At 36.3% G+C, this 117,474-nt stretch overlaps 1 protein-coding gene and 1 pseudogene across 12 annotated transcripts; both read right to left on the bottom strand.

The window, feature by feature from the left end:
- Positions 1-865: 865 nt before the first annotated feature.
- LOC128022149 (inositol 1,4,5-trisphosphate receptor type 1) lies at positions 866-116,826 on the bottom strand. 12 transcript variants are annotated; one of them, XM_052609428.1, is made up of 63 exons: positions 116,637-116,826; positions 114,441-114,554; positions 108,546-108,616; positions 93,849-93,964; positions 93,359-93,445; positions 92,920-93,078; positions 90,425-90,523; positions 89,957-90,040; positions 89,739-89,885; positions 87,725-87,895; positions 87,356-87,400; positions 87,230-87,259; positions 85,438-85,592; positions 79,771-79,870; positions 79,504-79,664; positions 79,168-79,309; positions 78,252-78,410; positions 76,718-76,890; positions 76,457-76,576; positions 75,470-75,655; positions 75,120-75,371; positions 74,543-74,684; positions 74,299-74,452; positions 73,945-74,135; positions 73,624-73,756; positions 73,496-73,547; positions 73,240-73,405; positions 72,929-73,102; positions 72,446-72,511; positions 72,017-72,154; positions 70,630-70,755; positions 69,495-69,695; positions 69,163-69,414; positions 68,258-68,383; positions 67,786-67,914; positions 67,548-67,565; positions 64,635-64,755; positions 64,269-64,453; positions 61,794-61,942; positions 59,746-59,857; positions 58,968-59,003; positions 54,257-54,292; positions 51,643-51,690; positions 49,874-50,003; positions 48,396-48,583; positions 33,570-33,753; positions 33,201-33,451; positions 32,372-32,572; positions 31,121-31,231; positions 30,939-31,034; positions 30,685-30,819; positions 29,197-29,304; positions 28,217-28,409; positions 25,771-25,893; positions 21,285-21,460; positions 19,532-19,696; positions 19,177-19,366; positions 18,377-18,463; positions 16,160-16,305; positions 15,330-15,495; positions 13,966-14,126; positions 6,050-6,211; positions 866-2,255 (listed from the first exon to the last, which is right to left on the bottom strand). In XM_052609428.1, the coding sequence occupies exons 2-63, from the start codon at positions 114,530-114,532 to the stop codon at positions 2,169-2,171; spliced, it is 8,364 nt and encodes a 2,787-aa protein (XP_052465388.1). In that variant the 5' UTR covers positions 114,533-114,554; positions 116,637-116,826; the 3' UTR covers positions 866-2,168. The 12 variants fall into 12 exon arrangements, with proteins under 12 accessions (XP_052465388.1, XP_052465387.1, XP_052465390.1 ...); XM_052609427.1 differs by lacking the exon at positions 58,968-59,003 and having other exon boundaries at positions 28,178-28,409; XM_052609430.1 differs by lacking the exon at positions 67,548-67,565 and having other exon boundaries at positions 28,178-28,409; positions 87,791-87,895.
- Positions 110,493-110,609, bottom strand: LOC128022859 (uncharacterized; annotated as a pseudogene).
- Positions 116,827-117,474: the final 648 nt, after the last annotated feature.

Genomic DNA, 117,474 nt, shown 5'->3' with positions numbered 1-117,474 from the left:
AGACCCACCCTGGATATATTAAAGCTTCAAAAATGTCCTATTTCTTACTAAATAGATGGTTCCCACTCATATTTTCCTCCTTCTGACTTGCATCGGTGCATTTTATTTCACAAATGTCATTTAAGACGTGGAAGGTTTCAGTCTGATGTTGCACTTCAGAGAGGGGGATTTTAGAGCAATACTTCTGACGACATTGTCAAGTGTCAATAATTAAACATTTAAGGTGCCTGTCTGACACTTAAGTCACACTTCTGCACTTTACAGACAACAGCAAAGCTTTACCTCAGTGTTTTACCTCGAAATCGATTTGGGACTCTCCAGTCTGAACTCTGTTGCATCACACAAAGCCGCTCTGTCTACGACTCACAAACACATAAATACGAGTGTCAGCAGTGCGTGGAAAAAGTTTTTTTTTTTTTTTTTTTTTTTTTTTACCTTTTTCACAGGTTGACATGAAAGGTCAAAGAAAGTGCACTACCTTGGAGAAGCATGGGCTGCCGGCTCCTGTAAAGCTTGAAGTCTTAATAAGCTCATCCTCCTTCGCATTAACCAGGGTGAATACATTGTCATGTCATAAGAAATCTGGAAAATGATGCAGTCATCAATCTACACATATAAACTCACATATGGGCAATAATAATAATAATTATTATTATTATTGTACCACTGAAGTTAACAAATTGTGTGTGGGTACTTGCTATTCTGGGTGCCAGCTAGTATTAATAATGAACAAAATGTAAATAACAAATAATGTAAAACAAAGGAGCAGAATTATTGATGTTTAACATTAATGTCCCCCTTTACACTGTCAAAAGACATTAAACCACACAAAAATAAAAATAAAAAGAATAATACAAAAACTATATTTCAGTTCTGGTCTTTTGAACAAGAAATACATATTTTTATTAAATATCACTAAATTAATTTACAGTCTCACAGAATTTATATATATATATATATATATATATATATATATGTATGTATGTATACATATATATATTAACCTATTAAATCAGTAGTAGGCTTATTTTTCAGTAACAGTGCTATTAATTACTCAGATGCTATGAAACCATATCTCTCTATATAAAAGCAAAGACCTACAGACATATATACAAGTATTACAAGAAAAATAAAATAAAGGGGAAAAAATGATAGTATTCAGAAATTGACCTGCTCAGCTGAAGATGAAATTGTCTAGTAAAAGTGACTGATTACAAAAGAAAACTTGTCATAGATTGCTTTTGTCAGCAAATATTCATCCTGCGCTTCACCTTCCGAGCAGCAGTAATGTACAACAGACACAATTAACATGCCTCTATAATGACAGGAATGATGCAAGTTCAATTAATTTAAGAAAACAAAATTCTTAACTGCCTGAACAGTTCATCTATTATTACTTTGTATATGACTTCTAAGGGCATAAATCTGACTGCACACACAAAAAGCCATAAAGCTTTATAAAGAGCTCCTAAATACCAAGCAGAACCTGATTCTATTCTTTAGAATTAAAGGAATCTAAATTGGCAGCATACGCATAAGCATCTCCTTTAAGCGTTTTATTTATGTTGATATAAATAAACTTAAATACGAAAAAGGCTGTTTTCCCCATATACATATATCATATCTGACGTCAAACTTGACTTTGCAAACAGTATTCCTACAAGTATCTGGCCTCTAATGCATTTCATTACAATCATAAAGCAAAATAAATTACTGCACCGTCCCTTAAAGACATAATATACAGATGTAGTTGCATATTAAAATATTAATATTGCACAAAATACAAAAATAAGACATCAAATACTGACTGCTATGGGTCAATACAAAAGGATGTGTGTCCAAGCAGCATCTACAGGCTGCAGCACGTGTTTGTGAGTCGTGCAGTATCTAGTGTAGCTCATTCTCACCCTGTGGAAGGTGAGGGATTCAAATTCACTTCCTCTTTAACACGCAGAAATATTTGGCACACAAATGGATGTGAAGAAGGTGGCGAAAGTCTTTTCTACTTCCCTGGTGGCCTACAGCCATTTATTTTGGGTGTATACACCAGCAGGTTGTGGTGATGATGTGTCTGCGATGTCTTGACACACACACACGTTCATACACACGCACACAGAAAGGCTGATGCGACTGATGTCTGCAGGACACTCAGCCAATGGTACGGGGGTTCAGGCGGGCTGCTGGGGGTTCACGTTCATGTGTTGGGGGTGTCCCAATAGCCCGATCCTCTGTTTCTGTTTCCTCTGCTCTGTCATCTGTCAAAACAAACACAACAAGAAGTTTTAATCATTATTATTTCAAAGAAAATCATCATCTGCTATCTGTCTCTCCCACACACCAGACATGCAATAATGCATTTTTGTGTATCTGTTCATTAGGGCTGTGTTCGATACTTTGATTTGATGATGTTTAGTCACATACTACTTTCTGCTTAACCGTGCTTAAAGTGAATACAAGAACAGAGTTTAAAACGAAGAGGAAAAGTGCAAGATTTCTAAAAAAATAATGAATAGAGTATAATATATAGGCTAAAATGAGCTTTAATCTGGCCACAGAGGAACACAACCAGGATTGCCTGATATAAAGAGACATAATCCCCAAAATAGAGCTTTAATCTTGGGCAATACGGAAATATCTGCTAAGTGCATTACTTATTTTTGCTAACCTGGCAACCATGTGTATGCGCTCTTTCTCTCTCCCTAGTGGAAAAAAAGAAAATAACGGAAAGCTTGCAGTTTAGCGATCACCACTTCGATATTCTATTCTCTGAAAAGTGTAATTCACCAAGTTTTAATTTACGAGAGAGAGAGAGAGAGAGAGAGAGACTGTGTATGTATGTATTACCTCTGTTTTTGCAGCATTTCTCGATTTCTTCAGTGGTTAAGTTTTTTACTGATAAAACTGCGGGCAGCGCTGTGTTGCCTCATGTCTGTGTGCGGCGCAGCGTGACTGAATGTGTGCGTGTGAGCTAAAGGGAACAGCGCATTAGTTCAGAACACTTCTAATTTCTGTTTTTAAATCTAGGGAGCGTGTTCCTTTGTGCAATGATAACCTACCAGTAAACTAAAGATGAATAAGTACAATATAAATGTATTAATATGTTTACACTATTATTTATGGGTTTAAAAACAAGATGCAAACAATCAGAATATTGTATCTGGTGGTGAGTGCCCAATGTTCACATGAAATCTACATAATTTCCTCTAGTGTTGTACTGTTGTATAGTTATGAAGGCCCTTCATAAAGCAGAAGTCAACTGCTGTTTTATTAAATTCTGCAAAGCTGAAATGTAATGCAGTCTGTATTGTGATGCATATCATATCGTGGCCTCTTTATCGGGATCTATCTATCTACACCTATATCTATACAATCTATACCTATTGTATCGTGACTTTGCTGGCAATACACAGACCCATTCGGTTTATATAAGAATATATATTCATAAAAATTTTATATGTGAAGAATTTAAATACTTGTGATATTTGATCTATCTATACGAAACTGTTGTATACAGTATATTCAGATTGAGCTGTATTTTCAGTTACTTTTACATTTTTACACGTGTGTGTGTGTGTGTGTGTGTGTGCATTATATGAAATTATATTTATCACATGAAAATACAGCTAAATCTATTATAACTATACTTCTATAAATCTAGACAAATTTATATATTTGGATTTATATACAATACACACACGCACACACACACACACACACACATACATATATGCATACATACATATATATATATATATATATATATATATATCCCATATAACGATACTTCTACATTTTTACATATATAACCATACACACACACATTTACATATTTTCCATATATATCAATAAATGTGTAAATGTAAAATGTATAAAGGTAACTAAAAATACAGTTATCTAAAAAAACTAATATGAATATACACTATAGTTTCATATAGACACACATACATTTGTATAGTATATATGTAAACATCTAAATGAGTAAAAGTTAATTATGTAAAAGTAACTCTGAAAATACAGTTAAATCTGAATATACAGTTTCTGCTTCCTTTGTGCCATCATTGTTTTATTTGTTTTTTTGTTTTTTATTAATCTGCAATTATTGTTCATTTGAAATCTTCCTCATCTCCTGTTTGTCTCTCCCACAGATCAGGCATGCCACGCAGTGATGCATTCTGGGTGTCGTTCATGTTGACTTGGTTATGACCTCATAACACAACAGTGTCTGTGTTTTTAGGTGTGTGTCTGTGTGTGTGCTGTCTTATAAAAAGCTCCTGGGAAAATAAAATGGAGCAATTGGAGCAATGTCATGCATTGTTGTGTAACTGAGCTAAAACACATACTAACACACACACTCATGCTCACGTACGCAGTTCCACTGAAATTCACATTGTCTATACCGAAATCCCCTACTCTGACTCAACAGCTGCAAAAGTGAGCAAAAAAATGCTCATGCATGTGTATATTAAAGATGATGTCCACAGGAAGTACCTCATACTACTAAACAATCACAGAGCCATTTAAAGGTAAGTGCACGGCACTGCTCGCTCCTCATGCTAATGTGACTTCATACAGGGAGCCGTTGTAATCCAACTACATTAACAATAAACATCTGAGATCAAATGCTTTAGAGCTGAAATACCACATTAGATCCTGCCTAGATTTAATCCCAACCCCCAAAACACCCGTTTGTAAAAGAAATCTGAACTTATTGAATCACTCCAATCAAAAGGACCCCAGGCGGGTCACATGAGGGAACACTGGGAACGACATCACATGGTTACACTTGTGCTTTGAATCAAATAGATCACAGTATAAAAATTATCTTGAGACGTGACAATCAGAACTAAACAGTTTGTGTGTGTGTCATTTCACACACAGGCGTAATATGTTATTTGATTAATGTTTAAATTATGTCAAGCATTTAAGCATAAGACTGCAGATCAAAAGGGGGTGGAACACATCAATTGATTCAATTCAAATTAAATTTAGAAAGAAATTATATTATAATTTTTTTGTTACATTAGTATACTTATTTTCCAAGATGATTATAGTGGAGATTTTGCAATTTTGCTATTTTTTCACCCAGTGTATTTTTGTGTTTTTAAATTTTAATGTAGTTATAAAAAATACATACATTTTTTTTTTATTTCTGATTGTGTCTTATTTACACTTTTCCCCATCAGAATAGTGTATGGTAACAGAAATAGTGGAGAAAACAAACCTGTTAGAAACCAACCTTTTAACTAGATCATAGACTGAAAATACAGCCCAAGATGATCGACAAATGGAAAAACTAATTGCAATCATTCTCTCGAAGTTTAAAGTAAGAAAGGTAAAAGTAAAACTGGTACCGACATGTGTTACCACCGCATTGACGCAGATTAAATAGTGAAAGTTTGTCGGGTTTTTACTTGCTTTGTCTTCTTTTAGCCAAACAATGACCTTTTCCCCCTGTCTGGAGTACAGAAGAGAGAAAAAAAAAAAGAAACTTCCCTTTAGACACTTCCCATTTCATGTGGCTGCACACCTCAAGATGGTGTTAATTCGACATATTTACAAGAAATCAACGACATGACAGCAAATCCCATTACGCATATTTCCACCAAATCAAAATATGAGCATCTAACTCGATGACCCACTTTATCGCATTCATCTATGTGAGTTAGACTGTTTATCTGTGGAAACAAACAAGCTCGAGTTCGCAGAACTTCATCTGGACGACAATGCGGCTGAATAAAAGTGAAACAACACTTGGCCTCGTGACGCAGTTGAAACATGGTTTTAAATACCACGAGCTGAAGGCAGAAAGAGAAAGACAGACAGAAATGACTCAGTGCCCTTTGGTCTAATTGAACCTTGGAAAGGCTGTGGACTCATACTGATTGACCGTGAAGGTCTAGTTTCACTCACACCCAACTTCAATTCTAGTCTGTGAAGTCCACTTCAACAGCTAGATGGGTCAAGACTGAACTTCAACCTCATCGGGGCGTGAAGAACTAGCAAAATGAATATAATGTTCTGCCATCAGTCTGAAAGCATCCCCACTCACCTGTTCTTTCAGTTCAGTGAGCTGGCATGACAGATTGCAGACCAGCTTCATGGTGGAGTCGAGTTTCTCCTGAAGATTCCTGATCTCGTTCTGTTCGCCCTCGGCGTCACTGCTAACCAGCGACATGGCCCGCATCCGTGGAAACCAGTCCAAGTTGTGTTCCTGTTGGCATTTTAAACGTTAATGTTTTTGGTAGCATACAATTATTAGGCCAATATATATAAAGCTGCATATCATTAAATGGTGTACCTTCAGTAGTTACAAATTCATATAGTGTTCAAAAACTTGCATGCATTAGATCAAAAGGGACAGTAAAGAAATTTATAATATTATCAAAGATTTATATTTAAAATAAATGTTGCTGTTGAGTTTTTTTTTTTTTACTTTTCATTAAAGGATCCTGAAAAAATGTATCACATTTTCCACAAAATATTAAGCAGCACAACTGTTTTCAGCATTGCATGTTAGAATGATTTCATAAGGATCATGTGACTCCGAAGTTTGGTTATTAATATATATTTTTAATTATATAAATAATACATAAATATGAATACATACAATATTCACAATATTCGTTTATTTTTTTAAGGCAGCCTTGATGAGGACTTTCATAAAACAAACAAATCTTCCCAACCTCAATTTTTTGAATGGTAGTTTATTTTTAAAATGTACAAATGTAAAGTACTTGGACACTTCGTTTGTTAGGTTTTAAATGATAAAACTTATAATACTTCTTACAGTATATTCATATGTTCATAGTTAATATGATGAATTTGAGGAACACTGTATACATCCAGTAAAAATCACCAAATGGTGCAAAAATGGCAAAGGAAAGTGAAGTTAGTTCTAAGTTCTAGCAGCATATGTTTGATATTTTGTCACTGAATTGAATTCATACATTATGTCGGACTTATTTGGGTCACTTTAAATGAACTATTGGCCTGCCATTTGAAGCATTATTCAGTGTCTGCTCTATGATTTAATTACTCCGTTTCTTTATTTTTTCCTTCCAAAACATTTTCCAAACATCCTCCACTCCATTTCCACAATCCACATTGCACACAGCATTCTTCAAATCAGACATGAACTAATGGTGCACTTGAAGTCATTTCCTCCTCCACCTCTCATTCCCTCATTGTCTCTCCATTTATAAGAATATGTGAACTTACATCAGACAAAATTTCCTATGTGTAATATGATTACAGCAAAGGAAAAGCAGTATTAAAGTCACATGAGCATGTGGACAGCCTCGCCCTCAGATAACACAGAGTACTAGATTCCTCTCCAATTGGCATACAATGATTTAACAAGGGGAAATCGACCATCGCTGAGATATTTGACATTACACACACTAATGTAATCAAGTGAAACACTTAAAACAGTATCTGACCGCAAGATAAAAGCAGGTTTGGATCTTACTTGGACTTTCAGTCATTTTTGATTTACTTTTGAGCATCATAATCACCTCAAATGGAGAAAACATCCAAAACAACCTCAGAGATGCATGGGAAAAAATACTAGGGAGAAATGTGGATTCTGCTACCACAGGCCATAATAAAAATACATGAAAATGTAACTGAACTAATATGATCTTTAGATTATTTTATTTTATAATTGAATCAGTGGTGACTTTAAGCTAAACAACCAGGGGATTCTAACAGAAGCAGGGAAAAGGTTTTAGTAATGTTAAAGAACGCTGGCCAAAGATCATGCTATTCTTTGCTCATACACTTCCTACTTCCTACTAAGGTGGTCCACTCACACACACACACACACACACACACACACACACACACACACACACACACACACACACACACACACACACGCACACACACACACACACCAGTGTTTTTAAATGAACTTCGCCTGCAGACAGACAAGTCCAGACTACAGAGTTTTGTGAACATATTTGCATATTTTTCTCATATCCTGTAAGGAGTTCCTCTGGCAGTTATCATGACAGCTAAACAACATCTAAAACTATTTTAAACAGCATTCTTTCTATTTATAACTACTATGCATGAAAGTTTTGACTTCTCATATTCCTTGATAGACTGCATGGGATACCTGAAAAGTTTTTTCACACCAGAGGAATTTTTGTTTTGTTTTGCGCAAATGTAAAAAGTATGTATAGTAATGACAATGACAATGCTTTCAAGCAGGTTTTTCCAAAAACTCTTCTTTTCTGTCATTGGAGAAATAAACAGATAGTCCTGCCTAAAAGTACTGTAAGATCATTGGTTAAGCCATAAAATAAAGTCAGGCAACATGAAATGTTTTTTAAAGCAACCAAAAACCAGTTTTGGAAGTAAAGCACCAATTGGCTAAATATTTTATTTAGAATTTTCATTTTTTTTTTTTTTTTTTTTTTTTTAGAAAAATACTTCATAAGAAAATAGAACCTAGAAATATATCCCCCCCCCCACCCAAAAATAAATAAATAAATAAAAAAAAATTAAAAAAAAGACATAGCAAAGTTAAAGCAAACTTTTAGGGAATATTTACACTTTTTATGAAAATCTGCAAATAACTGTGAAGAAAAAAAAGAAAAAAAGAAAGGAAACACTGAATATTAATTTAAAAAAAGAAAAAAAATGAAGGTTGAAGGAAAAGTTCTCACATGAAAACTTTTGAATCCAGCAAAGGTAACTGCAAAAATAATGAATGTTTTCAAGCAGGTTTCCTGAACACTTCCCTTGTTTGCCATTGGTCAATTAAACAAATAGACCCTCCTCAAAGTAACATTGGTGACTTAAATAAACCAACAAACAGCTCACTTATAGTGGTCTATCCCCAAAAGAAAGCAGTATAATACAGAAAAGATTGTTTTATAAGCAGTGTGGAATAAAGATGCTTGTAGTATATATATATTTTTAAATATAATTGCTGCAATAATTGCATTTTATATTTACTGAGAGCGAACACAGCTTCCATAGGACATAGTGAGCAATCATAGCATTTAAAAATAAGCACTTTCCCTTTAATATTTATATGAACTTTAACCTAAAATAACGGGGGAAAACAGTTCATGCATATGTAATTTTGTCAGCTACCCCCTTATGCATGTATGTGTGACAAAAACATACACACTGTTCACACTGCAGGTGCAGAGAAGTCCCCTTGTCTCAGAAATCTCAGACGGGCCGTGCGCACAGACTTCAGACAGACGGTTCCACCCAGGCACTGGGGAAAATCACAGGTAATGCTCGCACTCATTCTGAGAACAAGAGAGGAGTACGTGTGCACTCACTTCCTGCTGCCACAGATGTTGAGGTTTGTGTTTACCTCCGCCCACAAACATTGTCGTCTGTGCATGGAGCCCAGCTGTCAGCTGGTTTCGTCATCGTCATCACAGAGGCACATGCTGTTATCACTAATCAGACCTGTTTCACCCTGACTGAGTCTGCTTTTGAAATCTGTCAAATGATGAAGCAAATGTCACCCACTTTTCAGACTACCACAGTTCCTGCAACCTCAGGTTGGGTAAATTACGTAGACGGATGCCCTACAAACTCAAATTTTGCTATTACACTCCTAAATATAACTTTATTTAACCAGAGAAACCTATAGCTCCTAGTGAAAAACACTAAATAAATCATATTATGAATAACACATTTATGAAATATATATAAAAAGCTAAACTAACCAACTAGCTAAAATAACTGTTTAAATAGACAGCAATACTACATCATGTAATTTTACACACAAACAACCAACAAATCCTAAATATGCTTTCTTAACCTATTTTTGGTTAAAATAATTATATTTTAAATAAATGAAAGTAAAATGTTACATGAAACAAACACATCATATAAACAAATAAAAAAGTAAAATACAGCATGGATAAGTTGAAAACTAACAAAATAAATACATAAATAATTCACAACCTGAGGCTGGGTCAGTTTTTTTCTCAGAATTGCGATTAAATGTGTTTATAAAGACGTAGAAGCAAACTTTTAGCAAATATGTAATTATTTAATGTTATTATTAAATATTTGATTTTTTTTTTCTTGAATGTTTGAAAAATAAAAATTGTCAAAAAAAAGAAAGAAATCCTTAATAGTGATATGAATTAAGAAAAAAAAAATTGGGGAATTTCTGTAGCCAATTTTATTGTTGAAGTAAATCCAACGTTTATAATATCTGACATTTTGTTTAGCGGATGTTTAGCAAATCTTTTAGCTATTTTTCATGATCCCCTTTTTCCAAATAACCAATACATTTAAAAACGAAATAAAAACCACCATTTCTAATGCTGGATATAAATCAAGAGGATATAGTGACATGTCTGTATCATGACCTACACTGAAATACTCACTTCCTCTGGTCTTACTTCTTCAGAAATGAGAACTACAACTACTTTTACGTAAAAAAAAAAAAAAAAAAAAAAAAAAACCTTAAAAGGGACAGTTCATCCAAAAAGGAAATTTTTTTCATAATATATGATCACATAAAAATTATATTATGAAGATTGTTAGTAACATAATATTGTTACCACTGACTTCAAATGTGTGGAAAATAATATAAAATATATTTATGTTCCACAGAATAAAGAAATGATACAGGTTTTGAAAGACATGAGGGGAAGTCCCATAAATACTAAATCATTAAAAACATTTTGGATGTACTGTCTCTCTAATGAATAATCTATAACAGCACTTATTTGCATGACGGAAAAAGGGGCAAATGTAACGTGTCTTATTTGTATTTTTTTTAAAGTGCTGCTTTGGTTTCACACTTATCTGGGTGTGCTTCTGCACGTTGGTGCGTCCGTAACAGCCCCCTCTTAAACCTCTATTTCCTAAGCTTTGTTTACACTTGACAGCACTGCCAGTAAATGTGTGAGTGCTCTAGCCACATCAATTTCAACTGTATCTGCTGCTTCAATGGAAATGAGGGAAGTGTGAATTTCATTACTAATACCACAAGAGCCTACACACTAAGACAGGATGCTCTGTGGTAGCAGCAACAACAGCATCGGGGCTTAAACGGGACCTGAGCGTTCACGCACATCTTCAAAGTGCAGAAGTTATGACAGACGTCATCACGAAGCTGTGAATAATATTCACGAGGGAAAAAAAAGCTGAAGAGAAAAGGGCAGGTTCATGTAGGGGTTCTACCTACAGACATAACGCTTGATCTAACCTCAATTACCTGAATGAAAGTAGACGATCAAACAGAAAAGGTCTTTCCTCTTTGGTTTTGATACATTATATTAAACAAAATTTCGGTGCATATGCTGTAATTGTTTTAAGCACAGTAACAGCAGAAATTAAAATCAATAAAGAGCTGCAGAGATGTGATCATTTTGGAGCATCTCTCTAGTTCCTCAACAAATAACCAGTGGCATCTTTCCATTTTCTGATGAATTGTTGCAGAAAATAAGCTCTATGACCCACAAATGTTTATGATTATAAAACATATAACATACATAAAATCTCTGTACTCCCATTTAGCCATTCATTCAGGGCACCTAAAAAGCTAAATAGGGTTTTACTGATGCATTTGATGTCATATACTAAAATGTGAACTTATCTCAAGCTTGTGTGTGCCTCAGACCTTATTTCAGGCATTTAGCCAAAAAAACACAAAGAGAGACATTGCATCGCTGTTGATGCATCACGAATAGACTTGTAAAGAGAAACTAATCCCAAGTCAGGTGATTCTTCCCAAAAGCACATGGGGAACCCTCGAATGGCGCCAAGGAGGTCGGGACCTGGACCAAAAGACACCACACAGATCAGAAACCGTGTCAGAACCCACCGAAGCTGCACCATCTGCGTCAAAAGAACAACCGTTTGTGCAGAAGGGGCTTTCCTGAGCACTTCTCTTTACCCAAAATTACTCAAAAGTCAATTTAACCTTAAAAGTTCCACACCATTGCATTAAGCAAAGCATATGATGACCTATAAAAAAGGGAATATAGATAAAACAGGATGTTTAAATGAACAACATAAGTGCCCTTTTATTTTGAAAGTCTTTTTTTTTTATAACCCAATTGAGCTACAGACTGCTATTCATCCAGCGATTTGTTCTAGTTGTTAAAAGTGTTTTTCTGAGGAAAAAGTCCACAGTGCTTTAGCATAGAAATTAATTTTCAGAGAAACACATGCATACAAAGCAAAAGTGTACGCACATATTGCAATCATGAGGGAAACTCCTGCTCCTCTGGTCAACCAACTGAAGCGAGCTGTGTGTGTGTGTGTGCTGTCACAGCTTTTCTTCAGGATTAACACATCCAGAACCATTTTCAGAACATCTTAAGACTCCATTCTGAAGGCAAACAGGAGCACTGGCATCCCTGAGAGAGCTAAAGTCACCTCGTTGTGATTACATAGGTCAAAGGAGAAGGTTTGGGGTCATTTAAAGGGATTTAGTGAGAGGAATCTGGTGGAAAATACCTTAAGTACTCCACTTTCCCGAAGGTAAAGCTTAAAGTAGGCCACATTCCCCACAGCAAACCAAACAGTTCATGTCTGTCCCAGGGTTGGACTCAACTAAAATAAAAAGATCTAAAAATGTTTTTGAGGAGTAGTCATGCCCCATCATGGCATGGTTGGAAATCTGATACAAAACGGTTTCTCTGAGCTCTGCTTCTCTAAGGGGGAAAGAAACCCACACACAAACACCCTATCAATCTGCTATTTGATCGTAACTCTTTGGTTCCCTCACTGGGTGTACAAAGAGATGCTCAGTGTCAAGTTATCACAGCGTTATCAACTTTCAGAGTTCACAAAAAATCCTCAGCAGTAAACAAACACATCCACTGATCCAAAACCGTTCCACGCTGATTTCCTATCATCAGGTGACTATGGCCCTAGGTTAAATTACCTTGTAGTGACCTCAGTTTCCTGAAAGGCGACTGCTGTCTAGATCATTTATGATGAGGCACTTTTAATGGTAGTGAATGGCGTCATTTTTGGAGGATTTAAAAGCAAAAATTAGAATGTTTTAAAAGCACTTAGTCTACCGTTGGATTTTTTAAAATGTTTTTGTAGGAAGTCTCTTCTTCTCACCAAGACTGCATTTATTTGATAAAAAAAATAGAGAAAGAACTAACATTGTGAAATAATATTACAATTTAAAACATCTATTTAAATATATTTTAAAGTGTAGTTTATTCCTGTGATTCAAAGCTGAATTTTCAGCATCGTTGCACCAGTCTTCAGTGTCACATGATCCTTCAGAAATCATTCTAATAAGCTGATTTGGTCCTCAAAACACATTTCTTATTAATATCAATGCTGAAAACAGTTGTGCTGCTTGAAATTTTTGAAACCACAATTTTTTGGATTCCCTAATGAATGCAAAGTTCAAAATGATGAAGTCTTTATTATCACTTGATCAACTGAATGCTTCTTTGCTGAATAAAAGTATTAATTTTGTTCTAAAGAAAACAAAATAATCGAACTGATTTACGAACACATCAAGTCTGTTAAAAAAAAATCATTTAAATTATTCATTAGACTTACATTTGTCACTTTTTATTGGTCATTTTAGGGATAACATTGTCATTGCAACAAACCTGTAAAGTTGAAAATATCTTCTTTAAAATATATTGGTCATTTTTTGTGGTTATTTGTTTGAAACAGTGAATATTTTCACTATTTGGATTACAGATTCACTTTCATTGTAACTGTATTTTTTTGGCCTTTTTTAAACAAAAGAAGTGACAAGACGTAATAAAATTTTGCAGTAATCAAAACTATGCTGCAAATGCTGTCAAATGAGGTTGACTAGTAATGAACCCAGAATATTCCTTTAAACCGAACGAATGGTTTTGTGAAAAAAGAAAAAACAAACTTTGCTGTTGTGGCAGGAAATATTGTCTTTTTATCTTACCATAAGCATCTACTATGTTAAATGTATTTCAAACTGAAATGAAGTCCGCTGTTGTACTTCAGACCCCTTACCCGGATCATTTCGGCCACATAGCTCTCAGGCCCTGTGAACTCCGTGGAGTCTTTCACTTTCACCAGCACGATGAAGAAGAGATAATGCCACATGTTGTGCTCCACCTTAATGTGCTCCTCAAATGTCACGGTTTTGTTGTCAAACTTGTCCCTCTCCAATCCTGTACAGCAGAAACACAGTTAGAACAAAATGAGTTTGCAGCAGTTGTTGTCAATGGGCCTGGCCAAATGCACCTGGTTTCTAAGGTTTAAAGTCAGTTAAGAAGATCAAGATTAAGAGTTATCTTGAAGTGACAAGCTCCCCAATGATCAGTTGTTTGTTAAGCTCAGGAACTTATTCAGCTCTATGCAGTTCATGACATTGACATGATGCATAACAAAGTTTCTTTCTCTTAAAATTGGTTTGGTTTCAAAGAAAACTGTACTATCTGGAAGAGGAAGTAGAACCACAGGGAAACTGTTTGTATACAAGCGTGAATGGTGCGTGTTATGAGCAAACAGAGGATATGAATCATGTGATGGTCACAAACAAACAGTCTAATTTGGATGCATGATTGGTGAGTACATATTGGGAAATTGTCACTTGACTGCAACATGTCATCTACTCTCCAATTGCACGTTTGTTCTGTTCATCTGCCCATGAGTGTTAGTCATGGATCTTGAGGTGAACTGAATCCCAACAAACTGCAGTTTCAATAATTCATATCAACAGACATGAGTCAAAAATAGCATCCTTATACCATATAATAGGTGTGTGCACTTGGAGATTTATGAGCATCTACAGCTGATCTCACACTAACATGGTCAAACACGCCAAGTGGCACCAGGAAGACACTTCACCACCTCCGCAGTGAGATATGAGTAAGACTTCTGGTGAAGAACAAGGGTCCTAATGTTTATGCTGGAGCTAAACAGTTTTATGCGCTTATGAAATTTAAAGGACACCGGTACATGAACACATCTGTGATTCACTGAAGATAACTTAATGAAACACTGCAAACCTTTGAGAAAACTGAGTTACATCTCCAAATGACAAAGGCTCATAAATATTGATAAGGATATGTGAATGCTTTACTTTTTTATATTTTATAAAAGATTTATGTGATGCATTGATTGCAGCAGAGTGCATTTCCAGAAATATGAACAACAAAATACCAACTAGAAATGTCGAAAATCATTTAAACAACAACCAAGCTGTTATTTTTCAATATATAATGTCCCCAAATATCCTCTTTCTTACATCCCATGCCCCTTTCAGTCCCAGGATTGTGTAAGTCAGTGGATAAAAGTAGATTCCAGTATAAGGCCATCCACAGAGGAGCAATAATATGGGTATTTGGCATTGAGGATGCATAGACACTCACCACAAATAAAGCAAGTCGTTTTCAGAACCTCCTCTTTCTTCTGCTTTTCACTTCTGAGGTCAGCAAAGGTGTCAATGATGACCCCAAAAATGAGGTTGAGGACGATGATGATGACCATGAAGAAGAAGAGGAGGTCGTAAATCACACGAGCTGCAAAAAGAGGCTCCTACGGAGAAAAGAGATGGAGGAGGTTTTAATATCAGTGTTGTTTCCAATTCAACCTCCCAATCAACATCCAATAATAGACCAGTGTTCCTCTAACTCTGTCTAACTACCCTTCTCTTTGAGTTTGAGAACTACAATATCCAAAGGCCTGATTAAACCAAAAATTATTTACTATAAGAGTGAAAAAAGGGACTGATTGGCTATTCGAAATGCTGTAATTAGTCATCATTTGTAACGACAATAAAGTGTGTAATTATTCAATAGTTATGTTAGAATAAGTGAGATATCATTATAGCTTTTATGACAATTTTTAATTTGTTTTTATTATTATATTTTTCATTTTCATTTTAAAGTTGAATTATTTTGTTGCTATTAAATATATATAGTTTTTATAAAGTATTTCAGATATCAAGTTAAAAGAAAATGAGAAATTAAGAAATAAATTAAGTGTACATTTTTAATATTATGTTTTTATTTTTATTGTAACGATTATCTTATTTTAAGCAAAACTTTTTTTTTTATAATAATAATATAATATTTTATATTATTTTAATACATTTTCTGTAAAGTGGAACTGGAAAAGCAGTGCTTGTTTTCAAACAGGTTTCCTGAACACCCAAAAAGGCAGTCCTGCCCCAAATTAACATTGAGCCTTTGTGTGGTACCTCTTTAGAAGGTTTGCGCAAAACATCTCCGACCCCACCGCCGCTCCGCAGGCCGTGGCTCAACACGGTGACGATACACATGAGCAACGAGTCACACGTCCTCTCCTTATCCTCAATCACGACCGCAGTCGATTGCATTACCACAGCTGCAGGAAACAGAACATCAGTAAGCGCTAAACAAACAAAAGTCTAACTAATCTAACAAAGGCCTCTGTATTACTGTGGGATGTTCTGAACAGACTGAACAGTCCTATACATGCAAACCTTAAAGCAAAAATAGCATTTGTGGTTAAAAGCTTTCCTAAAATAGGACTCAAAGATATCAGATCATAACACACATTACGCATTCACAAAGAGCAAAGATAATTTGCAAACAAATATAGAACTATATATATACAACCAGATTTGTATATTTTCTAAAGAAAATGTGAGTGGTGTTTCTAAAGATTAAAGGGGGGGTGAAATGCTATTTCATGCATACTGAGTTTTTTACACTGTTAAAGAGTTGGATTCCCATGCTAAACATGGACAAAGTTTCAAAAATTATGTTGTACGTTTGAAGGAGTATTTTTGTTCCAAAAAAACCTCTTCCGGTTTGTCACAAGTTTCGGAAAGTTTTTTTCGAGTATGGCTCTGTGTGACGTTAGATGGAGCGGAATTTCCTCATATGGGTCCTAAGTGCGCGCTCTTCTGCCGGAAGAGCGCGCGTTCCAGTATAGCACAGCACTGAGAGCCTGAGAGGCTGAGCACAGCCTGATCAGAGCGAGAGCGTCGCGAAAAGTCACAAAAGAAGTGTGTTTTTGGTTGCCAGGGCAAGACAACCCTGCACAGATAACCAAAAGAGAAACAGCATTAAGGGACCAGTGGATGGAGTTTATTTTTACAGAGCATCAACGGAGTTGTGCAAGTGTTTTTGTTTGTTCCCTGCATTTCGGATTGCACATCGTTTATTTCTTAAGGATAATGCAGTCCCAACGGAAAAGGGTCACGATCGTGTGTTGGAACCACATGCGGTGAGTAAAACTGCTTCAAATATCTCTGTGTTGTTAACTTAGCTATCAGCCCATAAGCACATCAAGTAAACAGCATGCGATGTTGTCATCAAACTGCACTTTCCACATGTACAGCTTAAAAAAAAAAAAAGATGACATAAAGTGGAACTTAGTCATTTTCCAAAACCGCTAAGCAAATATATACAGTTTCAGTACATACCACATAGCATACCGCCTTTGCTGATGCTGCTCTTGTTAAATTTCAGCCTCTGGATCTGTGTCACAGCTTCCACATGCTCTCAACTCAAAAGCCTACTGGCGCTCGTGATTCTTTAGCTCCGCCCACACGTCACGCCTCTAGGCGCTCGTGTTTTTCCGGGAAAAATCGGTACAGACTATCTTTCTCTTATAAATATAATAAAAATAAAGACTTTTTGGAGTTATGAAGGATGCAGTACTACTCTATAGGTACTCAAGATTAACAGGATATTGAGTGAAAACGAGCATTTCACCCCCCCTTTAATATTTTTAACACTGTTTTTTTTCTTTTACTTTCTATTTATCAAAGAATACTGAGGAATTTAAAATAATAGAATGATTTCTGAAAGATCATGTGACATTAAAGACCATCACAGGAATAAATAACATAGAAAACAGTTATTTTAAATTTAAATCACAGTTTACAATATTACTGTTTTTACTGTATTTTGCAGCCTTGGTGAGCATAAGAGAACATAAATCTTACCAACCCTTAACTTTTTAGCAGTAGTGTGTGTACTAAGTTTAATATGTTGATCATTTGTTAAGCCCAAGTAACACTATTAATGAGAAAAGCAATGCTAGCCTAAGTTTCAAACTGGTCTAAGCGAGGTCTTTCAATGTTAACTGATGAGCTAAACAAGATAAGATGCACCACAGGTTCAGTGGGTTCATACTGGCCCATCAGCTCCAGTGACCAAATTAGGCTGGCCTTGCATCTTATATTAGTACACACTCAAAAACCCACTTACAGATCTGAATTATACTGGTCTGACCTCAAACCCCAAACCAGCATGAACCTGCTGAACATTTAGGGCCTGAGTGTCATTAACCTCTGACCCTGAACACACCCAGATACCTCACCAGGGATTCTTGAGGACACCGAGTCCCTCCTTTCCTTGTCTCATAACCAGGCCATAAAACTCAGATTTAACTATGAATCTGTTGTGGGTGATGGGGTTCATACCATCCATCATGGTCTCTGTGGAACAGTTCTCCTCTTTCCGGCACACCGAGCCTGCCAGGAACTCTCCCATCTTACCTGCGGATTGATCTGAACATAGGGGGAAAACAGATTAGATTAGGAACTATAAATTGTTACTTTTAACGAAGCATTGCATTTTATCATGAAATCAATATTTATTTAAATATGATTAATATACTATTATAACAAATACTTTAATAGCATTGTAGTTTTGGGATATGTAAGATTTTATGTTCACCAAGTCTGCACTTATTTGATCAAAAATACAGTAAAAACTGTATATTACAAGATTATTATATTATTATAATAAAAAATAACTGTTTTCTTTTTGAATATGTTTTGAAATGTCATTTATTCCTGTGATGCAGTGCTGATTTTTTTTTTAGCATGACTCTAGTCTCCAGTGTCACATGATCCTTCAGAAATCATTCATGATTTGCTGTTCCAGAAACATTTCTTCTTATTATTAATGTTGAAAATAGTTGTGCCGCTTAATATTTTTGTGGACACATTTTGTTTTTCAGGATTCTAGGAATACACCGAACAAAAGAACAACATTTATTTAAAACAGAAATCTTTTTCTAACATTATGAATGGTTTTACTGTCACTTTTGGTCAGTTTAATGCATCCTTGTTGAATAAAACTATGAATAAAAAATAGGCCCCAAACTTAAAATGGTAGTATACATAACTTTTTAACATTAAAATGAGAATTTCCCATGTAGGAAACATGTGGACTGCCACACGTTTTTTAAAGTTAAACTTCCATCTGTTTTTCTCACCAAGTGTTTTATTGGATATCCTGTCCACGGACAGGATGAAATCATCCTTGAAGATGATGTATCCTACGATGGAGAAGAGGTAGACCAGGATGAGAGCCAGCACTGCGGTCAAAACGATCGAGCGGCCGTTCCTGGTTACACTCTTGATGACGTTTAACAGCGTCTCCTCTCGGTAGATCAGGTCAAAGAGCTGGAGAGAGAGTAAGATGAGAGTGTGTGTGTGCGTGAACACAATATTCATGTTGGTGAAAGTGAGAGAGGTCAGAGGTCAGAGTTAGAAGAGACGTCCGTGTGTGAAAGAGAGGTTACGGTATGTCTGATGGAGTGACTGAAAGTGTATTCGTGTATTACTCACAAGCAAGCTGTAGAAGAAGACATGAACAAAGGCTCCAAGGCTGCATATGATGAGGTAAAGCAGATGATACAGGAACTCCACATCCATGATCATGGCCTTGTATCCTCTTGTGAACGTACCACGGTTTCCCACGAAACTCATTAGAAAAATCACTTTATTGCACACCTGAAATCACAACCATTGCGTTAAGAGATTTAATTGGAGTTACACACTGAATTTTGGCTCATACCATATTTTTCGGACTATAAGTCGCACCTGAGTATAAGTTGCATCAGTCCAAAAATACTTCATGACGAGGAAAAAAACATATATAAGTCACATTTATTTAGAACCAAGAGAAAACATTACCGTCTACAGCCGCGAGAGGGAGGGCTCTATGTCTTCAGTGGTATGCTACAGGAGCACTGAGCAGCATAGAGCGCCCTCTCACAGCTGTAGATGGTAATGTTTTCTCTTGGTTAATTTCTCTCGGTTCATGTCAAATTAATTTTGATAAATAAGTCGCACATGACTATAAGTTGCAGGACCAGCCAAACTATGAAAAAAAGTGCGACTTATAGTCCGTAAAATACGGTATATAAAAAGCTGAGGTAAAATGTAGCTGAGGTAAAATGTGGCAATAAGAACATTTATCTGTAGCGTATCATTAAGGATTTACAAACAATTGAATCGCAACCACAAATTACGGGCTAAAGTAATTGCATCAGTTTTCAATGTCCGCAGTGAATGAAATGTTTCCATAAAGTTATTTTGAAATCTTATTTATACATAAAACCACCAAAAAAAAAAGCATTCAGCTAATGACCTTCAATAATGTAGGCAAGCTTCAACTGTTAACTCTCGCTAAACGATGCAAGTCTGTTTGCAACAACAACAAAAAATTTACTAGCTCATGCTGCATTTGTAAGATTTTAATTACCGTTTACCATATTTTTTGGACTATTAGCCGAACCTGAGTATAAGTCGCATCAGTCCAAAACTACGTCATGACGAGGAAAAAAACGTATATAAGTCGCATTTATTTAGAACCAAGCACCAAGTGAAAACATTACCGTCTAGAGCCGCGAGAGGGCGCTCTATGCTGCTCAGTGTAGACTACACGAGCAGTCAGCAGCATAGAGCGACCTCTCGCGGCTATAGACGGTAATGTTTTCTCTTGGTTCAATTCTCTTGTTTCATTAATTTTGATAAGTCACACCTGACTATAAGTCGCAGAACCAGCCAAACAGCCAAACTATGAAAAAAAGTGTGACTTATAGTCCTGAAAATACGGTAAATGTTCAGAGTCAGATTTATGAAACTATTATTCAGCAAGGACTTTTACGTTTTTACAATGTATTTTCAAATAAATTCTGTTCTTTCGAATTTCCTGTTCATCAAAACTAATTTATCTTGGTTTAATGGCTGAAATAGAAAACTGTTATTTTAAATTGTAATAATAATTCACAGTATTAATGTTTTTATTGTATTTCTGGTCAAATAAATCCAGTCTTGGTAGGTATTTCCAAGTAAAATATTTATGTTATTATTCTATTTTTCTTTAGAAAGATTCAAATCTTACAACCCCTTACAACTTCTGGAATTGATAGCTGGTTAGGATGCATACTAAAGGTGTGCACACAGTTAGAGGAAGTGTTATTGTGTGAGGACTGTGAAAGCCGTGTGGAATCCACCAGTGACGTACGACACACCTTAGTGCAAAACACACCCAGCTGCCCTCTAACAACTTTGTCAAAAACTGTCGTTCACTCACATTGAAGGCTCCCAGAAGGAAAAGTGTGGGCTCCAGGCCGACTGAAAATATGAGGCGTAATATAGTGGAAGCGATCAGAGCCCGAATCCCATGAGGTTGGGGCAGAACTATAACTATGGCCAGTGAAACCAACATTGCCGCCCAAAGCAGTGCAGAAAGGTGTGGCTCCAGGGTGCCTGAGGAAAAAGAGGTAAACACGTTTTAGTGCCATCAATCATGCTCCGGGATAAAAAAAACAATGTTATCATGCCATCTGTCATGGTTACAGCATCACCGATGCTTCAGGCCTTGTGTTCAACTATCTCAGGTCCTCGACTGATTTGAATCAACAATCCACAGTGTGTTTCTGGGAATTGTGTCATTTTTAGGTTGTTTCAACATGTGCAGGCCATCTCAATCTGATTATGGAAATATGAAAATGAGAATTCTGTCATCACTTACTTGCCCTCATGATTTCTTTCTTCCGTGGAATACAAAAGAAGATGTAAATGAAGACTTGTTCTGAACTGTACTGAGCTCCAAAAAATACCATCTAATTAACATTTCATACAATTTCAGACCATCAAGTCATACGGATTTCTAATGTACTTTTAAGTGCTATTTTGCAACTCATTTACTTTTACTGCATATGGAAAATGGGAGACGAGAAATTCAGCTAAACTTCAAGGTCGTAAGGGCTTGTAACAAACAGAATTTCATTTTGTATCTCTATCTATTTTTGAGAAATAACAGAAGGGCAGATGAAAAGCTAAGATAATGTTCATTGTCACTACCCATGACTGCACTGCATATCTGAAACTGCGATTCTGTACAGCAGATCTAAATAGGATTCCCTGAATTGCTTGCAGTTTCACCTGTTGAACATGTTCGGGCACATTCTGGCCCTCAAGGGAAAGATGCTTTGAAAAAAAAAACAGAAAAAAAGTTACATAACCCTGAAAGTGTGACACATTTGAATATGTTAAGGTTCGATGGAGCTTTGTCATCAGCCGCTCTGGCATCATTTTTAATCCTTGTTTAAGTCCTGTTCTATGCGAACGGCAATGAAATGTACAGTACAGCAAGGTCTTATGTGGGAATATATTAGTAGGATTGCTAAGTGGGTGTGTGTTTGCACAGAAGAAAAATGAGGTCAGTCGGATTTGCAGGATCTTCACAGAGGGAATGGTTCCAGCTCACTCGCTCGCTCGCTCTCCCGCCTGTGAGTAGACCACATGACAGGTGCTTGTTACATAACCCGGCGTGCTAAAAATATCACAGCTGAAAGATGCATGAGCGTCGGGTACCGAGCAAGGACGGACTCGGTTTGGACAGGCAGGGCTGGTGGGCAGCCAGGAAATATTCAGAATCGAGGACGTCAAAGCCTCGGCTCCATTCATTTCCACAAACGTACACACACACATACACAAACAGACTACAGTGAAAATCTAGGATTCAAGATCTAATTTAAACCTGGAAATCAAGTTTTAGGCTTTTGAGTATGTTAAACAAAGAAACAAGATTAAACGAAGGAGAAATATTTCAGGTTTCTAGGTCACTAATCAAGTAAAACACCTATTACGTGACATTTCCAATGAAGCACTAGATCATCTTAGAATCGCTTATCAATATATTCTGGAGAAACTATTATCAGGCTTTGATCGTGTCAGCTTGAATGCCACTGTCATTAAAGCAAAAGTGGAACATAGTTCACAATAGTTTGTTTTTTTTCACTCAAAATATAATTTGTGAAGAACTGGTTTTACAGAAGATACTGTATTAAATAACGTATTAAAATGTATACCAGTGATATTAAATACTATTAATATATAGTGTTAATATTAAATAATCAAAATCATAATAATAATAGTAATATGTACTTCTGAAGCTCTCATCATGTTTGAATGGCTTCATTCTGTCAGGAGGCGTGGGAGGGTAAGGAACACACCCCTGTGCCACTCTTACACACATTCTGGAATTCTGCAGGGCATCTCATTTGACCTTTACGAATACTGTACAGGGAACTACTGAACTCTGCAAAAGGCCTTTTATAATCAGCTTGAGAGGCTTTAAACAAACTTCTAAAAATGATCGAAAATCGATTTCGAAGTGCCAACAATGAAATTGATAAGGTGTGAAACAGACAATAAGAACTGACAAAATATAATATACAATGAGGCAGGATTATGGGCTGCTGAGAATTTACTCTAAATTCAAGAATTTTAAAATTAGACTGTATAAATTGGAATTATGCTCATAACAACGTAATGGTTGCTTTTTGTGCATCATTTTGTGCTTTTCGTTGCTGAGGTGTTTTTCCTGTTCACACACTGTACTCCCAAAAGGAGCATAGTTTGGGTGTTGTTGTTTTTTTTCCTCGCTTCCCTAATGTTATGCTGTATTTCTTCCTCAAGTCTTCCTGTCCTGTCTACCCCCTTGTCATATTGCATGTTTGGACAGGTTGATGGCTAATTTCGCCGGTACTTGTGACTAGTGACAATGAAGGGCTACTACTACTACTACTAAGTAATTATAATAATAGTAATAATAACAAATAATATTATAAATAAATTATAAATAAACGTGAAATGATAATAAACCAACTTAAATATTATATATATATATATATATATAAAGGTTGAGTTGATCATATGAAAATGAAAAAAAAAAGTTTCTGTTATAAACTTGTGGCCTTGACTTAAGTACATGCAACAGTAAAATCTTTGAAAGAAGACCAGACAGTCAAAGAGCATGTGCTGTGCAGAAGAAGATGAACTTATGAACTACTTCTATAACTCTTTGTTAAATATCAAACAGCCTATTATAAACATTTGGTCAGTTTACTGATCGTTTTACAGTCATGTTTATTGCATAGACAATATTTCAAATTCACCTTTGACATGTCCTTTATCAGCTTTTATTGGTTTGCATTTAGAATCGTGACCTATATTGAATCTGTACCAGAGCTGTAGTCCAGTGGGTTTTTGGCTCCCAGAGGAGCCCTTTGTTTTAGAGACTAAAAGAGATTTCAATTAAAAGCTCAAACGCTTATGTGCACTTGAGAAAGGGAAAGGCCCAAAACAAAGGATCCCTCGGAGCCTGACCCCAGACAGAACAATGCAGAGTTTATGCCCGTCACGATGTGGCACTTATGTCAGTCACAATGACTGGACAATCAATACTCAACACAACATAAAAGAAAGAGCGAAAGAAACACAGAGAGGCCTAAGAAACATTACACATACCTAGTTACGCCATCGGTTACATTTGAAAGTAGGATGATATTGATCACAAACACAGGCAGCTTGTGCTTAAGCTGTGATGTAAGAATGAAGTAACTGCCAGGGTTTTGTCTTTATCTGGGTCTCTGTTTCAGGGTCAAATCTCAGCTGACATAAACAGGTGTTGTATTGCTTCGACATGTATACAAACACACACTTTTGATCAGAAAGAGCAGGGAGGAGATATAGACACAGACTATGAGATTAGGGCAATAGTGTGCGTGTGAGCGCTGGAGTCAGGTGACCTGTTATGCAAGTAATCAATAAACAGGTTATGCAGCAAAGCAATGTCAATAATTATGACACCCCATAAAGAACACACATGCTTTTGGATCAGAAATGCTTTCAGATGTGTCTGAAGGTAGATGTGTGTCTGTATTTTTGTTTTCTCACAATTTTCCTTTTTTATATTCTTGATTAAATGCTTGATTGAATTTGTGAAAATAAATAGCAGGGCTAAAAATGTTAACTATATAAACTACAAGAGAACTGAATGCTAATGAGGTAAGTGAAGGACATCATATCACTCAGAATGAATCAATGATATAAGATGTGTCATGACAGAAGTTAGGCCAGCAGCATTTTTGTTGGAGCTCTGTTATGTAGGCCAAATTATGTCTTTCGGGGGCTATGTGTGCTGAAAGTAGGTCAGTGAAGTGTCAAGTTCCAGCATCTGTTGCTGACTGCACTCTCCATGAAAACAGCAGTCTGTATTCTAACAAAGTTGTGACTGGTATTCTAACAATTACAGAGCACTTAAGCACCTTTTCAATTATGAATATTTGGCATTGGATGGCTAGAGCATGTTTAGATCAGAGATTTGAAAAATATAAACATCAGTGGCGGTTGGTGGAAAACTTTCTACTGTAAGTAGGGCATCACATCCAACAATTTTACCATATATCCCAATATGATTTATCCCAGTATAACAAAAAGGAAAGTATTAAGACATGATATATATGATAGATAGATAGATAGATAGATAGATAGATAGATCGATAGATATATTATGATATAACTTTATTATAGTACAATATATTATAAAAAAAAAAAACTTATATTACAAGACTTCCGAAATTATATTTATACTTAAAATTATATTTATTTTTTTCTTTTATAATATTATGTTTTTATGTGTTTATTTTTATAAACATTATATGAAAAGAAATACAAATTACATTTGTACAGAATTTCATGGCAAACAGTAAAAAAAACTTGTGTCTCACCTCCACGCACTCCTTCCAGTGGATAGAAGAATGCTACCAACAGGTTCATGAGGACGGCGAGATTAAAGGAGATGTTGCTCCAAAAGGACATGTTACGGGAACACCAGTACAGGATGGGCTGAGCTGGAGGAGGCAGCAAGTAAAACACAAAAATTCAATTCCAAAAGTTAAAGGAACATGTACACTAACACAGCATAATTTGCACCTTTGCAGAGTGTTTATTTGGATGCCATCACAAAACAAAAAGGGTCCAATACTAAAGCCCTGATGCACACCATGTCAGAGCTCCACATACATGGTTCTGTCACAAATATAAACAGACAGATTTTATTTGGAATGCTACCAACAGGTTCATGAGGACGGCGAGATTAAAGGAGATGTTGCTAATATTCAAACAAGCACCAAAGCCTTTGGCCAAGTGTGTGACTTCTGTTCCACTCAGGGAAACAATCTTGTGAATTTGGACCAGGATCACCTGGTTGCCTGAACAATGGATGATGGCAGTGTTTGAAATTAGTAAAAAAAAGTAATTATTTTTGCAATTTTGTTTGGTTTCGGGATTAAGTCAGAAATTACACATTGCGCCTTTGAAACTGCCTGTTTTCCTATACGGAAAAATTTATTCAATGTGGTTTGAAGAAAGAAAATAATCTTACATAATACGACATAGCCTGCTGGGGAAAAATAATGGATGATGTCACTAACATGTTCCAAGCAGCACTGCTCAGCTTTTATTACTTCCAAGTTGATTTTTTTTTTTTTAGGTGATTGATTGCATTATGTCATTCTACAGCCTTCTACTAAACAAACCAAAGGACATTTGTATGTTAGTTTCTATGGCAATCTCAAGGACTAATTCTAATTGATCTCAAGCTCAAATGTGCATGCACATTTCCAGTTACATCCAATCAGGGCAACATCCAATGCTCTACTTTGTAACTTCTAGAATTCCTTTCAAAATATAATTTTGTTTTGGTTAAACAATGTTATTCCAAATAAAACACATACTGGATTAACACAGAAGCTGTTTGATCAGTTGTGCAGTTTTACAGAGCAATTTCACCAACCGCAGCTAAAACTGAAATAATAAAACATAGAAATAATACCAAAGAGTTCAAAGGGTTTCTTAGCAGGGCCAAACCATATACGAAAGCTTGCTGACCTCAACCGCCACCTTTGTTTTGACCCATGATTCTTTGAGAAGTCTGGCTGGAGGATATAGTTTATGTGCTATGGCTATTTTGATAGGGGTTTTTTGTCTGAAAAGAGGAACTGGAGGAGGGGACTTTCACACACAGGCCGCCACTCTCATGACTTGGGGTTGCGGCAATGGAACATTGCTTTTACTTTGATTCAGTCTGATAAAAGCCTTCACATGTCAGTCACATAGGTGCATTACTAACTAACACAGAGTTCACACCTTCCTTTTTATTAGCAGCTCATGACCAAAAGACTCAAAGATACAAACAAGAACCGTGGCCAAATGTCCCATGCAAAAAAACAAAAATGAAAATAAAAAAAGGACTGTCTCAAAGCCCTTCATCTGTCAATCTGCTTTTTGACATGGTTCAGATCCTTATCTTGCAGGTTTTATCTTGTTATTGCGGTTCACCTCATGCTCTTCCTGTCTGAGAACTCTTATCCTTTTCCAAATAACCCATTTTCTACCATCATTGCCTCACCTTTTTAAATGTTTTCCACAGAAGCCGAATTTCGAAATGCAACAGTTTAATATAACAATAAAAACCGCACAGGTATTGGGTAATTGAATCAGTTACTTGTACCTCTGATAATTATTTTTATTTTATTTTATATATATTCTAGTATTTTGACATCCCAATTCAGCGTGGCCATTATCCCAATCTCGATCTTTGATCAGTTTCTGGTTCAAGCAGGTTTTAAAATCAGCAGGTTTTAAGGGCTGGTGCGGAGCCAGTTGGAAATGGTTCCAAATTGGTCACCAACACCCGGTTGGTGGAAAATGGGTTTTAGAGTTTCTTGCTTCCCATAATCTGTTTATTTGATCCCTTGTTCATCTTATTTCTGTAATCAGCTTTTGTGATGTAAGCCACCATGTGTTTTTGTTTGGGATCCATTTACACTTCTCCCTGACCCTGATCTTCATTCTTTCTTTCCCAATCCTTCAAGCACACATAAAACTAAAATCTTAAGCAAGCCTAAACAATTTTAAGTTACAGGTTTTATCTTGTCTATCTTATGTAAGTTAACATTTACACCCCCTCCCCACTGCCCTGGCTTGAGGGATCAGGGTGAGGCATGCATCCCCGCACCCAAAAGTGGTGCACACTGCATGAAAAGAGCCCTGATGGGTCCCTGGAGGCTGAGGGAGTGGAGAGGGCGTGTAAAGCAGCTTACTAGGTTGTAGAGGAAGGGAGTGCGCACGCACAAGGCACGGAGTTTGCGTTACCAGTGGCCTCTTGAGTACCTCGCAGCTTCTTCTGCCAGTTCATCTCATTGAAGAGGTCTTCGGAGCGTAAGAAGAAGTCATTGATCTTGCTGCCCTGTTCGTCACGCTCCGTGGTGTAATAGACACGGAGTTTGGACTCCTGGGTCAGAAATTCGCAAATGTTGGGGACGGGAAAAACTATTTGCTCCATTGTGCGATCCAGGCGGATGATCTGTAAGAGAAAAACAGATGTTGCAAGCAGTCTAGATTGGCTATAGCGGTGGTTAAACTTACAAACAGAGTTGCTGTTTTGGCCTTTTCTTGTCACCTCTTATAGTACAATCACATTACAGCAAATTTTCGAAGGTTAAGAAAGGTCCACTATCCAATGTCAAAAAGTCATTATCAAACCAAGCAGCTTTCTGTTGATCTACGTGGTGAATTTATGTAACAAAAGTAAACGAGAGAAATGTGTAAAAATTATGTTTATTTTTTTTTGCCATTACGCGAAACTCCCGATTGCGTAGATGCTTTGAAATGGGATTTTGCCTGCAATATTTTTTGCAAAGCAATGGTAAATGTAACCATACTTTAAGGGACAGAGCTATTTATTTAAGATAAAAACAACATATAGCAATTAAAATTGTATACGTATGAACAAATCTTGCCGTACTATGACTTCTTTTTTTTCTGTTGCAATGCTAATGCTAACATGTAATTGCTAAGGTTTTCTGAGGATTTTTAGTATGTTCTGGGTAAAAAAATATCTATGACATTCTGGTTGCTCCAACACAATTTTATGGTATTTAATAAAAAAAAAAATTGTTCACCAGGTGAAAATTGTAAATCTAATCACTTTGAAAAAAAAAATGCTTTATGTCCATAGCATAAATGTCAGTTTTTTTTTCTTTTTTTTTCTTTTACAAATTAGCAATATTAATAGTGATGATTGTGTACTCAAGTCAGAGAAACTATGGATGCTGTATGAATAATGGCCAACATAGATGGACACCACTGACCTCGATTTGTGCTGTGTGTTTGGCGTAGAACTCTAAAGCTTCATCACCCTCCCCATACGTCCCTCCTGGCTTCAGCATGGCCTGGAGTTCCTTGTTGTGTCTGGCTAACTGCGGGTGCATGTGGAAAAAGGGATGAGGCTGAGCTTCTGTGCTTTCATTGAGACAGTGTATAGATGTTGTAATGACCTGTCTGGCCTTGCTGTTTTGCTCATAACACACTTTACCATCAGTGAAAAAGCCAACACCTGTCTGAGAAATGCTTGCTTAAAAAAAAAAAAAGAGCGCAAACCTGAACTCATACCTGCGAAATACATAGGTTACTGTAAAATAATAACATACCTAATCTATGAATGTTTCGGAATATGATGTCAAATGTGCGGTACTGTTCACATAAAAGGTTTCCTTCCTTAATCCTATAATAAACCTTTGTAATCATTACACCCATACCTTGAGCAAACATCATGAAACATTTTACCAATCTAAAACTTTAGATGATGATAAATAACAGTGTCACAACTGCAACACAAAAGTCTGATGCTTTGAAACTTTAGAAGCATGCAATGGTGCATTTTTATTTTTACATTCTTACTTTACTTTGACGGTAACAAAGCTCAGTATATGATGTCATTCGGGTAGCTATAAACATGCAGATTATTTAACTTTTAACTTGCTCTGGGATATTTTCTTCAAACTGTTGGCCCTTCCTTTAGAGTCGTTTATCTGGATGAGAAAAATTACTGTAGAAGAAGACAGTTCTTCTACAAAAAGAATTATGCTGCTGGCCTAAATGCAAAAGGAATCTGACCAATGCTTAAACATATGGAAATTAAACAAAAAATAAATAGACTTTGACAGCCACTTTACATCTATTGAATTGTATTTTTCTGTATTTTTTCATATTCAATAAGGTCAAGTGCAACAATAACTGCGTTGATGCCTTTTCAGTGCTAAGTCTTTAGTAAATCCTGACAGTATTTGTTTAACACGCTGGCGCTGGCGCTAGCGCAAGCTGTTAGTAAACCTGGCCCTTGATCTCCTTTTCCAATAAACAGCCATTCAGAATTTTCATAATGGCCCAATTACGATAACAACAGGGGTCAAAGCCCAGTAGTGAACCAATAAACTCAGTTAAAAAACACAGTCAGTACAGCCACCACAGATGGACTGAGCTTTTCAGCCTCAACCTGCAAAAGCATATTTATCTATTATTTGCGTAAAACTAAATCAAAGGGGCCTGTCTAATATACTTTTTGTTCCCTGGTCTTTTCATTTACCAACTCCTGATGCCAAACAGTGTCATTTGGAAGGCCGGTGGAAAAGCTGCACCACTCCCAACATGGTTATTATATAATTGACCCTCAAACGATGACCCAGATAATTACGTGAATAGGCAGAATATCTATACTAAAGCACACAGGCGAGGGGAAGACGTGATATAATCTAGACATATGACACACTGAACTCGCAGTGAAAGTGAAAGTGCATCACCTGATGGGCCAGGATGTAGATGTTGTGACCCACATTTCGTGGAGAAGCAGCGTGCTCTTCCTCACCATGCTCATCATCATCGTTGTGCTCTACCTCAATTTCTCCTTGCATGTAGGCTTTTTTGATCACTTCCACCTGTACGCCAACCAAACATTTAAATAATGACAGTAGATGGTTTGTCACCAAATGCAAAACAGAAAATCTGCCCACTGCCAACAGAGAAAGATGTGTTTTCAATGCAAAGTGCCATTCACCAGTTCTTTAGGCCTCATGTTATACAGGATTCGCTCCGCGTTCTCACTGTCGTGGCGGCTTTCCATGATGGCAAGTAGCAGTTTTGAGGCATTATTCTACAACAAAGAGACGATTCACGTCAATTATTTTGGAATAAAGTGAAAAGTACATATCCCATAATGCTGTGGAAGTGTTCTCACACCTTAAGCTCCAGGACCAAGTCCATCCTCTTCTTTCCGAGAGGGTTGATGTCATTGAGAATGAGAGCGATGATGATGTCAATGCCATTACATTCATGTGTGGCAATACAATTCTGAAGGGAAAAGATGTTAAATATAAACTACCAATCTAAAGTTTGAATTTGGTAAGACTTTTTTTTTTTTTGACTATTTTAATCCCCCCAAAAAGGTGTAAAATATTATAACAATTAAAAATATCTTTTTTTAAAATAAATTAATTTATTAATGTAAATTATTCCGGTGATACAAAGCCGAATTTTATCATTTTCCACAGAATTTCTCTGAAATAGAAAAGTAGAAGATCTAGTTTTAAAATAATGCAAAAGACTTTACTGTCACTTTAAGTCAATTTAATGCATCTTTCTTTCTTTCTTTCTTATATATATATATATATATATATATATATATATATATATATATATATATATATATATATATATATATACACACACATACACACATACCCAAAACTTTTCAATTGTGTTCTATATTAAGAATATAATTTTTTGAAGTGAAAATAAGCTACAGATTTGAGCATTAGAAGGCTAAACAATTTAAACAAATGTCGTCCAATTTTTTTTTTAAATAAATCATAAATGTTTAATATGTAAATAAACCTGCAATTAAGCAATTATGGCCCTGGAACAGATTGCTTCAGTGAGAGACTAATCATCTTATCATTACAGGACAAAAGCACATTGTCATCTTACAAGTACAATACATTTCCTCGTAGAAAAGTTGGACAATGATGATATTCATGATATTCAGCCCCATTATGAATGTCCTAGGAAAAGTTGCATAATGCCCAGCCCGAAACACAAAGAAACAATTTGCCATAATTTTGAGAAGACAATAGAGGATATATAGTGTATGTGCATCTAAGGCTGCATAATCTCAAAGTAAAAGTTCAATCAACAATTAAAATTCTGCCATCATTTACCCTCCTTGGTGTTTTGAGTGAATGAGACCAGAAGTGATTTACAAATGACATCTAATTCACAAAAGAATGATTGAATGATTACAGACTGTTCAGAGAGGCCTTTCCCAAAATCATCACAAGCCTAAGTAGACTTTGAATCCAGTGCTCACTTATTCCTAAAATAATATTATGATTCTTTTATGGTGAGAGTAAATGACAACTGAATTTTCATTCTTGGATGAACCATTTCTTTAGAGTTTGGAATAGAAAGAGGGTGTGGATGTGTCAGGTCCACCTGGTTTTCATGGCAAGGGCCCTGGCAGTACTCGGTCAGGCTCTCCACAGTCTGGTTTATGAGAGCGACGTTTTTCTCATTAATATAAAGCCCCAGCAGCCCCAGACCTCCTGTAGTGCTGCCACATATACAATCAAGGAACTGCAGTGTCTCACACACAACGTTGTAGTTGTTTTTGTTGTTCTGACAGCGAAGGAAGTTCTAGAACACAAGGAAGAAAAAACAGGAAATGAGGGACATGCTTTTGTATTTATAAGTCATATTAGAGCGAAAAAGAAGCAGAGTCGATATAGAACTCTTAGTATGATTTGGAATAGGATTTAGATTCAATCAAGAATCATAATTCTTTGGAACAAAAAGGGGTTTCAGATTTCTTTCCTATGTATTTTTTTCATCAAGGACTTTGAGAATGTCAGATCCAAGAGATTAAATTGTAAAAACATGTTTATGATGTAACCATCCGCCTTTTCAGCTAACAAGGTTTATGAACCTTTGACTGCTCAATCCTTTCTGCGATCCACTTTTCCCAATTTAACCAGTCACTGATGGATGAAATTAAGCACCTTGCTACAGTTTATTTTCCTCAAATAACCCTTTTCACTGAGAAAAACACCACCTTAGGGAAATAAAACGGCTTGCAAATAACATTTAATGTTGAGTTGAATGAATATGATCTACTGAATGAATATGAACATAGTTCCTTAGGGAAATTACCATGTAACTACAATAATTGGATAGCCTACTTTTTTTTAGTTAGCAACATTTGGGAAACTTAGTTAGCGCTATCAATGCTAAGTTTCTCACTCTATTCTCTAGTACAGCAGCTGACCTGCAGTTCACGGTTGTGGTTCTCACAAAGGAGCTGCAGAAGGCGCAGGATTGGCTGCATTATGGTTATGATCACGCTCATCTCATTGTCATCCTGGTTCTTCTCTCCTGTGCTGCTCGGCCCCTCCGCCACATTCAGATGCTCATCTACATCAGCCTCCCTTCGGTAAGTGGTGAAGGCTTTCTTAGTGGCAGTAGAAGCTTCAATAAGTTGCTCTCGCACTTCCTCGGTTACTACTGCAACCTCCTTGACTGAAAATAGGGAGGGTTATATATGTTTAGTACGAGGTTACATCCTGGTATAACTATACACATTATAATCACATGTAGTGGTATGTGTAGTTTTTGGTCAGGTGTGCTGAGCCCTGACCTTTCTTGCGTGTTTGGGTGTTCTTCTCGTTGGTGTCCTCATCTTTGCGCTTGCTGCCCAGATCGCTGGTGTTCACCGTCACAGTTGCCTTTATCTCTTGCTGGGCCAGCTTCATCCGCTCATAAAACACTTTAAAGAACTTCTCTGACTTACTGTCGCCTGTCAGACGGCAGAAAAATGACCGCTGGAGGAATAGGTAGAGGGAAAAAGAAAAAGAAAAAAAAAGAGTTAGCATACTGTAAATTAATAGAAAAGAGAGGATGGGAGAGACTGTAACTTTTTTTCTCTATCTCTGACCTTCAGAATGAAATGGAACTCAGAACATAAATGAATCCAATAGTTTGGATAGTTTGGTGTGAGCATGTCATCTAAACACAAATCACACAAATCCAAGTAAAACCAATACCATTCTTTTCCAGAACTAAATAAAATATGTATTTAAAATGAATAAAGAATTGTATTTTTATATCTAAAAATATTATGTGTATAATTAGTCATTATGTAAATGTATGAATAATTTATGCAATGTATCTAGTTGTTAAATTTATATCAGTAAAATATATATCTATATCAAGTATGTGTACAATTTATTTTATTATTTATATTAGTTTTCATCAAATATATATATTATATATAGTTTTTTTCCGAGTATGGGTCTGTGTGACGTTAGATGGAGCGGAATTTCCTTATATGGGTCCTGACGCACTTCTGCCGGAAGAGCGCGCGCTCCCCTATAGCGAGGCAGAGCACAGACATTTCATTGATCAGAGCGATTCACTGATCAGAGCGAGAGCATCGCGAAAAGTCACAAAAGAAGTGTGTTTTTGGTTGCCAGGGCAAGACAACCCTGCACAGATTACCAAAAAAAAAAACAGCATTAAGGGACCAGTGGATGGAGTTTATTTCTACAGAGCATCAACGGAGTTGTGCAAGTGTTTGTGTTTGTTCCCTGCATTTCGAAGATGCTTGTTTTACAAACAAGGCCCAGTTTGACGACGGATTTGCGTATCGTTTATTTCTTAAGGATGATGCAATCCCAACGAAAAAGGGTCACGATCGTGTGTTGGAACCGCAGGCGGTGAGTAAAACTGCTTCAAATATCTCTGCCTCCTTGTTAGTGCGTCCCCTCCCATGCCGGAGACCCGGGTTCGAGCCCCGCTCAGAGCGAGTAGTGGCTGCTGCTGCTGCTTTCGTTCAGTTTCGGCCTCAGGATCTGATTCTGGATCATAAATAAACGGCTGAATTTGACTATAAGCCATGGTTTGTTTTGGATGATGGTTTTTCCCTCACGGTAATGTCACAGTTTCCACATGCTCTCAACGCAAAAGCCTATTCGCGCTCGTGATTCTTTAGCTCCGCCCACACGTCACGCCTCCAGCCGGTCGTGTTTTTCCGGGAAAAATCGGTACAGACTATCTTTCTCTTATGAATATAATAAAACTAAAGACTTTTTGGAGTTATGAAGGATGCAGTACTACTCTATAGGTACTCAAGATTAACAGGATATTGAGTGAAAACGATCATTTCACCCCCCCCCCCCTTTAATATAGCGAACAAATTAATCGCATGCATTAACACATACATTTTGACAGCACTAATATAATTATTAATATTACTCTATTTTATTTCTTTATTATATATATTTAATTTCTGTTATATATATATATATATATATATATATTTTAATTTCTGAAAAATATTAAGTGTGTGTGTTCATACATAATTTTTTTTTATTAATAATGATAATAATTATATTTATAATTTTTATTAATTGATAAAACATTTATAAATTATATACAAACATACATATTGTCTACAGACAATATATAACTTTAAACAAATATATAACTTTAAATAAATAATATACAATAAATATTTGTATATTACATTTTTTATTATATATATATATTAAATATTATTTTTACATATTTAAATTATTTAGTATTTTACATTTCAGTTGTATACTTATATACTTATATACTATATATAATCTTATATTTCAAATAGTCAGGGGAAAATTGATTCCCATTATACATTTTCATCTGCATGTACCACTCCTATGCCAGCGCATAAGGAGTTAAGTCAGCAGCCATGCTCCTCAGCAGAGTTCTCATGTCCCTCCCTCCCCTCCACCCTGTTTACTGCCAGCCAGACTCACACCACTGCGGTTACATAAGCCTCTCTGAGCGGCCGACACACACACACTCACAGCAATTACCACGGAAATAACCTGGAGTGCCTCCCTCAGCTCACCTGATTTTACACCATCTGTCTCCACACCGTCCCAAGCACTGCAAGGTCTGGCACAGTCGACACATTTGCACAAACAAGCACATAATTCACATGGTTTGTGTTCATTCAAAAGGTTTGATTTTCTGCTGAACACAAAAATGAGGTGCTGAACTGCAATTTAATAATACATCATCCCAATTTAAATATTCAAGGAAAACTTTCAGCTTCCTTCTATGAATAAAAGTATCCCACTGGTTATGTAGTGTTTTTCTCTGGTATATCCTGTCCTACTTTTTTTTCTTTTTCTTACGTAAGTCAGTAATCAGCTGAGTGGTGGAGGGGATAGCAGCTCATGCACGCTCGCACAGGACGACAGGGGAAAAAGGAGGGGAGAGGAAAATCCTGCCCTACTTTTCTCAAGCCAAACAGGCACGGAGTGGGTGTGTGATGCGCGGCACAAGGAGGGAGGGTGAGGAGTGCAAGTTATCTGCCGAAATTCTGGGGCAGTTTTGAAATCCTGTTACATAACCAGCCTTCTTTCCAGGTTAACAGTGAACACAGCCATTCAGGCCTCTATCAAACAACAGTGAGCGAATGAGAAACGCAACACACCCAACACACATTTACACAAAGGAGACATACTTCAAAAATGATTCATTTGCCCCAGCACATCCAGAAAACATCAGGACGTCGTCGAACAAGGTGCATTTGAAAAAACAAACACAAAAAACACAAACTATTTCTTTCTGTGAATGACCTCTTTGTTAAAAGCTGCTCACTGAAGTTAATTGAAGGCAGTCCTGACACAGAGCCAGATTAAAATGCTAAGCAAATCAACAGGTTATGTAAGACCTGGAGCAGAGGAGAAGTGGAGTTTGGAGCATTACTGCATTCAAATGTGCAAGTCTCATGACTGCTCTTATAAACAAGCCACATCAGATGCGTCGCTGCACTTAACATGTCAACACATGATTGCCATATGACGTACAGGCAGGAAAACAGCGGAAAGATTGGGAAAATAAGCATGGAAAGTGTTTTCCAGGTGTTAGAAAAGAGTCTTCGAGGTTTTTCAGACTAATGACCCCCTAGTGGATAAAAAGATTGAACAGGGACCCCTGTAACATATTGTATAAAACTGAATGTTTCATTTTAAGCCTGGTTTATACAATAATTAATAATTCATGTTTGTTTGAGTTCTTTGTGATGCTTACATTGCAAAGCCATTATTATTAACCATTATTATTAACATTTAGCTGAACTTGAACTTCTTAGCCTCAGCTGAAGTCACCTTAAAATATATTATAGCTATACTTTTTAGTTTAAAAGTAAAAATAAATATCTAAAATAATATATATATATATATATATATATATATATATATATATATATATATATAAAATTAACAATGTAATTGATCATTTATAAATGTTTAAGTAAAATATAAAAGCAAATAAATGTATTAAAAAGTAAAAAAATTTAAAATATATATAAAAAAGGTAATAAAAATAAATGCAGAAACATTAATGAATAAATAAACAAATAAATAATTAAATACAAATTTTAAAAATAAATACATTTATAAATAATAATAATTTAAACATACATAATATATTTGAAAAATAAAAAATAAAAATAAATGCAAAAAATAAAAACATTTGTAGAAACAAATGAATAAATAAACAAATAAAAATTAAATAGTACATAATATAAATAGTATTACAAATAGTAAATAATATAATTTAGAATTTATGCATGATTGAAAATATAAAATAGATCTTAAAATATAAAATATAAAAAAAAAACAATACATATATAATTAATAATAATTTAAATAATATATATATAATATAACTGAAATTAAATTAATCAACTATTGCAGTCTCTTCTGAATATTAAAAAATATTGGTACTCATTCCCATCCCTATAATATGGAGTGTTGTGAATCTTATGTTATTTGCACAGCTGGAAGCGATGTAAGAGTTTCTAATGTTGTACAAGCCACATGCGATCAGCACAGACAGGCTTGACTTCTGCCTGACCTTTATGTGCCGTATGACGAAAGTGCACATGAGGCTTCATAATGCATGTGAGAAATGAAGAAGAGGCTGTATCATGAACTGGTGACTTACAGGACAAACTCCTACATGAAAATGTTCATTTATAATGTCGCAAAAGATTTCTAATGCAAATAAATAGTTTTTCAACATCTGATGTTTCTTGAGCAGCAAATCATCAAAGGGTCACGTGACATTGAAGACTGAAGTAATGATGCCGAAATTTCAGTTTTACATCACAGGAATAAATTACATTATCATACGCCTCAAACTCATCATATCTTCTACAAGCCTGTCAGATTGTTATATATGAAGTCTATCCAGACAAGGTGACCAGCCACGGCCTGACAGGAAGTAGATGCTGCATGGGCAGGTTAATGTGGGCAGCCGCAGTTCCCTAATAGCAGCATCAAAAGGTCAAGCAGCTACTGCTTCCCCCCTTCTGTCCTCTTCTCGTCTATCCGAGCTTTTGGCATCAACAAGAGGATGTTATGCAAGATCTATTTATAAGCGCAAGCTCAATCGGTGCTGTCGTCGTGCCCACCCGCCCTGGTAACCACGGGAACGGCTCGCTCGGCAGCGGCTGGGGATGCGGAGAGATGTTGATGTACCGCTACACAGCACGTCCTTCACACTTCAACGGCAGTTTCACAACAGCAGCTGAAGGAAAGTTTGCAATACGACACGCATATAGACACATCCACTCAAGGATTTTAAGTGCACTTACTAAATCCATTAGAGAGCACTAAAATGCCACATGAGGAAGACCATGATAATAAGAGATGGAGAGGGGGTTAACCTTATAAAGCCTACTGTATTATATTTGCTATGCAAATTTCTAAGGCCTCTAAAGTATCAATATGATCAGAAGTGAATCTACATGCCTTCTGTCGTCTGATTGATACCTTATACTTGCCTTTCGGTATGATTCTAAAAACATCCACCTTCAAGTGGTTTATGTTGCAAAGTTTTTATGATTTTTGCAAAATAAAGATAATAATAACTTTTATAACGTTTTTAATATTTCAAGATGAACACTTACTGGACTGAGGGGGATTAGGTTTACTTAAAATTATCCATGCATAATTTATTTAAAAAAATCGGGTTAAAATGTAAGTATCAAATATACACATGATTTACATACACAATCAAACAATCCCAAATCAAAACTACAGAGACTTGTTGATAAAGCTAAGCATCTAAATATTATATTACCAAGACATTATTGGAAGATTTAGAGTGACAACTGATATTTTTTTGATCATTTATTTTGTATTTTTTCTACATACTATTTTAATACATTATCTTGTAGTTAATTTTTCTGATTTATTTTAATTTATATAATTTCTATTCCGACAGATTTAATTTTATATATAAAAAAAAAATTATTATATATATTTAGCCTTTTAATAAATTAATCCTTAAAAAAAAAATCAGGCTTTACGGGGTTAAATAAGCTGGATGTAAATACAGCCGAGGTCGGCTTTAAACACACTCTCACATGCCTTGAGTGCTGGAGTAATAGCACCCACACCTGCTGTTCTTCATTACGCTCGTGTGCATCTGCTCGTGTCTTGAGGGGCTGTTTGGAGCTTACGGTAACCAAGAGGGCCGTGGGCAAAAACAGAGATGTTTACACATCTAACTTCAAGTGCACAGAACATCTACAAGGACAACACCAACTGTGACAAAGGTCGAAAAAGTATGTAAATATTTATAGGTCATAATAGACAAACACACTTCCCCCTCACACACACACACACATTGGGTTTGTTATATAGGTCAAAAGCTAATGTTTAACCGAGGTGCGTGCACTTATGTGGCAGGCGACAGGTGCGAGGTGTGACTTGAAACCTCGGGAGGAGTCCTCCAGTTTGTGTCCCACTACACCTGACGCCATTTTTCCAACATTACATAACAGGCCTGACTACAGCAAGAGCCAAGGTTTGAGTTCAAAAAAGCAATATTGTCATTAATCTGCCTCTCCTCTCTTTTAAACATCAATGATGATGTTCAAAATGCAGCCATGAGTCAGAACCTGAGCAGATGATGAACTGCAATAAAAAAAAATAAAAAATCTTTGGTTCTTGTGACCTTTGGATCTCAATCTGAGGGCCAATTTCTAAGGCTCAAGGATGGAGACCCATCTTTCCTCTCCCGAGAGCTGGTAACACATTTCTATTTATACTTTTCTCAGGAAATCGCCGAGCCATACGTGCGCACGTCTGCACATGGCACATCTCCTGCATTCAAATGAATGAGTCATGTTCTCGTTTTTAAAACAGTCGAAGAGGCAGCATACTGTATGTCAAAGCCAAATAAGAATGCTTCAAGAGATAGTTCACATATATATATATATATATATATATATATATATATATATATATATAAAATTGTTATTTTTTTATTAGTTAGAATTTTTATTTTCGTTTTTATAAAAGTTTTTACTAGCCACATTTTTGTTGTTGTGAATATACTCCCATATCATATACCAGCCATTCTCGACCTGACTTCCACTTTTCGTTGGAAAGTCTTTTGTTTTTCTTTGTCTCTTCTTCCTTTTTGGTTTCATCGTCAGGTTTTCTCTTGTGTGTTGTCTGCTCACCGGGTTTTGTTAAACATTTTATATGTCGCCACATAGCTCCACCGGCGTCCACTGACGTAGTTCATATATAGTCGGACGCAACTGTCAAATAGTGCGTCCTGTGACTACGCATCTGCGCACGGAAGTTATCAGTCTAAATGTTCTGCAAAATCAGTCGACGGTGAAAATCAAGAGTAGATTTAATTTAAAGTCAAACAGTTTAACACTGATATTGGACATAAACGAACTAGTTAAATATAAAGTATTCAAAACAGGTAAGTTCATATATTTGGAGTAAGTTGAATTGAACTGATGCATCAGTAATACAGCGCTCGGGACCACGCGCCTCATGACGAAACTGACGCACCACCACAGAAACAAGAAAGAGATGCATTCTAAAATAACTGTGGCATAACACTCAGTTAGTGAGGGCTTGATTAAAATATGGCACAAATATAGACCGTTCAGATTACTTGTTAAAACGCAATATAATACCTTATATATCTGCAGACACTGTACGTCTGTTTATGGATGGAGACTTCACCAGCTACATGCGCTAATCCTCATTTGCTCCCGCGGTGTGTGTGTGTGTGTGAAATGCGGTGCTGAAGTGAAATAGCTGGGCAGTTTGATAGCTGAATTATAATAGGCTGCCTCATAACCTGCGGGTCGGGTAATAAAATTGTATTTTATTTGCGGGACAGGCTGGGGAGGGCCAAATAATTTAATAAAAGCGGGACCCGCGGGTTGGAAAACCCTACCCGCACATCACTAGTGTGCATAAATACTCATGGGAGTATTGCCTTTTAAAAACACTACAATTATTCAAACCACGCCCGCACCCAAAGGTCTGTCAATGCGTTAATGCTTGATTAATTAAAAAAATCCTTAACACTTTAAAATAATGTTTCACAATTAACGCAAAATTACTGAAGCATAATTTATATTCTAAACCTTTTACTTGATTTCACTTCTCTATTTGCATATTGCACTTCTATCATTTTTAGCCACTAAACCCCCAGAAAAATTTTCAATCCAATGATCCAGTAAGCAAAAGCATTCAAACGGTCCCTCCAAAACAGCGCTAATATAAAACCCACACTTTTGGCGCTGTGTAATACAGACTGAAATTAAATGTCACTGCTGTATGATACGCAAACCGTGTCTTCCCGGCTGAGTACAGCAAACCAGCTTCTCTCTAGTAAAGTGTTGATGGCTGGGGATTGCAACTCCACTTGTCTACTGTACTACACACTATGAATTCTGAAAATGTGTTACCTAACTGGATATAGTAAATTAACTTGTATGAGAAAAATGGTGTGTGCTTAATTTCATGTCGATTAATCACACAAAAAAAGAGACAGATCTCTGTCCTCTGCAACCAGATTATCATATCACTCTGTGGTTTTTCTGCTAGCATAATAATAAAATAATAACAATAATTTCAACTAATGAACGTCATTGTTTTTGCACAAAGAAAAAAATAAATTTCACCCATGCAATTCACTGAAAACATATCCCATAATAATCTATGACTTAACAAATAAAACCCTAATGGCAAATTCATGGTGGCCTTGTGTTTGTTTTCCACTCCCTTGCGCAATCTTTGACATGCTGAAATAAAACAGGTTGATTATTAATGAGCGTCTATTTATAAATGGACTTTGGCTCTGTGAGTATATATATGATCTTCTAGAATGTTTGATGTGAGTGTTTTACATCGTTCTGTCACAGAGGAATGCATACACTGATGTCATAGCGGGAGATTGTGTGTGCTTGCTGCCCACTTGCTGTAGAGCGTGTGGGCGATGGCTTCCGTCACAGGTCATCCAGAACTCGGCTGTTCTCACACACTCTGCTTTTGCACTGTACTCTCGCTGTCTCTCGCTCCTTCCCACTCCTGCTTGAGCATTACTCAACACAGATGAAGTCCCGTCTGCCCTTCCGACTTCTGTCTGGCCTGGAGGTTTTACAGTATAGAGTATAGAACACAGGCCTGTATCGAACTGAGTGCCAATGGATTCATAATTCAGGATGATTATTTCCATGCTCCCTAATTATGTCTATTCAGTTCATTGTGGGCCGCTTCAAGTATGTGAAATTGGATCTCATGTATCCTGTGACCTCATCGTTTTTCAATGGCAGCCTTTGGAATAGCAATGATCAACGCAGACTCTAGGCCTAGTCATGCCAAATGCAATTTCTGCAAATCAAAGAATTCTTAAAGGAATATAATTCAAATGTTTAATTTCATTTAAAAATTTCATTTAAATTTGATTGTTTGCTGGTGCAAAGTTAGGCACGACAATACAGGTGTTAAAGGTGATCGCCATTAGAATTGTTGACATCAATGATGCATATATAAAAATCATACAGCAATGAATTTCTATAAATATATATTTCTTGTTTTGTGAATTATATAAAAAATCATTTATAAAGCAGTGTTGTACATTAAGAAAAATATAAAATATCATATAAAAGAAAATAAGATGAAATATTTACATATTAAATGTAAATAAACACTAGAGGCACTTAATTTACTTATATGATGGTAAAGCTAAATTTTCAGCATTTTTATCATACTGCTTAATATTTTCGTGGAAAATGAATTTGCTCTAACAATGTCAATGTCTTTTCTTTCTCTATTGATTGATTTAATTAATACTTTCTGATATATAAGTATACATTTCTTATAAGTTCTTATTTGAACAGCAGTTTATATGATAACACTTAAATTATCTAACACTAGTTAATATATTAACTAACATCAATGAAGAATGAACAATGCATTTATTACAGTATTTATTCATCTTTGTTAATGTTAATGAAAATACAGTCATTCATTGTTAATGTTAATTCACAGTGCACAACTTTAATTCTAATAATGAATTAGTAAATGTTGAGATTAACATGAACTAAGATTAATAAATGCTGTCAAAGTATAGTTCATGTTTAGTTCATGTTAACTAAAATAGTTAACTAATGAACCTTATTGTCAAGCGTTACCGTTCATATTGATAAATGTATAAATTATACTGAACGAAAACAAACTGTAATATCTTTTTGACAGCCTCTCAGTTCTTTCCATCACAACATTTAACATATCACCATAACAAATAAGTGAAAAAAACACAATCACAGGCTTTTTTCTTTTCTTTTTTTTTTAACTACTGAAACAAACAGAAAGGGCTAAATGGAGCAAGATGAACCTCATTGCCCAGGTCAGTTTGTCCAGAGCGACTAAATTTAGTGCCACTGATTGGCATTGCCCATGCAAAAGCAGCCTCGCACATTATTCTTGTTTGGGAAAGTCCCTTTTTCTTACTGTGTTGTAGTAGCCAGTCCATATTAGGCATGCGGTACAGCCATGAGCAAGTGTACACACTTATACAAATACACATTTCCTCACAGATCTGGACGTTGGGGATGCTAGACAGCATGTGGTCTGCCCTGTCCCACTTCTCTTTGTGTTCACCAACAAACTTCCCCGTACTCTCTGCCTGCTTCGCTCGCTCTGCCCTCAACTTTTGCATAATCTATCTGCTTCCCTATTATTCAGTCCATTACCCCTCTCTCTCTCTCCTCAGCTTCCATCCCTCTTTATCCCTTTCCCTGGTAACAGCATGTGTTATCCTGATGAACACCCCAGAATACCTTTGTAAACAAACAAATTGCGGAGGGCAGTTGTTGTGCAGCTTTCAAACAAATGCCTCTCTGTGCATGAACTAGGCCATATTACGCAAGTCAAAGTAATGCGATTAATCTTCTGATATGTTTCAGATTCACTCAGCGCCACAAAAAACCACTTGTATGGCTCTAATGAGGAGTTTTAAAGCTGATATCTTCTTTTCATGAGAATAGTCTTGCAGAATTAAGCCACATATCAACCAGCCTAATCATCCATCAATCAGGATTGAAAAATCCTGTGCCAAAATATGTCACGTAACAGTAACCAAAGAACTTACATTAGCAAGAGCATCCTTGCTTAAAATTACTTCTTGATCGGCAAGCACATTCTTTGCATAATACGTCAAACCAAATCCACAAACCCAGGGTTCGCTGTTGGACCCGTTTCACTTCTGCATCCATAGCAGGCCACTCAGTACAGTCATCCAATCACACGGCTCTATTTATCAATGTCATGCTGATGATGCTGCGCTTACTGACTTAATTAACCTTTAAAGACCCTTGAGATCAGATCTAGCAAACCTCCAAGGATTTGCCAAGTCCATGTTCTAACCAAAATGCTTTAGGGAAAATAAGCATCTCCAAAGCACAATCTGAACTCACAATTTTTTTTATATTAGAAATCTCCTGAAAACATGTCTGGGTTACATCTGACCTCAAAAGAGAAATTAGAAGTTACAATAATATTCCCCATATTTGAGCAACAATTTTTTTTATTGTGAAATTATTTTAATTTCATTAGAATTTTACTTTAATTGTGTTAATTTATTTTTAATTTGAATTATTTTAATTTGAATTATTTAAATGATGCCAAAATATAAAATATATAAAAAACTTTATATAGGATAAAATAAAATGTACAACATAATGTAATATAATGTAATAAATAAATAAATAAATAACCTAAAACAGGCTTTTTTTTATTTAATTTGATTCTGGGTATAATTTTGGCCTAGAGATGTTGTATAATGAAGTGAATCTGGAGTGAGCATTTCCTGAGAAAAGTGTAGCAGAGGACAGAACAATAAATCCTCTTAAAAGAAGCTGATTTACAATGAGTAAACTCAGTAATTCCCCTGTTAACACAACAGAATGTTAGCCTGCTCACACATAAACATTTAAAGTGCAGACTACCCCCAGTTCTCTCTTTCTTTCATGTGGTTTCTTCACATCCTTCAAAAGACACCCAAATGACTTTGCAAACTGGCTGCAAATGTGTCATGCAGGTTATCCACAAAACCCTTTTAGTGCTGCAAGTATGCTTACCCAATCTAACCCAATGCACTGAGGTTAATGCTGACAAGCGCAACAGGCTTGCAACATGTTATCACGAATTAAAGAATCAGCGGGTAAATCTCATATACTGTTTCAAGAATGTGTCATGTGACCTTATTTCAATGACTTCAAATTTGTAGTTTTTCTAATTGTACTCTAATTGTAATTACAAAATGTTAATTACAAAAACAAAAAGTTTGGTTTTTCCAGTACTCTGGAAAAATCAACAGTGATTGATCAGTCTTTATTTATGTATTGTAGATGTTATTACTAGGCGAAGCAAAATTTGCTGAGATACAGGCTACAGTAAGAGCGCACAGTTGTCCATCAGATGCACATTTCCTAGTCTGTTCTGGGTTTGTTTGCGATAGAGGCTAAAATTTAATAAAATCGTATTATATTATATAATTCAAATTATCTTCTTTTGTGTTCTGCAGAAAAAATAAACTCATACAGGTTTGAAACAATTGGAAGGTGAGGAAATGATGACAGAATTTGAATTTTTTAGGTGACTGGTCCCTTTAAATATTTTGTTTTAAACAACAAAATGATGCACTTAATGCATTTTTGTAAGCAATTTTAAAATAGTCCTCAAAACAGGTATAATTTTCTTGCAAAATAATTATTTGACTTATTTTGATTTCGAGGTGAAATATGACCCAAGCATCTTCTTGACAGTTTTATGCTCACCCCATCAACCTTTATAAGGTAAACAAAGGTGGCACGTTGTAGTGAGAACAGAGCTCTGCTTCCTCGATTATGGGACATTTCATTTCATTATGGACACTTATCTCTGTGTTTCCTGTATGTGTCCTTCTCAATCACTTTCCTCTCTTTTTTTCTCTCTCTCAATCAGAAAAGAACACAGTGACCCATTTAGCACAGACACCGAACTGTCAAGAGTGTTTTCTGCATTATTCACCACGGGCTTATGTAATCTAGTCATGTGAGCGCCTCTACGTGTTCCTGCTGGGAAGCCGGAGTATCATCTATGCTAATAACAGAGCTGATTATGCAACGCCCCTATTAACAAAAGCACCCACGCAAAACGCATGCGTGAGCACAGGAACCAGCTCTGCCAGTCCGGAATATCAAACTGCTCTACAATCAGAACAGCCATCCCTTCGTTGACATTGACTATCTCCATTGCCAGACATCACCCTTCTCGCCCATGCGCAACCATGCATTGAGCCTAGCAATTTGCCAGGTTGCCATAGCAACCACATTGCTCCCACAAAACCCCTGGCTGGGTGTCAGACAGTGACGTGTGGCCCTGCTCTGAACTGGACTGACTCCAGTTGATGATCCAAGTGCTCTCTTTGCCTTACTGTCACTGAACAGCACACTATCACTACTAATACTGCAGTATACAGCATTACAATGCACTTTTTTTCCTGTATGCATAAAATATACAGATTAATAATTTTACCAAAATATTTTTAAGATTTTTAACTAAAAATAAAATAAAATTAAATAAAATTAAACTTTTATTTCATTTTAGGTAGTTCACAATCTCTAATTTTAATTTAACGTAACTTGATGTACTAAAAAAACTTAAAACTGAAATTAACTATACAGACTTTTTTATTACAAAAAATTACAAAATATGTTTTTTTTTTTTATACTGAATTACTGAAACAAAAATTACTAAACCTGCTAACTTATAAATATTAAATAACTAACTTGAATTAAAATGAAAATGGAAAATAATTTCTTTTAAATTAATTACATTTCTAAATATAAAAACTAACATAGTATCTCAATAATAATTATCTTTACCAGAATGCAATGTGTTAAATGTGAACTTCTATTTTCAGTGATGAAAATATTGCAAATAAACATGCACTGCAACGTGAAACGTGCATTTGCTGCTTTGAAATGTATGTATTGTCAAATAAACTTGAACTGAATTGAAAGATTATACAAGACAAATATTTTTTGGTTCCAAAACTTTTTCCTGTCTAATTATTTGATCAAAACAAAACAAAACAAAACAAAAATTAAAACTACCCATTTTTGTTTCCAATGATATATATACAGTAGCCACCAATGAATTACACATGCAGCTTCATGAGGTCATGTGACAAGAATATTAAGGGCATGTAATACTATAGTACACTAGTGTACTTACTAATAATGCCTACTTTAGCAAATTTAACCTACTATAAATATATATTAATTAAAACGAAAGTTATTATTCTTGAAAATAGCCTCTTTGCGTTCCTTCAGTTCCTCTCTCATTGTGTCATTGTGTGGTGTTTTTGTTTTCTTCAGTTTATCCACTGACTCCACAGTGACCCGAGCTATCTGTCCCGACTGCAAAGGCCTTATTGGTGTTTTCTTAACTAAGTTCAATGCATGCTCTCCTTCCCTCTTCCTGTTTTGCACCAAGGGAGGATACCCTGCATTTCAAAGGAAAGGACAAGCTTTCCTATGCAGATATGAGATATGCAAAAACCCCACCTAGCATCAAAACACCAATTCAGATAAAGGTTCTGGATATGATTTAGTTTACATGATCACTCTGTTCTGGCTCAGCTGACACAAGTGCCACATTACAAGACACCATCATTGTTTACTAGAGTATCTGAATTCACTGTGGCTTTGCACATGACGTGAGAGTATTAAAAGCAGAAGAGAGGCTCAACTCAAGGCATAAAAACAACCTCTCAAAAACATAAAATAAACTAATATATATATATATATATATATATATATATATATATATATATATATATATATATATACATACACACACACACACACACACACACACACACACACACACACACACACACACATATATATACACACACACATATACTAATAAAAATTATTTTAGATATTATAATTGTAGATCAAAAGTAGAATATAAAATAAAAAAAATATTATAGTATTAATAACATAATATTAGAATAATAAGCTAAACAACTTCTTGTAATGTGTAAAACAGGAGTAACTCAAATGAAAGTAAGAAGTGAGAGCTCATTTCACCTGTATGACGGGGTTTCCTCCCTCCAGCAGAGCGATGGCCAGCAGGATGCTTTCCTGGAAGATTCGGTCACTTGTGGCGTTCATGATGAGGTCAATGACCAGGTCAGACGCACCCTCTCTATCCAGATGACACTGCACTTCTGCCAGGCTCATCTCCCCTCGACTGCCCGCTGAACCCCCTCCACCTCCTGGAAATAAAGAAATATTCAATATTTATATGTGTATGTATATATATATATATATATATATATATATGACATTAAATGCATTTAATGTAATGCTGTTCTTTTTAACTTTCTAATCATCAAAGAATCCTGCAAAAACAGTGTGTTACAGTTTCACAAAAATACTGTTTTCAACATCAATTATAATAAGGTTAACATTTAATATGAAATAATATAATATGTTTCTCAAGTACAAAATCAGCATATGAAAATTTAGCTTCGCCATCACAGGACTAAACTGCATTTTAAAATGGTAAATAATTTAAAACATTTATTTAAAATATTAACTTACATTTTTCATATTTATAAAAAAAATATTCTAAATATTTATTTTAATAATACTGCAAATATAATTTTATAATATTCGTTTTTACTGTATTTTCAGTCAAATAAATTCTGTATTCTGTACTGTATTCTTTTATGAACATTAACAAATGTTAATGTCAAAAAAAAAAGGAATACTGCCTTAATCAGGTCAATGCATTTATATGAAATATATTAAAAAGTTTTGATATAGGTCCGAATTTTAATGAGTATGTAAACACAATTACTGAAAACATATTTCATTAAATATGGAACAAAATAATCAATTACTATTATTATAATTATCTCCAAATATAGGCCCATTTCTTATATAATATAGTGTTCCTGTAGCTCAAGTGGTAGATCATTGCGTTACCAAGCACAATGCACTGTAAGTTGCTTTGGATAAAAGCGTCTGCTAAATGCATACATTTAATTTAAATTTAAATATAATTGATGACCAATTTTCAGATTGAATCATTCAGTAAAGAACTATAACTAAATCAAACTGTAATCGGTGTTAAGAACCTGAACAGGCCTTTTTGATGAGATATGTCACCAGTTTTATATGAAATACATAATGAGTATGAGTGGCAGTAAATAAAATCTAAATTATGTATATGTGCAGCAGAAAATGACCTTTTTGTGAAAAACCTCATTTTCCTATCATCTGTAGTCAGTTGTCCTCAAGACATTTCTGCTTTAACACTCATGCTAGACTTTTTTTAAGCAGGTGTGTCTTGAGGCTATTCACACAGGAAGTGTGGGTGCCATGTTCTTGTCGCCTGGCAACAGCGATGGCTATGAATATATAGGACATGTAGCATGGAGGCAAAAAAAATGTGTTCGGGGAGGGAGTCATCTTTAGAAACACAAAATGAAGTTGGTTTTTATTTATATAAATGTCAGTAAGTACCATTTATTGTAAGAACCTTCAGGTGCTGCACAAACCTGTAGGAGTCTTGGTCTGACCGCCGGGGGGGAGCGGACCGTTGCTGAAATTGGTCAAACTGTCTCGCCTGCCACCCGGCTTGAAGTTGCCATAGTAACGGTTCACCAGAACTTGCCTCAAAGCTTCACCCTGACAACAGTGAAGGGGGCAGAGTCAATGTGAAGGGCATTGTGACATACCTCATCATCATCAAACATCAATGTGTCACCAAGACCGACATCAAATCATGAATTTGAAAAAGAAATAATCAAAAACAAACACTGATTTTGAAACAAATGTGGCTGTTGATTTTTGAGTTTAGGTATATTGTTATTGTTCTTTTTAATGGAGAAACCCACATAACCCTCCACAGGTTAATGAGAAATAAAGAATGTACGAGAACATTTTAGTTGAGGAAATCATAGGGGGAAAAAACAGTAAATATCACATTCTGACACTGTGGTCTTCATCAGACAAAAGGAAAGCCTGATGCAGATTTGATGCAGATGCAGGTAAAATCAGTTTTCCAAAATTTCACTTGAAGCCTGTATGTTGTTCAGGTTTTGGGGTCAATAATATTTTGTTTAATAGTTCCTGTAGCTCAATTGGTAGAGCATTGCGTTATTAAGCGTAAGGTTGGGGTTCAATTCCCCGGGAACACATCTTAGGTAAAAACTGAAAGCCTGAATACACTGTAAGTCGCTTTGGATAAAAGCGTCTGCTAAATGCATAATAAATAAATAAATATTGATTTAGGAAGTGTGCACTAAATTGCACAGTAAAGACATAATTCTACAACATATTTCTATTTTGATAAATGCTTTTCTTTTTAATTTTCTATTCATCAACAAATACAAAAATATATTATCCCACAAAAAATAAATAATTAATTAAATCAGCACAACTTATTTCAACATTGATAATAATCAGCAGATCAGAATGATTTCTGAAGAATCATGTTTGTGACACTGAACACTAGAGTGATGATGCTGAAAATTCAGCTATGCATCACAGGAATAAATTACAGTTTAAAATATATGAAAATAGAAAACTGTTATTTTAGTTTGTAATAATATTTCACAACATTACAGCATTTACTGTATTTTTTAAGCATAAACTTGACTTTTTTATTATTCTTTACTTTGCAAAGGTGTAACTATGAATAGGTTATGCAGTATGTTTTATAACGGTCTAAAGGTATAATTATATTGAAAATTATATATTATATATAAATAATTATATTGACATTATTACTCAATGTGTAACATGAACAGGCTTCAAGTAAAGTGTTACCCAATTCATTTTCTTTGTGGGATGCTACTCTTCTAATCGTCAGGACCAATCCCTACCTCGTCCCGTTACAGTGTGTTTGATTAGTACAGTCAGAAAGAGGTCAGAAAGGAAGACAGAATCTGATAACGCTAGATCCCTTTCCTTGGTTGCATCTGACCTCAATAATACCAGAGGCCTCAGATACAAGACACCGCACCAATTACAACTAATCCTAATTCAGTGATTACAAAGATAACCAGAACTCGACTGCTCACTCGAAACCCCCGAACCAGAGTCCATGGAAACACACACACAATCACAAACACAATATCAAGATGTTTATCACCTATAAACAGATCAATCACCACTTTCAAACCTAAAGAAAACATTCATCCCATTTTTTAGGGGAAACCTCCACCCATTTGGAGCAGACAGGAGGGTTTGAAGGGTGAGTTTGTGAATGAGTGGCTCGAGCAGTGGCTAGGGTGTGCGTCACGCGCCCCATTTCTCTACCTACCCTTCTCTGATCCTCCAGTTGCTTCTGGGGCTGGTTTGGATCAAACTCCTGAGTGATGTGAGTTAGCAGAAAGCAAAAAGGAGGGAAGAAAAATGACAGGCATAAAAAAAAGAAAGGGGTCAAGACTGAAAACATTAGTCACTCTTTTGACATGCATGAAAAGTGGGGCATATTACATCATGCAGTTAGGGGAGAGGCATGGTGTGTGTATGTGAATGTGTGTCTGTGTGTGTGTGGGAGCAGACAGGCGCTGAGGAACATCATGCAGAGCAGAGTAACATGAGCTTTAGTTTATTCATAAAACCCTAAAACGTTCCCTTAAAGGAGGTAGGCAAGGGGGTAAAACAGGAGAACTAATAAATAATGCTTTTCATAATATTTGTTTTTGAATCCCCTGCCCTTTAAATGAATAACTACTCAACAGGAAAGTTGTTTGGCAGCGTCAAACTTCCCTAACCCATTCTACAGGCCATCTGTTTTGGGTCAGCAATAGTAGGAATGAAACCATGTTAATTACATAAGCACCGCACAGGGCGCCAAAGCTAGAAATGGAAGCCATGAGTGAGAGGAAAGAGACGGAGAGAGAGAAAACTTTTATCCAGATTATGTAATGGATCCTGTGCCCTCAGCTGCCTTTGTAAAGCAGTAAATTTGCTTTTCGCACATTCTTCTCCCTGTCTGTCATATACTCTGACATATTTGGGCACATGCAAAATGTACAAGTGACATGCCATTTTTCAGCAGCCTTGGTTTCATAAGGTTTTTCCCTCGTTCAGTTTCTCCACAGGCAAAAAATAATAATAAATCAATAAATAAATAAATCTGAGAAAAAGTCAAATAACAAGACTGTGTTAATCTTTTAGAAAGCAATAAACTACACATCCCATGAAGCACTGCAAATGATAAACAGATATGACAGTAGAATGTAACATTTAAAAAAAAAAGGTGCATTATTATGTTATTTGAAGTTATGTTATATTATTATTGAATTCAACATACTAATTCTGACAAAAAAAAATATATTTTTAAAAAAGTGTATAATTGACCCTTTGCAAAGACCCACCCTCCTTAGTTACTGCTGTTATGGCCGACAACATCATGTTCTCATGCAGTGAAAAATACATCGGAGAGCAAACAGGACACAGAAAACGGATTGACAGACAAGACAGAGCAGGTTACTTTTGGTCTCAGCTTTCAAATGTAGTCTTTTTTTATGAAATTCAAACAATAATTATCATTTTTATGGCTCTTTAATGTGTCGCGACCAGTGTTGGGGAAAGTTACTTTTAAAAGCAGTGCATTACAATATTGCGTTACTCCCTCAAAAAGTTACTTATTATGTTACTTCGTTACTCATTTGGGCTTTTTAAATATACACATTTCTAATTTCTTATTTCTAAAAGCCCTTTCACACCAAAAGTTAAATGAATATGCCTCAGATTGCACAAAGTGTTAATTCACATCTGTACAGTAGAGGGTGCAGCTCAAACAAGCCTTTCAATAGTGCTGCCATTCTGGATTGGAGGAATATTATTGCAAGAGAATAAAGTTCAACACTCTTTAGCAAAAAACTAAAACAGAAGAGCTTTCATCCAATAAATGGGAAAACAAATTAACTGGTGTTACTTATTTGGAAAAGTAATTTTCTTGTACATTATAAAAAGTTATGCATTGCTTTACTAGTTTCTTGAAAAAAATTTGATTAAGTAACTCAAGTTAATTGCAATGCGCTACCCCAACACTGTAGTGCCCCAACACTGTTAAAGCAGCACATGAACCAATCATCTCTTCCTCTTTACTGGTTATAGCACAAAATAAACATGAATGGACATCAGAAGGTATTCAATCATGGAAAGACATGAGTATACATCGTTTATCAAGTTCAAGTCCACCAACGTTAATCTACTCTCCTGTCTCCTGTTTGTCAGACAAAACGGCAGATTCTGGGTTATGATTGGTCAGATGGCCTGTCAATCAAACTCCTGGAGAATGGTTGATTTCCTAATTTGCAGTGCTTCATGGGAGAGGCAGGTCACTGTGGAATTCTTTTAATTCTTTTCGCCGTAATAACAGCATATTCTCTGATTGGAGGTTCCACAGAGGATCTTTCTTCAAATTTTCATCCAGAATTTGGTTAGTAAACAAGATTTAAAAACAAAACTCTGAAGGAAAAAAAAAGGGTGAAAAAAAGCTGAAATCACACTAACTGTGACTTCTACAGAAGCATACATCTCTGCGCTCAAGGTGTGTTTGTTTTGAAAGGTCATGTGTTATCAGGTAATTTCTCAGTGGAGATAATAAATGAGTTTTGACATCCAGATCCAAACTGTTGCGCTTTAATCAGCCAGATTAAAAAGAGGTCAGTTTATTGGCATATTTCCATACTGAGGGGGAAAACTAATCAAGAGTTAAGATCTAAGTGTGGTGTTTGCCAGCGTGGGGCTTTGCTTTCCCATTTGCATGGGCAGAGATTACTCAAAGCAGAGATAAAAAGGCTATTGCAATGCAATGAGGCAAGGATATGGTATGAGACGATCAACTACTGAATGCAACAACCCATATTCCCACATCCCAGCCAAGACTGGCGGGGAGGGCGAATATGTGTTGGACACACCTCTGCTGGGACCTCTTGTTCTGGTGGGGGTGCAAGCTAATGGAGATAAAAAGTCATGAGTTAGTTAATGCAGATTAGTCTCTGGAATTGATAGAACGTGTTAATGCCCTCGACAAACTAGAAACTCATTAAAGTAGCGTCCAGCTTAACAAGCTCGAGAGAATAGACTTTTCTACACTTCAGCCGCTGCAGATTGGGAAGGCTGCATATTCATCTATGGGCTGATCGACCTCAGCAGGTCATCCTACGTGTTGGGTTCTTATCAAAAAGGGTCATCACAGCGGGAAGACTGGCTAAAATGTCCACACAATTATATTATAACCAATAAAAGGCTTTAAAAATCCATACTCAATCTCAACTGTTATGTAATGCACTCTCAAGCTGTGACTTGAAAGAAAAAAACATTACTCTATTAAGTGTTACCGAGTTGGGTGTGGAAAAAAAAGTTTGTTTTCTTTTGTTTGTTTGTTTTGTGTGTGTGTGTGTGTGTGTGGGTGTGTGTGTGTGTGTGGGGCAGATTTTCAAAAAGGTATGTGCAACTTGTTTGGTCCTGTCACAACATTCAATCCTCCTGGATTTGTGCGGGTAAGTTTTTCCACAATCAATGGTGCTTATTTTGCATTAGAAAGACAAGAAAAGACACATCAAATCAAAAATTAAGTTGTGCAAGAGCATAAAGGAATGAGCAAAGCAGGCGACATGCACGGACGCAAACAGTTCCTTGTTCGACACATCAGAGACAATAAAGAGGATGACTGTGAGAACCGTACTAACAACACACACACACACACACACACACAGACAACTAATTGTTCAGATAGCATAAACACTCAATGGCATTTGATTACATAAAAATTGGTTTGCTCTAAAAGGATGCAAAGAGGAAATTTTGAGCATGATGTCTGGAACCATTCTAATACAAAGGAAAAGAGGGGGGTTCTAAATTAGCAACAACCGTGACGCACGCACATGTTTGTGTGAGTAATACTGCAACCAGTAAGGAATCTCCCTTTCTGCGACATAATTTTTCAGCTGGAAAATAATGCTGCTGCAAAACACAAGGTGTGAATGTGAAATGTCCCTCTCTAGCCACTATAAATGCGCGCTTTCATCACATGCTTTAAAAACACTTTCTTGTGAATTTCCCCACAAGAAATCGATAAAGCAAATCCATTCATCTGTACATCCATCCATCCAACCATCCGGTACTAAACTCAAATTAAATTTAACACTGACTTTTGAAAGAGCTCTTGGCTACTTTTTCTTCCAGTCACAAGTTTGTGTGCCACAAGTGTCACAGCTCGCACATTCACTGATGTCACAGTATTATTCTTTGCGGTGCATGTCAATGGTGAGAAGCTTCGAGGATTAATTTCATTCACTGTTATTGTCGAAAAAAGCATGGTTGGGTTTGCCAACACACTTCTTTAACCTGACTGTCATGACAAGCTTTACAGAATAAATATGTGTCTTAAAGCTTTTGGCCTAAAGGTATCAGGCTCGGTGACCTCAATTTTGCATTTCAATCTAATAAGATGGAAACCTTCTCAAAGGGTTTAGGACGTCATATGCCCACCCCTCATGCCCAATGGAGGGTCTTTGCCACTGCCAGCGTCACTTGGTAAAGAGCATGGATTCCAGGAAAAAAAAGGAGAGAAAAAAAAAAGAAGGCCAGGTCTTATGTAACCTCTGGTTGCGAGCTGGCGGGAGTCCAGGAATTGTGCTGCACAAAAGCAAGGAAATTGGGACAGCGGCGCGCAAGGGGACGGATGTGCCCACAGCTCCCCCTGATGGGCGTCAGGAGACGTGCAGAGGAGGAGCCAAAGGCAACAAAGGACACATGAGGACAACAGACCCCAAATGACACACACTGACTACTGGAACTGACTGAATCTACTTACAGAGCGAGAAACAGAGAGAGAGAAGGAAAGAGTGAAAGAGAGACAGAGCAAAAGATGGGTAAAGAGAAAGACAGAGAGAGAGACATGATGCAGTTGTGATTGAAGACACACATACACACACACACACTGCTATCTCCATCCACTTTACATAAGATTCCCTGCTCAGGAGCACAGCTGCATCATCAACCTAAAGCCATATTATCTTCCCCATCCCTCTTACATCACACACACAGACTTCTCTTATGCAATATAAAGATGAACAGATAGACACAGAGGGAGAGGTCGTATGTTATGAGCAGAGCTGCTCACTCGACAAATGTGCTATGAACACGTGTAAGTGTGTTTGAGGACTCAGAATCTCATCACTCATCAAAAAACAGTCAACATGCAAAATATCCATCAGATTCACAACATGTGATACATATATAAATTGTATATAAATAAATATATTTATATCCCCGTCACTAAAGGGGAGAAATGTGTATATATATATATATATATATATATATATATATATATATATATATATATATATATATATATATATATATATATATAAAATTCTATAATTTATATAAAAAAAACTGGTATTTAAAAAATTATATTGTAAAATGACAGGGGATTCCTACATTCAGAAACAAACAAACAACAACAAAACTAAACCAAACTGAAACTTATTTCTGGACGAATATACACAAATTACCATTCAAAGTTTGGGGTCTGTAAGATTATTTAATGTTAATGAAATGGGTCTGTTAAACTGTTTTCAGGATTCTTTGATGAATAGAAAGTTCATAAGAACAACATTAATAAAAAATATATCAAAATTTATTTTAGAATACTATTTATGTATTTACTGTCACTTTTGATTACAGTGTCCTTGCTGAATAAAAGTACACATTTAGAAAAACTGACCCCAAAATTTAAAAACGGAATATATACAAATACACACACACAAATATGATAACAATTGTGTGTGTGTGTGTGTGTGTGTTAAAAATGCGGAGTGAGTAAAAATTATTTTCTGTGAAAATCAGCAGCGCCCGCCAAATGTCAATAACCTGCATCAAACCCAGAACTTCCCCTGAGGCTCATGTCATCTTATTTACCAAAATGCCCCCGTCAGCACTCCAGCGTTATCTTTTACTAATAAGAATGTATTGGGAAAAATGCATTTTTAAGTGTCTCAAGCTCACCCTTTCACCCTTCCTCAGAAGGAGGTGTTACTTAATATTGTGAGATACGTCTCTGCTGACCTTATTTTGACACTAAAACACCCATAAAGACACCCTTTACTGCCCTTTTGCACTTCTCATCCTATACAAAAATTTAAAGAGGCTATTGGTTTAATCAGACACAAATAGACACACATATACACAAATAATAATGCCATCAGCTGTATTATTTTTCTTGATCGCCATGTCACACAACCACATGCATGTTCTAAAACATTCTCACACGTCTTCCTATTACGGGGAGACAGGGTCGCATTTCATCCCTAGAACTGATTGAAGAGCAGTGACTATAAATACAGTACGAAACTCCCACCTACCTTCCCGACTTCAGCTAAAACAAGTAGAAACATTCATTTTAAATGTACAGATACAGTCCATCTCTCACATAAAGTCAATGGTAAGCCACCACAAGACCAGTATTACTCATCATTAAAGTGTGTGCATGGCAACACTGCACTAAATATTTGATATTAACATACTTAAGAAATCTGAACTTAAAGTTTGAAAATCTCCCATTGACTAAGACACTGTTCTAATATTTTACCGCTCAAAATCCAAATTCAGTGACATCCTCAGGATATCTGCATACATTTGCATATCAGATTATGATTTATTTGACAAATTGGATTTAGAACAAGTGGGTCAGATACTTTTCCTGACCCCGTTGCCATATAGTTTTCTTGTTTTGGAGAAAAACAAGACTTAATATCATCATTTTACATCTTAGGTACGTCTTGATCTTGATTTAGGAGTGTTAAAAATATCTGTTCTCTGAAAACTGGCAGCAAAGTGTTTTATTTACTCAGAATCTAAGCAGAAAACCTAACCTTAACAAAAACTTTTTATATGCAAGAACTTCCAGAAAGATGACTCTAATAATCGAATAATATGTGTATTTACTTTCAAAACCTCACATTAAATGTTCAAATAAAAAATGATTTATAGTGATATTAAACCATTGAAGTTGCGATTTTATGGCTCAACAGATGAAGAAATCACAAAATAAGACTGAAAACTGTTTTTTCAGTTCAATGAGCCACAGTTTTTGGCTATATTTCATTTTCACTAGATCATCAGCATAGTGTGTTGTTGGCTAGATTAATACCAGCGACCGTGTTATTAAAACTCTGCGATTACTTGTTCTTCACAGTGCCAATGATATATTGTGAAGTCCCTGTTAACCGGCCACTGTTGTTGGGTGTGATTCAGCAGTGAATGTAACAGGAACGTAAACTGAATTAACGCTGCACAGAGGAAGTGTGAACAAAGTGTGGTGGGCTGATACACTAACACACATTTTCACCAGCACACGCTCTCTAAAATAAGGCCATTGGTAAAAAAAACACATGCACACGAACACACAATGAAACTATCAGGCGAGGTTAACTGCACGCAACCTCAACACACACGGACAGACAATAAAACGGCCGGTTTGTGGTGAAGTCACGTTGACAAACACCAGCAAAAAAGCTCAAAGGAAAAGAGAACAAGCACTAAGTAGAACAACTACATTGGCGCGTGAGCGGGAAGCCCAACTAAACACAGAAAATAATAACACCAAACATAAAAAACAACCTCAGCCACATCCAGCTCATCATCAAAGGCAATTAGCTGGAAGAGAAGAGCATATAGCAAAGTTAGTATTGTGAAGGAAGGAATTAGAGAATGCTCAAAAAATGCCAAACAAAGTTCGTTAGTGACATAACACAAGATTGTTGTTATTGTTATTTATTAGCATTAGCTTTCAAAGCATTAGTTGCCAACTGCAAAGATGTGTAACCAAATCTTGTCATTTGTGGATAAAGACACCATGAATTCATGAGTACAAATAAAAAAATTAAATTAAATATAATATAAACGTAAAAAATAAAATAAATATATGAAATAGAAAACAAAAATGTAAAAATTAATCAAAATAAAATGGAAATAAAATCAAGAATAAAATTAAATAAATAATACAAAATTAAAACAATTAAAATCTAATTAAATAAACAATAAAAACAATAAAAATCTAATCAAATACAACAAATTGAAAATCAAATAAAACAAATTAGAAACTGGACATAGCCAGAACTTTATGATAAAATCTCGACCATTCAAATATGGTAGAGACATTAGGAAAATCTGTATGTTTTATTTAAGTGTTAGGAGGACATGAGTCATGAACAGATACTGTTTTGTGGAAAGACAGAGTGAAATGTGTCCTGTGAGACTGGTTTTGCGTAATATGGATAAATATATAGTGACACACACCCAGGGATTTTTGTAATTCCATCAAGATGTATAATAGTGCTGTAGAAGACAGAAATTATATTTTTAATTTGTTTTTTTGCAACTACAGTGTGTATGTTACCTTTTCCCCATAGCCACGGTCTTTAGTCATCATTTCTCGAAGCGTCTGCAGAACTTTAATACACAAACGCTCCTCGTTCTCTTCTAAAAGCTGTTTAGTGTGTTTTATTAATCTGAAAGAGAAAAACAGTTCATTTGTTTTAATGATAAGAATTGACAATGATACAGTATCTATATGTTTTCATTGTTGGGACAAATGATATATCACCTTTAAAAAAAAATACACAAAATAAATAAATAAAAAATAATCATTAAAGGGTAAGTTCACCTCTGTAAGACCTCTGTTTATCTTCAGGACACAGTTTAAGATATTTTAGATTAGATAGAGCTAGAGCTCTCAGGCCCTCCATTGAAACTGAAGATGAACACCGAGCCGAGCCAGATAATGACTTGTTCACGAGTGAAGAACCGGTTGCATCGGTTTTCGGATCACCAGTAGTTCTTTCGGACCATTCGATTCAATAAACCGGGTTGAAGAAAACGGTTCACTGGTTCTTTTGCGCTCAACGTAATGGCCTCATTTGCGATGATTGCCCTTGATTCAAGCCTTCGGTTCTCAAATTTGCACACGCCTGACAGAAACGGTTCTTGACTCGTGAACGAGTCAATGTTTTGTTCGTTATCTGGCTCGGCTTGGTGTTCATCTTCATTTCTCTCTTCACTGCAGTTCAGTCAGTGTACTGTTTGAGTAAATGAATTACTCCGGGATATTGGTTTGTTTGAACTCAGAGGGAGCGTCAGCCACATTAAAAAGTTAACAGCTTAAGTCATTTGTGGATTAATGCGTATTAGAGATGCAAACCGTTTAAAACGATTCAGTTCGATTTGGTGAACTGGTTCAAAAAGATCCGTTTACATCGAATGATTCGTTCTCGAACCGGATATGACAAAATGCTTTGTTTTGAACTCTCTCAAAACAGACACAGAAGAGAGGACAATGCTGAATAAAGTCGTCAAAATATTCTAACTGACCCTCTGATGTCACATGGACTACTTTGATGATGTTTTTCTTACCTTTCTGGACATGGACAGTATACCGTACACACAGCTTCAATGGAGGGACTGAGAGCTCTTGGACTAAATCTAAAATATCTTAAACTGTGTTCAGAAGATAAACAAACATGAGGGTGAGTTATTAATGACAATTTTGATTACTGGGTGAACTAACCCTTTAAGTGCTGGTAAAATATTAGAAATAGAGTGAGGTGATGATAAATTTCACCTTTAGCAGATCTCAAAATATTTATATTTGTCTCTAAGAATTTCAATTAATGTTGCAATGGTTATTATAAATGTTATTATTAAAAAAAATTTATAATGACCCCACATAACTGCAGAAAGATTGTCCTTTTAAAAGATATTCTGTAAACTGCTTTTGATAAAAGTGCTTGGTAAATGACTTCACAATGTCAGCCTATTTAAACTAAATAAACCCAGACTTGAACTGAGAAAAAAAAAAAAAAAAATGACCTGAACTGAGCTGTTAACAGACAGCACAATGGACGCTAACATTGTAATGTAACTCCCTTCCTAAATCAGCTAATCCTGCATCTCAGGATTATTCCCATAGACGCCGTCACACGCAAACAAACACAGATGGCCGCACAAACACACAGGTAATCCCTTCTGTAGCTCTGGCAGACGGAGAACAGTCTCTCACAGCATGAGGACAGGTGAAGGACAGTAAGCACTACTGCACCACTGCACAATGAGTGGATAAACAGTCATTTATTTTTCATATGTGTTTGAAAGAAGTCTCTTTTGGCCACTTGATTTATTTGATCAAAAATACAATAAAACAATAATATTGTGATATATTATTAGAATTAAAAAAAGAGTTTTCTATTTTAATATATTTGAAAATGTAATTTATTTCTATGAAAGGAATGCTGAATTTTCAGCATCATAACTCCTAATTTAGTGTCTCCTACGATCTTGTATGTGTTGTAAAGCCACCCGATAAGGCATATTCATGGATGTCACTAGCTCATAACATAAAAAAGAGGAAGACTGTTAGGACAGTTTTGTTTATAAAAAAATGAAACTCACTTAGAGATGAAGCCTCCACTCTCGCATTTCCGTCGGGCGTCTGTGTTTTCAGGGAAGAGCAGCTCTGGGCGATGCAGTACGTCCACCAACACCGAGAGCTCAGCTTGAACCAGAGGCCGCAGACGATCCTCCAGAGCAGACACGATGTCCTGACAAACACAAATTCAGATGTTTTGATCACCTGCAGCTGAAGCCCTTCACAGTGACAGTATCAGACAATTTACAACTAAACAAACTATGCTTACAATATGTTAGACCACAGGACATAAAGTATAAGAGACACTCGCCAAGCAATATAATGTATAAAAATATAATGTTTTAAATATAACATTACGTATTTAAAAATATTTGATATTTTACTGATGGTAAAGCGGAATTTTCTGCATCATTACTCCAGTCTTTAGTGTCACATGATCCTTCAGAAATCATTTTAAGATGCTGATTTGCTGCTCAAAAAATATGGTTTTCATTATCAATGTATTTAAAATGATCATATAATGCATCCTGGCTTAATATATATTTATATATATATGTATATCTTTCTGACTCTTTTGAAACGTTTGTATGACAGAAACAGTGTCAAATATTTTCATTGGCACTAGCAGGTGTGGTAAAAGCCATTTTTGGACCCAGGCCACACATATTCTGAGCACCAAGGGCATGATTTGTTTCCAAAGCAAGTGCTGAAACCAACAGCCCTGAGGCTCACAGCAGAGACGTGAGCTGTGCAAACGTGTCTGAATACTCGCCAACTCACGCCACAGCTGCACGGGGGTGGAGACAGACGTGATGAAGCCATGGTTTACCGCAACTCACTAACTCACCCTTCCCCTCCCCTGGGCTAGATGACACCCCTCCACTGACCTCTATCCTCAGCCTTCTGAGTGGAGTATGAAAGCAGTATTTTAAGACAGAAGGAAATGCATGTTTCTACCCACAACATCACCTTCTGATGTCAAAGTGTCTTTTTTCAGAATTTCAACATTGCACCTTTTTCAGTAGAAAACAACTGCTGTTTTTCTGTTAAATATAACAGCAAGGACTTCTGCATACCACTGGAAACAAATCAGCAAGTTGCTGTCTCTGTTTTTATGCTGTTATATGGGCCATTTTACCAAACAGGTGCCATGCATTTAAAACGCGCGCACACACACACGTGACCCTGGACCACAAAACCAGTCTTAAGAGATGTATACATCATCTGAAAGCTGAATAAATAAGCTTTCAATTTAAATATGTTTTTTTTTTTAGGACTATTCAACTATCAACTATTTGAAAATCTGGAATCTGAGAGTGCCAAAAATGTTAATGACTTTTGCCATAAATGAAAAATCTATAATTTTGACCCAAACAATGTATTTGTGGCTATTGCTACAAATATACCCCAGCAACTTAAGACTGGTTTTGTGGTCCAGGGTCACTAGGTTTTTATTATTATTATTATTATTATTATTATTATTATTATTATTATTCATGATGACCATTTTTAAATAATATTTTTTTTCAATTGCTTTTTAATATAATATATTTCCAAAAGTAATTGTAAATAAAAGCTAGCATTAGCTTTATCCAGCATAACTATAACATTTTTCATATATTAAACTATGGGAAAAACAACAACAACAATAAAATACAATAAAAATTTAATTATTTTATAAATTGCTTTTTTGTTATGTTTGTCATTGTTGCATGGTTTTATAATGAATGAAATGCTAATTAAAAAGTAAAAAACTATTATATTATCATACTACTTTTAACACTATACTAATATATGAAATACATTCTCTATAAAATATCTTTATTTAAAGATTACATTACGGAAATGATTTTTCTAAAAACCTATGAACCCTTGAACTTAAGCACAAAGCTGTTAAAAACATTTCCCCAATTAGTGTTTTAACAAATTAAACTAATATTCCTGTTATTATCAATACTGTTGCCTTTCTGAAGACATTATTTTATACCAGTATATGCTAAAATGTATTGATATAGCTCAAGAATGCAAAGTGCAATGAATTATCACTTAAATGCACTATTTATTTGATAGAACATTTACGATCTAGCAGCAATCTTCTTTAAAAACCATCTTCTCAAACTGGATGAGGCACGTGCTTGTGTGTGTGTGTGTGTGTGTGTGTGTGTGGATCTTAGTCTAGTGCCAAAAGACAAACATCATCAGAACATTCCACCAAACTAAATTTCCCAGGACCTCTATCTCATACTGACTCAACTTCCCAATAACAATGCATGTGAATTCCTGGAATGAGTTTCCCGTATCCCCACCTCTTCAAATTCCATTTTGTAATGCGTCTGGAACAATATAGGTGAGGCAGTTATATTCACGATTGACCAACTGACTGAGCAAACAATGATTTCAACAAAACTTCTATTTTTAAGTTTGTCTAGATTAAAGCAAATCATACAAAAACATTGCGTCAATCCTCATTGGCTGTTCTCCAGAGACCCCGCCCTCACCTGCAGCCTCTCAATGATGTTCCTGTAATCTTTGGAAGTGGTGAGCGTTGAGTCTCTTCTGGACGCGTTGCGAGCTGACATCCTCCAGTTGAGGATGGTTTTCTGAACCACATTGTTGGACTTCACAAACAGGTTGTTCACCTGGCTGTCCAGATCCACCGGGATGGCGATCGCTCTGCTCTTGGCTAAACCAGACAATTGGAAATACAAAGATTAGAAGCACAATTCATAAATGGTGAAATTATTTCCTTACTCCTCTGGGTTTTATCTGAAACATACAACAGAGCCCGGATGTAAAGATAAATGGAAATGGAGTTGTATGAGGTTCAATCCTCTAAGTCTGAATGGACATGGTCAAATACTTACCCACATCAGACAGAACCTTAATACAGCTCTCCACTGAGGCCTTCTGGGCAGGAACGAGCCAGTTACAGTGGTAAACTCTGAAAACCCCCTGCAGGAGCTGCACAAACACAGGCTGCCGGGTCTGGAGAACAAGAAAGCAAAAACAACAAAAGAGGAAAGAGAAAAGAGCGATTATATTAGACCGAGAAAGACAAAAGGAGGAAAAGCAACAAAAAACTAATTATCAGTAATAATGGAGAAGCTAAGAGGAAACGTCTCTGATGGACACCATCAAAAGGATGAGGTTTTCAATTGAGTGGAACATCTCTACAATCATTTCTGGTTGTTAATGTTGAAATATTATTTAATTAATTTGTAATTATAGTGATCCTTTAGCTCAATTGGTAGAGCACTGCCCATATCAAGCGCAAGGTTGTGGGTTCGATTCCCCGGGATCACATGATAGGTAAAAATTGAAAGTCTGAATGCACTGTTAGTCGCTTTGGATAAAAGCGTCTGCTAAATGCATAAATTTCATTTAATTTTAATTTTAAATAAAGCATCAGACTGAAAAGTCTATATGTTGGTTAAAGTACTAAATGTATACTAATAAGTACACACAGTTAAAGTGGTTTAAATTGTCTTTAAACTATAATTTAACTAGTTTTGACTGAATGAATGTTTGGTTATATGTTGCCAACATAATTCCTGTCATTTTTTAAAGGGAAAAAAATTAATAATAAGCAAGAATGTATTATATTATTTATATGCATTATATTACATGTCTTTAAAGTGACTGTAAATTTATAACACCATTTATAACATCAGTTATAACAGATTTCTATTTCAAATAAATGTTGACATGAATCCAAAATCATGGTTTCACAAAAATATTCAGCAGAACAACTGTTTTTAACATTGATAATAATAAGATTTGTTTTTTCTTGAGGGGCAGATCAGCATTTAAGAATGATTTCTGAAGGTTCATGTGACACTGAAGACTGGAGTAATGATGCTGATAATTCAGCTTCATCATTAGAGCAATAAATTACATTTTAAAATATCTAAGAAAATTTATTCACATAGAAAAAAAAGAATTCTAATTAAAAATGTAAACATATTTCACAATATGAATCTATTTAATAAATAAAGGTTAACAAATTGTGATGTATTATCACCTCAAGTGGCAGAAACAACACGTCTTACCACCAACACAGCGGGTGAGAACCCAACAACAGTTACAAGAAAACTGCACAAAGCTAAGTGGAAGAATGACACGTTTACCACGCTTCCATGGTTCAAATGCTTTCTGGACAGCTAGACTAGTACACACAAGGGGCTTAAATGAAAAAATAAAAAATAAATCAACTCAGTGTGATCTAGTTTCCCACTCAAACAGGATGCCTAGACAAGAGTCTAACCCAAACTACGTCACCACATTCCAAGTGTAACCACTGTGAAGTCATTACAAAGCTGTACCTCGGTAATTTTGCTTAAAATGGAGGCCTGTCACAACAAAGAGAGATGTGAGAGATCAGAGAAGGAAGCTGTGATGAAGCAACACTTCCAGGAAAGAATGAATGGGGTTTAGGGTCAAGAAACGACAAAGTATTAGGAGGTACTTCCTACTTTAACTGCAGACTAAAGTAATTATACATACACATCACATTTTTCTGTATCTGCACTGGTCAAAGTAAACCAGACATTTATAAAGATTTTAAATAAAATGTCAAAGATTTGAATTAAATAAATGCAGTTTTTTTGTATTTTGTTTTTACTTTCCTTTTACCTGAATATTTTTACAAAAATCATGGTTAGGCAGAAAAACTATTAAGCAGCAAATGTTCTCAATACTTATTAGAATGATTTCTGAAAAATCATGTGACACTGAGGACTGAAGCAGAAATTTCCGCTTTGCCATCACAGAAATAGATTACATTTTCATGTTAAAACAGAAATCAATGCAGCCTTGTTTGAGCAATAGAAACGTCTTTCAAGAACATAAAGATGGTGGTGTAAATATATATGTATATATACAGTAATATTAAAACATATAATAATATAGAGATTATACTACATGAAGTACATAGAATTGGTAACTGTATAATTGTAACAAATTCTTAAATGATCATGTTTTTGCTTAATGCATTTTCTAAGAAATGACATTTAATGGCCATTTAATCCCTAATAAAATAAAGAAAACAGTCCATTTTTGGAGACTCGTTCATTTATGAGAATTAATAAATTTCTATTTCGCATTACTCTTATATGCATTGTTGCATTACTATTATATCAAAATAATCGATACTACACTGTATCATTTAAATTGGACTTATTCATCATATGAGTATTTTTTTTTCACCGAAAAATTTACAATAATGTATTAATGTCACAAAAAGTTTGTCTTTATGCAAGATTTAACCTATTTTGACCTGTAAACTCTACTTTATAGTTAAAACCTAACAGACGAAATGGGCATCATGTCTTCTAAAGCTCAGTATGTACAGATATAGTAGCATTCATGGGATTTCTTTCATCTGCAGACAACTAAATCAGACAGGCTACATGGAAAGACAGTTCATAGTAAAAAAAGACCAGGTTTTCCAAGAAAACGGTCAGCCTCCACAGCCACCAGTGCTCTACAAACGTGCATTTCACACACTATGAGGAGTATCTGCAGGCGAGATCAGCCCTAGTTTCGCAGATTGCGAAATAGAGATGTGGGAAGTCTGTATGTGATGATGTGCAAGAGCTCGAGAGAAGAGAGTTCTTGGAAAGCTCCGAAGAGTGCGTCAGTCGCCAGAGGTCAGGCCAATTCTTTAGAAACCTGCAAGTGTGATGAAACCGCCTGAATTTCTATAGATGCTACGGGTCTCACAAAAGGCACTGGCTGGTGAGAGCTAGAGAAGGGGAGGGGCTTTTACAGATACTTACGTACATATGACGCGCCACCTGAGCGAGGAAGAGGTGAAAAGGGTTAAGATATTATCTTGGAGGGTTTATTTCCTATGTATAAAGATAACGGTGTATTTACTTCAAAGAAATCAATCCGCTGTAGAAACTGAAGAAGGCGGTAAACCAAAATTGAAATGGAACTGAGAGCAACATATACTTAACTTGTGCAATTATACCATGAATATTTCGATATAAAATGCTGTATTGCGGTCATTACCTGTAAACTAGTGCTCTGGTCAGAGAAAGGGGAGCTGAAAAAAGTGGTCACAATACTCATCACGGTTTCTGTCACGTAGCTTTCTAACGTCGTGTCAGCATGTTTGCGGTCGCTTGTATTGTTGCAGACCTGGATGTAAAACAAGCATACAGAATAGACCGAATTATTGTGGCCTTGAGTCATTTGCTTCAGTAAGCACAGTCAGAACATACACTGATTCAGCCCTTTCCTGCACCAAAAAAAAAAGAAGTCAGATCTACTGCAGACGTCCAGGCATCAAAGAAATAAAACCCCATATTATACCACAAATAATGAATCACTCCTACATGACATAAAAAAAACCCACAGGCAATTAACAACAATTAGACAATGTTAGTTGCACACTGGAAAACGACAAACTGGTACTTTTTGGTACTTTACATGTAAACGATTCATTGGGGTTGAGAAAAATCCCTGAATCGGCTTCCATTACCCTGCATATGTCAACCAGAAAGTTCTCAAAGAGCTTCCACATGTGGTTGCTGGTGTAGATCTCCTTCATTTCCACCTCTGTGTCCACGTAGCAATGGTTCAGGAAGTTGATATATGCAATTTTGACCTAAAAAAAAGAACAAAGTATACATAAAATAAATAATAAACATTGTATTCATTTAAATGTATTTAATTGTTTCAAATAATAGAACTGAATTAAATTTGTAAAATATATAATTTAATTGTTTTTTTAATAAAGATTTTTTATTAAAAGGTTTTATGTAAAAAAAAAAATATTTAACAATTTAATAATTAATATTTAAATAACATTTATTTATATTTTATGAGTTCAAATAATGTAACTGCTTTAAAAAAAGTTTTATGTATTAAAATAGAATAAATTAAAATATAAATTAAAAATTAAAAATAAAAATATAAATAAATTATTAGAATATCTAATGACATTAAAATTCGAAGAAAAAATTTAAGTTGTATATATTAGAATATAACTAATAAAAAATGAATTACATTTATTTATTTAAGTTTTATGTATTAAAACTGAATTAACTTTTGAATTAACGAGCTTGATTAATTAAATATATCTCCCACATTGTGGTACTAAGTGGGGGGGGGGTTAGGTGCGTTGAGTTAAAAAAGTTGAAAACTAATAATTTAGACTTAAAACTTAAATAATTCCGTCATTGCCAATCTAGTCTCACGTAGCCAGACTTTGGACTTGTCTGGTACTCACTGCAGCTTATTCTGGCCAAGAATCGCCCACTTACACAGGAACTGACCATCTGACCAATGTAAAGCAATCAAGTGGAGTTTGTTTTGCTTTTATGATACCACAACAACACAATGTTGCAGAAAGAATGATGTGGCATGAAGCTGTAGACCACTGACCTCAGGGATGCAGTCTTTGTGCGTAACCACACGGACGATATCGTCCAATGGCAGCAGGGAGTTACACTTGATTTCGGTGTAGACGTTTTTCCCCTCTGTGCAGACGGCCAACAGCTCCACCAGGTGGATGTGGTACATGAGGGGGCTGTTTTCATCCATCCGGTCACGCTCCGAACGCATCATCTGGACCAGAGTCTGGAAGGAGGCCCGGTCATTATAAAAGACCAGCACGTCCTCTCCAGAGTTCACCAGCTGCAGAAAAAATTAATTCATGTTAAATCCCAGACACAATCACCCAAAGCAAACGTAACTTCAGCACATCAACTACCCACCTCTGCCATTACAATATCCTGGCATTTTTTGATAAATTTGTTCTCGGCCTTGACGATGGTCTGCAGGAACTTCAGGTACTGCACGTGTCTGCCGTGGGTCTCTATGCAGTGGACGAAATGCTGTACAACACGCTCGTCTATCTCACTGCACAGCTGATAGTTGTTCATGAATATGTGCTGCATGGTGATGGCCTCCAGGATCTACAAATGGCAAAAAAGATCAGATATGTATATGCAATTACAGTTCACAAACAAACACTCCGAGGTGACTTCCTGGTTGTTCTAGCACCCCAGAAAAGAGGTGAAATAAATTAGAGCTTCATTCAAATCGAGCAAGAAGTGGGGCATGTGTGATGCTGAAACACTACATTTTACAAAGATTGTTGTTTTCATTCACAAAGCAAAACCATTACGACAAACACAAATTCAAAATGCTTTAACAATGAACTAAAAAAATCTGTCCTGCCAAAGTTATTATTATTGTTACACCCTGAAGCTCGTTTTGATATCTTCTATCTTTGCTCATCATGAAGATATCATTAAATATTAAACATTAAATATGCACATTTTAAATATAAGTTTTTTTGAAAAATACAATGTTGTATCCAAAAAGAAAAAGTAAATATATTTAGTTAATTAAAAGATTTGAAGTAGTGTCTCCAGGTCTTTCACCATCCTTATAAAAATCTGATTTATGCTTAAAAATAAACAAACAAATAAATAAATAAATGTGTATTCAACAACATATTACAGTATGACAAATACATTCTCACACACACTGAAAGTCTGAGATCTAACATCCAAAAATATAGATAAATATGCTGTGGTGAATACCTGATAATAATATATTAAGACATTTTTTATTAAATTTAATTGCATTTCATGACTAACCTAATGATATCCAAACAGTGTAATTACCACATGCTTACGTTACAATTCCACTAAAATAAAACCACAATTAATCTCGTCATGATGTCATGATGATGAACTCTGAATCATCATCATGATATTTTAAAGTTGCTAAGATGTAGCAATATGGAAACCGAGAACACCCGTCAGTGCCGCCCCCCACCCGACACTCATCCAGCGTGACGAGCACAGCTGCCCTGATGTGTGTGTGAGGAGGAGAGCTCACCCCAGGGTTGAGGAACAGGTTGGTGTGTTTGTGGAGCAGAGTCTGGTTCTGCTGGTTCCCTGCGCAGAAGTTCTGAAGAAACTCGTGAGCCAGTTTCATGATCTCTTGCATTCGGACATCCTCACCCTGCGAAAATTAAAATATTAACAAAATATTAATACCTGTTCATATCTCAAAGTAAATAAGTGATACCAAATGAAATACAACATGGATTGAATAAAACACCTTCACAATAAATAACTTGTGTATCCATACGAGAGTCATTTAATTCAGATAGATAACTGCTCTGAATGATTCACTAGTGTTTTAATTCGCTAAAAAGAACCAACTCATAGAAGGCATTCATTCAAGAAATGGACTACACTGGATGTGTTGCATTTCTGATTCACTAAAAAGAATTGGACAATAAGTGTCATTCATTCAAGAATCATACCAAACTCTCAGAATTATTTGTTTTTAATTGATCGCAACAGTCATTCATTAAAAAAAGAACTACATTGGTCATATTGCATGTTTTTTGATTCACTGATTAACATCTGGAAGCATCACATGTATTGATTTAGTAAAGAGAAACAGAAAATAAAGAGTTATATATTCAAGAGGCACACTATTCTGGTCACAGTAGTTTTTGATTCACCAAAAAGAACTGAATCATAGGAGTGATTCAGTCAGGAATCACATTACACTAGGCGCATAACATGTTTTTGATTCACTTGAAAGATCTGAATTTTAAAAGTCATTCATTCTAGGATTGTATGAACTGGGCATGTTGCATGTTTTTGATTCACTTAAAAAAGTAATTCATTCAAGAATTGTATGAACTGGGCATGTTGCATGTTTTTGATTCACTTTAAAAAGAACTGAATCATAGGAGTGATTCAGTCAGGAATCACATTACACTAGGCGCATAACATGTTTTTGATTCACTTTAAAGATCTGAATTTTAAAAGTCATTCATTCTAGGATTGTATGAACTGGGCATGTTGCATGTTTTTGATTAACTTAAAAAAGAACTGAATCATAGGAGTGATTCAGTCAGGAATCCCACTACACTAGACACATTGCATGTTTTTGATCCACTTAAAATATGTGAATTTTAAGAGCCATTAATTCAAGAATCAAATCAACTGGTCGTGTTGTATGCGGTTTTTGATTCACTAAAAAGAACCTGATCATAGGAATCATTTATTCAGGAATCTGACTACACTGAACGCTGTAGATTCAGTAGCAGTGCTGTGGAATCGCTGAATAGCAGGTATTTTAGTATAGTTTTCCGTCCGCATAAGCTGAAGAATGAATATCCGAGAACCATTAACACACCCGTATGTCATAAAAATAATTTGGCGAGTACCACACTCATTGGACTGGATCCACTCATATACTGCACCTTCTCATAAGGGATCTGCAGCAGTTCAAGCACCACTGAATGAGCTCCCATGTTCCTCAACAGCCTCTGCTGCTGTTTCTTACTCTTCTTCCCTGATGGTCCTTCCTGTACGCACAGTCTGCTTAGACGCAAGAGGATCTAGAGATAGAAAGACAGAAAGATTATGAGCTGAGGAGGAGAAAACGAAGTGAATGAACACGGTTTATCAAAGCTGGTCAAACTGCAATAGCTGTTACCGCTGTTTTTGTGTTTTACTCATGCTACAGTCGTAGCACTGGTTAATTAGATCTTTTGTTAACGAGGCTACATAATTAGCTTTCCTATTCTTTATAGTGCTTGGATGCATTATCTACCACTACCTTATAATGCTGAATGATCATGTGTGTGTGCGTGCGTGCGTGTGTGTGAAGTATGTGAACGTCACTTTACCTCCTTCACATCTCTATAATTGTCACTTCCATTTCCGTCTGTCTTCTTTTTGCCTGAACCAGAGTCCTTCAACATAAAGAGCAGACACAGACTAAATAAAGCATGAATGTTGTATTCCATTCAAATAATAATGGCTATTATGTATGGAAGAGCGCCTCAGGAAAAAAAAAGGTAATTGAGAAATAAGTTTAAAAAAACAGAAAGCGAGAAACAGAAGCAAGCTATAAGGTTTCAATTATGAGAAAAAAGGTAAAAATGATCCCCTTTTTTCACATATCTGATATATATGAGGCCTACAAAGCTTTTTGTTAGCAAACAAGCTAAAGTTCAGCTATATTGTACATTGCTCAAAAAACATAATGATGTTATGTAAGCATCATACAAACTGACAATACATTAATATAGGCCAGCCGACATAAATATGTAAACATGTAACTGGGGGTCTCTGTGAACACCTCTGTCTTAAATATTAAATGTTGTCACCTTCTTTTTGTGGTCGGACTCTGCTGGGAGTCCATCTCCTGCATCCATGCCTTCATCACCCTGTCGCTTGTACACCCAGAGCTCAGATTTTTCCACATTAGATCGCAGCTGGTCAAGGTCTGATTTGATCTGCTTGTAGTTGTCAACATCCTGACTGGTCACTAGAAGTTGAACCTATAGTGAAAAAGAAGGAGGACTGCATGAAGAATTAAAATACAAACAAATCAACAGCCATAAACGGCCTTAAAAGTGTTTCATGTCAATCCCATTCACTAAAGTACCTTACAAACCTATATCATGGTGTTAAATACCTGTTTGAAAGCCATGAGCACTTCTTGTCTCTGACTGAAGTGTCTGAAGAGCAAATGAAGTGCTCCAGACACAAGCGGTGGGTAGTCGTGCATGGTGAGATGCAGAAGAACCCGCAAAAACGTTCTGCCGCCATGGTCATCAAGATCCAGAGGAGAGTTCTCCTCACTGAGTTCAGGAAAAAAAAAATTACAGTTACACACTTACGTTCTCTTACAGAGATTCTTAAACTTTCTTATTCAATAAATGAATCCGTACCTTCCCCCAAATATTCCTTCTGCTTGTTCTTCAATGTTCTCAAAGTCCAAAGCTGTGGAACACACAGAAACACTCACATGGACTGTAGAATAACTCACAGGTGATAGCGAGCGGGAGACAATGCATACCTGGGATACTGTTGGGCCCGTCTGCATTTGCTGCTGGCACTGCATCCGTTTGGGTGTTGCTCTCGTCGAACTCACGTTTGAAGATGCAGAGGAGGCAGGAGATCCTGTAGTCCAGTCGCACGTTCAGAATAAACTGAACAACAAAAAAACACCAGATATGAACCCTGTTTTTACTTGCATTAAACATTTTGAAGCTAAACGGCTGTTCGGTTGAAATTATGGTTCCTCCGATAAAATACAATAAAATCAAATCAAATATTTTAAGCTAATTAAATGTTTTTCATTTCCTGTTTTCTTCTTAAATGATGGGTTTTTAATCACCTGTAGGATCTCTATGATCTTCAGTTTGGTGTCCATCACCAGGATGTCTTCCTTCTCTGGTTCTGTCTGGGTCTTCACCACGTCACCATCTGGGGGTGTTGTGGGGTTTATGGGTAAGAATCCACCTCCTCTTAGGACCACCTGCGTCATCAGCTCCCCAACGCCATGGATGGATTTCATTACATTGCTACCTGTGAGAAACAAAACCAACACATTTTTTTAAATTCTCTAATGAATCACATCTACTTGTACAAGTGTTAACGACTGTTTAAACATCATTCACAGGACCATGTTGAGCTTCTAGAAACTCAAACTCTTATAACATGAGAAAAAGATCAAGAAGCAGTTCTTTACTTTTGGACTCGTCTCCTTTTTCCATTTTGTTGACAGGATAGATGGTGCTGACATGAACACAGTCCAGAATTGCCAACAAGATCTTCGTCAAACGCAGCAAGTCACTGAAGTTGTAAAAGCCAAAGTAAATAAGGTTTCTTGCTAAATTCACAACCTTAGAAACACAAAAAGAAACAGCAGAGTTAGTCCCGGCCAAAACAGCCCGCATTTGTCACTCTCGCAACATGTTGGACGGGAGACTTACCTCAAAAGTAAGTTTGTTTTTCTCTTTATCAGAAAAAGGAATATTTTGACAGACCACATCTCTGAGGTAGTTCTCCACAAAATCCATAGTGAGTGCAAAGCGCTCTTTTATCTCGTCTCTACTGGTTCCATCATTATCATAACTAAAAACAAACGACAACATAGACAAACCAATACTTACACCTACAAATGGAAGAATACAAAAAAAAAATGTTTAAAGACGTCATTGGATGCGACATGCACTTTTACAAGTTGTCTGAACTGAAATGTGTGTACACAACTAGCCTATAATGATAAAAATCCACCCAGTGTTTTTTTTTTATCTTGTTAAATCTTTTCCCTTTCTCAAATCGAGCAGACAGGCCCCTCCCACGATAGCTTGATTGACAGTGGTGTTTCAGCACAGACTGGACTGGACTGGACAGCTTGCTCTGAAAAGAGCTGTTTTTGGCAAGGTAAACATGGTGTTGTTTTACACGACCATTGAGAAATTGTGTTACAGACTTTGCATTAAGACCGTAAAAGAATCATTTGAAAATTGGCATCCGATGACCCCTTTAAAAAACACTTCAACATACTCATCAATGGCGATTTTGGATGGGATCTCGGACCACAGCCTGGCGTATTTCACAGGCATGACCTGCTCCTGCGGGTCACGGTCTACATGCATGTGAAGCATCAGCCGGCAGAAGGAGGCACGGAGGTCATAGGGCAGGTCTTCATCGGACATGCAGCGCAGGATCAGGTCCACATCCAGCTGGCCTGATATCTTCTCAATGGCCAAGTACTGGCGGTCCAAACACATCCGTGCAAACAGGTTCAGCTGGTACCTGAGAAAGAAAAAGAACCAGGAGACCATGTTACTGAGAGCCATGTCGGCTTTTGCCCTAATTAACTTTGACCCTTGGCTTATTTCCTGTTGGCTGACCTGTAGTAGCTAATGACGTCCAGGTCATCTTTCTGGCCTTCTTTAGCATCTTGTGCCAGCTCTCTGATGCTCTTACTCTTGATCACCTTAGCACGGTCCTTCCAAAACAACCACACCTCCTCCTCATCCTCCTCCGACTCCACAGGACCCTCTCCAGACTCAACCTCAAACCGAGACAACACCAGTCTGGGACCGGACAGAGAAATACAGACTTCAAATGGAACCGGCAACAAACAACTCATTATATCCTAGCATGACAAACAGGCAAAAATAATTAGGAACATTTTGTACATCTACAATGTGTCAGTGCTGATTTTCAAGATGTTTTTCTTCTTTGAAAACACATTTTTATCATGTGAACACTATTACATGCTCTTAGCCATACAGTCAGAGACAGATAATGCCCATCACTGCCTTTAATTTACTTAGAGCAGGTCACTCGCATTTCAGAGCAATCCTTTTACTTTTCAAATGTGCCACTTAACAAAAAAATAAATAAATAAAAATAAATAAATTTATTAATATTAATTACTAGTGTTTTAAAAGTTTGGGTTCAGTAAAGAGAGAAAGAAATAAATTAATACTTTAATTGAAATTAATATTCAGATGCATTAAATTGATCAAAAGTGACAGTGAAGACATTAATAATGTTAAAATAAATTATTTTTCAAATAAATACTATTTTCTCTTTCAACTTTCAACAAAAATATTAAACAATATTTTTAAATATTACTGTTTTTACTGTATTTTGTATCAAATTAAACGGCGCCTGATAAGCTCCATTTAACCTGATAATGTCACCGGCCACAAATTTTGGAAAGGTTGTTCATATGACCATATATTAAACAAAAATAATAATAAAATAATCTGAGCATCTCATACTTCACTACATAAAGCAATATTGCCACTGAAGCCATATTTCATTTACAGTAGTTTGAGTCATATTCTGCTTTTTTGTTTTGTTCATGGTTTTCAAAAATGTCTCACTTGGTCTCTATCAGGATATCAGCATTGGCAGGATTCAGCACCGCATTACAGATCAGCTCCTGAGTCACCGGGATGGACTTGTTCATGGACACACACAGATCAGACAGGTAGTCCAAAAACCTAAACATAAACAGCACATGGAAACATGTCAGACTTCTCTCTCTCTTTCTTGGCACTTATATACTGTGAGCAACAACGTTTTGGTATTGCTCTCAAACTTTAGGAAAAGCTCTTTTGTCTTTGCAGTACACTCTCTCCCACCTTGGTTCACGGTTTTTCCTCACAAGGCTGACAAACGTGTCAATTTCTGCCGCCGTGATGTGCTTCTCTAAGAGCTTGCGGTTGTTGTGGAGGAGGGCCGTTATTGTATCTTCAGCCAACACGTCGTAGCCGATCTGTTTCTGCATGAAGCGGAACTGCTTGGCAATGTATTCCTGGACAAGGGGCACAAAGAGACAAAGTTTCTGTTCTTTCATTCATCAGACCCGCCACCCATTCTCTTATAGAGAAAAAACACGTTTATATGAGGATAAAGCATGAATCCAATTGTAGGGATGGTATAGTGTGTTGGCAAGTTAATAGGTTTAGACCCCACAAGGCTCGCCATTAAGCCCCTGATCAAGGCACATGTACTGTTGGCTTTGGATAGAAGTGCCAGCTAAATGACAATTTACAAATTCTTAAAATATTCTGTCGAATAAGTTTATTATAGTTAACTAATACTAAAATCAAAAACAATCAAAAACATACTTATATAAATAAAAATTATATAAATGAACTACATAAGTTTCTCGTTGTGTAGTTTAAATTGAATAACTAAAACCTAATAAATACTACATAGACAACCTTAAAAATATCCAAATTAAATCACTAAAAATAATATTCAAAATATTAACAAAAAGTATAATAGTATATCAATAACACAAACTGTTATCAAGCCATTAAAATATTTAAATCACAATTTATTTACATCTAATCTCTTTTTAAAGACAGAAAATAAATAAATGAATTCATCCATATCAAGCAGTTTGTGGCTATATTTTCAGCCAGTGGCCTCTTAAAATGTTTGCATCAATATCTCTATAAATGACCGGGTTTGTGGTTGGTATGACACTTTGATTCTAATTCAGTTTCACCATATGAAGAATGCAGATTACTTTAGTTAAACATCCCATATGATTTAAGTCAATTTGTTATTCATAAAGACTGTCTTTCTGCATTCAATGAGATGTTTTGCTCTGGTAGCGACTTTGTGAGTGCATATGTGTGTGCGTATGTGTGTGTATGTGAGAGAGAGAGAGAGAGAGAGAGAACGGGAACTTCCGCTGCCAACAAATTAATAAATTAATAAACCATGCTAAAAAATTATTAAATGTTTAATAAATCATATTGATCAATACATTATCACAGATGGATATATGATCCAGACGTTTAGATGGTATTACATATAGTTTTTAGAATGATTTCAAGGGTTAAAAAAATATTCATTAGACATCTGTAATGTTGGAAACCACAGGAAGTCACACTCATGCCTGCAGACACAGATATCATCTTGAAGTTTATGAATATAGCTGAGAGAATCAAAACGAAGGCAAGCTGAATTGAGTCGTATCAGCATGGCTTTCGAGAACATAAACAAACTTTGGGTTCTTTTTTCGCAATATGATTTTTTTTTTCAAGAGAAAAAGCAATTATGAAACTCTCATTAAATATTGTATAATATGAATCATTTTATGAGGTCTGTGAGGTTTAAGGTTGAAGCAGAGATGCTCTGATTGTGTTCCTGCAGACCCACCTGGTTCTTCCTGTAGTCCTGCTGTGAATGCCGCAGCACACGGTAGCACAGCCTGCAGATGTGCCTGAAGGGTGCGTGTCTCTGGTCACTCAGCTCCTCCAGACGCAACATGGGCCCATCACCACTGTCTGTGAATGGGGCCTGAAGCAGCTTGAAGATCTGTTGATGGAGAAAGTGAGGAGACTGGAATGAACACTACATCTGGTGTATCTACACTCTTGGCATCTATGGTTCCATGAAGAACGGTCACCATGCTTATAAGCTTTTACATTGCACAGAAGGTTCTGTAGTAGAAAAAGGTTCTTTAGATTATTTAAATATTCTTAACACCAAGAAAAAAATAATATTTTAAGAACCGTTCGCTGAAAAGTTCGTTGTAGAACCAAAAATGGTTCTTTTGTGGAAAAAAACCCTTTTGGAATCTTCATTATGGTCTATGGAAACAAAATTAATTCTGATCAAAACGTTTAAGTTTAAGTTGTTCTAAACTAATGAAAGGGAATTGACTTTCTTCAGGTTTGGATGAAATTTTGTTGTTATCTCAGTACAAATAGTGTTTAATAGCAAAAGGTAACCTTGCTAACAATTATATTTCTGCTTTCCCAAATGCGCCACCTGCTGTCCAAGAGTGATTTAGCATTTTCATTCAACCCTGATGATTTGTTGCCCTCAATGTGAAATTTTAACTGTTCGATGGAAAATAAAATAAGAACAACTTAGTTAATAAGGTATCTAGAATTATTTGATTCATAATTTAAGTATTTTCAACGGATCTCATATGCAGTGTCTACTGAGGGTTTCTTATTTTAGACTATTCAGTGCACATTTGGCTCTTCTAAATGCTCTTTTTAAAGTGAAGGACGTGTATTTTAGGCACTACAAGTGGTGAAGTGTGAGGTATTGAAGAGCATCCTACTTGTTTCAAGATATTCTGCTCTCTCATGAGTTTCTGCCGTTCACGGTCGGGTTTATTGACCATGATCTCCAAAACATCCTGCCCATTGTTTGGAATGTCCACCACAAAAAACACAAGGTCCTCCAGAAGCTTAGTGACAAACCTACAAAACACACGGAGAAAAGAAGGTCATGTTGATTGTAATGTCATGTTAAACTCTTAACAGGCCCTAATCAAGGACAAAAACCTTGGTGGGAAATGTTCTACATTCATTAAACGAGGTCAAAGCAAAAGCATTTAGTCAGGGGTCACTAAAGGACTGATGCACTTTCCAAGCAATACTCTCAAGGGTCATACCTTCTTTCATTCTGAGTGATTGTGCCCTTCTCCAGCTTGCCAGCGATGGATGCCAACACTTTACTGGCATCATTGGCAAAGTCTAGGTCCCTCACCTCCGCAGGAGGGACTGGCACAATGGCGAAGGCTTCTTTATCTTCTTTGATAGGTGATGTGCCAATCTGAAATGGAAAACGAAATGCAATTTAGTGCAACACTAATACGAAGTCTTAATAAATCAAATTAAATTGCATGAGAAGTGGTTTTGGTGAATTACTTAAAACCCACCCGTAACATAACCGGCTTCTCCTCCTCTTTGTCGATGGGGTTGTTGGTGCTGTGGACCCATGTATTGGTGCACAAGTGCCTCAGTCTCACATAGGAGTTCCTGAGGATGAAACAATTGATAAAAGACTCAATAACAATAACACACATTAGAGAGGATCAAAATGTACGACCTGCTTAATAATATATGACCTGCTATGACACATAGGTGCTCATATATACTTAGAATTACTATTTTTGAGAAAATTATCCAGTGTTACATATCTGTTATTTGCAAAAGTATGCAAATCTTTGCTTTCAATATCTGGTGTGGCCCCCTTTTGCAGCAATAACTGCAGCTAAATGTTTCTTATAACTGCTGATCAGTGCTGCACAACGGCTTGTAGGAATTTTAGCCCATTCCTCTGTACAAAACCGCTTCAACTCTGCGATGTTGGTGGGTTTCCTCCCATGTCCTTCCATAACATTTCAATTGGATTAAGGTCCGGACTTTGATTCAGTCATTCCAAAACATAAAATTTGCTCTTCTTTAACCATTCTTTGGTACAGTGTTAATTTTGGCAGGCATTTTTGATTTAGTATTAGTCTTAGTCTTGAGATGAAAATGCTTAATAGTCTTAGTCACATTTTAGTCATTTGAGTATTTCATAGTTTTAGTCGACGAAAAGTCATTTTTGTCAACTTTAAGTCACTACTTTTAGTCAATAGTTTTAGCCAAACTGTAGTTACCAAAATTTATTTTGGTAGCTATTTTATATGTAGTTTTCAAATTAAAATAATCATTAATTCTTCTCTTAGACCAAATCAATTAAGCTTATGAGAAATTTAAATCAAGGACTGAATTTGGAAAATCTTGAATAAATTATGACAATTTTCATTTTCATATATATATAAAGAAATAGAAAGACAAATACAATAGAGATACAAATTAAACTCTTGTTTCAGATACTGTAGGTTTTATTTAACATGAACACATTTATTTAACATCCTTTGTTGGTTAAAATTAATGACATAGGTATTTAATTTAGAATGCCATCCTTTTAAGACGGAAGGTATGCATGAAATACTGACACACATTCAATTTTCAGACACCTTTTCACGTTCACTTAATCCATAACTTACTGTACTGTATTTACGTGATATACTCGTTGTATATGAGAACTGAAGAAGTGGAGCGTGCGTGTGTGCGCGCGCAAGAAAGCACTTCTAACAGGGTGATGTCGCCTATCCCGCCTGCCTTCACTAACTTTAAGTTAATCGACAACGAATTGTGACTCCCGGGAAAAACGGGACATCTGGTTACCTTATCCCTACCCCTTTGGGTGCTGAGGTCATTGTTTCAGATCGCTAGTTCATGTTTTATTAGTCAATCCGTCCACTGCGGCCCTTATTCAATCGCAATGCAATGACAATAGCCTATAGGATGCATTTTGAATTTCCGGTAGTCCTCAAATAACATTATAGTCCAGTCTCGTGTAATTAACGAAGACGCGGCATAAATTTCATCATGATTTCGTCATCAGATATTATTTTTAGCTCGTCATCGTCTCGTTTTAGTCACAGAAAAAAATGTTTGTTAACGAATATTTTGCATCGTCATCTTCGTTAATGAAGTTAATACTGCTTTGGTAGAACGACAGGTGTGCTTTGGGTTGTTGTCTTGCTGCATGACCCACTTTCTCTTGAGATTCAGTTCTCAAACTGCGTTCTCAAAAAAAGTGTCCTGATATTTTCCTTTAGAATTTGCAGATGTAATTCAGAATTCATTGTTCTGTTGTAAACGAAACAGTTCCGGGGGAATGATGTATGAGGTCAGCTTAGTGCATGCGCTGTTCATAAGTAAGAAACACAGAAACGCAGCGGAGATATCACAGTAAAACAACGATCGCTAATTAGAAGTATCAGGATTTGTAAAGAAGAATGTCAGAGGATTTCGATAAAAGCCAAGAGGACACTGGTTTTCCTTTGCTAAAGTAAAGAAACTTTGCTTCTTTTGATCCTGTAAACAAATGTTAGTTTTCACACGACTCACAGGGGCATGCGTAACGTCATTCCCCCAGAACTGCTTCTGTGTACAACTGTTGGCACAAGCTAGATTAAAGTATTACGTTTTGAATATGGATATTTTTCGTACAAAAACACATAGATTAGCTACAGGAGACCTTTGTTCACCCCCCGGAGCCAATGCAAGCTACTTTTTTTATGGAAGGTGCTCTTTTTATTTAACTTCTTTTGGACTGAAGGAATGCAAAATCTGCTGACTGAGAGCTTCAAAGATCAAAGACAATTTTTTATATAACTCCGACTGGATTCGTCTAAGAGAAGAAAGTGATATACACCCAGGATGCCTTGGGGCGGAGTAAAACGCAGCCTCGTTTTCATTCTTGGGTGAATGAACTCTTTAATGTTGTGTATTCGCAGACTTAAGTTGTTCTGGTTGTATTGCTCAATCCAAAAATTAACCTTTCCTCAGTTCATGCCGCTGACTCCAACCGTGCTTGCGGGAAGCTATGGTAGTTACACACACACACACACACACACACCTTATGACTATCAAAGCCTCTATTGTTCTTAGTGTGTAAGTGTGTGTACGAGCAAGTTCAATACCTGTCAGGCCAGATTGTTAATTCACTCTTGCTCTACTAAATCGCCTAAAGCACAATGCACCTGTTCACATTACTCTCTTGCACACTAAGACAATGTTCACAATGCATTCCACCGTATTCACACTGCAATCTAATATGTTTTCCACAAGATTGTTAACATGATATTTTAAATGCTGCACTGGTTTAAACAGGCAATGCTTCTAAACTGAGCAGCATGTGTAAAAACACTGTGGCTTAATCAGAAATATGTATTTAAAAAAAGAGAGCGAGAGAGACAATGAGTCAAGTTTATACTCAGTGGAGGACTGTGACAAATTGCATGAGAGGAAGCAATTAAAAACATTTTTTTTAATAATGGTACAAAGACCAATACTGACGTAAAGAAATACTCCACCCAGGACATGATTTGGCCATTTTTTTTCCTTTGGTGCATGTGTGTGAGAGAGAGAGTGTCATCTCTAAAACATGCGGTCAACTCCAAAAGTTTTGGGTCAGTACAATTTTTTATTTTTGAAAATGCTGAATGACGAAGGAACATAATAATCTCAAAAGTTATCTGAAACAGTAAAGTAGACACTTTACTTGCATTTAATATTCTTTCTATGTATGTTAAATCAGTTTTGTACATTTAAATTACATATACACACAATTACATACTGCAGTTAACTATAATCTGGACATCTTCGTGCGATTCACTCATTAAATCTCAAAACTGAATATCCCCCATTATGTTCTGATTCTGTGCTGTAAGGAAGATTACTTCATAAAAACCACTTTCCAAGTGATTGGTTATATAAATAAGGGAATCTGGGGGTGGATGGTTACGCAAAATCTGGCTTCTGTTTTAGCAACATGTTTCAACAACATGGAAAGATATCACGCTGGCAAGGTGCACGGTCACCCTGATTTCCTGCCTCCTCACCCTGTTGGGGACTTTCCTGGCTATTTTCAGAAAGAAAAATCAGAATTTACAGGTACATAAATGAGGAAAACACACCAAAATGTGACACATGCACGCTCCACCCTTGAAGCTTTTGGGTTTTGTGGAATGTGGACAAAGAGTGTGACGGATGCGTGAGTAGACGTGATCGCATGTGTGCATTTTCCCAAGTTTGCCATCTCTCTTGTTCCAACACACATGATTCACTGAGACAAAAGAGTTAAAAACAAACAAAAAGAGTCGCCAGACCTCAAGAGATCCAAGACATCATGAGATATAGGTGACTTTCAGAACCAGGAAATGTGTTTGCAAAACGACAGATGTCCTGTGACTTATATCCATAGCTGCAAGAATCAGACACACAAGTCTGTTTTCTCATTTGGTTCATTTAGTGTTGTTTTCTACTTAATTCAAATATCCTACAGGCCTAAAAACATAACCAGCTGCTGCATGTATTTTGGATGGGCTTTCATGTCCACAGTCAGGGGCAAAATCTTAAGTCTGATCATGTTTCACTGTACACAACTTTTTCAGGCAACAGAAAGTGAGGGAATCAGAGAAAGAGGCATGAAATGGTCATAAACAGGAATCTCACATTACTCTGAGCTCAAACTGACAGCAGCAAGCCTGCCACTCCAACTCAAAGACTGATTAACCCTGACCTGCCATCACAGTCTCTGCATGCACCAATAAATCATATACCATTGTATTTTGTCATCTAGTGGGGTAAATTGCTGTGTTTACAGATCAGATTTTCTCCTGAAAAGACTAGATTTTGCATAAAAAGGACACTTTTAAAAAAAAACATTTTTGCAGTTTTACATTATTTAAATCAGTGTCTCAGCAAATTGTGTTATACTTGACAATTTTTTTTCCAGTAAATTATAATTCATACATTGGTGGTTTGGTTTGTTGCTTACTTGTGTATATGCTATGTGTGTGTATATACAGACAAAAAGTTTGCAAACATAACTATTTTTAATGTTTTTGAAAGAAGTTTCTTCTGCTCGTCAAGCCTGCATTTATTTGATCAAAAATACAGAAAAAAAACTGTAATATTGTGAAATATTATTACAACTTAAAATAATAGTTTTTTATTTGAATATACTTTAAAAATAATTTATTCCTGTGATGCAAAGCTGAATTTTCAGCATCATTACTCCAGCCTTCAGTGTCACATGTAACATCCAGTCGATCACATGATCATTTAGAAATCATTCTAATATGACGATTTATTATGAGTGTTGGAAACAGTTCTGCTGTCTAATATATTCGATGAATAAAAGGTTAAAAAGAACTGCATTTATTCAAAAAAAGAAATTCTAATAATATATATTCTAATAATATATTTTCTTTACTATCACTTTTTATCAATTTAACACATCCTTGCTTAAAAAAGTTATTGATTTTATTTAAAAAAAAAAAGAAAAAAAAAATACTGACCCCAAATTACTGACCAGTAGTGTATATTGTTATTACAAAATATTTATATTTTAAAAACATAGCTTCTTCTTTTTTTTTCTTCTTCTTTTTTTTTTTGATAATGAATCATCATATTAGAATGATTTCTAAATGATCATGTGATAATGATCCTAAAAATTGAGCTTTGCATCACAGAAATAAATGATAATTTAAAGTATAATAAATTTAAAAACAATTATTTTAAATTGTAATTACATTATACATTACATTTTTTTCTGTATTTTAGATCAAATAAATGCGGGCTTGTTGAGCAGAATAAACTTCTTTCAAAAGATTAAAAATAGTAATGTTTCTAAACTTTTGGTCTGTACTGTATGTGTGTGTATGTGTGTATATATGTGTGTGTATATGTGTGTGTGTATAAATATACACACACATACACGTATTAATTTTTTTTTCAATTGTGTTACCCCCCCTGTTTAAAATCCAGGGCTCACGCAACATTCAATAATTAATTCCTAATTCATCATACAGCCTTCTAAAAAGCACATTAAGACTGTCAGGTAGGTTTGTATAGAATCACTACATCAATTAATGACATATCAAGTTTTGAACTGTACCATTTAAACCTGTACAGGATTTAGAGATGGTTATACCTTGAGTGACTTCACTGGTATGAACCAAAAACGGTCCAGTGTGTACCTGGGTACCAGGGAGTCTCCTCCTCTGAGGGTGGTGGGATCCAGCTCAAATATGGAGGAGATGTCATTGCCATCGGGGACCGACACGAGGGTGTACATGACCTTCTCGTTGGGCGTTCGCAGACGTGCTCGCAGAGCTTCATGTTCTGAGTCAAGCTAGAGGAGAGAGGAGAACACATAACCATGAAGACACAACACTTCGCTCGGCTTCTTGTTATGTTACTGAGATAAAACCGGTCTTAAGTGATGCCATTAGCAGATGTTTAATAAATGAAATAATACATCCATGTTTACAAGTTCGCATGTGACCTGCAATTCCTCAGAGCTTCCAAGAATATGAAATCTCTTGATCAGTCTCACAGTGAAGTGTATGTGGGTTCCAGCAAAACAAGTCTACCATTTTTTTCTTAGACAACAATAGTGCTAACTCCTGTGCTTGGTTCATTTCAGGGAAACTCGGGGGAAATTTTCACTAGACCGTCACAAAATTTCACAAACCTGTTCAAAGGGTCTGTTATCAAGAAACAATGATTAAATTGAGAACTGTGAGCAAAGCTTAGTAAGTCATGCACACGAGCGACAGGAGGGAGCGCTTAAAACGAGTCGTGGTGTTATACTGCCACCTACAGATCACAAGCTGCACTGCTCAAACTGCTTTCCTTTAACTATAGTGCCGCCTTGTGGATGGTTAAAGAATACATTCTAGAAATGATAACCCAAACTGTTGAATAAAATGATAAATTCAATAGAAAAAAAAACAGCTAAACAAATGATCAAAATATTTTTTTTATTTCTTCCTTTTTATTTATTTGTTTTAAGTTAAATAGTGCTTTTTATTTCTGAAATAAAACTAATATTTTTTTTCCCCCAAAGTAATATTCTAGTGGGTTCAATTCAAGTTAGATTCAATGCATTTATGTCATAAAATCATTTTTTTTAATTATCATTATTATTTTGACCGGATTTTCTAATTTAAAAAAATAAATAAATCTGTAATGCATTTTTAGGTTTTAAAAATAGAAATGTGAAGCTTGTATCTATGTTAAAATAACTGCATTATTTGTTCATTAAAATATGTCTGTACAGTACATTTTTCTTTGGATGTAAATGGTCACCATTCTGTATTCATGCACGAATAATGCAAAAGTTACAGGGTTTACTTCCTATAATCATAACAGTTTTAATATCTGATATTTAAATTTTGCACAGACAATGCTGGTAGGGATTTTACATTTACATTTCATGTTTTGTAGCTAAACTTTCAAAACAATGTGTGTTTTAACATTTAATTTGATGTGTATTCAAACTAAAACCAAAACTAAACTATATAAAAAAAATCTGTAATTTAAATAAGGCTGATGAAAATTTATCGGAAATGACAAATATTAATTAATATCAAGTTCAAGTATTAACTATTAAAACTAAAACGAAAATAAAAAATGTATGACAACTATCTAGAAATATCAAAAAGAAAGAAAAAACTAACATAAAATTACTAAGACTAAAAATGAAATAAAAACATAATTAAAATAAAAAATAAAAGCCAATTTGAAATATTTATAAATTCTAAAATAGTCTATAGATAAAACTAAAATAACACTGACTGAATTTTGCCCACAAATGCTGTTAATATATCATAACATGTACAGAACCACATTTCAAATCTATAATGAGCAATAATATCAAACAAAACTGCACAAAACACAAACATATACTGTATAGAAAAATGCAAAGAGAATTATAGGGAACAACTTAAGGCCTTTGACATGAAGATGAAGCAGGTCTGACAGTACCTGGAAGTTAAAGGGTGAAAAATCTGCCACCTGGAAAAGAAATCAAAAATTCAGACAGCAGTTTAGATAAGATGATAATACACCCAAATTGTATGCCATCTATTCAACAGAAATATAACTACTTACAGATGAACGTGATTCCTGTGACTCTTCCTCATAGTCAGGATTAACCTGTGGGCAGATAAAGCACCAAAAATGTCCTCAAAATGCTAAAGGAATCAGATTATTTTAATTGACAGGAAATTGATTGATCCCTTTTCTTTCTGGTTTATGTCAAAATATCCTTAAACATTTCTGGCTACCCAAGCTAGCCAGTCACATTCAAAGAACAGCACCACAGAAGTGATTAAAGCTGTACTACGTAAGATTTAACCAATTTGGCATCTTACGGAGCAAAAATCAGCTCAAGTCAGGTTTGAGGCGTGATGCTGAAAATCTTACAGACTGCAGTTTTTAGCCTGAGAAAATCTAGAGGAAGTTAGTAAGGTTCCCTACCCAGTGGGAGAGGTTAGTGCTGATCTGGGAACAGCTGAGGGAGGGTCCCAGGCTAGTAGAACACACCTCACTCACCTCTGCTGCCAGGTAGTGTCCTGTGGCCAAGTGTTTGAACCTGAAAAGACTATTCCAGTAACCGGCGCCACCACGACACGGGTCATGATGAACCACCTGAAACATGAGATTGGGAGGAATATCACGGTTAGCGATTAGACAGATATATATATACACACTATGGAGCTGTTGAATGCTTTAATCTGATTGGCTGATGAATGTTCGAAGGTGTGCAATTATTTTCAGGGAAACACACAGCTAAAATAGTTCCAGGCAGGTCTTGACCACATTACAAGTCCATATCACTTCGCCAAATTATTTGTTATTTCAAAAGGTCCTTACAGCCCACAACAGCAAAAGAATTACAACCCACAACGATACTGACAAAGCAAATAAATATAGTAAATACAAGATGTTTCTATGTTTTTCCAACAAAGTTACGTTTTATCATGTATGGAAGGCACATACTCTATTTACGGGTGCATTTCAATCAATTAAATTGTCGTTGAAAAGTTAATTTCAGTAATTCAACTAAAATTTTGAAACTAGTGTATAAAATTCAATGCATACAGACTGAAGTAGTTTAAGCCTTTGGTTCTTTCAATTGTGATGAGTTTGGCTAATATTAAAAAAACTACTTCATAAGACAAATAATAAATAATAAAAAAAGCCTGTTTCACACATACTCCGTATGCAGTCCGTGTGCGTTACGTATGTGGTGCAGAAGCAGCACGGAATCATTGTGCTTTCACACAGGACGCGTTTGCAGTCCGCTACTGATCCGTGGCTGTTTATGCCACAAACACAACATTTGTCCATTATTTTGATTTCAAGCATTGTGATACTCTTTTATCACAGTACATTAACAATCTTTCATAGAAATTAATTTAAATTCAAATATAAACAACGTATAACTCATGCATTTGACTGATAGGTTTGTATAATAAGTTGCTGAAGCAAGCGGCAAAACATTTAAACACAACATTTAACCTACTTTTCTTGTTAGGCTATCACAAACATTTAATATTAAAACTCACCACTGACAGAAACAGTCGACTCTCGTGCCTTTTGCATTTAAATCTTTATTACAAGCAATCCAACGGGTCTCAAATAACTTTGTTTTCCTGCCTCTATAAAAGTGCATATATTAGGTTGCCTTGTTTATTTAAAGTTGCTCTTTTTCTTGTTTTTAACCTAGCCAAAAACCCATGTGTTGTGTGTGAAACACAGTAGGCTTTAAATAGTATACATTTATTGTGAAATTTCCATGTCAATCCATGTTAATTTTTACCGCGAACAATGCACTGTCACTTTAATTCAGCGCGTGCAGCACAGCAAAGATAGACTCGGTACGTAAACGATCGCTGCACTGCTGCAGACGCACTGCTCACGGAACGCATTGACGGACCGCAACCACGTACAGTGTGAACACTGGAATCCGTTAACATGGGTGTGTAAAAAAATACGCAACGCATACGCACTGCAGATGAAGTATGTGTGAAACAGGCGTAAGACCTAATGCACAGACACAGTTTTTGTGATTATTTTGTAGTTAAATGTTGAGTTATGAGAGATCACAAAAAAAACTGCATTATTTTGTTGTTCCACAATCGCTAAATAACACAAAAAAGTGAATAAACATTATAAAGCCAAAGAGGAAAGTTCTAGGACTTCTCACTAGTCCGCTTTCACAGCCTCATTGTTTATACTCGGACTCTTGCAAACACAAACTTTTCAACTTGTAGATTTTAAATAAAGAATTTTGACTGAATTTAAGATTAATAGAGTTGGGGGAAGCATATTGTTGGTGACATAAGTCAAGTGACTGTGTTGTAGTCAGTTTGTAACCTTATTTTAGTTTTTATTTCTGGCGATAGTATTTAGGCCATTTAATGAACTCGGGTTAATTTGTGAAGATTATCTTAACAACACACTTATCTCGACAACACATGCAACTCACCTCCACTTCCCACAATGCTTTGCTGCTAGTGGCAGAGGTAGCGGACTGGCGGCCGGTGGTTCGCAGGAACACATATTGGTTCTTCCTGTGTTCATCGCAAGTGAGAAACTTCTCCTGCTCGGCATGAAACAGCCGAACCACGTCACCCTTAGCAACCAGAAAGAAGTTATTAGCAACATCACATTCTAACATAGATCATGTGTCTGTGAGGCACCTACTCCTTTAAGAATGGCTTCCTTGTTGTCACTCCATTTCATAAATAAAACAATCTTCCAGCTAGTGTTGCAGTTCACAGAGTTCACCTGAGGAGAACGGAGAGGACAAAGGGAGGAGGGGGCGTCATAAGACAAACTATGGTATTTTTTGAGCATGAGCACTTACTAAAAACAATCATTCACAATGCAGAGACATTCTGGCAGCGAAAGTGGCTCTTAAATTCGTGTTATCATAGCATAACAGCTTTCACACTAACACTGTGTTCAAGATGTTTTAATTGCATAGACATTCATTCCAGTTTTATGCAGCAGAAGTTAATTTAGCGATGGTTTACAGACAGTACGTTTCCATTTAAAGCATTTATTGCAAAACCATTAAGAGCAGAATTGTACTAATAGTGTTATTACATACATTCACACTTCATGGTGTAATGCACAAAAGGATAAAACTAATAGAAAAAGCAGATAAACCTCGTTGCAGCCAGGATTGTCTACCAACTGATGGCTGCTGGCATGTAGAGGCTGGCCTGCATTTACTGGATTCAGAACCACTTTGTCCCCAATAACAACCTAAATGAGAAAAAAAGCTCAAAATTAGAACATATTTTGTGAAGAAATTGTTTGTAGTTGTAGCATGAGCATTGACAGGCTGTCCCTCGCAATTAAAAAAAAGTAAGTAAATAAATATGAAAGCAAGCATCTAAATAAACTGAACAGATTTGAATAAAATTAATACATTTATTAAATTAATTTTATTTTTTGGTCAAACTCACAAGCATACACTATGCTTTTTATGACCTTCTGAAAGTAGAATTAAATTAAAAAATTAATTCAGAAATAAAAACATCAGAAATAGAATGTTCAATAATGTAGAAAATATAATAAAAAATCATAAGACAATGTATAAAAACAAGGATAATATACAATGTATTGTAATTAATTTGTAATTTATTAAGATCATCCATTAATTAATTAATTGTTTATTAATAAACAATTTATTAAATATATTATTTTATATTAAATAAATTGTTTATTTTTTTAAACTAAATGATTGTGTTTTTCTACCACCCTAACCTAGAAGACAGTGAAACTTTAACTTTATAACTAAATTACTGCATAGCAGTCTAGCAGACTGGTGCACACACACACAAAAATTCAATAACGCATCTATACAACAGATTTTGATGTATACTGAAATCTACTAAGCTTAAAATAAAGCAATTGTAATATACTGTATTTAAACTCATTTCACTAACTGCTTTTAAACTGTATAGCTCAAGACAAACAAATTTAAGTAGTGCCACAGGTTTGCATTTATTTATATAAGACCAGGCTCCATTTAGTTTCAAACTATTGTAGAGGCTTTTCGTTACGGAGGCTCTGTGTCAGTGATGTTCTGCCACAGAGGCCATTTTAATGGCATTAGCAGGGGAATTCAATGCTGTGAGCTCTGACATCATGTAATGGTCACTGGAAGCTGATGTAAAAACACGCTTTACCCCAGAGATCAGCAGCGGATGACACCCCATGGCCCCCATACAAAAACATCTAATGGAGCAAACGAAGACTGTTTTATGTCTGGTTCTGTTTAGATTACATCTTTTCCAGATGGTTAAAAGTTAAAAGCTACAGCTCAGGCCATTAAGAGCCCTGGTACATAGCATAGTACATTTGACAATCCAAGTTCCATTTATTAAGTTCTAAATTCAGCCTTACACCAAGAAATTGACTAAGACTGCTTGAAAACACATGTAGGGTTCTGCATTTATATAATTTGGCACAATTTTCAGGACAACATTTCTCATTGCTGCTCACCTCTGTAGAAGTTGTCTTTTGGCAGTAAATACCACGATACATACGCAGCTGCTAAAAACTCTGATGTCAGTAATTTAAAAAAAAAGTTTTTTGAATGACTTTTCCTGAAGTCTACAATCATCAGCACTGTTTTGACCATGTTGAACTCCAGGTTGTTAAGACTGCGCAACCTCGCTTCTACAGTATATGCAGACTTGTCACTGTCCTGGATGACGCAGATGACTGTGGTGTCGTCTGCAAACTTCAGGAGCTTGACAGAGGAGTAAGTAGAGGTGCATTCGTAAAGTGTAAAAAGAGAAGAGCAGTGGGCAGAGAACACATCCCTGAGGGACACCAGTGCTGATGGTGAGGCTGTTTGACATGAATTTCTGCAGTCTCACTAGCTGCTGCCTTTCTGTCAGAAAGCTTGGTGATCCACTGACAGAGCACTGGGATGATTGTATTGAAAGCCGAAATGAAGTCCACAAACAGGAGTTTAACATAAGTCCCTGACTGCATTATCCACAATAGTGTCATAACTTAACACTTTTCAGCAGGGATGACAGTAAAAGCATTTTCTAAACAGAAAAAATCTAAAATATTTATATTTGAAATTGTTCTTTTAAACTTTCTATTCATCAAAGATAATGGGAAAAAATCTATTACAGTTTCCATAAAATAGTAAACAGCACAACATCGATAATAATAAAAAATGTTTCTTGAGCAGTAAATCATAAAATTACAATGATGTCTGAAGGACCATGTGATACTGAAGACTGGAGTAATGATGCTAAAAAATTCAGCTTTGCATCACAGGAATAAATTACATTTTAAAATATATATTTATTTAAATGAATGCAGCCTTGGTGGCTGAAAAAGAGATTTGAATACTTACAGACCCTAAACTTTTTAACGGTAGTTTATCTACATATATTCATGAAAAAAAATGCTCTAAAAGCATGTTAGCTTTGAGCAGTAAAAATGTAAGCTAGAAAACATTAATACATTTAAGTAAACAAGGCTTTGCAAAATTACCACCTAGAATTGTTACCACACTATAATGGAAAATACGCCTGGAGGGAGAGTACTTCTTTTATCTTTTTCTTTTTGTTTTTTAACTGACCCCAGTTTATCAGAACGGTTTGAACTGTGTGTGTTTTTTTTTCACTTACACTGTCTCCTATGGAGCGGAGTTTGTAAAAGGGCTGTATGTAGAACCAGGAGCCTTCATTTCCAGCCGAGTCCAGGGTCACACGCATGGCGTTCTTTTCCAGCAAAGCAGGCAGTCGTTTATTCACCGTAAGGTACTTATTGCTTTTTAAATGCAACAGCTGCAAAATGGAAACCACACAAATGTCCGATTTTTATAGTGCAAGGAACATTATGTAAAAAAGCTGGTAAACCCATGGAACCCATTTAGCTATACACATGAACATACTCAAGGTCACATGGCACAGTTTTACATTATGATAAATTATGTAGAACAATTATGAATGCAAGCTCAATGACACACACACTAAAATAACACTAAACAATGGATTTCTGTCCTGCCAAGACCTCAATGGCACAGTGAAGTCCCTCTACCTCCCATCTGCCAGCTGGCCGACCTACCTGAATAACATTTCCGTACTGTATCACCGTTCCCAGCAGCTTCCGGTTTTCTGATTCATTCTGTTTCTTCTCTAGATCAGCAGCATGCTGAAAAACAAAGGTGAAAATGCAGAATAAAATGACAACAAATACTTTATATAAATTCACATAAATGATAGGTCTAGACAAGTTTATAAAATAAAATTTAAATGAATTATTTGATATATATGTAATGAAAATGAACCATATGTTATATGTCATATTTTATACAAAAAATACACTTAATTTATGTAAAATTTAAATTAAAGATTCAAAAATTAAAGATTCAATAAGATTCATAATGAGGGGTATGGTTCCCAACAGGCTATAAAAAATATATATCAGAATTCTAAGTTACATCTCACTATTTTTTTTTTTTTTTTTTTTTGTATCCCTTGGTAAAAACAAGCTTCCATAAGAGGCATTTAAGCCTGGATCCACAAAACCAAAATGTGGCACATTTTGAACTCACATGTAATTTGTTGAGGAGTACAGTGTCTGTGGTGTTGTTTCCACCAGGTTTTGCAGCTTTCCAGAACTGTTTCTGGGCTGAGTACCTGTTCATTGGACACAACTTGAACTGACAGTCTGGAAGGAAAAGCAGAAAATGCACAAAAACAACTTAAGTTCACACAAACATTTTTATCTGCCTTTATACTGTGCAGAAATATATATATATATATATATATATATATTTTTTTTTTTTTTTTTTTTTTTTTGAAAGTATGTAAAGTACACCTACAGTAAGGCCCAACTTCATCCCAAGGCTCAGGGCTACCACTTCATCAACGCCAAACCAGAAATGTGTTCTCTTTAACTTACACATCACTGTAAATTATGTAGAGTATTAACTACTTATATAAATATATTTTTTATATTTTTATTTTCTTTCTTCAAAAAAAAAATTATCTACAAGAATCATGAATATGCCTTTAATACATTATTATTTATCTTTTAGAGGTAAATCTTTTCAAGCCCCCCTAGTTGTTGGGAATTACTGGACTAACTGACCTTCCAGACACAAAACAAAGACTGCCATATATCCATCAGTACTGAATCATAAAGCCGTATTTAGCCATTTTTAGAAAGGATATAATCAGGTTAATCTCTGGGACACTGTGACCCACTTAATGGTACACTTTATTATTCAATGAAATCATGAGGGTACCTTTGACTGCAGGCACAACTGTCTAGAACAATTCATTTAGTTTCTAACGGGATTCAAGTTTGGCACATTAGTTTAATGACTGGGACACTTTGCCAGTTTAAGTCATAAAAGGAAAGTAATGTAGATTAAACACACCAGAACCATAGTGACAACTATGCCAGTTTATACCCAAGCAAAGGTCCAACAGCTGTTCAAAATTCAAAATATTTCGTGAAAATGCTAAAATGAGGTGAAATGGTAAGGTAAAAGCAAATTAGTAATTGTAAAAGCTTATTCAAATAAATGTGTCCCATGTTTTTGGGGGGCATTTTTACCTTTATTGTGACATAGGACAGATAAGACATGACAGGAAGTGAAGTGAGAGAGAGAGAGAGGGGCAGGTTTGGAAAAGGTCCTCGAGTCGTGATTCGGACACGGGACGCCCGAAGCGCAGCAGTGCAGTATGTCAGCGCGCTACACAAAAGGCTATCGGCACCGACAAATGTGTCCCATTTTAAATAAAAATAATTAAACAGTGAGAATATTAAATCATTTTTATTAATCAGCATAAAAATTATTCATTTACAAATTTTTACTAAAACTGAAATTAGACTGAAAATGCAACACTTTCTTTAAAAAAGTTATTAGTCGATTTATTGAGCAAAATGTTGTTTGTGCTATAGTCATGAATGATGCCTCAAATGATATTTACTTATTTTGCCTTATATTACTAGTGGTAGGATTTATGATATTTGGGGTGATAAAAAAATGCTCTCTCAATGTGTTCAGCCAAGAAGCAGCAAGCCAAAACAATTTAGAAAAACCACAGAGAACACAAGCATTTTATGCTGAGAAGCAAATTATGCCGAAAAGCAAATTATGCCGAGAACCAGTAAATGTTCTAACAGTCTTATACAATACAGAGTTTGATGCACTTGCAATGCCAAAATAAATAGAATGATCACGATTACATATTAAATTCTAATAATATACATATTTATATGTATAATAATAATAAAGATCATTATTAATACACTTTTTATCAGGTGAAACATCCCTTGCGCATTGTAGGGAACACACATATAAACTCTGAGGATGAGATACTATCTTCATGATGTTAACCAGCAGGTTATGATCCTTGAGAACCAGTTACACTCTTATCTTATCATGATTGGACAGGACTGCACTGAGTGCTGGGAACCTGACAGTGTGTAAAAGGAAGGAAAGACTAACAGGAAGGGAGGGAAGACACCCAAGAGGACATGATAAAGTGTGACGGGTAAAAATAGCACTAGGACCGCAGAGCGCATGGAGAAATGCGGCCACCGCTAACGCTAACGCTCAGGGATTAGCGGCCAGGGAACTGGGGGGGGGGGGGGGGGGGGTACTTAAGTGGAAAGTTAGGAGAGGAGCATTTGAGGGGAACGTGCGACAGAGGATGGCGATGAGAAGGAATGATGGAAAGAAATGTAGGTTGATGGTGCCAAAGGGCAATGCTAGGTTAAACTAAGAGATGAGAAAGAGTAAGCATGCTAAACCACAGAGAGTCAGACAGACCACACCAAAACAAACACTACAGGCTGTCAAACAGTTATGGACACAAACTTACAGAAGAATGCACAGTTTTAAAAGAAACCCCTACACTGTGAAAAAAAAAAGAAAAAAAGAAAGGCAGCTGTGGAAATAAAAAAAGAATACATGAAATAATGCAATAAACATTCATTTAACAACATTATGTGTAACACACAATCATAATATACAAAATTGATAGGAAAAAACTAGGAAACATAGGCATTTCAACAACACATGCAGGGAATTCTGGGAATGTCAATTTACAGTTATTTTCACTTCCAAAAACAGTATGCTACCTCAAAACTACATGTAACGTCCAATACAGCTTTTAACCATATATAGTAGGGGAATTTACCATTAACCATTTAACAGGTTTTTACTTTAGCCTTTTTACAGTCTTTTACCATTAAATTAATGTTTTTTTACACTGTATCGCCACTCCATTTAAAAACATTTACCATGATTTTGCAATAATAACACTAATTGTACGGTATCTTGACCAGAAATATTAACATTACAGCCAATACTGATGAGCCAAATTAGAGCTGTAATCGAGCCTTAAAACTTAGGCCCGACAGGACCCGAGCCCGACAGGTTTCGGCCCGAGCCCGACAAGTACATTTTGATTGACAGCTTTTTTAAAGCCCGAACCCGTCTACAGCCCGACATTATTCAAATGTGGCGCGCACACAGCTCTTTTGCCTTTTGTCAACAATGAGTAATTTATTCATGTTTTAACATAATTTACTCATAACTAACGTAGACTAGACCGCTTGGAAGTTGGAATAAAGAAATAAAATAAGTCCTCTGTGACATCGTAACATATCAGCATTCTAGACATAGGCTCATTTAACCTATAAATAGACCAAAGCACTAATAAAAACGAGTGGTCAAAACTTTTCCACACCTCAGACTTTGCTTTAGTTGCTGGTGCAACCAAAACGTAATCACCAGAGGCAAGCCTCCGTTACACCTGCTCAGCATTCATTTTCGCATCATTCTCGCGCTAATCGAAACACATCACATGATATTTACCTCACAAATCGGAGTGCAAGCCCGAACCCGACCGAACCCGTCGGGTCCCGACGGGTCCCATCGGGTTCGGGCAAAAATCTTCAGCTCTAAGCCAAATAATATAATGGCAGAAAACAGATAAATGGCACATTTTAAAATGCTATACTATTTGTTTGAAAGATCAAAAATAAATTAATAAAAATCACTCACTTTAAATGCTGAATTTATGCATTTATGAATTATGTACAGCATTAAAAAAATACATATAATCTGAAATTTTCTAAGGATTACTGTGGCGAGTGGGGCGGGGCCGAGAGGCGTGGGAACGAGGAGTGAGGCCAGGTGTAGTGATTGGAGATGAGCTACACCTGAGCCCCACCGCTAGTATCGAGTCCCACGTAGGAGATGGAAGGATATAAAACTGGAGTGACGACCGTGAAGGACGAGAGAGGACCAGGCCTGGGACATTATTTTAGGTTTTGGCTTTTATTTGTGCGCGTCAGTCGCCGTGAGGGGCTGACGCGCCGTTTTGTGTTTATTTCTGATTATTAAAATGAGTTTTGATTGTGCGCCGGTTCCCGCCTCCTTCTTCCCGATGAATATGGAGATTTGTTTGTTACAGTGGTGCCGAAACCCGGGAGAAGGAGGGACGCGCTGCTGAAGATCCCTCGCCGCTGTGGTGAATCCGCGGTGCCCTCGAGCAGGCGAGGTATGTGCCGCCAGGGACGCTCGAGGCGGTGGGCTGGAGCGAGTTGCCGGGGACGGGCGAGCTCGCTGCCGACCGCCCACGACAAGGAGGGGCGGCTGCCGTCCGTGAGGGAGCGGAGGAGTCGGCGCCGTTCGCCAGGGGGCCGGAGCCTGCCGCCTCCGTGACGGAATCCGGAGGGGCAGGGAACGGGGGACTCCTGCCGCTGCCCAAAATCGGAGGAGCCGTCGCCGTCCATCGGGCGGCGGAGGAGTGTCGCGCCGTCCGCCGAGGGCCGTCCAGTGCCACCGCCGGGCACCGCGGAGGAGATCACCCAGCTGGTGGAGGGCCGAGCAGCAGTGCGTCTGGGAACCGGATTTTTTTTTTTTTTTTTTTTCCTCTCTCCCCTCTCTCGTCCTTGTCGCTCCTCCTTCCATCTCCTTTTCTCTCGCCTCGTCTGTCCTACCCCCAGGTTCCTGCAGGTCCCCGTGAGCGGTCCCCCCCGGAGGGAAGGGGGGGGGGGGGAGTAGAGCGCAGTCTCGAGGGTACCCCCCGGCCTGCGAGGGGCGATGGGGGTATGTGGCGAGTGGGGCGGGGCCGAGAGGCGTGGGAACGAGGAGTGAGGCCAGGTGTAGTGATTGGAGATGAGCTACACCTGAGCCCCACCGCTAGTATCGAGTCCCACGTAGGAGATGGAAGGATATAAAACTGGAGTGACGACCGTGAAGGACGAGAGAGGACCAGGCCTGGGACATTATTTTAGGTTTTGGCTTTTATTTGTGCGCGTCAGTCGCCGTGAGGGGCTGACGCGCCGTTTTGTGTTTATTTCTGATTATTAAAATGAGTTTTGATTGTGCGCCGGTTCCCGCCTCCTTCTTCCCGATGAATATGGAGATTTGTTTGTTACAATTACATTTACCAGTGTTAATATTATAAATTATTAGTGGTTTAAACTCAACTTCCAGTTAGGAATTAAATAACCATAAAGGTAAAAATAAAACAAATATATTTCTCCACTAATATATACAATAACAGCTGATATTACAGCAATGCAGTTTTTGCGCAATTATAATAAATATAATGTTATTGTGTGTACACGTGGATGCTAATATAGTTATCTTAATAGAGATCTACCTTATAGTTATCTGTGTACCCTGAAGGCCTGCTCACACAAAATGTACTAAATGTGCATAAATGTACTGAAATACTATCTACATACAGACTTTCACAAATTCACATGAATGCTGAGCAAATTACTGTCAGGAGATGTCAAAGGCATTAGACATAATGCTACGATAGGAATCACACGACTGTTCCAGAGCCAACAAATGCCGCGTTTCCACCGCAGGAACTTTACCCAGGAACTAGGGACTTTGGGCTGGTATTCGGTGTTTTTCCACTGCAGGAACCAGGAACTAAATAAAGTTCCAGGTTAAAAAAAGCCCCTCAGAAAGTCCCTGCTGGAGAGGGAACTTTCGGGGGCGAGACTTTAGCGCTAAACATGCTGATTGGTTGAGTTCAGGCAGCATTGGCTGGGTTCAACCACCATTTATTCGGATCATTTTCAAAATATTAATGTTATTGTGTCATGAAATGTAATTTTAAAAGTATTTCAAGCGAGAATGTAGTTATTTAAATTTATAAAAACAGAGCCTATTTAAAAATGTTCGGAGACTGTCAGCTCCACGTGATCATGTATCCGCCAAGAGCACCCTCACCTCGGCTAGACCTTCTGATAAGTGCTGGCTCTGATGTCTCTTTAGTGGTTAAACATAAAATATAATTTGTTTTGGGTAAATCTTACAGGTAATCTTTGATCTGTATTCAATTTATTTATATGTTAAAATGAAAATAAAAAAGGCAAATTTATATAATAATTAGTTGCACTGTAATGTATATACACATTTCTCTGAACTAAGTACATTTCTGCAGCTGTTATTATGTTTAAATGAAAACCAAAGGAGGCAGTGGTATTAGATATCCTATTTTGTTTTTATGTAAATATACAGATAGGAAAATTGCAGTAGCCAAGACGAGCTGAATGAAGTTATCAAGTACGCTGCTGTTTTACCGAACTTGCGTCGTCGCGGACATCACACTCCCGAGTTGAATGCGCAAAGATGCACGTCCAAAATCAGTGTACTTTGTATTGAGAAACGCGCGCAAACCTTTGTCAACAGTCTATTTACCTAATCTTCCTGGTACTTTACACCGCGGTGGAAACGCAGAAAGTAACAGGTCTGGGGGGAAAAATGTTCAGGGTAATTTAGGTGGGAAACGCGGCTAAACACAGCCGTTCATGTTCTTCATGTTTTTTTTTCTGTAGTAAGCAAAACCGGTCTGAAATTCAAAGCCCTATCTGAGATGATTACAATAAGAGGAATGAAAAAATTCCTTGAGGGAAATGTTTAACGTTCTGAAACTGACATTTAGCTTTAGGCACTTTACTTTTGTAGAAAAAGTTTTGGTCAGATTTACAGATTTGGTCTATTTTACCATCCATTTTAACTGAACAACAGCATCAAAACTCACATGCTGGACATGTATTTGCTAGCCAAAGTTTCAGAGACACTCACAGATACCAAAATGATCACTATCTTGTTGCCCATGGTCACTGCTAAAATTCACAGGATATAAACTGAATGGGTGTTTCTTGGCAGTATGCTAAAGAGGGCTGCTGCTCCTCACAGGACCCTGGATCTACGTTTGTGGCCGTGACCCAGGATCAGAAAGGAAGGGCAAACTTTTAAATGACACTGCAAGGCTCTCTGGAAACCAGGCCTTTTAAACAGCTTAAGCAGCCTATTAATACCATGAGGGATCTAAAGATTTAGTCGAGGCAATCTCTCAAAGCAGAAGCGCAGTGAGCAAAGCCCTACCACTGTTGTTCTGCTACATCTACCTACAGAGAGCAGGAGACAAGGGAGTTCAAAAGATACTGTATTATTTCAGAAAAGGCTCAGGTGTTTCCCCCATGGTAGCCTAAGCCTTGCTCATAATAGCAGTATCATAATGTAATGAAATAAAGTGTTAACAATGTACTTGTAATGCCATAATACTATTCCAAACAGTTATGTAAAAAACGTTTATGTAAGTTGACTTTTTTTTTTTTACTTAATGTTTTAATTGTTTAGGGACAGATACAATAAACATAGATGAAACTGAAATAAGAGTCACCCCATGCATGTATCATGCTGCTTGTAGCTGAAGCTAAATTGCAACACTTGTCTCGAGGAGGTCTTTTATCTATTACAAATACAAAAAAAAAACTTATAATCTAGGTTGAGGCCACTGTCTATAGTTTTCACTTTGTTTGTTTGGTAAGCACAGCTTATCCTGTATGAGAAAGCTGCGGTAGAAGCCAGGCCTGATGTGTCTGTCCACCTACACAGCTGTCACAGCTGTCATCGATCAAACAGGAAGTGCATCAGCGTATGTCTGTTCAGAGGTGTGTGTGTGTGTGTGGCAGCTGTGTTGAGACATCAGCCCTTTAAAAAAAAATTACACTTTTATTTAAAAAGCGATTTCATTATATAACCCTAAAAAGTGAAGCGTTATTAAAAAGCATTTTTCTTTAAGTAACTACACTACTCAAGATACCGATTTAAAATAATTTTATATAAAGCAATTTTAACAAAATTATGATAAATAAATTTAATAAAACAATCATTTAAAAATAGACTTAAAATAATTAGAATAATCCATTTAATCATTTTCTTTTTACATGAACCTATAATTGGTATAACAAAGCTACACTGTGAAAACATTCTGTCACACTACTGAAAAATAATGCAGTTAGTGGGGAAACAGTGCTTCCTTGTGAACAGCATTTGTGAACTAGCTACCAGCTACACTTTCAGTTCAAGAAAAACATTTTCTATTCAAATGCTCCACCACAAGTTTATAACTGTAACACCCGCAGCCGGTTACGGTAAAACTGTATGTGCACATCTGACTGCGTTAGTGCAGCTAGTGTTATTCAAAGCCAGTCATGAAATGAGTACTTTCCCTAATATTTGAATATGGTATCAGTAATAATGTGACAGCCATCTGCTGCAGCCACAGCTGACAGTACAGAAGAGCTCGAGTCATGAGCAGAGCAAACATGACCTTGCTATATCACGAGCTCATCAAGGCACTTTGCATTTACTTAGATACATCCAATTAAGTCTCATTTCCATCAGTGGCACAGCAGAATGTTTTGCCTCTGCAGCCTTAAACCTGCGTTGCTCATGGTCTGAAAGATTCAGCGTTAATGTATTGGATTGTGTCTTTTAGGTTATTTTAATTAATTAATTTATTTATTTTAACAAGAGTAAAGTTAAAAGAATAATTTGCCAAAAAAAAAAAAAAAAACGTAAACCTATGCAGGCACTAATGATAGAAATTGTATATTAATGTATTTATTTAAATAGCCCTTTATGAAATTCTGCTTTACTTGAGCCAGTCATTTTCTCAACTCTAGGCCCGAAATGTTCTTTAATCTTACAGCTTATGAAATGATCTTCATAAATACATAAGCATATGTGAGGATTTTGAGACTCAATTTCGGCAGACTGAAGTCATTTCGATTAAGCTCAGGGTGTCAAGTAGCAGAAGAGGGCAGACGAGAGAAGTTTAGCTGAAAGATGACAACAGCCTGAAACAGTAGCTGGGTGGAGTACAGCTGAAGGAGATGGCCATCTTATTGTTAGCATGAAGAAACATGACTGGTTAGCTACCACGGAGACATCAATAAAGAACAGTGTAAGGAAACTGGTTTAGGAAATACTCCATCACATTCAAAAGTGACTTCTGGAGGATTTTACCTACCCAGTTATAACTGTTCTATCAAATAAAATCCATTTTCTTCGTCATATCTTCTAATCCCGCTAAAGATAATAGTTTCAAATATGCTAAAACGTTAAACATAAAAGCTGCTGAGAGTAGAACATTGTCTGTTCAGTTGTTGATTAGTTTATTAATTTATTTTGTTCATGACTAATGTCAATATATGTAAATAAATTGTATATTTCCTTGACAAAAACTGTAATTAAAAAAGATCTATTCACAAAAATAATAAAATTAAATAAAATAGAAATACAGGGGTTGTGTTTGTTAAAGAGAAACATCTCTAGAGTATTCTCAATAAAGAGTACTTTTTGCTTCAACCAACACTAAAAATCTAGAAAATATATATAATATATATATATATATATATATATATATATATATATATTACACTGGAAAGGGAGTACTAGCTCTAACTAGAGCTGTCTGGCTCTCAGCTTCATCCATCAGTCCCTATAAAAACACAACACCTGTCCATCAAAGTCTGTCACACTGAAGCAAGAGTAATGGACAATTCGGCTTCCCATCCATCTGTGTTTAATGAAGCTGACACAAACAAAATATACATGCAGACATAGATAGATATGTTAAGATACACACAATGAACTCCAGACAAACCAACACGCAGCCATACAAAACAAGCTGACAGAGCCTCATCCACCTGCCACATTCACTCATCCTCATGAACAACCACAGATCTGTGTCGGAGCGACTGATTTGCTGTTTGGAGTTAATTAAAGACTTTTACATGAAAAAAAAAAAAATATAAGCAGCACAACTGTTTTGAACACTGATAATAATATGATAATCGGCATATTAGAATGATTTCTGAAGGATCATGTGACACTGAAGACTGGAGTAATGATGCTTTGACATCACAGGAATACACAACTGTTTTCTATTTAAAAGCATTTATAAATTTTCATTTTAAATTGTAATATTTCATAAATGCAGCCTTAGTAAACAAAAAACAATAAACAGAAGTGTATGTATATGCAAGTGAGATTTTAAAGCTACATCGGCAGAAGATTTAAAAAAAACAAAACATAAAATTATCAACATATGCACCACATTCATGAATAGTTATGTTGCTTTTTTTGTCATCCTGAAATCTTACTAACCCATTCACTTTCATTTGAGAGAAACAACAGCTAGAACATAAACGTAAGCATCACAAAAAGAAACCCATAAAACATGAGAGCGAGTAAATGATGGCAGAATTTGTTTTCTTGATGAACTTGTTTTTTTAAAGGCACAGTAGCAAAAACAGGCAGTTTAATTTTAGGGGTCAGAGAACGGATGAAAAATGTCACACTAAATTACGACTGTTTTTGATTTAAGAAGCTTTGACTAATGTTCAAAATGGACTTCAGGGGGGAAAAAATGATACAGAAGTGCAGAATATTTTATCACTCTCTCCAACTCCTCAAGCCAAATATGCAGAAAGCCTCAGTTCTCTGAGGAGGAGGACGCCACGGCCTCAGCAGCTTCATGCTGTAGCAAGACAAACTTGGTCAAAAAAGAATACCTGATTAGAAGCCAAATGCCAGTTTTATTGCAATTATGAGGGATATAAACAGCCCCCAAAAATGTAAGGAGTGTAAAGAAAAACTATTCTACATACGCTACTTGCGCACAAGCCCCTCAGCTGCACTTAAAAGGTAATATAACAGTGTGAAGCATGTTAAAACATCAACGTCACAGAAAGAAACCCCTTAGATTGGGCAAAGACTCCAGACACTAAACAGCAAGAATTGAGCAGCAGAGTCACTGGCAAGAGCTTGAACATTTCACATGCAAAAACCTCCAACAGCTGGCAATGACAGTTAACTTTACCAGTTCACACAGACACGTTTCAAATCCTGTTTGCATGTTTGTGTTTCAGCCAATACCATTTCAGTGGCAATCCCTGGCTGTCTTTATACCAGCTGTCTTTTGCATACAGTATATACAGTAGAAATGGGAAATTAATCAAAACAAATATTATGAGACGTTTGGGCTGGTTATATGAAATCATTAATTACTGTTATAATATATATTGTTACCTCCTTCAGCCTGAAGCTTATAAATTTCACTTTTGGTGTTAAAGGACCTTTACAGTTGCCTAAAAATATAACTTTTCGAATTATTTGTTATAAAAACAAATAAGAATGCCTAGCCCAGGTAACAAAAAAAAAAAAAAAAAAAATTATATATATATATATATATAAAACACAAAAGTAACCTAATGCATTACTTTCCATAAAAAGTAAACAAGTAATGCAATTAGCTATTTTAGTAACAAAATATTGTAATGTATTACATTTAAAAGTAACTTTACCAAACACTTCCCATAATGTAAACAATAAAATTTCTATTAGGCAAAGATGCAAGCCTCCTTTAAGAAATCTGGACTTCATAAATCATTAATTAGCTGTAAAACTCTAATCTGAGCATCACTAGCTTTTGCCTCTTGGTTTAAGACTGACTGAGACCTTGGAGACAAGTGGGAAAATAATTCACTAAATAAACACACCAACTGGTAAAAAAGTGAGACAGCACATCATGCTAGAATGTGACATGCTGTCATTTAGCGCTATATGAGCAGAAGGGGCTCAGAGGTTTCTCCCAGCATGCCTTAGGCTCAGGTTACACTAGAGATACACCGACAGCAATTTTCTTGGCCAATTCAGATTTCCAATTTTCCAATCGATTCCGATTTGCTTTGATAGCATTTACATACAAAAATACATAATAAAATAAATTATTAAACATTACAATTCCCCTAATCTGGACTAGGTTACAGATGTTCTCTCATTTAAACAACTCAAAAAATGTGCTCTGTGACTGGAAAAGGGTAGAAATGGCCATAATAACTGTTCACTGTTTAAAAAAAAAATCCATTTCCCAAACCTTAAATGTGTCATATTTCACATTAAAGTCTTATATTGTTTCAATTAATTCAGTTAGAATAATAAGAAACTGTAGAGTTGTTGCAATTCAAATTAAATAAGTATCAGCAACCTCTATTTTCCATTTCAAGAAATACAGAAGCTGCATCTGAACTGGCATTAGATGTATTTACACAGACTGTTTGATGAAGCTGATGTGACAAATGCATTAATACCGCAAAATTGCAAATGCATGAATAATTTCATAAGTTTAATGTTTTAAATAAGAGAAATAACAATTTCATCTTGCTCCTGAAGAGCTTCATAATATTTTGTTTATTTGCATCTCCATCAGCCACACCTGAACCAGCTAATCATGGTCTTCAAGTTCACTGGAAAATGACAGATAGGTGTGTTACTGCTGGAACTAATCTTTATGAGCTTTTCCCCAACAGTAAAATGCATCACATTTCATTGCATCATTCTCAGTTGCACTACACTTAATATAAAACTATCTTTGACCACCTCTATTTTGCCAAAATTGGGTGAGACCCCTTTAGTGAAAACACAAGTAAAAGCATTTTTGTATAGCACCTTTTGAAAGTGTTGCACAATGTATTATTATAGCACCTGGGATTCCTGTGTGGTCTACTGTTTAACAACTACCTTGCTTAGGTTAAAACAATTAAAATAAAATAAAAACACACAACCCAGGCTTATGGGAAAACTCACCCTCAAGTTTATTCCAAGCCTGATAAGTATGAGTTTCTTCTTTAGATATTTTGAGGTATATTGATGGTAACCACTGACTGACATAGTATGGAAATAAAAAAATACTATGGACGTCTATAGCTACCATCAACATTTTGGTTAACAACATTCTTCAAAATATCTTTTGTGCTCAACAAAAGAAAGAAACTCATACAGGTTTAGAACAACCTGAGGGCAAATGAATGATGACATAATTTTTGGGTAAACTATATCTTTAAGAAAGCAAACATGGGACAGAAATGTTTCATGAATCACAGGATTCATGAAACACAAATTGCAAGTGTACTAGGTAAGCTACCAAGCAATTTTACTACTACAGAAACACTCAGGTTACTAATGTTACCATTGTTTCCTGAGATAAGAGAATGAGTGTTGTGTTAAAATGCTTTTGGAGAAACTCCTGTTTACTCTGATACTGAAGCCTGATGTGGTCATGTTTGTTTTGCTGCACACCCCAATGGCGCTTTAAACCACCAAAAGGAGAGGAACTGAAATCTGTATAAATCAGCTCTGAGTGCCATTTCATCCGAATTTTTTTGTCTAAAGCAAGAGTCATCGATTCGCATGCAACCTTATAGCATGGCAGCATACGCAATGCTCATTCCGTTATCTCAGGGAACTGAGGTTGTGTTAGTAACCCGAAAATTGACAAATTTCAAATTGACATGCTTATGGGGAACATGCCCAATCGCGCCATGCAATAAGTAAGTGTTGAACGAATCTGCTCTGCAAGCACAGCCTCGGGAAACTCGTACTGAGGGTTCCTGTAAGCATGGGCCAATAATGAGACCCAAGCCCAAGACCCAACAAAATCTGTACCTTGACTTCCAAGTTATAAAACCTGGTGAAGGTAGACTGCGACAACCATCCAGCGCCACACAAATATCAACAATAGAAGTCCCTTTGGACCAAGCCCAGGAGGAGGCCACTTCTCTGGTGGAGTGGGCCCTCTCACTGAAAGGTACCGCAAGCCTGCTGAGGCGTAACACAAGCCTACAGAATTCACAATCCATTGAGATAGTGTATCTTCTATGTGACTGGGCAGCAATTTAGAGCAGCCTCCAAAGCACACAAAGAGCTGCTCTGAGTGTCTAAACAGAGGAATCACAGAGGAAGTGACCGATATGAAGCAGAGCATCCTCTGGAAAGCCGTGAGGGGAAGTGAAGTCCCTAATTTGAGCTTGGTGCTTCAAAAAATGGGTAGCATTTGGCATCCGGGGTGAGGCTGAAGCCTAGGGTAGAGCAGAGTCTGTGCACGCAGGAGCACTTCCGGCCAATTGCCGAAAGCGCATTTTAAGCAAAAAACGTCTGGTTCCGATTTCTGGCTGGTGAACCGGTGCATCCCTAGTGAGAGCAGTGAAAATAGAGGGATTAACACAAGTAGGTGGTGTGCCACATCCAGGTAAGTTCCTTGTGAACTGCTGGCAGGAGCGGAGAGGGCCATTGGTGCGAAGGATGTTGACCACTCGTCAAGGAGGCCATGGGTGGGCTCTTCTGGACACTTAGTTAGAATGCGGATCAGCTCGCTGTCAATGCTTGGCCATTTTGTTTGTGTCAGAGGCAGGGCTCTTTGCCGGAACACACCCATTCTTCAGCATCTAAAGCCATTAATGACATGGATCCATCTACGACAGCTTCCTCCTAAAATCAAGCCACTTGCAGCTGACAAGGGGAACCGATCCTAATGTGTGACCCACACAGGCGAATCTACTTGTGATTTTATAACATCAATAACTGCTTTATTTATTCCAAAACACAAGTATCTTAATGATATTTTTGTATTTTGTATTTTATTACAAGTTGGCCAACAGCAACCTTCAAGTAAATAAAACACTTTACTAGACAGGCATTAGGACCCTGGGGAGGCTGCTGCTGCTGCTGCTGCTGCTACTGCACATACTAGTAACTGTTGACTCTATCGCACACTAGACACATCGTTCTGTACGTGCATTCTCAGATTAAATGTGTTGAACAGTGAATCATTCTGGCAAAAGTTATCTTCAAGAATGACCACAATGCTGATGTGACCTCATTGCTAGCACACCCTGCCTGAGCACATGAGCTATTCGTCTTATCGTCAAGGCATTTCAACTTTTTTTCCAAATCGTTTTAATATTTTGTTGATAATACTGTGCATCCCTAAAAATCCTTTAAATAAAGGCATAAAAGAAACCAAAAATGTTATTCAACAGGTCTGACATATCTTCCACCGAGATCTCCAAAACATTTCTGTATAGCACCTAAGATTCCGAAGATGCAGAGACACAAATGTGGCCTTACCTCGAAATTTCTTAGGAGGGTTGTTTAGGTCCCCAGATTCTGGTTGTACCACACAGCGGTCATCCACCAAACTGCAGAGATGAGAGACATGAGTCAGAGAACTTCTCTGGAGGCAGCATACTGAGTATCTCTATTTTTATTCAGCTAATTATCACATTTTCTGCACTGATCGTGGGGTAAGAAACTTCAAGAGTTCAGAGTTCTACAGTGCTATTTGTAGCTAACAGCATGACAAAAAACACTATTTAAAATAACATGCAATCAAATTAGACTTCTGTTAGTATAGAGGTCATCAATTAGCTAGCATACCCATGAAAGTTGGCAAATTTATCATTTACAGTCTTTTTATCTGGAAAATGGAAAACACATAAACAACCTAAAATATTAAATATTAATAAATTATATAAATTAAATTAAATAATGTAATAGAAAATTACCAAGGATACTAAAGAAGGATATTTACTATAATACTAAATAAGGAATTATTCTGCAAACCTTACACTATTTGATCAGACATTAGGATCTAGAATGAATTTGTCCAGCAGACACAAAAATTATAATTAAATTCAAATATATAATACACATTCGTTTATAATGTTTTGTTTTTTAGTTAGTCCAGCACAGGGACATACTAAAACAGCCCTTTGCTCAGGGTAAATCAGTAAGGAATATTGTGTTAGAAAAATGCTTTATCTTACATGTGAAGTATTACAGTATTACTGTACAGAAAAATAAACAATTGTCACATCAAGAGGCCTTTGTGTTTCCTGAAAGTCTGCTTCAGTGTAAGTGCCAGGGTGTTATCTTGTATGCTCATTATGAGCAGCAAATGTCAATTTATAATGATAAAATCATTCAGTGATAATGTAATGACACCAAAATTTGCCTCTCATCATACCTTCTCTTCTATAGCTCTTAAGATCCACAGTGAGTCACTGCTAATCTAATTCTTATTTCACACAGTAGTTAAATACACTTCTGTTTAGTTATGGAAACAGTGACAAACACATTTTATAACCAAAGCGAGTCAGTGGCTATATGAACAGAACCGCAGCAGACATTATTGTACAGTGGAGATCAAAATTAGAGAGCAACCTTCAATTTCCTAAATTTCAAGGCCAGTGCTTAGTCCTTGTGAAGTTATCCTATCAGGAGTAGAAGAGCAGTTTTTAAGCATATTTCATAATTTAATTGTATTCTGCAGCACAGTATAAAAAAACTATTTGAGATATTTGAAAAAGAACTCTCACACCTACTCAGACCTACAAGTTATTGGTGTTAATCTGGCAACTGATGTTAATTTCCTTAATTACATGACAAACCTTATTTTAACTGACAGCATTCCTCTAATTTTCACTGAGATTGCAAGATGATTGCTCTAAGGTTACTGAAACCCTGCAACAGGAAGCAGTCCAGGTGAAGGCCAAAGGGACGACCTTTTCAGCCATTGCAAGAGAAGCTTCATTTCAGATCTTTAATTTCTAGAATATTGCATCTTTACAATGACACTAATTAATTTAAGCACCACAAATAGGCTGGTCATCCAGGTAAAACCAATGCAAGAGAAGGCAGGATAATGCAGAGACTCTTAATGGGGAATTGGCTCAACACTGCAACTGGAATTGCTCGCCAGTTCCAAAGTAAAAAGGGTATGAATCAGTCTCTGCACCTTTAAGAGAAAAGCCAATCAGTGGATATGGGGACTGTTAGGAGGCCATGATGGTCAGAGGCCAATGGGCGAATTTAGCCAGGATGCCGAGGTCATACCTCTACCCTTTTTTCGAAAGACATCCTTGGATTTTTAATGCCCACAGAGTCATGACCTCGGTTTAACGTCTCATCCGAAGGACCGTGCTTGTTGACATAGTGTCCCCATCACTACACTGGGGCGCTAGAACCCACTGAGACCACAGGGTGAGCACCCCCTGCTTGCCTAACTAGCACCTCTTCCAGCAGCAACCTAGTTTTCCCAGGAGGTCTCCCATCCAGGTACTGACCAGGCTCAGCCCTGCTTAGCTTCAGTGGGCAACCGGTCTTGGGCTCCAGGGTGATATGGCTGCCGGCTATGCAAGACAATACTCCCGTCACACTGCAAAGTGGGTTCATTGAGGCTAAGAACACTAAAATAATGAAATGACCGGCCCAGAGTCCTGAACTAATCTAATCAACACACCACTAATCAACTAAAAATTTCTCCAAATCATTAGCAAAGAAGTTATGGTTAAGAAACCCACTAGAGTCACAGAACTGTGGACGAGACTGAAAGAAGAGTGGACCGCGCAGTGTGAGAAACTAGTGAGGTCCTGTGGTCATTTAAAGCAGTGGCCTCTACAATTCCTGCTCATTTTTGACAGCTGTAACCCTTCATTCTACAGTGCTACAGTGGTAACTGTTCTCTATTTTTGATCACAATGTTTTCCAAAATAAATTATTTTGTTGAAATGCATTGGTCATTTTGATCTTCATTGTATTTTCTAGCTATCAGTAATTTGTTTTGGTCATCAACTTCTCTCAACTTATTAAAAAAAAAATATTACAGAAAAGAGAGATATGGTGGAGGGATTTTTTATTCTGTTGAAATATCCAACTCAATATTTAAAAGTTAAAATCCAATAAAAATAAATCTTTGACAGCAACTCTAAGCAAGAGTCTGGTCATACCCTTATACTGTATATTATTGGCAGCATTTCAAAATTTAGTAAGCTGCAAGCCAGATCTGCAATTTCTGGGCATCATACATGCATTCGAGAGAAAAAATAAACCTGCACAGAATTTCTGGGCTTCAAATAGCATCTGAATGTGTAAATCAAACCTACACTACATTTTTTGCCATCAAACATAAAAAAAGAAATATAATATATATATACACACAAAAGCACTATATATTAATACAGTATTTCTATATAAATGTTGAATTGGAATTGAACCTACACAGCATTTTTGAGCATCATAAGAAAATTTAAAAATACTAATTCAAACTAACACTGCATTTCTGGTAATCATAATATTTCATGCTTCTAAATTAGACGTTTCATTGCAATACATGTTTCTAAAGCAACAAATAAGCATATTATAATGATTTCTGAAGGATCGTGTGACACTGGAGACTGCGGTAATGGCTGATGAAAATTCAACTCTGCATCACGAGGATAAATTACATTGTAAAATATATTCAAATAGAAAACCGTTCTTTTAATTTGTAATATTTCAGAGTATTATTGATTTAACTCATTTTAAATCAAATAAATGCAGCATTGATGAACATAAGAGACTTATGTCAAAAAACATTTTAATCGTTTTGAATGGTAATGAAAGGAAGCTACACAGAACTGTGATCATCACAGGTGTATTCGAACATCTAAATTGAATTTGCACATAATGTCAATTTTAGATACAATTGGCCTTTGAAAACAAAAATGCAGTCCAGGTAACTTACTAGAGTTTTAAAGCATGAAAAAATATTATATGCTAGTACATTTCAGTATAAGTAGTCTAAAAGTATTCAGAGGCTTTAAAACACTTGATATTGTCAAAAGTATTCAAATGCACCAGCAACAAGTCTATGTAATTTGCATATTGTTTTCATCCATTGCCTGACAGGTGAATTTCACACTCTCCAGTCACTAATGTACAGGTGGCTTTGGTCTTTCGTTCCGTTTGCACCTGACTGACTGTCAGTACTCATCACACCAGCGTTGTGTCCTTTCTGGTTCCCTGTGCCCAGCTGTAGGCCAGGTGGCTCATTATCCCATCCGTGGTAAGGTCACTCGGTGGCACGGAGACAAACACTACACACTACGTATGCCAGTGAAGCTAAATATAGCCGTGGCTCATGAGTATGTGCACACAGTAGCAGGGCAGAGAAAGTGATTACAATGCACAACAACTGCACAGCGGAAACAGATGAGATCTATCAATGTTCTGTTTTTCAAAGACACAAGATTGCTTTTGTTGGCATGGATGGGTGACGTGGGGCAGCCGTGTGTGTGTGTGTGTGTGTGTGTGTGTGGTCACATCACACAGGCTGGCAAAGGGAGCTGATTGCCAGGAGGTGGCTGGCTGTGATTATGCGAAGATGGCATAATCTCATTTCCAGGGGAAGGACGTGAGGAGGGCAGCGTTGAGGCTTGGCTTCATTTATGTGAAGTGTGGGAGCAGAATACAGAAACATGAATGGAGGAGACAGCAACTACAATCATTTTTTTGTCCTGTATTAATACACTATCTCTTATTGGGGGTCACGAAGCAAAAAGGGGTCACAGGTCGTTAGCAGTAAGGAAATATGATGCTATATAGAAATATTAAAATGCATAATTAGTGAAATTTTGTTGGTGAAATCCAGTCATTTCAATGAGTATCTGTGTAATCTGTAATGTGCCCCCTCCTTGCATATCAAAATAATTCTGACTTAACTTTTAAAGTTGACATAAAATTCAACCATACAAAGGTGCGGTCACATTAACCAAAATTCCAGGGGCAAAACTTTCATTTCATTAAAAACCTGCTTGATTGGTATTCCCATGAGATTTAGCTCATGTTCAAGCTCATCACATGTATTCATATAAACTATTTTCTAAGTACATGTCATTGATCTTATTGTGAATTATTTATTTATGCATATGTGCAATTGGTAACATTTAACAATACAACTTATTTGTTAACGTTAGTTTTTAGTTATTAACCTCATTAGTTAACATGAACCAACATTAAAATATACTTAATATTAATTTCAAAATGTACTATTATTTTATTAAAATCAAAAGCTGTGTCTGTTTATGTTTAATAGATCTGAGCTATTCAGAGAGAGAAATTCAGAGAGAAATCGCGGCCTAGTGGTTAGAGAGTATGACTCCTAAACCTAGGGTTGTGGGTTCGAGTCCCGGGTCGGCAATAACACGACTAAGGTGTCCTCGAGCAAGGCACCGAACCCCAAACTGCTCCCCGTGCGCCGCAGCATAAATGGCTGCCCACTGCTCCAGGTGTGTGTTCACTGCTGTGTGTGTGCACTTTGGATGGGTTAAATGCAGACCACGAATTATGAGTATGGGAATAGAAGACAATGCTGAATAAAGTCGTTATTTTTGTACCAAAATGTATTTTCGATGCTTCAACAAATTCTAACTGACCCTCTGATGTCACATGGACTACTTTGATGATGTTTTTATTAACTTTCTGGACATGGACAGTATACCATACATACGTTTTCAATGTAGGGACAGAGAGCTCTCGGACTATATATAAAATATCTTAAACTGTATTCCGAAGATGAACAGAGGTCTTACGGGTTTGGAACGACATGAGGGTGAGTCATTAATTACATAATTTTAATATTTGGGTGAACTAACCCTTTAAACCTGTCCCTGCAGGCTCACATCCTTCCGCCTCCACTTTAAAAGTGCAGTGCCCACATCTCAAAATAAAAATCAACAACCAATGAAATGAACCAAGTCTCTGCCACACATATTGTTCTGTTACACTTGGATGTACATCACAATATGGCAGTAATGATCTGTTGCGGTTACCGTTTCAGAAGAAAACGCTTCACATATTTGTATTGAGACCAAATATGTGCCAACCCTGAAACAAAATGTAAGCGATCTGACTTTTAAGACCCAGAACAGAGACTTTTGCCTTTGAATAGAGAGTAACCACCTACAGTATATGCAACTGTCATTCATCATACCATTGCACATCAGAAATCATCACTCTAAAAAAGAAAAAGTACAAGAAAAAAAAAAAACCCACATCATTTCTCTTCTCAGTTACTTCTCATTTCTGAGTGTTGTACATTCATTTTCTCCTTCCTCTTGCACTCCTGTTTTTTCATCAAGTTCCTCTTATTTAAAACGCTGATATTTACACAGTGGGGTGATGACATGACGGTGGTTGTCTTACCCTAAAGTGCTGATAAATCCATTGGTGGATCCCTCCGCATACAGGGAGCAGATGTCCCCGATGTGGAGGAAGCTGGACATTTTGTCGGACATTTGGCTCAACTTTTCGGTGTGTCTGTGGAAGAGATAATAAACAGATTAAGGTGCAATAAAATCAGCATACAGTAATACCAATTTGTCCTTTATTCATCTTATTTAGACATATAGGTTATCATCAGACATGGAGATAGCGAGACAATAATAGCGGGAGGGCCATGGGGATGCATTCGAGAAAATGAGAATGTGCCTTTTACAGATGGCCTAGTTTTTGAAAGGAATTCAAGGTCCTTCCGCTGTATGGGTGGATAATGAGAAAAGCACTAGAAAATACAGCTGTGCTATGTGCTGAAAAGACACTTAATTACGTACACATTTTGTGGATTCTTTGCAATGCACTGTCTGTACCTTTCTAGAAGGCTAAAATTCAATGCCCTTCATTGAACACATGTTTTATGCAATGCAAAATTAAAGATTTGGTTTTCTATGCGTTGTTGCATTCATAGTATTTATTATACATTATAATGAAGCACTGATTAGAAGACTGAAATATGCTCTAAGATATAAAGCATCAAATAGTGTATAACAAAGCATCCGTTAGAACTACTTTGTTCTCATATAAGTGCAGATTTTTGGGGGCATAGAAAATATCAGCAATATGTATCACTTTATGTTTAGGCTAATGGATCATATAGCACAAGCAATAGATCAAATTAACAAATATGTACTCAGATGATGTATAATTCACTTGCAGCTAATCCATTTCTCCTCAGTGATAGTACATTGAGTCAACGCTACATTCAGATTGAGATGAAGTTCAATCAATGAAGACAAGACCAGAGAACATCAATAAGGAACAGGGCAGGCTGCACATATGCTCAATATAGGCCTATCAGAGCAATACAAACAAATCCATTGTTGACAGTGTTGATATAATATCTGCCTTTATCTAAACTGACAGTTTATGCACTATTGGCAAAAGAATGGAACTTTGTTTTCTTTATCCGATTACAAAGACTAAAGACTAATTATTATTTGAACAGTAAACATGCTCTTCCGGTGAAATTTCCATTGATAAACCACATCATGCACTCATGCTCTGTTTGAAATTCAAATATTAGACAAGTGTATAATGCAGATGTTTACTTTATTTTATCACACAGCTTTCTGGAATTCTGATTGGTCAGTAATGACATTAAGCAATCAAATGTTTATGATATTATCATGTGTGTGTGTATTCATCTCTAAAAGGAACAAATTAATACTCTCAACAATATTTCATATAAATTTATTTACATATTTTCAAATACCACATATGTTTAATGGCATAGTAAACATGTTGAATAATTGTATGATGAAAAGCTAATCAAAACTAACCAATTTTCAAGTTTATACAAGAATTCTTGCTGTAAAAACAAGGAAGGTGAAACGCAGTGCAACTGGCCAAACGATTTACTCCAGCGGTTTCTGCCTTTTACATTCTCCTTAAAAACATGTCATTTTCCTGTCAACTGTAAAGCATGCTATCTGGGAATCTTAAAAATCTGTGAAAACCTCCACATTAAAAAGTTAAACAGTATGTGGCCTGTAAAAAACTGACTGGAGTCGCTTCTTTTTACTGTAAGGGGATTTAATTGTGGAGGCCGGATTTGTCCGATTTTTCAAACTATAGTTCCTATGTATGGAAAATAGTTTTACACAGACATAAAGGCTACAGGTGAGACATCAATATTGACAATGAGATCAAACAGAAAACCTTACATCGACAGGTGATGATAATAATCAGCCTCCCTAGCGGTGCAGTTTTTGCTAAACGAACAGCTTCAATCCAGAAAGACACTATAAACACTTACACGGTGAAGCCGACTGCAGAATAATATATTTTAAACGACTTTATCGACTATCTCGAGGATGTCTGCGGTCCACCTGCCTCCTCCAGCAGCACTTGACAGTTACATGGAAACATTGTAATATTGTTACATTGTTACTGCGACAACATCAATCAATTCACCGAACGTCTTCATTGATACACTGTAACACGCTGTCAAACTTCCGTTCTGCTCTCACTGATGGATGCATCAGTCATATAACGTTATCCCTTGCCTGACGCTGAGGTCTCCTTTCGCGGTACAGTAACAGCAAGACTTCAGCCGAACTTTACCTTCTTCAGAAGAACACCGTGGCGGGAATAAAACACGGGCGGTGTGGTCAGCGGCACAACTGCTCCGGCCGGGATTCCTCGTGTAATTCCATGATATGTGGATGTCCCCCAATTGAAAATCGCGGCGTCTAGTTGCCAGTTGGATTCTGTCCGCACTTGTCCGCTTTCTCACCACCTCCACATGAGCCCTGAAGCTCCACCCCCATAACTGAACGCGCATCGGGAGTGAGAGATGATGGGTAATGGAGTTCTGAATCTATACACAACCAATAGAGAGAGAGAGAGAGAGAGAGAGAGAGAGAGAGAGATAGATAGATAAATAGATAGATAGATAGATAGATAGATAGATAGATAGATAGATAGATAGATAGATAGATAGATAGATAGATAGATAGATAGATAGATAGATAGATAGATAGATAGATAGATAGATAGAGTTACACATACTATTTTTCCAAAAACAAGCATATGTTCTTTCTTTTTTCTAAAGGCCGAACAGTGTGTCCTTAAAAGGAATGGGGAGGAGCTTTTGAGTTCATGAGGTCGCTGACTGTCAAAAAAACAAAAACAAAAAAAACAAAGGAGCTGTTTCTTTGTGAAGTGTATTTTATTTAACAATATTAATTTAAGCGTATAATTCTTAATTATTGCATTTGCAAAGTCTTCCTTATTGTAATAATGGAATGGTGTAATCTCATTGAATTTCGAGTTTAGAAAGTCCAAAAAAATGCCCCTAATTTTTAGATGGTGTTTCAGAAACATGATACTTGGTAAGTGGCATCATATGCATACTTGCCCTTAGGAATCAAGCAAAACAGGTTTGCATCAGGTTAAACTG

The sequence above is a fragment of the Carassius gibelio genome, chromosome A11 (assembly GCF_023724105.1).
Source record: "Carassius gibelio isolate Cgi1373 ecotype wild population from Czech Republic chromosome A11, carGib1.2-hapl.c, whole genome shotgun sequence".
Taxonomy (NCBI): Eukaryota; Metazoa; Chordata; class Actinopteri; order Cypriniformes; family Cyprinidae; genus Carassius; species Carassius gibelio.
Note: the sequence above shows the minus strand (reverse complement) of the source record. Positions and strands in the feature narration are given on the sequence as shown.

Excerpts from the sequence above, each read along its gene's own strand:
- LOC128022149 (XM_052609427.1), bottom strand. The coding sequence starts at position 114,532 with ATGTCCGACAAAATGTCCAGCTTCCTCCACATCGGGGACATCTGCTCC. Across the intron at positions 68,384-69,162 it reads ACAAAGACTGCATCCCTGAG|GTCAAAATTGCATATATCAA; the intron begins GTCAGTGGTCTA and ends TCTTTTTTTTAG. Across the intron at positions 51,691-54,256 it reads AACAAGAGGTCCCAGCAGAG|GAGTTTGATCCAAACCAGCC; the intron begins GTGTGTCCAACA and ends CACATCACTCAG.